Source organism: Eupeodes corollae, chromosome 3 (genome assembly GCF_945859685.1).
Source record: "Eupeodes corollae chromosome 3, idEupCoro1.1, whole genome shotgun sequence".
Lineage (NCBI taxonomy): Eukaryota > Metazoa > Arthropoda > Insecta > Diptera > Syrphidae > Eupeodes > Eupeodes corollae.
The window spans coordinates 32,132,205-32,254,100 of record NC_079149.1 but is presented as its reverse complement, the minus strand read 5'-3'; the positions used below and the strand labels follow the sequence as shown (position 1 = coordinate 32,254,100).

Here is a 121,896-nt window from a genome sequence, read left to right as displayed (position 1 = left end):
CCTGATGGCTGTGTTCGTTAAGTAGTTGAGGATTTGGAATCATGCGTTTTCCATTGGGGAAAAAAATCTATCTGTTTCTGTTGATATTATTTAGTTTTTTTTTTTAGTGAAAATGGGCTTATTTTACAAGAGCAAACAATTGAAAAGATAACTAAGTTTTGCTATGCTTCCGCCAAAGGTTTATCTTAGTTTAGATTAAATCAATCCTTGTGGTATTTCCACCGCATAAGAAGATTTAAAAATGATTAAGTTTGACAACACTTTTTAAAATGCAAATGGTGTTTCGATGTTTCTTATGAAGTACAAGTGAGATAGTTTGATTTGTGTTAAACAATGTTACCTACTCCATGTGCAATTTGTTTTTTAATTTGATTAAAACAAAACTATATTTTTGTACACAAACATCCAAATAAAATGACCATAATGCATTATCTGTAAAACTAACTCCTACAATCAGGTTTTTCTTCACAAATTTTGGCTCGACTCCGACACTCGACCGGAATCGAGTCGAATCTAGCTCATTTCAACTCGATTGAGGTATATAAATAATTGAGGCGAGCTTCAAGCTTGCTTCAACACCACATGTTAAAGTAGTAGTCTACGAACAAAACCCCTCCTTGAAGCAATTGTGAAATGAACTTTTTGTTAGGAATCTCAATTTCCAGATGGTTTCTTAACATTTCTTCTTGAAAATTTTCTTTTTTATTAGTTTTAGTTAGTTTTTTTTACTAAGTTTTATTTTAACTTTTGATTTTCACAAAACTTTCTCCTGTTTGTGTGTTTTTTTATTATTATTCTAACAGATCTTCTTTCAGTTGTACCATTTTTTAAATACAAAAATCTGGCTACTGCCGATGCGTTTTCTTGGTAATTTTTTACTTTACTATTTATAGAATACCAAAAAACACGGGTATTAATGAAAAATGTAAAATTGTTTTAAACATTATTTAGGACTAATTTATTATGAAGAACCACCCTAATCTATACACAACCTGCATAACCTTGGTATGTTTAAAAAGTAGGTGATTTGACTGATATATATTTTATTTACTGAGCAATACCAACATTTCTCTTAAATTTACTTTATTATAGCCAATGTTTAACTACCTGAAGTCAGATATCAAAATACTATATCTTAATCTTAACATTTGTTATCTATTGCGAAATATTATAGATTGCGCGCTCGATATTTGTAGATGCATGGAGAAAACACACCTACCAAACGTGGGACATAATTTCCAATCCCAATTAAGATTCTATGTTTGCCCTAACTAATGTCAAGTTTAACTTAATGTAGACAAGACACTAACTTAACTTGTTCTTACGTTCAACTTAACAACTCAGTCAGTCTTTTTCCTTACCCTGTTGAAAGCACTTTATCGTTTACCTGCCGTCGTTGAACAACGTCGTCGTCGCGTCGTCGTTGTTATTTCTCGCTGCTTGATTGATATTGATACATATGATCGCCCGTCGCCGCCGCCACTGATCCAATCGGAACTACCTAAATACAAATTGATTGATCAAATCGAATTATTCGCTTCATAAAATAAAAAGCGAACATAAAAAAGTACTTTTCCCTAAAAGCTAAAAGCTATACCTGCCTTAGCTAGGTTTTAATTTGTTTGTGAAGCTATCGCGGTTTTTTGTGACGGACAGGCCAAACGCGACCGGTTGTTGTCAAAATAACAATTCTGACTGCGTATCTCGCTCTTTCTCTATTTTTGTTTTAAGATTATTTTTGGTGAATTTAATTCTCTCCGGACTGAAACTGAGGGAATTTTTATGGATAAAGTATTGTTTTTTAATTTTATTTCGGACCACAGTCAGTAAAGTGCGTGGAAAGCTGTGATTTTGTTCCAATTTTGTGAAACAATTGAGATTTGAGAAACGCAAATAGATTAACTTTTTTAATTTGTTGTTTTTTTTTCGAAATTCAAATATCATAAAGCTTGAATATAGAACGATTATTCTTGGTGGAAGTTCTTTTTCCGGCAAAGAACCTTGAGTAAAATTTTCGAACTCAGTTCATTTCGGTTGAGTTTTGTGATCCGTATTGTGTAGTTGTGTTTTTATAGACGATCTAAAATCATCAACAGGTGAGCTTAGGCGAATTTCTTAGTGATTTATTTTTGTCCTCAACTGTAATAAGTTTGATAATTTTATTAGATTTTGTGTACCTAATAAACCTGTGGTTTTAATCAATTAGTTGTTTCGTTATTGTTGGTGACCGACTTCAGATTGAAAGCAACTTCAATAAACATTAAGTGATATTACATTTCAATGTAAACATTCATTAACTGGAATATGAATTGGGGTGTTCTTTGTTTTCAAATGTTATCAGTTGGAAATTCTTCTACTAAGCTATGTGTAAGATTATAGAAAATAGTGAAAGTTTACTGGTGATTTAGTTTCACAACATCAATTCAAAAATGTAATCTGTTTCTTGTTTTGGCCGACCGACGCGACGTCTTACATGCAGAAAGTTTATTTCCTTAATGACAGAAATTATCATTTAACAGAAATAAAGTTCAAATGTTCAAGCAGTAAAATTGATAAGCTCAGTGAATTCTGATCTTGACAGTATCTTAACATGAATGATATTTTTTAGAGGAATAAAATTAAAAAGTTGTTTTGTACTTTGTGGGATGATTATTATCTCTCACATCACTAACCGCCTTATTTTGGAATTATAATAATATTATTTTGGAAAAACAATAATAATCAAGATATATTGTTATATGTAAGGGCAACAAAATGTTTATTAATTCTGATTTAACAAGATCAGTGGATATACGGGCTTTAAAAGAAGATCTTTCGAGAAGACAAAAGTGTTTTCTTAAAATTTATTTAAATGCTGATATGGCTTTGACCGGTTATATATTTTTTAAAGTGGGTGATGTAAAATTCATACATAAGAATGCATTATTCATTTCTGAAGCAAATTAGTGTTGTTTTATTTTAATATGAGCTATAAAGAAGATGGAAGTTTTAACGGCTTACGAAATGGGTTCTTAAATTGGAATAAAATAAATATTTAATGAATGCACCAGAAATAAAAACCTTTTAATATAGAATATGCAACCAGTTTAAAAATGTCATAAAATTTCAAACGATTTGGAGTAGTTCTTGCTCTAATAAGAGGCTTCATTTTGAATTAAAAGAACGAGTATGTTTTAAGAGAAATAAATGGATGTTTAATTCGTTGCAATGGTATAACATTAATAACGGAAAACAAGACCAACTATAAATGGCCACCATATCCTTTTGACGAAATTTGAAAATACCAATTTGCACATGTGCTCGATAACTTCAAGAATTCTATGTTAAGGATCTGAAATTGATAGGACTTATCCTTCACCTGACCCAAAAGAAAAAAGCATAAAGCTTTTAAATCACGAGATCAATGAGTAACAAAATTAACCTTAGGAAACTTTTATAACTATCATTGGTCTTCATTATTGAAACCAACCATTGGACTTTTTTGACAGGTTGGTTATAGTTCTTATTGAAAATATCTGACATGATGATGGAATAAATCATTTGAGGCTCTTAACTTACGTTGATCATTGAAAGTTAAGCTGATAGATGCATTTTGCAAATAAAATGGAACGCTTTTAATGGAATAATTATATTCCTAAATGTGAAATCAACAATCAGCTGTTAATTGAAAACGATTTCAATGTTGAAGAATTAAAAATAAGCTAATAGAAAAGGTCGGGTTTTTAAAAATCTATTCTTTTAGTAAACAAATTCTACAGCTCATCAGCTTCAAATCGACTTCAAACATAACAAATTCGACTCTTTTATTCGTTTTAAAATCTCAAAACAAAATGTTCAATGATGAAAACCAATTAAATCTATATGACAGCCCCTTAAAGTACAAAAATTATGGGTTCTGCATAGAAGTTGTAAAAAGAATACAAATTAATACTTTACTATTGTTGTACAAATCAAATTTGATATTCTTCAACTAATTCTATGAAATGCTTTTGTTATTGTCAATTACCAACATTGTTGACCTATTGTGAATATTTTATATATACAGTATACAGTTTAATATCTCAGGTCTTCCATACAAAATTTTAGAACTTCAAAACTTAGGTCTTCGAGAACAAATTCCTCAGGTAGCTTCATTACTTCAAAGAGTTTACTAATCCAGACATTTCCACAAAAACAGGATTATTTTTATTTTTATTCCCATGTTCTTCAAAAAGGTGATCTGTTGATTTTTTTTAAGTTTTTGTAGATTTTCTAAATAGTTTTAATAAAAGGAACGACCCTCTCCTAGTCAAGGAAAGTAAAACAAACATCTACTAGACTTTCAATCACACCATGAAAATTTAAATTATTCCAAATATTAGTTGGAGCAACAATCCATTGCGAGCTAAGACCTAGTGACTTACAATTTTCAACTCTTCCTGTGAGCAAGTAATGTTGTCAGGAATGGAGGGGACCCACAGTTTTAAGCTGAATCCAAACGGATAATTAAAGAAAGCACTTTTCATGACAAGAATTATTCTTGGAGAATTTGTCAATTCCTCGCAAGAGGCAGTACTTATGAAAAAACTTTTAGATGGCACCGGCAGGAAGACCTCTGTCATAGTAGTCCTAAGCCCTAATCATTGCGCCACGATTACTAATTATTTACAATGGCATACAATTTTATCGATTAACTTTCAAAACACCGAATTTTTATTCAATTGATAAATTCTAATAATTATTTGAAAGTTAATCTTTGAAATTAGGGCAAGGTTAAAGCTTCTGCAAGAAAGGGTTGTATTTTTAATTTAAGCCATTATAAGTAGAAAATTGAAGAAGTTGCTCTTACGTTACGTAAGTTAGTTCTTAAATGACTTCAGAAAAGAATAATTGTCATCTGGAAAAAATGGCACCCTGTTTATGTCTTCTAGATTTATCAATTTTTCAAATGCTCATTTTCCATGACAAAAGGTACTTTTAATCAAATGCTACAATTAACTTATAAAGTTCCTAATAATTTTGGTATTAGGAGATTACAAACTTGTCATTTTATATAAGTTATTATTAAAGTTTATCGACATTAATAATATATTCGTGCATAAAGGCATATCACACGATTTTAAAAAATAAAAACACCTGTTTTCGACGCCACAAAAACCGACTGACGACAGCAGAAGGCTCGGCTGTATAAACAGTACTTACTTTTTAAAATAAATATATATTAAAGTTTATTTTTGAGTTGCTTAATACTATTAAATTTAATAAATACAGAAGATAAGATATCAGTATGTCATGTCAGTCAAAATTTGTTCTTCTTTAAATTTTGTAGTACATAAATTAAAAGATGAACAGAGAACAGAAAAATAAATAAAATGTGTTTGTTGATGAAATTATTTGCAAAAGCAAATTTTGATTAAAACGTAGGTGTATCGCTACAATTTTGAGTGACGAGCAAAAGCAATAAATTTAATACATATGTAAGATTAAAAATTAAGTTATTCTTTTTTTTATTAAAATTAAATAAATACAAAATATATACATGAAAGCTTTAAATACACAAACCTACATACATTAAGTATTTACCTAATTTTTTTTGGAGAATTTCTTAACTAAGTTAACAGCGAAATAACTGCAAATAATACTACAATGTCCTTAAGGTAACAAAAGTGTCTAGTCATTTGTGAAAAATGTGTGTAACACTTCGTCAGTTCCTACGTTTGTTTTCAATGATACTCCTTTTATAAGCTCGATTGATAAAGTCAATTTGCTTGCAGTAATAGTTTGATGTATATTTGATCCTGGCAATAAGTGACACGATTCCTCCTGCAGCCGAAAGTGGGATGCATCTTCCTTCGCACTCGTTCAGCTGATAGAGTAATTAAAAATCTTGATATTTACAAATTCGATGGCCTGTATATTATTCGCGTTCATTTTCTGAAGATTTGTTCTTCAACGCTTTCCTGTTCTACAGCCTGTCCCTAAATGCTCCTTCTCCTCTTACTATCGTCCAATTGCACTTACGTCCCTTCTTTCCAAGGTCATGAAAACGCTGATTAATTTTAACTTAAGAAATATCTTAAACAATGAAATCTTCTTATTGAACGGCTTTCGTAGCAATAGATCTGGTGATCTCATGGTTTATCTCACCGAAGAGTGGAACAAATCTTTTTACATCGTTTTGAAGAGAGTAAGATTATTGCACTTAATATTTCAAAGACATTTGATAGAGTTTGGCATCAAGCTCTCTTATCGAAAATGCGTGCTTTTGGTATTGATGAAGCTCTTCTTTTTTTGGGCTAGAAATTATCTTTTGGACCATTTAATTCAAGAAGTATTGTACAGTTTCAAATGTGATATCCAAAAAACAAACGCTGGTGTGTCCCAGGGCTCCGTTTTGTCTCCGACTCTCTTTCTTATTTTTATAAATGATCTTCTTTTCTGAAACTTTTAAATCAGAAAACTTTTTCGCTTATGGCAGTACCCTCAGCTTTTCATATTTGTTTAAAAATTCTCATCCTTCTTCTGCGGATGTGGACTGCCAAGGGCAGCATATTATAAGCTATTGTCTCAAAAGCTTAACCCTAGACCAATGCACATGGATGGTACTTGCATCGAGGAAGACTGAACAGCTTTTATTTCTAGGCATGCAAATCCGATGGAAGAAACTTTTTAACCCTTATGATCTGGCTATAATTCAAAAAGATTTGTTTCGTGCAAAACTCGAGAATTATTCTCATATTTGGGATGATGTCCTAAGAAGGTATGCTTGAGTCTTTTGGATAGAATCGAGAAAAGAGCTCTAAAAATGATAGGATATCGTTGTCTTACCAAGACATTTCCTTCTCTTCAACATCGCCGAATTTAATAGATATTACAATAGGTGTTGTACTTCCGGGCCGGAAAGTCTTCGAATCCACACCCACAGGACAGCGCAGTAAAGGAAGACCGCGGATCAGGACGCGCACACAAGTGGAAAGTGACCTCACCCACCTTGGAGCACTAAACTGGAGATATCTAGCTAGGGACCGAGCTAGATGGAGAAGTTTGTTAGGTGAGGCCCTAGTTCACATAGGACTGTAGCGCCCGCCACCTTAAGTAAGTAGGTAAGTAAGTTGTACTTTTCAATAATGGTTTGGTTCGAGCAACGCAACAAACAATCAATTTATTGCAGGAAACTTTTGGTGAGCACATTATTTCGTGTCTTGGGCCTGTGGAGTAACCTACAACAACTTGCGATTTAACACCGCTGGAATATTTTTGTGGGGTTATGTGAAGTCACTTCTCTAGTCAGTTAAATCCGCGATGATTGAGACTTTACTTACTTTCTTACTTAAGTTGGCGCTACAGTCCAGGGCGGACCTTGGCCTCAACCAACATGCGTCTGCAGCCAGCTCGGTCCCTAGCTAGCTGTCTCCAGTTTCGTTCGCCAAGTTGGTTGAGGTCTTCACCTACCTGCGTGCACCACCTGAGTCGCGGTTTTCTTCTACTGTGCCGTCCCTCGGGATTGGATTCGAAAACCTTCCGGGCTGGAGGGTTGATGCACATTAGCTCTGCATGACCCAGCCATCTAAGCCATTGGATTTGAATCAGCCTCGGTGGTCACTTTCCCGAAATCATCTTTAAAACATAATGCAAATTTTTATATGCCTAGTCATAAAATTAAATTATATGGGTTTTATTTCTTCTTGAAAACCACACGTTAAAAAAATAACACCGTTTGTTTGAGAGGTCTACGAGAAACTATGTCATTTAAAGTTTGGAAATCGATTTATATCAAACATTTTTTATTTAAAACCTCAACGTTATTTTGTTATTATTGATTATTATCCACAAAAATTAAAAAATATATAAATCCTTATTTTGAAAGCATAATTGATCATAATTTACCTATTAATAAATTAGCTATTTGGTTCTTTCAAGACAATACTCATACTTTAAAAGTTAATTAACTTTGATCTGTGCTTATAAACTGTCCTTTTTTCATTTCCCCTAATCAGAAGAAAGGACTCTTGAATTTTAATTTTATAGACTAAACAAAATGGCTATCGAACCTAGACGATTTTCCTGTGCCTTTGTTCTGGACGAATTAACTTTGTGTGTCATAGCCTATTACCAATGGATTTTTGATAACCCCAAGTTGTAAAAATAATATAAACTTTAAGATTAGAAATATATGCAAATGTAAAATAACTTTTTCTAATCACTGTTGTTTAAATAACGAAAATATTTTGTTTTTTTTTACTTACAACAGAGGGATGGTTTCCAATATGAATTTTTATTTGTATATTTAAAAAGAGTGTTTTTTGTTTAGTAGACAAATCAAAAAATGTTATCTTTAAAAGCTGCAGCCAAACAAAAAGTGGGTTACTCCAAATCAAACACTTCTTAAAGTATTAACCTAGATCATAATTAAATTGAGCTAATGGCAGTTATTTTGTTTGTTATTAATTTTAAAATAAATTCAGTTTGCTTCAAAATATTTTTTTCTTGTGGACTTAAACTCCCAAAGAATGAAAATATTATTGTTTCAGGTATTGATTCTCAAGTCTTCTGAAAAAAATTTTAAAATTAGTTTTAATTCATTCATAAATCAAATGATGTCCTTTCTGTTAGGATTTCAAAATCCTGTTTGCTTCGATAGTTTTTTCTAATATTTCTTAACTTTTTTTATTTTTCAAGAAAACCTTTCATTTATAATATTTTATTTTTGTATGCCTAAGTTACTAAAGGTACATGTTTTAATGTAAGTTTTTGAACTAATAAAAAAACTTCTTTTTGTATGCTCATTGTCCATTAATCAAAAATAACCTTTTTTAATCTGTAAAGGATTAATAAAAGTAAAAAGCATTAACCAACAAATAATAAAATTAATTGGAAAGATTCCAAAGTTAATTTTGTCGGTGCATCGTTTCCGTTTTTGTGTTTTTTCTTCCGAAAAACCAAATACAAAAATTAATATATACAAATACATTTAATATGGAAAAAATTAATGTGAATAAATTAAATGCTAAATTCATTCCAATAATTCACACACAAAAATATAAAAAAAAATTTAATTTTCGTCACGAATTTTAAAAACTTTGTCCTCCAAATCAAAGTCCATAATATTTTTACCTCGAAGTTCATTGAGCATATTATTTTTAGAAACCATTAAAAAATATGAACAAATTAATACAAAGAAAGCTTAAACAAAAATATTTGTTTTTATTGACAATGATCCATAAATGTAGTCGAATTGGTAAATTGACTTTGAACGAAATACGCCAAAAATTCAATCAATATACGAAATGAATAAGTTTTTGATTATTAATATTTCATACTTATCACGTTATCATTATGGAATGCTTCTTTTGTATTACAAAGCTATTAGCCATATGCGTATAATGTAGACGACGTTAATAAAAGCGACTATAGGTATTTATGCTTTTATGTACATAATTGTTTAAATAAAAGAAAAAACTTTGTTTCAATATTTGTTTAACATGGATCCATTGTTTGAAAATATTTATATATCTTTAGAAAATTCCTCAAAACACTTGTTTGCTTATTACTTAGAGAAGCGTTTGGGACAAACGTCAAGTGTTGCCATTGCGCTATAGTTCTAGCTTAAGGTGAAGAAGAAATCAATTTAAACAATATTCTTTTTAAAATAACAGCGAAAAAAGGAAATCGGGGCTGGTTTAAGCATTTCAAATTCTTGAGGTGCGGTTGAGAAAGAATTTGTTATACTTTACAGTGGGTCTGAAATAGATATACTAATTTTATTCTGGAAATTTGAGTATTGCGGCATTTAAATTTATTTATTTCTTCAAATGTTGACTTACCAAAATTTGTATAATTTGAAATAAGGTCTAACCTAATTGCATTTTTGGCATTTTATTGCATTTTTTAATGTATGCAAACTAATAAAATCCAAGATCTAAAATCTATAGTTGCAAAGTATTTTTAAAAGCTGGAAATACAGTTTGCAAAAGTTGGTCACCAATTTTATTATTTTTGAAACCATTAAAGGCTAACGGACCGGATAAAAAAACGCAAATTTAAATTTTAAAAAAAGAAGACCCTTGGCACTTAATTTAACTCTAATTTTAAAAACTTTTGAATCAATTACTCAGTATTGAAACTTTAAGCTAAGTTATTACAAGATATTCATTTTTTTAAAGGAAACATTAAATAAAAATTTAAATTATTTTTCGAAAATTACTTACTTAGTTACTTGCTTAAGGTGGCGCTACAGTCCTTTGTGAACTAGGGCTTCACCCAATAAACTGTTTTTTAGGACGTACGAACATACGTACACAGGCACACACAGACATCTCTCTAAAAACCTTTTATTTCGACTCTAGGGACCTTGAAACGTCAAGAAATATCAACATTTTCAATTCAACAAATCGGACCAATCAACGTTTTAGTCGAAACTTTTATAGGCCAATAAGTCTCCTGCCTAATATAGGGAAGATTTTTTTAATAGTTATTTGTAAGTCCATCCAGTTCGTGTGCCAAGAAAAGGAGTTAATAAAACTGGAATTTCAACGTAAAGATCAATGTACAGATTCTTGCTTAGTAGTTATCGAAAAAGCCTTTGACCTGGTTTGGATCAACTGGCTTTTATTTAAACTCATAAGGTACGAATTTCCAGCCGTATTTCTTCTATGGTGAAACATAAAAACTTGGTGCGTCCGATAGACAAAACACTAAAACTATTAATATCGCCAAAGGTTTGACACAGAGCACTGTTTCGGCACCTCACCTGTTTAGTTTATATTTGTTACTGACGGATTGAGGGACATCGATGACTCGATAGGGTTTGCAGACGATACCACTTTGTGTGCAAGTAGATCAAGAATTGCGTATATGAATGAACTGCGAAGAAAATTTCATAAGATGCAATCTTTCTGCTCACTGTGAAAGATTAAAATAAACAAAACTAAGAGTAAAATCATACTGTTCCGCAGCCCAATAAGTCGCGCAAATTCAGATTTAAGACGAAATTGGAAAAACCTAAATATAATAAACTCGTAGGGTCTCCTCATCGAATCAAAGACTGTTGGATAAACCTGGTGTTCATTTGGACGTATGTTTCTAATATCATGATCACATAAACGTTCAATTACAAAAGGCATGAGTAGCATTTACATTATGTCGCTTAAACGGCATTTCTTCTCCAGCTATCTGATCTTAGATCCAATGTTAAGATTATTTGCTATCAAGCATGTATACGTCAAATTCTGACTTACCCTAGTAGAGGAATATTAATCCGCCATATATAGAAAAGCTTCGCATGTTTCAGCGAAAAAGTACACATGACTCCGACTCAATGAACCTACTTATAATATACCATATGGCAAGAAGAGCTACAGATAAAAGAATGCTACATGATCCTTGTGAATTAGTAAATGGAAATATGGTCTTAAGATACTGCGTAAGCATACCTCAAAAAGATGAACAAAACTTCGATCGTTAAAGTCGCGAAAGATATTGGTGGCTTGACTGGGTCGTTGCAGACACGTAGTAATTTTTATCATAACTTTCTGATATATGATTTCTGATTCGGCCAGAAAAGAAGTTATATATTTGGAGACAATTCTCAATAATACTTATATCTCAAAAGGTTGGGGATCATATACCAGGACAACCCCAGGTTCAGTATAGTTTAGTTTAAAAAAGTAATAAAAATAAACAATAAAAAAAAATTTCATAATTTTATAAATTTCTAATTCCTTTCTTTAATATTCAGTAGAAATATTTACATAAAATTCATCATGCAATTTATTGTTAAGAGATATTTTGAGCTTTGATTTAGCCTAGTTGTTTGAAGCATTTTTTTAAGGCAAGAATCTAATGTACAATGTGAGACCGAAAAAAAACATATTTTTGTCGACCAGTGAAAGTATATCTTTTAGTTTTATGTTCTTAAAAAAAACTATCCGTTGAATTTAAGTCTCTTTAGTAGTTTTTTCTTGAGAATTATATTTGTTTAAAGTAAAACCCTTTTTTGAGTAACAATATTTAAGACAAACTAAAGTAAAAAAAAAACAACCACTAAAATGTTTTTAAAGCTCTTTTGTGCTCATATTGATGGGATGCTCGGTAAAACAAACCTATTTGGACTTGATATCTCCCTAACGCACTAACGGGCATCTCTTTTAATTACTTGCTTAATTTGGCGCTACAGTGCGGGCTGACATGGGCCTCAACCTACGTCTCCAGTCAGCTCGGTCCATAGCTAGTTGTCTCCAGTTTCGCACGCCAAGTTGTTTGAGGTCTTCACCCACCTGCGTGCGCCACCTGAGTCGCGCTCTTCCTCTACTGCGCCCAACATCTCTCTAGGCCGTTGAAAAAGAAAGGACTGTAGAAACCTAAAAAAGACAACATTTCTAATTCGATACAAATCGATCGAAATACAATAGTTTAAATTAAAGTCATGACTTACTTTCACAATGTTAAGATAGACAGAAATTTTTAATGTTATGCTAAGATTATATATTTTATGATGTTAAAACTTTGAACCACAAACTTATTTTTACAACTTGTTTAATGGCTGAATAAGTCTTTGATTTTGTTATCACTTATCGCAACAGATTTTGATTCTAAAAATAGAACACGAGATTTCGTTTAAAACTTTTATATTAAGTGATTTATAAATGTGAAATAAATAAGAAATTGAACATTGATATTAAATAATTGAATTGAAGCAAAGTTTTCTAAGTCAATTCCTTACATTTATTTCTTAAAAACTGGAACTGATATCCTTAGTCCAATAAAAAACAAATATAAATAAAACCCGTGTAAAAATCCAGCAACAAAAAGATTTTTTATACTTATTATATTTGAAGCTTGAAAGAGTGACAAATCTTTAGTTGAACTTATCTCCGGAAACTTTTGCCTGAATACTTTTAGTCGTGTAAAATAATCAAGTTTTCTTAAACATTATTTATTTTTTGTTCGCCCTTAAGTTATGAACTTTTCTTATATTAAATTGATAGCCTTGGTGTCACTTGATGGTTGTCCATAATGAGTTTTTCAAAATTTAATTATGAACACAATCTTTTGAAAGTGAAGTATTTTTTAATTCTTCCAAACAAGGTAGAGTTATTTTTTGTAGTTTAAAATTATGTGCGTTATTTAATCTGATTATCAGATTTTTGTGAAACTTTGATAATTTTTAATTTTATTTAAAGATTAAAACAGGATTAAAGTTTTTACTATTTGACGTAATATTAAAGAGTTATAACGAGCAATGTTGAAATACTCGTATATGGAAATTTGAGTTGTAGGTGTTGTGGAAAAATACACATGCAATCCCCATTAAATACAATTCACGTTAAAATAGATAATGAAATGTTCAAACTTAATGCCGGATGAAAACTAATTGAAATTCTAACCCAATCCACATTATACACGGCCTCGGTGTTGTAAGTGCATAATTACATTACATCGCTTTGTTGTATCATAACCATAAGTAATGTGAACGTGAATTAAGCTCGTTCGAACTTTCAAAGAATCCCCACATGTTGTGAGGAAGTGACAAATTACTGAAGACTTCCTCTTGTCATTCTCTATATTCTTTCCGCTTAACAGCATGAGCATTGTGATGCATGGAAATAATTCAAACTGTGAAACTCAAGCACTAGATTACTCAAACAGCTTTTTTGTCAAGGAAATTTTATTACTTTATATCCTTCCATTAGTAAATAAGAACCTTAAGACCATAAATTGCATAACTTAATACTTTAAGGGCTTTACTTTAAACAATTTTATATAACTTATTCTACGTATGTCAAAATGCGGTTTTATGTATCATATCTAGTTTAATTCAGTTGTCAATACGAAGTTCATGACTCAATTTAGAAATCAGTTAATTTATTAAAATTGATTCCTTCCTAACTGAAAACAATAAAATTAAAGTCAATAAACTGTCATAAAACTTTCCATAGCATCAAATTATCAAATAACACAGAAATTCCGCCTTTATTAAAAGTCTACTTACCTTCTAGAAATTTCATTTCATTCATCATTAAAATACAACTTGTACTGTGACAAGCCTGCTTGCCAAAATATTGACTCTGATTGAATTGTTCTATTAACAAAAACAAAATAAAAAGAATTTAATTTAATTATTCGTCATAAAACAAAAAAAAGAATAACCAAACATAACGCCATAAGTGGATGACTAACAAATTGTTGTTGTATAGATTTTTTTTGTTACTGTTTCTTATATAATAAAAATGTGGTTAACAAAGTTAAACGATCTGAAATCCATTAGATACTTTGTTTACAATGTACTCGTAATATTTTGACAAACAATAAATTAAATCGGAAATGTTTTGTGTTTGTCTATCATCATTCTGACGAAGGTCGAAGCATTGGTTTTGATTTTAATACAATAAAAGAGTTTATTCTTATGTACCTTTTAAGTTATGTCTATCTAAATAAGTTAAAGGGTGATATGGGAGTATATTTTTCTGATAAAACTTTGCTCATTTACCATACGAAATTATGATAAGCTAATTTATTTTTTCGTCTGTCAAATTTGTACTCGTTAAAGTTTATACCTTTATAACATTTTTTACTCGGACTTAAAAGTTGGAATTTTATTCATTTATTTATATTTTACAAATTTTTAAGTCAAAATTAGTTGAAAATAAAAAAAATAAAGTTCTAAATTGTTTTAAAACTAATTAGTTACCTAATTTAAGAAATACATTTTAAAGTATTGAAAAATTAAACGTTACTGGCTCAACTTGCCCCATACTCCCCTTTATAATGGAATGCTATTATTCCAAGTTATTCAAAAAAATACTTAAAATTTTTTTTGAAAACAGGCGTCTAGCAATTATTTTAATCTAAACAAGGTCTAGATGAGATTACCATCTAATAGTAGTTTTCTTCGTGGGTGTAGTTGCGAATCCGTTCACTGTTAGACAAGTTTTGTGGATTTAAAAGGGAAATAAAGATATTTTTATTTTTTAAGTAAAAACATAAAAAAAGAGGCTAGGCCTTCAAATTTTTGAAATAGTATTTTGCAGTAAAGAAATAACGATAAGTTTTCATTAAAAACTTTCAAATTTATACATTCAATAATTTCGCGGAAACGAAATGTTGGCTTGGTTAAAATATTACTTCTTGTACAAAAAGCTGTCAATTGCTTTATTTTAAAAATGTAAGCAAATCTTAACATCAATATTTTGTATGTTAAGGTTCTTATTTTATGTCAAAAAAATTGTTGTCAATTAGAGCTTTGCAAAAATATTCTGACTGAAGAGATTATACACTTATTAAAAACACAAACTCTTGATAAAAGCCAAAAAAAAGAAGCTGAGATACCAATTTTAATGGCATTTCTTAAATTTTTACAAATTGAATGAATGAAAATAATTTGAGAGATATCAAGAATCGAAAAAAAAATGTTTACCAAATTTGCGTACTTTTTGTGTAGATTTTTTTTGGACTTAAAAAAAAGTTTGGATACAATATTTTAAATTTTAAAAAGCTATTTGAGACGAAAGTAAATTTTTACCAAGTTTTAATATTGCTTTTTTGTTAGGTTTTTATTTTTTGTAAAAAAACTGTCAATTCGATTTTTCACAAATTGTTTTCGAATGTTGAAAACAATATTTCTTATAAGATAAAATTAGTTTGAAGCCATAATCTCAAGTTTTTGAAAAGATATTTGAGTCGAAATTCAATGTATAAAAACTTTTAGTAATGCTTTTTTAGATTTCTATTTTTTATAAAAATAACTATTAATTTGATTTTTCTCAAAATTCTACTAGTTGTTAAAAACGTTATTTGTCGTTGCACAAAATTGTCTTGGAGATACAATTTTCGTAAAATTTTCGAGATGACAAATTTTTTTTCAGTTTTTTATTTAAAAAAAAACCAAACCGTTAATTGGATTTTTTTTCACAAAATATACTTTTTTGGTATTACGTTACGATATATTATATAAAATTTATTTCAAGTCTCTAGCGTTTTTGGTTCGTCAGATATTTAGGGTTCACTAAAATGTTCACCTTTTTTTGAAACAGCTATGGTAAAAAAACCGCCCACGCAATTTTCTTGAGAGCCGTTTATGCATCTTTCTGAACTTTTATCTGTATAACAAAATTTATTTGGAGTCAATATCTCTTCTGGTTCTTGAGCTATGGATGACGAAAAACGCAGCGAACGTACGGACGTACGAACGTGCATACATACGCACGCACAGACATCTTTTATTTTTACTCTAAGGACCTTGAAACGTCGAGAAATGTCAAAATTTTCAATTTGTCAAATCGGACCCGTTACAATAACTTCTAATTTGAAGTTAATAAAAGTTTGACTGTTAATAGAATTTTTACGTTTGCTCGAGTCTGAAACACACATTTTGGTACAATTGATAAATTTTGTGTATTTCGAAGGCATTTTCTTAGAGTATGATAGAAACTAACTCAAATTCTTATTAACGAACTTACACAAAACATAAACACGGCAGAATTTAAAAACGCTGTCGACAGCGTTTTCATGAAAAAGTAGTAGTATTTTCACTAAACACTTTTCACTTCGCAACTTTGCACTTATACTTTGCAAATTACGTTTCACCGAACTCAAATTTGTAAAGTGCAGTCGTTTTTAATAAAGTGAAAAGTTTTGTTATTTTTCAAAGTATTTGTTTTACCAAACAATATACTTTGCAAATTGTATTAAGAATTTGGACAGCTTTTCAGTAATATGCAAAGATAGTATTTCATTTGCAAATAAGAGTTTGTTTTGAAAAGTTGTCGAAAACTAAACGAATTTTGTTAACTGCTTTGAGGAATGAGTAAGTGATAATAGTTAACAAAACAATGGACATATATAAAATATATTTTTTAATTTTAATAAATTTACTAATTAACATCGATTTTGAATTTTTTGGCTAACACGTTGAATGGTTTCGATTTCGAAAATGTCAGATTTGGTAGAGATTTTTGAATAAATCGACATCGTATCCTTCAATAGAATTTGACAGTTTATGATAAAAATAAAATAATTTTATTTTAAAAAGATGTTGTACAATGGTTTATACAAAAAAAATCGTTTAGAAAAATATTTTGAAAATGAAGAACTTAATAATAGTGACCAAAGAATAGTGAAACTAAGAGTCAACTTAGATATCGGAATTGATTTTTCGACAGAAAAGTGTTTTTAAATTAACAAAAAGTATCGAATTTTTGTTGTCTACAGTTTTATATAAAGTGAAATTTAATAGCCTTTTGTGTTTACTTTGGGTTCCCCAGAATAAGGAAAGCAACTTTGAGTTGGCAGAGAAGTTCATCGACTGTCGAATATAATCATTTATGAATTTCTTTCTATTTGCTGGTTACAAAATTGTTCAGACATAGCTTCGAAATTTGTTTCTCAAGAAGGATTTTCTCGTGCAGTTGGATGTGATGATGGTACCATGATAGATGTTAGCTCACCAATTTTTTTCAATGCACATTTCATCTTAATATACACAATCTAAGATTTATTTTGAGACTTCTTTAAATACGAATTAATTGCTAAGTTTTGTTTTTTAAAAATAAGTCTAAAAATTGAAATGTAAAAAGTCTTTTTAATTTGGAAATTTTGATAATCACTTTGCTCTAAATTTCACTAAACTTTTTGTAATTTTGTACCAAATTATTATGACAAATGTTCAATGTATAATCTTTCAAATATAAAAACTACTGTGAATTTCAATTTAAAAAAAAAAAAACGTAGATTGATTTGTATTGATAGTACTTTTTGCAGATCTTGATGTTATTATTTGCAAAGCAAACTTTATTTGAAGCCGATGTTCATGCTGAGATATTGAAAATGAACAAAGTACGTATCGTGAAGTTGAAAACACTTAATGGCAGATTTCTATGTCTCTAAGATTCTTGCAACCTCATACTGTTCATACTATTTTACTTAACTCTAATCCTTTCTGTTTAAATCCATTACTGTATTCATTTCCTAAACTGAATGTTTTCTTTCCACTTTTTATAAAACAAAATATTAGAAACGATTATACTTCAGGTATTAAACACTTTAACTTGTTATAAAATTAACACGTTATTGACACATCTTAAGTAACAATCAAAAATCAATTAATAAATACAATTACTATTTTGTATAGTTCCAAAACAAAAATTAATTCTATCATCAAGCAACAACAAAACTATTAATTGCATGTGTTTATAAATAAAATTAGTAAATAATAGTCTTTAGTTGTCGACAACTCTTTATTTAAAATAACTGCTAAGTGCTTTGATAGTAATGAGCACTGAAGTAATTTTATGACAAATTAAACAGGTCAATGAGATGTAACTATGAAATTTGTATAGGGGTCTAGGTTAGGTTAGGGGCCTTGGTCTTAATACTTTTTTCAGGAAGTATACATCTTTCAACAAAAAAAGTTTACCCGTATACAAAATAATTGTCTTGCTCTAATTTCGTAAAAACATATAAGACTATCTGTCGTTAGGGCGAAAAAAAAAAAAACAGAAAACTAGGAAATGTGCAAGTTGTTTACGGAAAATTTTGAATACATATTTCGTTTTCTATCGGAAATAAAAAACTTTATGAAAGCATTATCTGGGAGTTATCAATTCAAGCTCATGAAAACAGCCCGCAAATGTAAGCTACTCCGAAAATCCTACTGAAAATCATAATATGTGCGCTACTTTTGTTTTATTCTTAAAAACAGAACAAAAATTATAAAAATGTTAGAAATTCTTCGTTGCATTTTTTGAATGATTTCAATTTTTAAATACCGTGTTGACCAAAACACTAGTAACTAAAACTACCTCCATCTTTATGCCATTCAAAAATTAATAACTTAAAGAAATCTTGTTAATTTTGTTCCAAAATTTATTACGTTATGTATGCACAGACTTCTAAATAGACTACTTGAACGTAAGCCCGAGAACTATTCTGAGATGAACTGTTGATGGTGGACTAACATTTTTCAAAGCTGTGAAAAAGGCTCTTATTTTCACTAAAAAACAAGCTGAAGAGATTAAAATGGCCACATGACCACGTTAACTGAACTGTTAAAAAATTGAGGAACGTACTCTTTTTGGACGAGTCTAAATTCAATTTCGTCGATCGTCGTATTCGCAGACCAGCCAAAGAGTCCCTCAATACACGTTACACCAAAGCTACTGTAAAAGTAGGTGGAGGTAATGTAATGGTGTGGGGACGTTTTTCAAGACATGGACTCGAACCGATATTATCAACAAAAAGATGGTAATATGAATAGTTGTATGTATCGCGACATTTTGCAAAAATGAGTGCTGCCACACGCTGAGGATCAGTTACCTCTGAAATGGATATTGCGGCAGGACAACGACCCAAAGCACACGTCCAAATTCAGATACGGTTAAGACATTATTTCAAAAAAACCGGATTGACTTGTTACAATGGAAATCCTATGGGAAATTGTAGATCAAGGGATTAATTGCAAAAATGAAAATTAGCTTGGGAAAGTATCCCAAACAGGAAATAACAATATAATTGACTCCACGCCTCGGAGATTTGTTGAAGTGATTAAAAACAAGGGATTTGCAACCAAATACTATCAATATTTAAAATATTTATTTGAATTTTAAAAACAAAAATGTGCAATAATTGAATCCTTAATTTGTTTTTTTATTATTTAATAATTGAGACAATTGAAGTTGCTTTTTTTGGTCCAACACTGCATATAGTAGTGGCCTAGGATTAAATACATGGTACTTGTCTTCTCACTTTGATCTTCGCCATTTTTCTATCAGCAAATTTAATAAGTTTTTCCGGAATTCTGTTTTAATCTATTGTTTTGACCTTCTTGTAGAAAGTTAGCAATTTTAATTCAATCATTATTTTGAACGCTAAAAAGAGGTATTATATACAGAATAGAAAACATTATTAAATAAACTTTTAAAGGAATACATCTATTCATAAAATGCATTTACAAATTTAAAACAAAACTATTTAAAGCAAAACTAAAAAAAAACATCCAAAGCCTCTTAATTTTTGTTGGATTCATAAAATTCATAAAATTTTTACCTACAACAAACATTAAATTAATTGATTACAAACAAAAACTGTGCGCTTATAAAAAACAAAATACAAAAATATTTATCCAATAATTGATATTGAAAGCTTTAAAGTCCCTAAAAGGGAATTTTATAATTAAATCTATAACAAAAAAAAAACAAAAAAACATCAAAACCAATTCAGATTAAAAAAAGTAAAATTCATCAAAACAATAACTTAACACAAAAAGCATGTAATGGAATTCACAAAAATTATTCTCTTTTGAAAAGAAAAGATTGTGAATGATATTAATAAAAACAAACAAAACAAAATTATCAAAAATTTTTCATTTTTTTAGCGGGCTAACATGACCAGAGATTTCACTTTCATGGAATCGCTGATTGATTCAATATAAATTGAAAACAACAATCAACACCAACCCAACCATCAATTATTTATCATTTAACAATGTTGTACCTTATAAGAGAAAACCAACGCAATGTTAACGTTGCCCCCAGAAAAGCCTTAGCCTTCTAAATATGTATAAGACTCGAATAAATTAGTATACAATAGATCCCAAGTCCAAGCTGTTTAATTTGTGCAAGTCGGGGTCTGGCCAACTTATTTGCAATTCCTATTTTCTACAAATATATTCCTAACCAAGTCAAAGCTCTGCTAATGCTAAATAAATGTTAAAAAAAGTATTTCATATTAAAAGCTATCAACGACGACAGCAGAGCTCCGAAGCGACGCAATGCTAACGACGACGACGTAGCCCACATCACCTCATAATCCACCGTTCGTCGTGCTTCGGGCAGCAATGTTTTTGCCAATTTTACGGAGTTGGTTAGTTCCGTCATCGTAGGTTGGTTCAATCAACCTTTTTGCAGTAAACCATATTTACTATAAGCCAAAATGCCTATTTATGACAGTTCAATTGAACAACGGTGCTTTTGTGTACAAATAAACCACGTCACATATTGTCAAATGTCAACATTGTCTTAAACAAGTGTTTGATCGGTCACATGACTTTGACAATAACTAATGGAAACCTAATAGGAACCCCAAAAGCCACTTGATTGAAAGGTGTTTACGTTGAGGCTTGAGGTGTTATGGTTGTTTAGTGAGATTGTGATTCCGATTGACATTGAATCACTAACGGTTTTTGATTATGCTTATGTGGGACTTGCTCGAGAAGTTTTTGACGTATTCCTGCGCTTAAGGTGTTGTTTACATCTTGTTGTTTATTAACTTTGAACAAATAGGTAATATGAAAATAATATTAAAACGTGTGCTTGAACTTGAATGGAATGCAGCGTTAAATAGAATTACAAATATAAATTATATTTCAATATTTGATAACCTTTTAGAGAAGTTGTTATAAGAAATTTGAATTGTTAATGTTTTGTTGTTGCTGTTGTTGTATCGATTACAATTTGCAGCTTTAGATAATGTGGGGGGCTTGGTTGTTTGTTTATTTAAGACAATCACCATATCCATAATAACAAAAGAGATTGTGTTGGTTGTATAATTATAAATATTTGTTATTAATAAATGCAAAGTAAATTCATTATTGGATATACTTAAGTTTGTAATCGACAAAAAAAGATATAAAAACTAAATAATACTCGAGAAAATTATAGAGTACGTTAATTTACAATATTTGAAGTGTATATACAGTAGCGGCCATATTTAAAGGGACAGGCAAAAGGTGAATACAAGACTTGACACTCTTCATTATGTTTTGCAGGCTTCATAAATCATTCAAGATATTTTGAATTCTGCAAATATCCTGGTCCTTTGAGTATTAGCCATCAGCACCATCTTCAACTTGCTTTTTTTTTTATATAATTTGCAGGCACTCAAGGGGTTATTAGTACCCTTTATATGTTTATATTTAAACACAGTGCGAGCATTAGGAAAAAAGGGAAGGATTACAAAGGAGATACCGGTGCACATTGGTCTTAAGGTTCTGAACATCAAAATGGGAGGGAAAAACAGAGTTGGCTAAAGCATTCCACATTCTCGATGTGCGATTTAATCCAACGAAGAAGAAATTCATCAATACCAAAAGCACGCATTTTCGATAAGAGAGCTTGGTGCCAAACTCTATCAAATGCTTTTGAAATATCAAGTGCAATAATCTTACTTTCTCCAAAACGATGTAAAGATTTGTTCCACTGTTCGGTGAGATGGACCATGAGATCACCAGTAGACCTATTGCTACGAAAACCATACTGTAGGTCATTAAGAAGCTTCCGTTCTTCGAGATATTTCTTGAGCTGATAATTAATCAGCGTTTCCATGACCTTGGAAAGAAGGGACGTGAGTGCTATTGGACGATAGTTAGAGGGAGAGGAGGATTCGCCTTTTTTAGGGACAGGCTGGACAAATGCTATTTTCCATCCACTCGGAGAAAGACCTGTAGAGTAGGAAAGATGGAAAAGTTTACGCAGTGGTTTTGCCAGCGATGAAGAACACCTCTTCAGAACAATTGGGGAGATACTATCCGGGCCAGCGGATTTGTGTATGTCAAGGTCTTTCAGTACTCTTGCAACTGCACGAGTGCGAAAGAAGATTCGTCCCATTGAATCATTTACGCTCTCAAGAACAGGAGGACTCATGACACTTTCCGGTAGCGTCGAATTAACAGCAAACTGTGCTGCAAGCAAATTGGCTTTATCAATCGAGCTTACATAGGGAGTGTTATTGTGGACGAGCGTTGGAACCGAGGATGACGTGGTGTTTCGTACGTTTTTTACAAATGACCAGAAATTTTTACTACCTTTGGGACATTGTAGTATTTTTTGCCTTAATTTCTGATCATGCAAAAATTTGGTTCGACGAATATGACCATTACATGTCTTTCTAGCTTGTTTGAACTTATTCCGGTTTTCCTCAGTCGGGTTGGCTTTGTAACAACGGAAACTTACATCTCTGATCCTAATAACCTCTTTACAGCTCTTTGGGTTTGATAGATTTTACCCTGTTCGGGATAAAATTTCTCATTCCACAAAGAATTAAATTTGTAACCATATCTGCGCTGGAATCCACGTCACTATCGAGGAAGCATAGTGATCAGTTAAAGTTCCTGAAGAATTCATTGAGACCGTCCCAGTTGGCTTTCTCATATTGCCAAACGGTTCTCATAGCAGTTTTTTCTTTAACTGGGTTTTTTCGACATGAGAATTTTGCAGATATGATACAATGGTCTGATGTGCCTAGAGGCGGTAATACACTAATTGTGTATTTTTTAAAGTCTTTCAACATAGAACTGGTAACGACCAACGTCAAAATGAAAACCGTTAAATCATCATACATATTAAAAGCTGTGCACCTCGACGACGTTAAAACATTGAACCAAGTATAAAAGATAGACGTATACAGTCTTGGACTATATTTTTTTGAACTAATAAAGGCAAAGAGTTGTACCATACATTATTTAGCACAACTTTAACAATCTCCGCAGAACACGCAGAAAAATGGAATAAAAATAAAAAAAGGGAAAAATACCCGATTTTGATTGATATGATTATTTATTAGTTATCCTATTATCCTGCACGTATTAGTCTTAGAGTGATGCAGAGCGTAGGCCTTAACTTTCTTTAATAAATGAGCTATGTAACACTGAAAACAAAAATCAAATCAGAACAGTAGTTCCTGAGACAAGAACGTTCAAACAAACAAACAAGCAAAGAAGCAAACTCTTAAGTATACCAAATAAGGTCTCAAGGGAGACATAATTATCTGTAGACTGTGTAAGTTCTATTTATATTGATATAAATTTATAATTTTTTGGAAAACTTACCTCTTTATTATACTAAAAATATAAAATACTGGGAAAATAAAATATCAAGGGAAATGGTTAGTGTATTTGGATGAACTTATTAAATGCTCAAACCATTTATTCCGATAAGTTAGTTTCCAGGTATTTCATGTATTTTTGGAATGAGTTTTTTCTTTCGTGATGAGTGGTCATAAGATGAGCTAGGTCAGCGTACAAAATATATAGGACATTTTTTCTCCTGGACGGCTGTGCCAATGCAGCACATCTTAAACATTCCTCAGGAAACATCATACCGATACCAAACAATGACCCAATAAAATTGTAACACTGTTAATTTATGTTCTGGAAGGCTGTGTTTCAAAATTCTGTTTGGGTTTGGTTTGATTTTTAAATGTTTCGGGAACGTGGTTTTTATAATACATATTCAGTCTTATTTAATAGAATTCTCTAAACAGATGAATAGTTATACAGTGAATAAGGATTTATGTAGGCTCTATGTAACGTTGCGAAAATTCCTATTTATAAAAAATTCTGCTATAAATTTTAGTTATACAATGCTTATATCAAAAAAAGTACCAAAATGTCTATAAAATCAGCTTGTTGTCATAACAACTAAAATATAACAAAATAATTCCAATTATTTTTATGATATTCTCTTTCGAAAATCTATATTTTTTTAAATTCTTCGTTTCTTCGGCTCACGACTCACGAGCTAAACTGGAGAGGCATTATTGTTTTTATTTTAATTTCAAAAAGAGAGGAGAGAAATCAAAATGACATTTACGAAATAATAATAACAATAATTTCCTTATGTAGGCTCTATTCAACCTCAAAACGCGTTTAGCTTATTATGGGACTATGCAACCTTGTATAAGTTTTATAAATAGCATTTTTGCGTTTAGAGGCATTATAGAGATTACATAACTTTATGTAAGCTCTATACAGCGTTTTTAAATAAGACTGATTACATACAAATTTTTGAAAAACTTCACTTAGAAAATTTGGTTGTGGTTTTTATTGCACGAGTACGCTAGTTTAAATTATTCCAGATGCATTGAAAATGTTCAAAATTAATGGTGGTTTGCTAAAAGTACGACTACCACTTTATGTAGATTTTACAGCCGAAGTCAAACATTTTTAACATGTACTGAAAGTCATTGTAATCAAGCAGATGTGTTACTTTGTTTGAATTCCTCGTTTCAACTTTCTTGAAAACTGAATTCTAATAACTTAAAAATAGTATATAATTATTTTGTATTACGGTAAAAATTGAGTTTTGAACGTTTTGAATTGATTTTGAAAAAATTGACAATTTTTTAATACAAATTCAAGTACTACTAAATCTACTACAACATTGGTGTTACGTCTTTGGTGTCATCACAGAAAACAATTTTAACATTTATTTTTCGTCTAGACGTTTTTTTTAAAATGAAAATTACAAAAAATCACATTTGCGCATTTTTTATAGGGAAGGTTTTCAGTGTGGGTTGCATTTTAAGTCTGTTTCTATTCAATTCTTTCCAAATCTATACAATTATTCCATTCAAACATCAATATTCTTAAGTCATAAACTAGATTTGTGGAAAACATTTTAATCTTTTTCTTCAACACTTTCTTCAAATTTTATCTGCTCTTTTGCTTTCTCAATATCAAATGGGATACAAATGTTTGTATTTAAAATTTGTATAGTACAAAAATTATAGTTGTAAATTTTACAGTCATGCAACAATTCCTGCCGGTTATTTGTACAAAATATGCGATTTAACCAAAAAACAAATTTGTATATATTTTCTCGCAGGAATACTAAAACTTAAAGTAGAGTGTGAATAAGCATTTTACAAAATGGATGACGATTATTCCTGCGATACTGGAAATGATTATTCCTGTAGTAACGATGATTCCAACAACTATAGCTACAATCGTGAACCAACTCCACCTCCTCCAAGAGATCCAACACCTCCTCCAAGGTATCCAACACCACCACCCCCAAGAGATCCAACACCTCCACCATCACAACCACTGAGGGATCCAACTCCTCCACCATTTAGAAATCCAACACCACCACCGCCCATTAGTTCAGATGAAAGAATAACAATTGTAGACGAAGATAAGGTAAAAGATTCCGACATTGACTATGTTGTAAGCTTGAGGAATGCTATTTTTAACGAGGATGAAAATGCGGGTCAAAATGGTGGTGAAGAAAACTTTAACAATGTCGATGATTTAGTTGAGACTTGCGAAGAAACGATATTCTGTGATGATGGATTTAACGTGGATTATGATTATGAAGATGTTGTTGTTGAAGATGGTGTCATTCAGAGTAGTTTACCATCATCGTCAAGACATCATCGTGATGTTCAAAATCGATATAATAAAAGGGCTACGAAGAAATTGGATTCTTATACAGATAGTGTTAAACCAGGTGATGAGAAAATTTTACTTTAATAATAATTTAATTTGGTTTGTTTGTTTACTTTTATCAAAATTATGCATTGGAATAAAAAATGAACTTGGTTTAAAACTATCAAGTTAAAGATTAAACCTTGGGAAAGAAAAGGTGATAGATTGAGTCGTATGGCATTTTATATATAAAAAACATTCAATATTTAGCTTTTGTAACTGACTATTTTAGAGCAATAATAATAATTATTATGTGGTTAATTGATGTGGTTAATTTGACGTTTATATGCTGTGGCAATTTTGATTTCGTGGTTGTATGTTTTTATTTTGCTTTCAGATTTAAAAATAAGTCCCAGTTTACGGGTATAAAGTTTTTAAATGAAATTGTGCATTGCTTGTTAATTTTTAAGATTTGTTTTAATTTCCACCACTTTACTATTTTTATGAGAAGGTACCAGGGCATTACCTAGAATATTTTTGCATGTAATGAGCTCTATTTCTAAATGTGAAAGTAATGAATTTTATTAAACTGCATGTAAGTTCTTTATTATGACAATATTAACTGAGATTTTAGTCAAAAATCTTACCAAGGAAATGTTTGCGTGCTTTATTAGTATTGATAAGCTAAAGATCTTCTACAAAGATATACATAACTTAGGTAAGATTAAACTAACTATAGAAACAGTCAAATATTTTTTTTAATAAGGGATTTTTCTTTGAATAGCAGTGTATTTTTGTAGCTGTCACTTTTGAAACCGTCATCTTTTAAAATTTGAAAATTAAAACTACGATGGATACATTTTTCAATAACATTTACGAACATTTATTCTTAAAATTCACTACAAAAATGTTGAGCACCCCTGAATCGTCATGAATCACGAATTAATGATATTAAGAATCCGCCAATATTCTTTATCATGCAGCAGCCCGTAGTGTTGATAAAAAATAAAGTTTTTCGATTCCTTGGCAATTTTGGAAATCAGTCATTTAACCAACGACATTAAACCGAACAGCGTAATAACTTAAGAATTAAGTCTTAAAAAGTTCATGTAAGACAACAAATATAGCCAATCATAGCGTCATATAGCGTCAAATTGTGTTAATAAGTTACGTTAGTAAGCGAAATTTTCACAATGGCTCAAGAAATTGGGTAAAAGTTATGAAAAGCCTTTACGTCCTTAAATTGTCAGTGTGGGCTTAACGATTTTCTTACAATCGGTTCGTTACCTTAAAAATATAAAATTCGTAAAGCTATTGGAACTATTACAACATCGTATCATTCTATATCGTTTTACCTTCCTCCTTACAATTAAATAAAGTTCTCCGTTCGTTCGGGAAATGTTTTTCGTCGTCCATAGCTCAAGAACCAGTAAAGATATCGACATCAAATAAATTTTGTTATCGAAAAATAATAATGCAGAAAGATGAAGATTGCTCTCAAGAAAATTTAATTGGTGTTTTTTTTACAAGAGCAATTTAAAAAATAGTGAACATTTTAGTTATCCTAAAATATATCAAGAACCAAGAACGCTAGCAATTTACATTGAATTTTTATATTATGTTTTGTAACTTGATACCAAACAAGTATTTGTTTAAAAAAAAATCCAATTAAAAGTCTTTTTATAAAAAAAAATACGGATCAAAGTAAATGTCACCTCGAATATTTTACGAACAAAAAATGGTTTCATCTTCAAAATAATCCTATGCAACGAAGAATAACGTTTCTTGGACCTGATAGAATTTTGATAAGGTAATGTTTTTTTTTTATGAAAAATAAAAACCTGAAAAAAAAACAAACATTACTAAAAGTTGGTAAAAATTGATTTTCGACTGAAATATATTTTCAAACATTTGAGAAATTGGCTTCAAATTAATTTTATTTTATAGGAAATATTTTGAGAAAAATCGAACAAAACATTACACTTGATATATCAAAACCATTTGATAGGGTTTGGCAATACAAGTAGTATTCGATAGGTTCAAATGTGAAACCCATAAAATAAATGCTGGTGTGCCCAGGGATCAATTTTATCTCCAACACTCTTTCTCGATTTTATTAATGACCTACTGTCTGAAACTTCTAATCCAATATATTGATTCGCTGACTCTAAGCTTTTCATGTTCGTTTTCAGAATCACATCCCTCTTCTGCGGATGTGGAATTGCAACGACAAAATATGATAAGCTCATTAAATTTCGAGCTAAACAGTATTGTACAATGGAGAATATAAAACCGCGTGGAATTGAATGATTCGAAAACCAAATGCTGTCTTGTATCGTTAAAGCGACATGTACCCTCCTTGCCATTGTAAATGGATGGCACTTGCATCGAGGAAACTGAACATCTCAATATTCTCGGTATGTGTATCACCAGCCACCTTTTGTGGAACGATCACATACGCGATGTCACCAAAAATGCCGCAAGATGTTTGGGTTTTCTAAGGCTATGCAAGAAGTTTTTCTCCCCCTCTGATCTAGCTGTTATCTATATACGTCCAAAACTTGAGTATAAATCCCATCTTTGGGCTGGTTCTCCTGCAACTTACTTGAGCCTCTTGGATAGTATTGAACGTAGAGCATTAATATTAATTAGTGATAACACGATCATCGGATCATTTACGTCGAACATCGTTTATATGTAACATTTTTTACGGCTATTTTAACGTTGTATGCTCTAGGGAAGTAGCTAGTTTCATTCCTTCTCTTAAAAAAGTCCAACCGTAATACTCACGCTTCTAAGAAAGTTCATCAGCATAACCTCTAGCCCAAATTCGGTCCTACTGTCGAATTCAGTGATTTGTTCTTTAACCGTACTACGAGAATGTACAATGCCTTACCACACTCTGTCTTATAAATATATAAACGTTATCCAGAATTAACGTATTTCTAAAAATTAAGGAGTTCAATTTTCGTCTTCGATTATTTTTTATTATTATATATTTTTTAAGATTAAATAAATCAAGTTTTATGCAATGATTCGTCTTATTAATAAAAATCAAAGTCAAATTCTTCAACAAAAATCTTCATTATTCCCACTTGAACTATCAAATAAGTGCATTCTGTTTTGTTTTAATTCAGCACTAAAACAGAAATAAAATATTTACTTTTTATCATTATCAAAAGTACCGCTAATTTCACTTAGATAATTATTTTTGTTTTGTTTATACATTTGATCGTATTATCTTTTGATTCTTTTTTTAGCTTTTTATGCGTTCATGTTTGAGTTAGAGAAACATTTGGTATTCATTGCTCAGTCGGTTTTTGTTATACATTTGTACATTTGACAAATAATTATTATTGTTGTAGTGAAACTTCAGTGAAAATGACTTCGACAAAGAAAAGTAAAATACCTAATTGTATGATTTTTCTATTAAATAGAATATTCTTAGTTGTGAAAATATTAAAATGATTAATAGATTAGTCTATAGTTTCCGTGTTTTAATGCAAAATGACAGTATTGTGTAATAATATGCATGTTCTCATTTGTACCCAACTAACCCTTGATTTCATTTTAATTCACTCATAACAAAAACACCTTCTTAAATGTGCATTCTTAATTTTGATTTAACTAAGGCGTTTTTATAACTTCTTTTCTGAAATGTGTTAAATTTTTAATAATTCATGTGCATTTGTGTGCTTTTTCTTCTTGTTTTATCAGAAAAATGTTTTTGTCAATGTTTCAGAACAAAAACACTCACAGATTTTAATTTAAAAAACGCGTTCAACATTGCGCATGTCAACTTTTGTACGTATTTTATTTATTTTAGGATTATAATTACAATGAGTTGTGTATTTAAAAAAAACGAAAACTATGCAGATGATTGAATTTTAGAAAAAAAAAATTAAATTAAATGAGTGGGTTGCTTTCTTTTGATTTAAAAGTTGAAGGCTGGTTTTTTACTTACTATTGATATAGTTAAGGCCACAGTAATTTGAAAAAAATCAAAAGTACTCGTAGACCTACCACAACATATTTTGAATTGAATTTCGTTTCTTTAATGAACATTTTTTAAGACCTTCAAGTTCCTACACTTCAATTTAACCATTCAAAGCATTTTTGATATTTAATACCCTTGAGGTACCAAATATAAGATTAATAAAATAAATACCTTTTTTGAAAAAAATTAAAATACGAGTAACTCAATATTTATTAAAGCGTGATATTTAGTTACAATTCGCTCTATTGACTTAAATTAAATTGTCAACAGAAGGGAATTTTGGTGGGTTTTACTGTAGGATTTTAAATTAAAGTGCACGGTTGGGTCGCAGAAAATTGCCCTTTATCCAAACACTCTGTTTACAAAAATGACTTATATTTTAACATTTTAAAATAAACAAAACAAAATAAGTTTGCCTGCAAATGCCATTTATTTAATCCAAAAAAACTTATTTTAATGAATATGTTTTTTTTCGAATATAATTTTTTTAATATAAATTTAAAAATATTTTTAGTATTTATAGCTTATTAACGTTTTATATTTGATTTTTGTAATACAATTTTGCAGAAACAAACATTTTGTATTTTTCTAAAAATCCAAAACAAAAACGTTGACATTTTTTATCATTAAATATTATCAAGGCAGTATACGAGCTTCTGCGCATAAAAATTATTGAAATCGGTTTAATAGTTCTTGAGAAAATTTAGAAACAAAATAATAGTTCTATGAGGGGTGCCCTTCTTGCCTTATTCCATTTTTTCTAAAGTTTTTTAAAGCCAATTACCAACAGTTGGTCTTATTACACACAAGGGAGAATAAAGCCAAATAACTCACATCGCCGTAGTAATGAATTGGTCTCACTTTGTCAAAGTGCAATACACCCAACTGCTCAAAATTGGCTTGATTTCACTTTATTAAATAGCAACAAGACCAATTTTAAAAAGTTTATCTTATTTTACATATCCCTTCACGGCACCGGAATGGTGGTACCGTTTTTGATATCTGCTACAATTTTGAGTACAGTCTTAGTACCGGGGTTTTTACAGCCTAAAAAACGCTTTAACAGTGATAGTTAGTAAGTTAGCCAAATATTTAACATATTGCCTTAAAACCTATTTCATATTATACAAATAATTATTTTTAATAGCTATCAAAATTTAAAAAAAAATCCAACTATTAATTTTTTTATAAGAAATAAGAATCTTCCAAAAAACACGCAAACATTTTTGTTTGATTCGAATATTTCAAATTATATTTTTTTTACGAAACTTGAAACCCAACAAAATCAAAAAAAAATTATAGCCAATGGTTTTGACTCAATTGTCTCGAGAAATAATAAAGATATTGACTTTAAACACTTTTATTCCCATTTTTGGGTCCTGAGATTCAGTAGATATCAATGTGAACCAATTTTTTTCAAAACGGCTATGGTAAAAACTTAGCATTGTTGTTTTGTAAAGTCTTTCAAGTACATCTTGATGTGAGTGTAAAATAAAATTAATTTTGTTTATAAATACCTATTTTTTTACTACAATATCGAACTTATTTTACTTAAATTTTTCATCTTTTACATTGAATAAGTTATTAACACTCCCTATCCTTATTTATATACAAAATACAATCATATTCTATTTAATTTTATATGTTAACATTTTGAATATTCAAAAAAACGATATCAATCTGTCGTCAATTAACTTTAAATTTAATTTTTTTAATCAATATTGACGTTCAATTACTTAAATAAAATGCATAGTAGTAGCATCTATTAATTCAATGGAAGTTTTTTTTCTTTTTTTTAATTAAATGTATTTTTTTTTTAATACTTTTAATAGTAGCTATAATTATTGTTTATTTATTATTAATTTAAGTTATTCAATGAATGCTTCAATTAAAAATGTAAATTTTTCATGCTGCACGATTCAATGTTTAAGTCAATAAATATCATTAAATATTCATATTTTTTTTATAGAAGTTTTTTTTTTAATTACCTTTTACAATTTAATTACTATATTAATTATTTAAAAATTACTCAAAATTGTACAACTTTCATTATTTCCGATTTAATTATTTAAAAAAAAATATAAACAGAGTTGCAGTTTCGATGCAAACTTAGAATTTATGTTAATGATATTCTTTAAAGTAATCTATGTTGTCAAGAAGTGGTAATACAAATATTTTCTTTGGGTTTTGTTGTTTTCTGGGATATCATTATAATCATAGACTGCCGCTATTCATATCTAAAATCGTCTGATAAGTTTTTTCGTTAAAAGCGGCAACTATAGATTCTATGGTAAAATGACTGATAAACAAATAAAATTGTTGTTTATTAAATTGGTTAAAGATGATAAATTTATGAGGAAACTCATGTGCTAATAGAAGGAAACATAATTTAGTTTTTCTTCCACAGGCAATATGGAAAAGAAGAAAGTATAAAGATTAGAAAAAGAAGTCAATTGACATTGACCTATTGCCTCGGAAATTGAAATATTTTGTTTTCAATTTAAGGCTTGGGAAACATTTTTTTTAATAATCTCAACAAATTACGATTTTGATAAAAAATAAAATGCACAACTGGATCGCACAAACTTGCTCATGTATCGGTTTAAAAATAGAACCTTTAATTTTAAATTTAAAAATATAGCTGCAAAGTAAGTTTGTATTTACAAATTTAAATTCCATTTGATTTCTCAAAAAAACCTTTTTTTTTTAAATCGTCAGAGCATTTTTTCAAGATACCGAATTTTGAAAAAAAAATCTATTGGGTAACTACACTTTAGGGAAAATTTCATACAAATGTATCGGTTTATTCATTAATATTCGAATTTTCGATTTCGATTAAGAAATATGTATAGGGACTACTGGAATTTTTAGTCTTAAATTTAAAGCCAATGGAAGAGTTTGAGCTGACGTGACGAAGACAGACAGGCGGATGAATTCGGGGGACCAACTGTTTTCGATTTTTAAACCATCATAATGTCGTGTTTGATTAAAATCTCGTGCTATAAACTTGACATATATTAGTTTTTATATGAACCAAGTCAAAATACATATGTATATAGATAAATGTATTACATTTTTGTATTCAGACTTTATTTAGCATTTTTTGCCCTTGACTACTACTAAAATAGAAACAATATTAAATTTGTCCAGCCTATACCCAAAAAAAGCGAATTCTGCTTCCCACGAATTATCAACCGATCACATTTAAATCCTTTCTCCAGGAAGACAATTCAAATAAAGAAATATTGGATGGATGAAGTCTAAGAAACACAAAATAAATCCTGCTGTGCCTCAAGGCGCTGTTATGGCTCCAACACTCTTTCTCATATGTATTATTATCTTTAAGACATATATACGTCCAAGGCTTTTGCTTTTGCTGCTGCAACTCACTTAAGACTCTTGGACAATATTAAACGTAGAGCATTCACAATTAAATTTATCGTCGATTGAATATCGTCGTACAGTTTCTTGTCTTACCCTTCTATAACTTTATTTTAACTGATTATATTCTAGTGAAATTTCCAGTTGCATTCCTCCCCTCAAGCAATTCAACTGTAATATTCGGTGCTCGAGAAATGCTCTCGAAATACTCTTGAATCCAACTTTGGGCATACTGTCAAATATAGAGATTCGTTCGCTAGCCGTACTACAGGAATGCGGAATGCTTTCCACACTCTTTTTTCACAAGTTATTTCAATATACACCGTCTTTTCGTTCCTTTTCTTCCGTAATAACAAAACTTACAATAGTTTTTAAAAAAAGAATCCATTGATAACCTGCAAAGCTTGAACCTTTTAGACGAAATCGCATTTAAGAAACTAGAAAAAGTATACAAACAATACAATGATTGATAAATTTTTTGTTTTGGAAAAACCCATTAAAATTACGCCAGAACTAAAAATTCAAAAATTATTTTGAAGGATTGAGGATAAATTTGAAGGAACCATAAAAACGACAGAATTCATTTTTAAATCAATTAGTAGAAAAACAATTTTTATCAACTAATTGGGTATATTGTATTAAGTGTTATTTTTATCAATTGCCTTATTTAAGAAAATATTATCAGATGATGTCAGAATCGGAATTTTTCCAATTTTAATATAAGATAATTTTTTGTCAATTATTATAGATGTTAAACAAAATATATTTTAAGTCGATATCTTGACTGCTCCTACATATATGGAGGACGAACTAAAGGCATTCCAAAAGAAAAAGAAATTGAATAAATTTCAATTTGATAAATCAGACCGTTTGCATTATTAATTTCAAATGCGATCTTAAATGTTTTTTGATTTTCGAAAATTAGTTTCAAAATTCAATAAATTTCATAAGATAAATGTTTTTCGATAATTAAGAGTAAAATATGAAAATTTGGATTAAAAGTTAAAATTTAAATAAATATAAGATTTCCGATTTGAATTTTTCACAAGCAAGAAATATAAAATCAATACTTAACAACACTTCATTGAAATAAACAATTAACCTTAATGAAGGTTTCAGGAATTTTGTGCAAAAAAATATTGGCACCTAGCCTTATATTCTCTACAAAAGCGCCAACTCATTTATTGAAATAAGTATTTAGTGAACAGTTTCTGAACTTTTTCAAGCTGGTCAAATAAATCGTCATATTCAAGAATCGATGTAACAAGATATTAATTTATATAATGATATAAGAACGTTTGGGTCTCTAAAATCTCTAGAATTTCGCTCTATGGAGCTTTTTTCCCAATTAGCTTTAGGGATCCAGTAATACAAGTGGAATATAAAAAAAGGGTAGGGACAAGTATTGCATCTAAAATGCAAATCCTTGAGAGCAAATAGATTTCCTTGAGAAAAAGATCATGTTTGACCATTGACATAACATCAAAAGTGTAAACTATTGAGGTCAAATTGAACTTTCGAAAAATCTTCTAAACTTTTTACTTTTATAAACAATTTGAGATTATTGCATACATCAGAAAATCGCAGTAATTAATCATTGAAAGGATATCATTAGTAAAAATATTGAAAAGTAGTGGACCAGATGGCTTCCTTGGGGAACACCTGACGTGCATGGCCTTAGATCATATGTTATTTATCTAAACTTGCTGAGTTTTACCAGTGAGTAATGAAAATAACCGACGAAAAATTTCTATTTCAAGCTTTTTATTAGGGTTAGGAGGTTCACTGAATCAAATGCCTTACTAAAATCCGTATAAGCGTCACCGAATTGAAATCTTTCTTCCATGGTATTAGTGACGTATTATGTAAAATAAGTTTAATTTGCCACTGAAGACCTACCAGTGACAAAGGCATGCTGTTCTGCAGCAAAATGTTCATACGTAAGAAAGTCAAATTTCTTTTTAACTAAGCTTTCAATAACTTAGGAATTGTTTAATTATACATTTATAATTAACATATTTATTTTTACCAACCAACTTATGAAAGGCAACAAGGTACGAAATTATCCACTCATTTAAGAAGTTACCCTCCAAAAAAAAAGACTCATTGAAGATAGTGAGTAACGCACAATAAAGCGAATTACAACAGTTTTTAGAATTAAGGCGGTAATACCATCTGGACCGGAATTAGCATTTGACTTTAGTGAGTTATTCGTTATTTCTTCACTACTTAATTGGATTGAACTATGATCAATCTTATTTACTAAGCTATCCAATGAACTACTGTTAAATTGAAAGGATAGTAGACTGATGGATGGAAAAAGTCAGCTAACAATTCGATTGTGGCATTTATGTCCGAGAACTCGATCCTTCTAAATAAAAGAAAATTAGGGGCTTCAACAGGCTTTCTTTTCAAACTAATAAATGACAAAATCGATTTTAAATTGGTTTGTATATTCTTCTCGATATTTTAGATTTAAGCCCTGTTTAGAAATTTACTGAGAATAACAATAACCTTACGAAGTTTACTAAAATTTAAATTTGATTTTTTGATTTCTTGGATCTATTTTAGGCATTTTTGAAAACGTCCTTTATTATAAGAATTTGTCATGTCTCATTTCAAATCTCTTTTTTTTTAAAGTTATACCAATTAAAATATATAAAATATTTCCAACTTTCTAACACTGTTCAATAAGTCAATGTTTTGCATGAAAAAGTTTCTCATTTCAAGCCACTTCAACCTTCAGAGTAAATATTTGGTGAGTACTTGACCCATTTGTAAATTGTATCTTGTTCCTCTTCTGATTTTTGCTATGCTTATAGAAAGTTTCGAGTTTCAACCCACTTAAAATGATAAAGGTCCACAAATCATTTGAAAAGTATTTAGCCCAACCTAGTTAGTAAGAAATCCACATGGACATAATAGGCCCTTTTTAAGTCCTGGTTCATAAACACACATTATGAGTAAGAGCCTCCGTATACCATCTTTCGTATGTCCACATGTACGATACGTACATTTCAATTAATGTTCCAAATTCTGGGCCAATCAAAGTACTAGCATGTCGTAAGTTATAAAAGTCAATTCGTGTGCCCCAGTTGTAGTAGTTATGCATTTCACTTTGGGGACACTCAAAACCATTCCAACCGGAACTGGCATTTATAACTATACGAATTTGTGTTTGTGCCCATCCTTGCGAATCTGGAACGAAATGGTCATTGGTCAATATTCTACTTCCTCTTCCGCTTCTGGATGCTTCCTAAATTGTTCATTCTGCTTCTTTATTAGTTTGTTCATCTAAATAAAACAAGTTCATAAAACTAAACGAAAGTAAGAAACAATGTCAATTTAAGTACCCACCATTATGATGCATACTTCTCTCGTTCAATGTTCGAGTTCATAAAAATAAACTATATTATACCAAAAATATTGGATAATTCACTAAATAAAAATAAAAACGATGTTTTCTTCAAATTTGTCGTTGACTTCGAAATTGGTGTTGTTTTAATGCAGTATTACGTTTTTAATAGCATCATCAAAAATTTTGTTAGGCAGGCATATAAATAAAAATGTTTTCTTTGTTCTTTGTAAGAGTACCTAAATACAATACAAGGACACTTTCGAAAACAGGGCGCTTCCATTCCCATTTCCATTATTATAGTTTGAATGCGAGTGTTTTGTGTTTTCTGTCATTAATGTTTTTATCATCATCAAAAACGAGGATCAAGGGATGGATAACTTCTTTGGCTAATCAAACAATACTGGTTGCGTATTTCGTTCAAATGCTAACAACGTATAGATATTTATGCGAAAACTGTGACAAGGATCTACGAAGGATACGCACTGAAATTATTTCTCAAGGGATAAACCATTTTGAATGCGAATTTTTTGTTGATTCTATAGAATTGAGTTCTTCTTTTTCTTACCCATCAAGTTCAATGGAATACAAGTTATTTGTTTGATAAAACAAAAATTTTCAAGGGTGGGTTTTTTTGCACGCGTAACGAGGCTGGGCGATTCAAAGGTGCACCGAATATCCACAGTCTGAATTTGTGTCCAGTTCCGATGACACATTGTAGTTGAACAAATGTTAAGTGAAATCTATGTGGAAAATTTCGTTGATTAGAAGTTAGAATTGTTTCTCGGAAAATTGTTTTAATTGTTTTCTTAAGGATAAAGCAAATTAAAAGGGTAAGATTTTAAGAATAAGATGTTCAAAAATATTAAAATCAAATAAGAGAATAATTTCATAATCTTTACACGTGTTATCCGACGAGACGAGTTTTTTTTTTTCAAACAATATTTTCATCATCCCTTAAAAAATTGAATGTAACAGTCAAACCCGAAAAGACTCAAACAACTTGTTTTCGATTAAAAATATATTTTGTTTTGTTGTTAAGTTAATTAATGTTTTCTGTTCATTGAAAAAAAATCTTAAAAACTTTTTTTTTAAATTGAAATTGTAATAACATTAAGAATTTATGAAATGCAAGAAAGGAATAGTTAACGGTAAAAATTAAAAAATTAGGTAACTGTGCTATGTATTAATTTCGTTTCCTAGTTGAAATTGACAGTTAAAAGCAAAAGACTACCTCCATCTTTATGCCATTTAAGAACCAAAAAGTTTGTGGATTTTCTTATTGGGTTAAAAAAGTTCTTAGTTGAATTATTCTTAAAAATTTTATATTTGGTGAAAATTTGTTTTCGACTAAAAATTTATTTAACAAAATTAGATTTTCAAACTCAACTGTTTCTTGATATAAAAATATTGTTGGCAATTTTAAAAATTTTAAGAATAATTCAACTGACAACTTTTTTAACCCAACACGAAAACCTACAAAGCTATCAGTGTGGGTCGCATTCCACCTTCTTTTTTGAAAAAAATATTTGAGTCGAAAATTGCTTAGGTTTTTATTTTTTATACAAAAAATGTCAATTTATTATTTTTTTCAAAATTGTACATGACCTCAAATTTTTAAAAAATATTTAATTAGAAAATAAATTTTTTGCTCGAAAAATATTTGAGGTGACCAAAATTTTGTTTCAGTTTTGTGATTTATAAAAACAAAGTTAATTGAATTTTTTTTTCCAAAATGTACTTCTTTGGTGTCACATTACAATATGCAAAATATCTGCTTTACCAAAATTATTTGAGAAAATCGTTTGTGTAAAGCCTACTTTTCAATTAAAAGATTTTATATTAGATTTTCAAAAGACTATATTTCTAGAGAATACAAATCCACTAAACTTTCATTAATGACAAATTATATAATACTTATAATTTTAACAGATTTTACCAAAGCATTTGGCAGTATTGACTATCATAATATTTTACACAAAAAATTGCAACTGTGGTTTGGTTCTAAGTTCATTGATTGGTTTAATGCTTATCTAATATCAAGAGTTCAAGTTGTTACGTTCGACTATTATCTAGACAAATACTAGTATTCCATCCGGTGTCCCTCAGGGCAGTCATTAAGGGTCTTTACTATTTTTTTGTTTTTTTACTAACAATATTCCTAAAATCTTTCTAAAGTCTCAAAGTATATGTTATCATTGATACAAAACTTTTCTTTTTTCCTTATATCGGCTTTCCATTTATCAAATGGAAAATATTTTTAAAAACAAAACAAAAATATCTTCAGAGTAATTTATATAAAACTGCCCTTAGCTTCACTCAATATTGTATCTTTAAGTTTTCAGGACGTTTCAATTAAGCTCTCCTCAAAAGTTTGACTTTGTTGGAATTATTTTGAACTGAGTTTATTTTAAATTTAAGTTTTTTGAAGGCTATTGAGGAATTTTTTTTTAAACTTGAACGATGATAACATCGATCGTACCCTGGTGATTTTTGATTAGATAACCTATATTGGCACATGCTTTTTACTTCTTTGAGCATGATACAAAAACTGCACATTTTTTGTTCCTACCAACAATCTGGAAAGGAATCTTGTTCAGCAAAAAGGTCCGATTTTTATTTCGGGCCTCTGATCCTTTTGCTCTGCTGCTGTCCATAAGCAATATCTGTGTTCAGAAATCTTCTGAGTGAATCATTTTGTACCTCATTAATTATAGTTTTTTTAAATTAGTTTTTCAAAACGGTTAAAGACTGTCGCATCATCAGGAAATCTCGTATCTATCCACTTCTTTCAAGGTCTTCTTTTTTTCCAAAATCAATTCACTTAAATCGACAGTTATTGCAGAAATTCGTACAGCTAAATCTCAAATTTTCTCTAAGCATTTAAATGTTTCACTGAATGGGGACAACTATGGAGAAACTTGCGAAACGTTGGCATTGGAAAGTTGAGAAATGCGACTGCTGTAGGTCTTGATGTAAACACACTTAACGAAGCATTTGCCTCACGACCGTCACTTTCGCCTTTGCCAATCACTTCTGGGGGTGTCTCGTTTGCGGAAGACTCAGATCATCCTGGTTTCGGTTTTCGAGCAGTAGATTCTACTGATGTTGTAGAAAGCTTACTCTCAATCAAGTCTAATGCTATTGGTCTGGACGGAATTGATCCAAAATTTATAAAAATGATTCTGCCATTTTTGCTGCCCTACATCACGTTTACATTTAACTCCATTTTAATGTCTGGAGTTTATCCTGACATTTGGAAGGTGGCAAAAATCTTACCACTTCCTAAAAATGCTAAAGGAACCGAATTCAGACCTATTTCAATTCTTTCTTATTTATCTAAAGTTTTTGAGAAAATTTTGCAGAAACAAATCAACGCTTTTCTTACGACTAACTCCATGCTTACCCCTCAACAATCTGGTTTCCGCAAAAAGCACAGTTGTATAACTGCGCTTTTGAACGTAACTGAAGACATAAGGCAATTGTTGGATAAGGATGATGTAACTTTTTTGGTTTTACTTGATTTCTCCAAGGCATTGACACAGTTAATCATGTCATACTTTGTAACAAGCTTATGCAGCAGTTTAATTTTTCAACAGGCGCCACAAAGCTCATATATTCATATTTAAACAATAGAAAGCAAGCAGTCCAAGCTGGTGACAGTTTGTCCAATTTTCTACCAACGTTATCTGGCGTTCCTCAAGGATCGATACTGGGTCCTTTACTATTCTCAATGTATGTAAATGAACTACCATCTTTGATCGATAATAGTTCCTGCCACTTGTATGCCGATGACGTCCAACTATATCTAAGCTGCCCTCTCGGACTTATTGACAATGGAGTCTCCAATGTCAATGAGGACCTTGAGAAAATTTTAAATTGGTCCCATTTAAATGGTCTTTTTTTGAATCCGAAGAAATCTAAATGCTTAGTTATCTCAAGAAAGAACTTAGATCTTGTTTACTTTCCTCAAATTATGTTAAGTAATGGTCCAATCGAATACGTACAGACTGCAAAGAACCTTGGCGTTACATTTAATCGATATTTGACTTGGGACGATCACATAAACGGACTTGTCGGCAAAATGTATGGTACTCTACGTACACTTTGGGTAACCCAGTATTTTACGCCAGTAAAAATACGAATACTGCTAGCAAAGACCTTGCTTATACCTATTTTGATTTATGGATGTGAGTTATATTGCAACTGTAGATATGATAGTAAACGCAAACTTAATACTGCTTTTAATAATATCGTTCGCTATGCTTTTGGTTTACGTAGGTATGACAGAATATCTAATTATTCTTCCCTGATATTAAATATGCCCTTGGAAAATTATGTAAAACTTCGTTGTTTAATCCTCCTCTCCGATATATTGCACACACAACAACCACAATATTGTTTTGACAGAATATGTTTCCCCACCTCTAACAGGACTCGTCAACTAGTTCACCCTCGCTATACATGCTTAACTTCTAAGCGTCAATTTTTTGTAAATTCAGTTCGCCTCTGGAACTCCCTTCCACGCTTTATTAAAGAAAATCAAAACACAACAAGACTTAAAAAGGACTTAATAAATTACTTTTCAATTTAAAATTATATTACATACTTACATAAACCGTATAGAAAGTTATTAAACTTTTCATATTATAATAATAATCATAATATAAATAATTGAAATGTCATTTAATTATAATAATTACATTGTCATTCTCATTTATAAGCTTGTTACTACCTTATAAGATACTAGCGGCCCGTCCCGGCTTCGCACGGGTAGACATAAATAAGTACAGATATTTAAGTTATACTTATAAGCATGCTAATTAAAACGACAATGAAAAAAATTGTATGCTTATCTTAAAGCCTCCCTGTACACTACGTTGGCTGTAGTATTTGTAGGTGGCAACAAAACGTATTGATTTTCAGGAGATCCTACTCGAGAAAGCGCCACATACAATTGCCCGTGGGAAAAGCACTCTTTCCTTAAGTCTATACCAACTATGGAAAAAGTTTGTCCCTGGGATTTGTTTATTGTAAGGGCAAAGGATATTTTTAAAGGGAACTGTAACCGTTTAAAAGATATGGGCAAATCAGTTGGTATCATCGGGATCCGTGGAACATGTGCGAGCTGACCGGCCGCGGGACCCGTTATGATTGTTGCTACAATTACATTATCTCTTAATTCTTTGATCAAAAGTCTTGTACCATTACACATATTGGGAGGGCTTAAATTTCTTAAAAGCATAACAGGCGTACCTATTTTTAATTTTAGTTCATGGGGTGGCAAGCCAGCAGGATTGAGGGAATTTAAAAATTCCTGTGGGTAGTGCACTGTATCTTCGATGTTGCACACGGTGTCAACAGATTTGTAACATTTAAAATCACCTGGTACTTTTTCAATAATAATTTTGTTTATCTCATTTACTGAGTCGTTTCTGGGTGACAATATCGCTCTCGAACAGAGCCAATGGAAATTTCTTACTGTAAGATTGTTGATGTCGGGATAGATTTTGTGTATAAGAATTTCTAGACTGTGAACAGTTTGGGCCAATCCAATATCCAAAAGTACTTGGGAGCTGTTTGCAATTGGAGTAGTAAATTTTCCGTCTCCTAATTTAAGTATATTTTCTGAGAAATTACCACCGCGGTTATTGCATAAATGTGCTCTCATATTCGTGCGCAAATTGAGAGTTTTAATTGATAGCCACAAAGGTGATGATTTAAGGCACGCTTTAATAACGTCGGCACGTGTACCTTTTGTTACAACTGGTAGAGTTTGGCGAAAGTCTCCAGCGAAAACAAAAGTTACGCCACCCATCATATTGCATGAGTTTCTTATATCTTTTAATGTGCGGTCCACTGCTTCTACATGAGCTCTATGGCTCATGGTGCACTCATCCCAAATAATCAGCGACGTGTCCTGTAAGAGCTTTCCCAGTGGACCATTCTTACGGATTGAACATACAGACTGTTGATCTAAAGAAACAGTCAACGGTAATTTAAACGTAGAGTGAGCCGTTTTCCCATCATATAATAGGGTTGCAGCAATTCCTGACGATGCCACAGCCAGTGCTTTTCTTCCGGATAATCGTACTTTTGACAATACTAAATTGGCAAGAAAGGTTTTACCCGTGCCACCGGGCGCGTCCAAAAAAAAAAGTTGACCACTGTTATTTTCCACACTTTCAATTATAGCATCGTACGCTATATTTTGATCTGCCACTAACTTGGGTACATTTGAATTGACAAATTCTGACAACTCGTTAACATCATATATACGGCACGGTATGGCATCAACTACATTTTGTGAGCGATTCGGAGAAGGTAATCCAAAGTCTCTTAAACTTTTGTCATTTAATTCTAAAAGTTTGTTTTCGATTTGTATCAAACCTTTGTTATATACATCATAATCGGAACCTTGTTCTTGGGCTATATGTCTGATGTCTTCACACAAATCATCTTTAAACGTGCCCCATAATTTGAGAGGTTCCGAGGGAAAACAAAATAATAATATTACCACAAACAACTCTCTCAGCCTTAACGGACATTGAGAAATCGAAGCTTCTCTCAAAGTAGTTTCCCATTGGTTATCATCTTCTAGCAAACCCCTTTCTCGGCAAGCGGCTTGGTAAGTTTCTTTAAGAACTCCGTCAACGGTTTTTAAATCTTGGAACGATGTTGGGCCACGTACATGATGAAGCAGTATCCTGAGATAAAAACACTCTGACTGGGAAGGATGAACGCTGTATACTCTTCCCAGTGCCGCATCTTTTTTTATACCGGGATGTCCAACTACTTCTTGGCCACGTTTCCTTCTAGAAAATTTATTGTTAGCCCATGTATAATAATGAGGAACTTCGTGATAGAGTAGTGTTTTAGCAAAACCATCACTGTGGCATAGGTCAAAAAACGCCGTAAGTGTCGTTTTTGGTGGATTTTGCGCTATATTTTGCATATTTTCCGCTGAGAAGTACACTCGTTGTCCATTCTCTAGGTGTACTGCTAGGTGTACTACGGTAGGGTGTCTGTCATGTATAGGAAACTCTAATATCCTCCACACTGCTTCAGATGTACTTATGTACCGGCCGTTCAAATAATTTTCAACTTCATCGTGAGCATTTCTGACACTGAAAGTTGCTTGATCCGATCCTTTGTTAATGTATTTACATATGTATTTTATGGCTTGTACGGAATGACAATATTCAACATTAATATGAGCATTAAAAGATCGACATAGTATTGGGGAATATGGAACGATCCATCTGTTGTCTATATTAACCGTACGCCCTCGGACATTCAATGCAGCAATCTGCCCTCCGTTGTCGATATCGCGTCGTCGATAAACGGGATACCCATCCTCACCGGTCTGGGTTTCAGTCACGAAACGTCGTGGATATTTTTTTGTACATATCCCATTTTTCATGCACGGAGAAGTCAAATTTTCTTGTCCACATGGTCCATGTACCATATTCTTTGTGACTATCTCAAATAATACTGGGTCTTCGTCTTTATTAGGTAGTTCGGCAACTATTATTTTATCAATTTCATCGGGTTGTACTTTTGAGTTCAACCAAAGCAACATATGACAATGCGGCAATCCTCTTTTTTGCCACTCAACAGTAAGCATATAACATTTAACCGGCCCAAAAATCGCGTCTTTTGTTAATATTTTTATCATTTTCTTCATTTTTAAGTGAAACACTCGAGCTATGATGTCATGCCGGTCGAAAGACCGTTGACCGGGAAAAAGTTCCTGTTTTATTTCTTGCCAATCTGGATTACAGGTGAAAGTTATGAAAAGATCTGGCCTTCCATAATTGCGCACGTATGTCATTGCATCTTGTGTCTTTTCGTGGAGATACCTTGGAGACCCAGTAAATGATGACGGCAAGATGACATGCTGTCCGATATTAGCTGCAATTACCCTTGCGTCTTGGTTTAAAGCATCCCTTAAATGAATATAGTCATCCGCTCTAAGCTTTTGTTGGTTTCGGTAAACAAAATTTAACCTTTCGGAAATCATCTTCGCCATCATATCCACACAATATTGATTAAACAAATCTTTGTAATAATGGAGTGCATTAAAACAGTTGGCCCTAATCATTAAACGGTATGCATAATATTGCATACATGACACAGTCTTATTTCTTGAGGAATTCTGCTGAGGAATAGTTAAATAATATCCATCGTCTCCTGATGCAAACATCAACGGATATTGTAGCGGATCATATGCTCGATGTAATTCCGACACTCGTTTTAGTTGTCCGTCTCTACCGTGCAGTACTATATCCCTGGGTCCTTTGTCTTCATCGACCAAGAGAACGGCCACTTCATTTATTGAAGGGGCGTTATATCTTCCTCTGTGTTCTGTATGGGGTGTGCGATCAGAGTAAATGATCAATTTCAAACTGTCGGGGGTATTGAGTTCAATACTATGTTTAAAACTTCGTATGTAAACATTGTGGCTATTCAACATGGTCTGCAATTCGTTTATCAAATTTAGTTTTAGCATGGGAGCCGTGTTTGATCGCAATGATAGTTGATCAGCATCGGAAATAAAATATATCTGCAAAAATTGGGGAATTTGTCCTGATGGCGGTAAAAGGCTACCTATGAGATGATAAACTTGTCCTTCCACCTTAAAGGTAGGCATAAAATGACCCTCCTTAATTTCTTTTGCCCCAAAGGAAGTCATTTGAAAAAGGCTATTGTATCTACGTACGTTATTCAAAAAATGCGCGGATAGTATATGATTATTTGTCAAAAGACTTTTAATTGGTTCTGGTGGCTCATCAATGTTAGGGAGAACAACCTTTCCAGATGCACAGCACATACCTTTCGCTTCCTCAGCCCATTTTTTAGCGAAACATATCGGACACATCTTATTCATTGCTCCGATTTGGATGCTGTTTTGATGAGCATATTCAATTTGAGGATCGTAACTAAATGCCGACCTATTACTATGCGCTAAAATTCTATTGCGCGTCCTAGCTCTTAACGACCGTTGTCTATCTCGCTGTGTCAAAAGCCGCTGCGAGCGTTCAGTGCTAGATTCCCGTGCACGCGTTCGCGAGTTCCTAGCTCTATTTTCTTCAAGTCGCTGAGAGCGCTCAGCACTTGACTGTCGTTCGTATCTTGCATTTTGTTCTGCAAGACGAATTGAACGTTCGACGCTTAATTCTCTGGCTCGCGATTGGGAAGCGTACACTCTCATAATTTCCAGACGATCTGCATTTTCAGAAGAAGACTCTCCAATACGACGAACTTTTACTAATCTCGCTTGGGAACTATTCTTAGATAGCTGCGACCTTCTTCTTCTAGGCATATTGCTATGAAGGATATTTATTTTAAATAATAATAACAAAGAAATTACTCAAGTTCAAAGAGATATTTCTGAAAAGAACTTTGAGAAATATGAAAAAGTGTGATAAATACTAAAATTAAGTAGCTCTGAAAAGAACTTTTGAAGTGAAGCATACAAATGTGTTTAAAAAACTCTAAATCTTCAATGTCGCTTGCGTCCACTGCGTAAGGAGCCGACAGCGCAAATGAGAGTATATTTAATAATGAGCAGAGACACTCTCCACGTTTTCCTTCTGAGTTCATGTTTTAAATTACCCCTATGTCACACAAACACGAGAAATAGATGGTAGTAAGAATAGTTACAGTGTAAAAGAGAAGGAAGAAAAAGAGTTACAATTCCTATTCCAGCCCTAATTGCATTTTAGTGTTACCAGCTGTTTTAAATACGTACGCAAGAAGTAAAAAGTACTGTTTCTTATACTACGCTAAACATAACTTTTTTATGTTTTTAGAAGAACAAAATAAAGATGAAGTTGCAATTTTCATATTTCAAAACAATACATTTATTTAAAAAATACATAAGAGGTATTTTAATTTATAAAATAAAAAAATGACACAAAAAATAAAAGAAGAGCAGAGGCTGGTCACATTCAATCAATGAAGAGCACGGAAAAAACCATACACACACATGCGATCACATTGGATCGCCTTTAAAAATCCATTATGAAAAAAGACCTCATTTATGTATCATACTATCGAAGGTGTATGTGCTGGTGTTGGGAAAACCGATTGTGTATCTTTCTAACATTAGCTATGTCAGGTAAGGATTAAAATGGATATATTTGACCTGTTTTCACTTATAATAACTTTTTGTTTTGTTCTATTGTTCATAGCGTATGCGATGAAAGACATTTTATGGCTAATTTTTTTACACCTTCGGTTGGTTTTTATAGGAATTTGTAAAGATTTCTATAGTAATCTAGTACTAAATATAGCCTATGTTACTCAGTGATAATGTAGCTTTCTAATGAAAAAAGAATTATTAAAATCGGTCCAGTACTTTTTGAGTTTATTCGTAACATACAAAATACAAATCTTTCCTCTTTATAATATTAGTAGATTGTATCTTACAGTTACTAAGCGTTCAAAATAAAATAAATAAATAAATAAATAAATTTAATTTTTGTTCCTCTCAATTTCGAAAAAGTTGGAGTACTTGCAGCCGCAGCCTGTTGCACATCAGCAAATAAATTCTTAAATCCTTAAATTTCTTCAATTGTTTCCATGAGAGTTCTAAAGTTCTTAACACTTTTAAGTTTGCCTTGTAGTCACGAGCTTATGTCTAGTTATTTCTTTTATTACTGCTTTCATAAAGAAAGAAACCTTAAATAATGAGTATTAAAGTGAAGTTGTCAGGTTAGCACTTTAGCAGACCAACAATAGACATGATATGATATGGATGACTTTTTAATTAATCTTAGTGGCTAAAAAGTCTTCCTTGAGATTTTACTAGCCTGTGAACTTAGTTTAAAGAAACTCTTCAACACAATGGTTCGTCATTTGGTAATTATACCAGGCGGAAATTTCTCGTTTTAAATAACATGGACGTATAAACGGATGTAATTTTCTTATAAATATTAATTAAATTTTCAAATCGGCGAACAAAAATCAAAGCTTCCAGTATTTTTTGATTCTTCTATTTTTAATTAAAAACTGTATATTGGTATTGTTAACTTTAACCTAATCAAGTTGTCTGGTGATAGTTGATAGATCATTAGCAATGATAAAAAGAAGATATCTAATATTAATGTATTGCATATGTATATAGTGTAATTATGTAGGTACGTGATTAAAATTTTAATTTAATATTCTTATCGAACTAATGACTTACTGCTCATCAACTTCATGTTAAGTTTAATTATCAATGTCACTCATTATCAAAATTTAATATAATATTTTACTTGAATGATACATCATTAAATGTCACAAGGTGTTGAATAATGTTTCTGGATACCAGTTTATTACAAAATCACATTACAACCATTGGGAATGTGCCTTTGATGAATTTTTAAGGAATAGTTGAAAACAAAGTGTAATTTTAATTAAAGAAACAATGAAGAATTATAATCTTTTGGTTCAAAATCATTATATTACATTATCGAATAATTTAATGATTTTAGAACATTTTAATCATTTTTAATAAGTTTTAAAAATAAAAATACCAGTGATATCATATCTTTTTTTAGTACAAAATGAAATCAATCAAATGTTCTTTAAAATTATCAAATTCAGACATATATAGAATGGCGTTCTCTAAGATAATAATAAAGGCTTTAATTTGTCTGACTGATATTTTTTGTACATATAAATCTTGTGGTTTTTCAACAATAAATTATTCTATTGATCAACAAAACGTATAAGATTCCACTTATTTTTGATTAGATACAAGACAATTATCAATTTTAAGATAATATAGAATTTCAATTGAGTGCTCATATCAATAGCAAAGTTAAGGTCACTCACTGATAACAACAAATAAAAAAGAATATTTCAATTCAAATTTTAAGTAGATTTATAGCTATTGCGATAAAATTTGTATCTAATTTCTTATCGATAAATTCAAAGTTTAAAGTACTGTAGTGGATTTTGTCGCAAGAGAAATAATAAAAAAAAATCCCACTTTGTCGGAATTTGTTGATAATGACTTTGGAAGTTATGTCAAAACAAAGCCCTTCCAATTACGGCACCAAATCAAGTGATTGTAAAATAACAATAAAATAATATATGGATTGATTTTATGCAATGGTGGTATTAAACATTTAAAAGGTGTTGAAAGTTGAGTGGTGAAACCATAATAGAAGCAGTATATACAATATTTTAGGCTTAGACGAAATCAATGCATAATTGTATATATTTCGACTTTTATTAATAGCAAAATATATTATATTGTATTAATTCTTTTTTAATTCTTTAGAAAGGTTTTAAATAATAAGTTGTTTAAATATTTGGTTTCTTTTAATTTGTTTGACTTCAATGAAATACATTTTACCATTTTCGAGATCCAGCAGAGCTATCAACTTCACATAAATCTTTTGGCATTCTTTTTAAAACTATTTTAAATAACTTAAAATTCAATTAACCTACAAATAATTTTAATAATAATTCTTAAAAATTAAGAACCTACAAAGCACGTTTGGTACTAAGAATTGAAACACATTATTAGATGTTCTAATATATATCCTATTTTCAGAGAATAAATTTATAGTAAAAGCCACCTTCCCAAAGCTTTGGAAAGATTTATTTATTTTTCCTGATCATAAAGATAGAACAAACAAATGATGTTATAAACTTCATGCCCATAGCCAAGCTTTTCGAAAGCATTGTCTATGACTCTCTGTTTTCTCAATTTATATCTATTTTTTATTCACAACAACATGACTTCTTAAAAATTATCACCTCTTTTAAAATAATCAAATCATTTATCTTAGGCTTTAAACCCTCCGCAAAACCCGGGACGTGATCGTTTTGGCCTAGGGCTGTCATGCAGATCCTGGATTCAAGCTCTGCCTGTGCCACTTCAAAGTCACTAAGTACTGCCTCTTGCGAGAAAATGAAAAATCTTCCAAGAGTAATTCTTATCATAAAAAGTGCCTTCTTAAACTGGTGGTCCCTCCATCCCTGACATGATGCGCACACACAAATGGTTGAGAATTTTAAGTCACTAGGCCATGGTACTCTTTAGACTGTTGCGCTACCTAATTTATTTATTTTTAAACTTAAAGCCCTTGATTTTCTACCCTTTTTATTTCCTGGTTCAGATCATACCTACAGAGCCACCAATATAGAGTTGTTTTCAGATTCTCAAACCTTGATTCCATTTATACATACTCAAAAATTCGTCAAGTGATTTACTTTGACATCCTTTGATATTTATCTTAACTACGACGTTATTACCGTCTCAAAATAAGCTACAACATAAAAATAATGAAGGTCTTTTTACTCCAAAATGACTCTTGAATCATTTTGAACTTATTTCAGCCTTGGACAATTGGATTGGAGACAACAATGTCTTAGAAATCATTGTTTTTAAATGAAAATTCATAACACTTACACGTAAGCGATACAAGCTTCCCAGCTGCATTAACAGTATGCAAGATGTTACCATCAATTCTGTCTCTTCAATTCATGACCTAGGAGTTATTTTCGACACTCAGTTAAGTTTCCAAGCCCATTTTTATCAAATCATTAACAAGGCCAGCTTATTACTTGATTTCATCAAACGTTGGTTTTCAAAATGTTCGCACTTTAGACCTTTTCTTGAATATGCTAGTCAAGTCTGAATCAATCAATAGAAGGCAACTTTCTAAAATTTCTACTTCACCTTCTTCTTTGATTGATAATCTATTGTAACCACATTATGAAAATCGTTTAAAAATTATTAATCTACAAACCTTCAAGAAATGGCGCAAAGTCACTGATATTTTCTTTCGGACCACAGACTGCCCTTCTTGAAAATATTCCCGTTTATACTATTACACTTAACGTCTGACATGTTCCTCTCTTGCACCATCTTCATTACCATGCAAATCACGGCCTTTTTGAACATATACCACCTTTCGCTTCTGTATCAGTCCTTTTTTGCAGACAACAATCTCTGCAACTCACTTTAAGTTTTTTGTTTAAAATGTCTAAAAGTCTAAAATAATCAGATTTTATGTTGATGTAAAAATTTGTTTAAACTATGGACTCTTGTATCCAGATTTCTATATTTCCCAGATCTTTCTGGGAGGATAGGACATTTCTGGAAAATGGGTCAATCCATTTTTCTACAGATGGTGCAGAAACAAGAGAAGAGGTTGGTGGAGGTGTGTACTCTGAACGACTGAAATTAAGTCTCTCATTCTTCACCCAATCATTGTAGCGTGTTCCAGGCGGAACTTTTGGCGATAAAAGAAGTCTTGTAATGGCTTAAAGAAAACGTGATATTAACATCTGGTATCCGTATTTTCTTAGATAGTCAGACTACTTTCAAATCACTGGACTCTGTCTCTACAAACTCTATAACAGTCCATAACTGTCAATCATATCTAATGGAGATGGCACAACAGTTTAATATTAACCTTTGCTTGGTGCCGGGCCATAAGGCAGATGAACTCGCCAGAAATGGTACAGTGCAGCCCATCCTACCACGTTTGGCACACACTGGCATATCAATCGCTACTTGTTAACTGTTGCTAATGCAAGACGCTGTGAGGAGGGCAGGCATCAGGTGGAACAACATCACCACGTGTCAAGCCACAAAAAACATCTGCCCAACACTGGATATAAAACGTTCAAGGTGTTTGCTATCTCTAAGCAGATCGCATATAAGCTCGATAATATGTTTTATAACCGGACACTGTCTAACAGGAAAGCACTCCACGAGACTAGGCGTATTCTCAAATGACTTTTGCAGAAGCTGCATGGACGAGGAAGAGGAAGAAACGGTTGCTCTGGATCGAAAACTAAAAAATTATCTTCGTTAACGATCTAAATCATATCGTTATAATCAGCCTCTCATGTTTCGTAAGGGACTCAAGCTGGTTCCATTCTCTTCTCTGCATGAACTCCTATAGGCCAATGTCCGGTACAAACCGCAACAATCCTGGCTTTGTCTTGCCTTGGCCTGCATAGAAGATTGTTTGTACGCGTTTTGTTATAGGTGGGCCATATCTTCCTAGATATAATGCACTTGGGAAAATTGCTCCACCCTCAAATTGATTCAGTTTAGTAGATAGAAAATATTTTACCCTTCATAGCACCAAGAGGAATTTTAACCATTTCCGCAAGTGAGCTATGAAGGGCCGATCCTTGCCTGGCTAGCTCGTCAGCCCGTTCATTTCCCACGATACCACTATGGCCCGGAAGCCCGATCAGGGTGACACCGAGGTTAATATTCAGGTTCGCAAGCTCATCGCGACATTGTTGGAATAATTTAGATGAGAATATGGCCGAGTTAATGGCTTTGACAGCTGCCTGACTGTCTGTAAAGATAGCCACATTTTGGTTTTGGTTTGGGTTTTGTTTAAGTATCTTACATGCCTCCCTTATTGCCAGCAGTTTAGCCTGAAAAACGATAGCAAAGTCAGGAAGCCTAAAGGACTTGGCTACATTTAGGGACTCAAAAAAGATCCCAGAACCAACTCCGCACTCCATCTTTGAGCCGTCAGTAAAGATGGTTGTGTCGAAACCTATCGACACGAAGTCATCCTTCCAATCTTCTCTCGATGGGAAAATAACCTTAAAACCCTTAGTAAGGTTCAAAGTAGGAGTGCACTAGTCAGAATCTACCGACATAATATCTGAGGGAATTAATTTCGTAGTGTTGCTGTGACCATAAGGTTTTGACAACCAGCTATTTGATTCCTTCAGCCTAATAGCGCTGCAGGAAATTATGTATTTAATGAAAAGGTCGATTGGTAGAAGATCCAAAATAACGTTTAAGGCGTGCGTTGTTCAAGTACGCATGGTCCCTGTGGTGCCCACACAAGCTGTTCTCTGAACCTTTTTTAGTTTATTAATATTAAAGACTTTGCTAAGTGCAGGCCACCACACAATCGAACCATATGTTAAGATTGGGCGTACTACGGCTGTGTACGTCCATAAAATCATCTTCGTCTGAAGTCCCCACTTTTTGCCGAAAGTTTTGCTGCAGGCGTAGAAGGAAATACAGGCCTTCTTAACCCGTACTTCAATATGTAGGCCTTCTTAACCCGTACTTCAATATTTAGTTTCCAGTTTAGTTTAGGGTCGAGTATAACTCCCAAATATTTTGCACTGGAAGACAATGATAGGATTTGACCGTTGAGTCGAGGTAGCGTGAAGGACGGTACTTTAGTTTTGCTGGTAAAGAGCAACAGTTCAGTTTTACTTTGGTAAACTCCTAGTCCAAAGCTCGTGGCCCAATTGCTAACTTTCTTCAAAGCTGACTCCGTGATTTCACTAATCACAGAGGTGTACTTTCCTGACACCAATAGCACCAAATCATCCGCGTATGCTACCGCCTTCACTCCAAATCTCTCTAATTTAACGAGAATTGTATCCATGACCAGAAGCCATAGAAGAGGTGAAAGGACACCACCCTGGGGTGTTCCCCTACTCACGTGTATTGTTGCGATTGTATTGCCTAGAGTGGCTCGAATCTTCCTACCACTGAGCATGGAAATAATCCATTCTCAAATGAAGTCTTCTACACCGAACTTAACGAGCGATTCTTCTATGGATTCTGTAAGGACTTTGTTAAAAGCACCTTCCGTGTCTAGGAAGGTGGCAAGAGTAAATTCTTTATTGTTTGTTCTACAGTACACACTACCTCATGGAGGGAAGTCTCCGTAGATTTCCCCTTAAGATAAGCATGTTGAGAGCTTTCGAGAGGTCGTCCAACTAGGAAATCCTGCGCGGATTCGTGACCTCGCCTACCCACTTTCGGGATAAAAACTACTTTGACCTGTCTCCACAACATGGGCACATGTTTGAGAAGGAGACATCCTTTGAAAATTTGTTCCAGCCATGGAGCTGCCACATCATGCAACTTTTAAAGCATAACTGGCAGTATGCCATCCATGCCTGGGGATTTATATGGAGTGCTGGCCCACAAAATATTTTCTCTGGTTATAACGAAATTGACTTGCTCCACATTAGCTACGTTTAGGTCTGTGGTTTCAAGCGATTCGGGTTTTCAATCTCGCCACCCGAAAAGTGCGTCTTCATCAGTAGCTCAAGAGATTCGGCTGGAGAGGCTGTCCAGGTTCCATCAGGCTTTTTTAGAAAGGAAGGATTACAATGTTCCTTCGATAAAACTTTGCTGAGCCTTGCGGAGTCCTTTATGTCTTTGATTGATTGACAGTATTTTTTCCAGCCTTGGCTTCCCAATATTAACTTATGGTTGCGAAGTTTTTAGCAACTGTGATGCCAACAGTAGAAGGAAATTGAATGTCGCTTTTAATAACATAGCTCGCTACATTTTTGGTCTACGTCGTTTTGATCGTATTTCGGAATTTTCACGCCAAATTTACAACTTTTCCTTTGATCATCTCATGCGGTACAGGACTCTACTCCTACTCTGTAACATAATAAACACGCAACAACCTTCTAGTTTATATAATAGGATTCAATTCAGTTCCTCAAGCAGATCCTTAATGCTTATGCACCCTCATTATTCCTGTCGTACCTCTGAACAACAATTTTTTGTTTACGCTATTCGTCTGTGGAATCTTCTGCCTAGAAACTTGAAAACTTTAAATGGAGAAACTAGGTTTCGTTTAGAACTCCGAAGTCATTTTCAAAGTGCCTAATTTTCAAAGAACCTCGCATAAAGTTGAGAGTTGAGATTAATATGTACGAATTTTATATTACATGATTTTAAATAACGAACTGAACTACAAAAATTTGTATAAATATACATATGTACATAAATATTATATACTATTTGTAATTTTAACTGAATAAATCAATTTGAATTTAAGGAATGAGATTATTAATCATTAATTAAATTAAATTAAATTTTATTTAAACTCAAAAATTTTATATAAATTCATCTTTGAAGTAGCCTGTTAACTATTTTATGTTTTGTATTTTAGCATATCACTAATATTATAAGATGTACGTCTTACTGTGTATGCATTCAATGAATAAGTCTAAATCTAAATATGCTGGCTTTTAGCTGATGACAGGGCTTGCTTGTAAATTTTAAGAGAGTCTTTTTACGGTTGGTAAAACTTATGTTTGCGGCAGATATTGAAAATTGTCCTCGTCATATTCCTAAGACTGGACAGTTAAACCAAGAGGGAAGGGTTTTACGGGTATATTTAACTGGGCAAGAGACTCTAAAAGCTTTACTTATAGAAGTTTCAAAGGTTTTCACTTTTGATTCAAGGTCTCATATCGATTCAGTGAGATTTGGTAAGTTGCTTAGTTTGAAATTCGCAATTTGACTGAATTTCTTCCAGTCAGTTCTTTTGGGATTTCTGTAAGGCGGAGGGTTTTCGACTCGAAATTAATTTGAAAAAGAATCAATTTGTGATCCAAAAACGAATTTAAAGAGGAAACTCTCCAATTCTCCACTAATAAATTACGGTTGTTTACTAAAATAACATCAAGCACATCCTCCCATCCATCATAATTTTCCGAGCTCGGAAAGACGAAAGTGGGAGTATTGCCTCTGTTACAAAAGGTCATATTTTTTTCAATAATAAAATCAAAAAGTGACTTACCTCGTTCATTAATCACAGAACTTCCCCAAAGGGTATGCTGAGCATTTGCGTCGCCTCCGATCAGAAGGTTTGTCTTTTTGATGTTAGCTTCGGTTATGATTTTGCACACCTCCTCCGGACTCCAAACAATTAACTATTTGTGGTTTGAAATTAAAAAATATTGGACTCAACATTTATGGTTTCTTATTTGTGATTCTTGAAATAATTCCGTTCCAAGTTTGATTATTGGTAGCGCCCTAAAAAAATAAGATTTTTAAATGTTTAACCTTTTGACAATGATTATGGCAAGTGCAGCAAATTTTTGATTTTAGAAAATGTTCTTTTTAAGAAATTATCTTAAACTCTGTTTTCCAAAATTTAATAGATATTGATTTCAAGTCAATCTTTGCGTTCAACTTCCATACTATATGCGTACTATAAAGTTAAAAATTCATTCTTAAGACGTTCTTCGCAATTGTAAAATGCCTTACCACTTAAAAAATTGCTCATGAATTCTTGGAAAAAGTGTGAAAAATACATAACCGACGAAGTCCCAAAATACATCTCTTGTTATAATTTTCCCTTTAAGAGAGGAAAAATCAAATAAAAACAGATAAGAAAAACATAAGCTATGCACATTATGCAAATCTTTAAAGATACAAAAATAATATAAAGCAACATTTTAAGTGGAGCCTAAAACGTTTACCAACCATAAGACCCTCAGCGCCACAACCATTTTTCATTGAATGTTTTTTATTTAAAACCCTGCTATTCATCAAGTAGTTTATTATTTCCCTCAAGTGGCTACAACCGGTTACTATTTCCGATATTTTCCCCCTGAGAGGTTGTGTACATTGCATAGAAAAAAAAATATTTCAAAAAATAAAAAACGAATTGTAAATCGATCCGATCTCTGAAGAAACACAAGGAAAATTTATTGGCGTATCTATTTTTCTTTTTCAGGCGAATTATGAGTGTAATCGTGATACTCAATTATGCCCTGATAAACGTTTTTTCTTTTTGTATTTATGTACCTATGGATAAATTTATTCCATACTTTATAAAGTACATAATTTACAATGGACATACCGACTTAAAAGCTTGTTGGAAGTATGCAAAAAAAACTGCCTGTTTTTCTATAAATATTGACAAAAGAATGTCAATGGCGCGGAATATTCTTTGGGAATTATAATTATTATGAGTCAAGGTACATAATCTGAATAAAAGTGGAACGAGAACTCATTGACAGCATTTTATGGCATTTAACAAATTGATGTATGCAATTATTACTTCTATGTGTATGCAAATATTGTCCCTAATGTCCGCTCATCAATAATACAAACATACACACATAAATTTGACTTTAAAATGTATATAGAAACATTATCAATCCATGGAACATATTTAAGGATTTATTCAAGTGAATTTATTAAGGGAGGTCGCCCAGGCGTATACGTACTTTTTTTTCTTTTAAATTGAAATATATTATGGTGGATGGTTTTAGCAAGCGAGGATTAATGTGACTTGGAAGATTGATTAATAATAGAATCAAATTGAGTTATTTTGTCAAAAAAGGACTTGATTCGTTCGATAAATCTATCTATTCATTACTTTTATGGGTGTTTTTCAATAGAACCGTAGGATAACACTATAAATGCGTGTAGATTTACCTATTTTCACATTGAATTGAAAAAAGAAACAAATTTAATGCCATAATAAAATGAAAAATTTTGGTAGTCCAGTTGATGCTCACACTTTAAATTAAATTCTTATCACATTTTCTTGGTTGTACGTTTGTGCGATTGTAGGTAAGACTTTTACAATTCGCCTTTTTATCCTTAGGAGGTATTTTCAACATAAAAGGCCATCTGCAGGATGAGGCATTAGAAGTGGGTGCGTGTGCGTTTTATAGAATGTTGAAAAATATCTCTAAACCAAGAATTTTATTTTGTTCGTGTTTTCTTTTTTGGTTTTTTCTTTATTTTATTTTGGTAGTAGGTTGTCATTTTTTAACCCTGAAGTTTAACTCCTTAGGCTGTGGATTGTACAAAATTAAAAAGAAAATAATGTAGATGATTCTTTTTTTTTATTTGTATGTATCTGCGCTGTCTCTTCACATAAACAATACACAAAAAAATTCAATTAGCTTTAATTTTGTGTTTAAATTTGTTTGAAGTGAAAAAAGTAAAAAAAAGTTAATTATAAACGTTTTTGGAAATGGTAAGATCTTTTGATCAAAATTAAGAGAAAATATCTTCATTAAACTTTGACATTTAAAAAGTTAAAAGAAAAAAAAAAGTATTTTTTAATTGAATTTCTTAATTGTTCTATTTTGTTTCCTTGTTTTATGTATTTTCAATGGAATAGCAGTTAGAGTTTAGGAACTTTCGAAAGGATATAAATTCGTTATTTATATTTGATTTAGTAATTAATTTCAATTTGACAACTGAATGAAAATTTAATGATGGTTGGTTGGCTAGATTGTTTGTGGTTAAACGTATTTTATTTTGTGAAGCATTTAATATACAACCAATTAAAGAGATTTTTCCTAAGCGAGGGTTTTCTAATAAAAGGTTTTATTTTAAATACTCCACTGTTTGACCATCTGAAATTCTTAAAGCTTTTATATACCAGTTGAGGAGATCATACTGCTTTATTACAAAAATAAAACGCTTCGTTATTGTATTGAATATGTTAAAATTTACTACAAAATAGTGAACGTTTTTCAAGCGAGTCTTCAAGACTACATGTACATAGATTTTTTCGATAGAAAATTGGAAAATACATTTTGATTGTAAGGACAAATTAGGAATGTATAGAAAATAAAATATACAAATATTGTTCCTGCAGCAAGTATCATCGTCAGTAATGACTAATGAGTGTCATTTTTACTTCAGAGACCATTCAAAAGCGGAAATCACGCATTTCTAAGCTCCCAAGATAAAAGAACTATTGTTAAAGAGTCTCTTAATCTTCAAAATATCACTGTTTGGTGCGGTGCATGGGCTGGTGGAAAGATTTGACTTTATAAATAAGATTTGATACATTCTTTATAAATTGTTCATAATTTCAACAAATTTGATATAACTTAAAACAGATAAATATTATTTTAAAATAAGTGACAATTTAATAATATGATTTGAGTAAATCGATACATACTTTTTGAAATGATTTGAAATACAAAATATTTATTAATCAATTTTACAATTATTTTAAATATAAATTTCAATAACAATTGACCATCCGAAATTTCCATTAGGGATTTCATAGAGTTGAATTGGGAGAAGAAAACTCAGTTTTGTTAGATCTCTTGAAGTAATGGACACGGTGCAAAAAAGTGGGTTCTGGTTCTCCACTGTTGCATAGTCTACACATTTGTGAGAGATCAGTTTGATGCCGTCCAAAGTTAAGATTCAGGCTTTCGACTCGGGCTCTAAATATGTTACTATGTTACTAACTTCAGAAGAAAATTCGTTGCTTAAATTCATAATTTGCATGCGATGTTATTTAGTGGTTGAGGTTTCTGTACACATTTTTTGATACTGTTATTGAGGCTCTTGATAGATGTTTACTTAGAATATTTTCATTTTCAATATTGGTGATAACATTATTGAACATAATGTGCTATTTATTAAAATTGGACTCTATAAACGATAGATTACTGCCATTCGAAGAAACTAGCTGGTTCCATTTCTTAAACTCGAAGGTATTAGTTTGCATAAGCCTTTCTATTAAGGATTTGTGAAGGCTTCAGTTATCTCTCCTCATAACTTTGAATATGCAGTTTGAATTGGTTTTAAGATTTTTAATGTAAAAAAGTGTTAGAATGGTAACCTAAACAAGTGTTTGAAAGGCTTTGAACTCTAAATAGTTGTTAACAACCTTACGTCACAACTCCTTACAGCTATTGACATTCGTTGCATTTTTCTTTCACGTATTTCGAAACATTTAGGTTGTAAAACAGCAAAACATCAAGATATTTGAAATAATGTACCACCTTGATAGACGCGTTGTTTAGGGTACAGTTTTCGTATGGGAGCCTTATTTTCTGACACTGTTCAAATACCATTATTTTTGTCTTGTTAGTATTAAGGATTTACAAAAGATGTTAAGTTTGTTGTATGAGCGAAACTTTGATTTGTATTCCTGCAAAAAGTATTTCTCCCGAAAGTATATCAAACACAGGGCCGGATTTAGAGGTCCAGAGGTCTCGAGGCAATAAAGGAGCCGAGGCCAAAATTATTTTCAAAATAAAGCAAACCATTTTTTTCTTTAGTATTGAACAAACACATATAAATATAAACTGAAAAAAGAATTATCTGAAATTAAACTTAAGGGTTAACGAACGGAAGCTTTCGAGCTTTTTTTGCCGATGATTTCTTTGAAATCTAATTGTTGGAGTAAATCGCTTTTAATGCTCAGGAGAGAAAGTTTCGATAGACGGTTTTTTCCCATCGTGGTTCGAAGCCTATTTGTTATAATTTTCATTTTTGAAAACGAGCGCTCTGCAGTGCAATTTGTTATCCTAAAAACTAAATACATTCTCAATGCAATTTCGAGTTCGCTCTGAAATTTTGATTTTCGAGAATTTGATAGTAAAATAGTTCCGGCGATTGATGTCATCATAGTCCTTTTCCTTTTTGTATGAGTCAATTAAAGACACAAATTGAATCAACTCATTACCAAACCTAGGCTCTATCCGAATACACCTTAACAAATGCCTCTGCTGCAGCGTGCAAATTTTCAGCATCTATCTTCTCGATGTGATTCATTAATACAAATCGCTGACGTACAGCTTCAAAGGCATGCAAACTTTCAGTAAGAGAAACGGATCATCACTGGAATGAAAGCGGATACTTTGTATTTTCTCGTAATTGAGCGGATTCAACCTCACATTTCTCGTTCTAGTGCGGATGCGTAATAGTACATATTCATCAGTATAGGATATTTTTTGGCTGCTTCCTCCTATTTATCAAAATCATATCGTTTGGATTCCACGAATGATTTCAATGATTCTAGTGCACGCATTTTCGATTCAGGAATCATTTTCGGGTCTTGCAACATCTTGTTTGTAGCGTTGAATCCCTCCAAGATATTGTGCCAAAATTTTGCAAACAATTTTGAGACCACTCATTTTCTGTAAAAGGTGTGTTGTACCATTCCTCACGATGTCTTTTTGCTCTTTATTGGAGGATATGCTGGTTAGACTTGTTCGATCTCCGAATAGCCGTTGACTAAGGCTTTCGTAGCTTCAGTTTAACAAGACCAACGAGTGTCGCTGAGCTTTTTCAAGACTAAAAACTGTCCGTTTTTCTTCTTCGAAAATTTTTCAATCAGAATTAGGTGCCGCTCTGTACTGGCTGTGAAAAACGTGTACAAATTCTGCACAAAATCAAAGAATTGAAAAGCCGATGGACAAGAATTAGCAGCTGCCTTTCCCATTAAATTCAGAGAATGACCACAACAAGGTACGGACGCCGATATATGATTTTTCCAAAATAAGAGTTTGCATTTTCCACTCATGTTTGCAGCATTATCATATGGTTTGATGGTCACCTAAAAATTTGAGCAGAGTGTTTGCTGAGCAGAGAGTTTGCTGTAATCAGTATGACCGCAGTGTGATAAAAAGGTGAGAAGCCTTTCTTTTGGCGTCGATCCTTCCATATATCGAACAACTATAGTTAGTTGAATGATGTGAGCTTCGTCGGGAGTAGAGTCCACTGATACGGAACAATATTTCGATTTCTTAATTCTGGATACAATTTCAGTTAGTACCTTATCACCCATAGAACCGATCAGTTCTCCAATACTCTATTTGTTGAGCCTCTTGTATCGCTAGCTCTTGATCGGTACGTCCTGTAACACTCCACTCAGACATTAAGCGATGAATTGAAGTGCATTGGAAGTGCTTCTTACTAGGGCCATTTGAGATTTTGATATTTCACTGATTGTCTGATTGCCTGATTGAAGTGAACAAATATAGATTTAAGATTAATATAATTAAATAATCATGTACGTACAAAGTACTGTAGGCTGTAGGTAAAACGTGAAAGAGTCCTCCCCTTAATCCGGTCATGACCACACACGTCATCAATAAACAAGGCGAATAACATCGGACTTAATATACACCCTTGGGGAATGCCTATTGTGGTTTCAAACCCTTCAGAAAATTTTACACCGTCCCAAACAAATTTCTAACGATGATAATTTGTACATCAAGGCATTTCTTTTAACTTTTTCAAAAGCTGCTTTGAAATCCACCAAAAAAGCATTAATGCAATATCTTTATTCTTTTTGATTGATTTCCTTTCAAAACTTTTCAGAGCGAATAAATGCTCTTGCACTGAGAATCTCCATCGAAATCCTGCTTGCTGAGTTGGTTGTTGTTTTCGATCCATTCTTTTAAACTTCTGTAAAGAATTGAAGTTAGAAACTTTCTTAGCTAAATCAGAATCAAGATTCGTTTATTTGTCACTGGCTATTTTGAATGTTCTTTTTTAATGATTGGGAATATAACCAATTTGTTGAAATTATTTCAAAGATGATGATTCGCCAGAAGATGATTTTATAACGGTTCCGTGTAGAATCCAATCAGATTGCTATCTCTGATTTGACTTTGTGGATGGTGCAATTCTTGTGGTAATTGTGTTCATGATTTATGGTCTGTTTAATCGTTGTTGGAAGAGATTGATGTTGGTTCATATTAAAATAACATTCATTGATTTCTCTTCAAAAAAAATGTTTTTAAAAATGTCAAAATACAAAATTTACTGTTACAATATAAATAAAATATTTAGCAGGCTAAAAAACCTTTTTGTCTTCTTTTTTTTAAATACTGTGCGAAATTATTTTGCCACTTTCGTCGTTTGTTAGGAAATTTGAATATTGATGTTTCTGCAAAAGTATTTGCATTTCATAATCACTATAACAACATTAATCCGATAATTACGAAAATGGCATTATTTGTAGATATTACATAATATCAAAGATAAAGATATCCTGGGCAAAGTTACCGGATAAAGTGGCACTTGAAAAAGTTTCACACATTGACGACACCACAAGAATTATTGCATAGTCTGTTTAAGTGGCAGGGAAGTGATAAAGTGTGTATCAAACTTATTTCAAGTAAGTCTACACTATCAAATTCAACTTGAAGCATAACCATGTTAGGCATTTAATCGCCACTTAATCGAGTGTGATACATGAAAATCGATTAAATTTACAAGAGTATGTAAAATTTCCTTAAATTAGCAAAAGGGGTCATTAAAATTAAATTTCAAAATACAGCTTTTTAACAGATTGATGTTATGCAGGAAGAATTTTTATTTATTGATGATTATTTTGTTAAACAATCACGACAGTTTATAATCAATCGTTTAATTATTATTGACTTTACAAAGAAAAAATAATAATTCCTATTGTCATCGTTGCGCCGTGTGCCCTCCTGCCCCCAGTCACCATCTCGTCACCATCGTTGTCTCCCTCAGTTTGTATTTTGATATCGCCTGATAGAGATAATAATGTTTAACAAATATTTCAGATTAAGAAAATAAAAATGTGATTTTATTTCGAAAACGTTTATTCACACAGCACACACATAAAATCTTATATTAAATTATAATCTGAAATTAGTTGCTTTTTATATTTCACGGATCGTATACCTACCGTGGCGGATGAGCTTGGTTCTTACCTTAGGACCGTCTTGAAATTTAAAAAAAAAAAAACTATATTTTTCGGATAAGATTCATTTCGTAAAAAATTAAAAATCTCAAGCTTCACACGAGTCGGAAAGGTAGTTTATTTATACATATAAGTTAAATACGAAGTGATAAAACTGTGATTGATTTAAAGAAGCTATAGTTTATGGTTTTATTTTATTGTATAAAGTTTTATTATTATGATAAGAAAATCACAATAAAAATTTTGTGCGAAAGTGAAGTTTAGTTATAAATTTTTATGATTTTCTATTTAAATATTTTGTGATGGGCGCCTCCTGTTTGCAGAGACAATAATTATGTTGATTTTTTGATACAGTGGCACATAATAAAAATTTTATTTGTTTGGTTTTATAAAAATTTATTGCTTAATCACTCATATTTGTATCTATTTAGATTAACACACAAAAAAATGTGATCTCGTGTGTTTAATTAAATGAGTTTGTAAATTTTTTTAAAATAGGACGTGGTATCTCTGGTTTGTTTTTGTAGGTAAATAAATATATAAATTAATATATGGTGTTATAAAAATGCAATAACTTCTCGTTCCACAGTGAGTGATTTTGATTAACTACTACATTTTTTTAATTGTTTGAAGAACATTCAGGGCCGTGTGTTGAAATTTTACTTTTCAATATTTTTTATGGTCAAAAGCTATGATTTAGTTGTGAGTTTGCTTTTAGGTTAAGGATGGATCAAGGTCAAGACACATGCATAAATATATGTAGGTACGCGTGATAAGCTGAGGTCCTTGAAAAGTTAAAAATTGAATGCTCCAAAATCAAATGAAGCGTAGGTTTTCCTATGTCAATCTTTTTTGACAAACTTAATTTTTCTTAAGAAGTATTTTTTGATAAATTTTATTCTTTTAAAAAAGTACTTTTTCTTTCTTTTTTCAAAAAAGATAAAAACAAAGAAAATGATTTCATGCTTAATTAAATAATAAAATTAAACAAAACAAAACCGACCTCAGAAAATCACTCATATAAAAATAATTCGTTTTTCGTGACCTTTTTAAATTAAAAAAATAAAAATATTGACTTGTAAGCGATGGTCCTTTCATCAAATTAAAGAAAAAAAGAAATGTCTTAAAAACAATACCCAAAAGCCTACTTAGGATGCGGTGCGGTGGCGAGTCAACATTTTATTACTCAAATAATGATACTATTAGTCATAAAATTTAATAAATAAATTTAATAGCATAACAGAGCTCGTGGGGAATCATAGCATCACAAATAGATATTAACTAATTACTCAATTAGATTCTTTAATGAATATTCTTAACGAAAAAGGCATTTTCTCACATAATTTGCTTTGTTTTCGATTCAACAAGCAAGGATCAAAATATAAGACTAATATTAATAATAATTTTGATTTAATTTCAAAAATCTGAAATGAGAAATTAAGGACCAGGGAATAATTTTCTAATATGTTTGGCTGATCAAAGATACTCGTGATAGTCATAATTATATTAATAAAATGTTAAAGGAAAACTTAATCAGTGGAATTAATGCAGAAAACATTCTCTGCAATTTTAAAATTCATGAAAAATATAAATGTTGGTAAAACAAAAATACCTTCTGTCATTATGTGTAATGATTTCATTTTCCTACTAAAAATAATTATTATGTATACTCAGGCGTATGCGTGATATTTTTCAGTATGAAATTTGTAAACTTCTTGTTCTAATTTCGTTAAATTTTCGTTAACTTTTTTCTGATTTCGATTAGCAATTAATTATTATTAATTAAAATTAATCCTTTTTAAATTGTGTTACTAAAATAAGAATAAAAGGATTACTTAGGTTAAGTTTAATTTTAATTAAAGCATTTTTGTTTATCATTTTGTTTTAATAATCAAAATAAGGACTTTAACTTTAGGAATCATTTCTTTTTCTTAACATTTCTAATTTAATTTAAGTCGAATTTATGATAAATTCTAACTTGAACTGTATAAGAATAAAGAAAGGTACAATAACCTATGTATATGAATTTATGTTCAAATTTCTTTGTGCAAACTTACTACAAGCATATAATTTAATCTTTGCTCTATTAGACATTAGCTCAAATAACATTTTTGGCGAATAAGAGACGTCTATGTAAAATAAAGTCACCTACTATTTTCTACTTTTTAAATTAATTATATGATGATTTGTGTGATTTTTGACTGTGGTAGATTTGTTGGTGACATATAAAAGCAATACATGAACGCATGAAAGAAAATGTGAGATAATTTAAGTTAAAATTGGCCTAAAACTGTAGGTAAGTTATATTTTAAATTTCGTTTGATTGTGCCTAAGAAAACGAAACCTACGACCGAATTCGTCTTATTTTGTTTTTTTTTTTCAATTTATGCAGCAGAACCGTGTACCTCTTTAACACACTTAAATGCAAGTTTGAGGTTTAATTGTATGCTTTAAATCATTTTCGAATACAACTTTTTGATAATTTAAGATTCTTATTAGATTGAAAACTTTCAATTTCAAAGTTATCGTTGGCAATGATACTCCAATTTTTGGCTCTATAGAAAGAGCTAACTTTTTTGAAAGGTAGTTCGCCACCAATTCAAAGCTGCCAGAGAGTGTTATGGCTTTGCTGAAGCGTAAATGATTGTATGGGATCAGTCTTGCAGTAGCCAGAATCCCATTTTTCAATAGGTGTTTTTTAACGTTAGCAAAACTGCTGCGTTAGCTTTTTCATTTATCGACTGATCACACTCAGATCTCTTCTTCCAAGGTCACGGAAACGCTAGCTCTGATTTATCATCACCTTGATAAATATGTTGTAGATAGAAAGCTTCTTAATGACCGATATTACGACTTTCGTAGCAATAGGTCAACCGGTGATCCAATGGTTTATCTTACCAAACAATGGAACACATTCTATTATAGTTTTGGAGAAAGTAAGATTATTGCGCTTGATATTACAAAAAGTTTTTCATAGAGTTTGGCATCAGGCTCTTTTATCGCAAATGCATTCCTTAGTTTTTAATTAATCTCTATTTTATTGGATTAGAAATAGCTTTTTGGAACAACCCAAACCATTAGATGGCCTAATTCTGAGAAACACAAAATAAATTCTGGTGTGCCACAGGGATCTGTTCTGTTTCTAATACTCTTTCTCCCTTTTATTTACTATCTCCTGTCTGAAATTTCTAATTCACTTGCATGCTTCGCTATCAAAAATATATTCAGCATTTCATATTAATTTTTAGATATACAACCCTGCTCTTTAAATGTGGATCATCAACGTATGATAAGCTTATGAAATTATAACCTAGAAAACATTGTTAATTGGTCAATCAAAAATCGTCTAAATACATCTAACGTTTTTTTTCAACTAGTGCTTATTTCGTGAATGGTAACACTTATATCTCATGTCTAGTTTGACAGATAATTAGTTTTTCCTTCCACTTAATTTGGGGGCACAGAAAAACCAAAGCCGATACACCCAAAACTATTCACTGTTTGGTGCGAATTTTAGTTCAAAGGCATAATTGGGCCATTTTTCTCCAAAATGAGAAAGGAGTGGCCTTTACAGTTAATGGCGATCGTTAATGAGCAATTTTGATTGAATTTTTGTTCACAAAACTTGAAGAGGAAGATATTGGAAACATTTGGTTTCACCAAGACGGCGCGGCCGGCGTTACGTCCAACCGACGCTACACTCGATGTTTTGTGCCCTGTTTAAAAAAAAAAAGAAGTTATTTGGTGGACCTTTTATAACATAATCAACCACCTTTTCCATTATTCATAAGTGGCACTTGAAGGAGACTGAAAACCTTGAAATTCATTTTATATACACCAGTAAAAATTTCTTGTGGAACGATCACATAAGTGATGTCTCCTAAACTGCTGCAAAATGTTTGGGTTTCCTAAAAAGCAGAGCAAGAAATGTCTTTTTCTATCTGATCTAGTTATTATCTATAACGCTTTTATGCGTTCCAAACTTGAGTATAATTCTTACTTACATAAGTCTCTTGGACAGTATTGAACGTAGAGTATTCAAATTAATTGATGATGATATCATTGTTGAATTATCAAAGTGGCTTGAAAACCATTTTAAAGTCTCTTGTCTTAACCCTTTTTTTAAGTTTTTGTAACTGATTATCTGATGATTACTACCCGTGGCATGATGGTTAGTGCGTTGGACTGTCATGCAAGAGGTCTAGGGTTCAATCCCTGTGCCACCTTAATTAAAAAAAAAATAATTTTCGCGGGTACTGCCTCTTGCGAGGAATTGACAAATCCTTCAAGAGTAATTCTTGTCATGAAAAAGTGCTTTCTCAAACTAGCCGTTCGGATTCGGCTTTAAATTGTAGGTCCCTTCCATTCCTGACAACACTACTTGCACACACTAGGCCCTGGTTCACAACGAACTGATGCGCCACCCCATTCCATTCGATCTGATGATTACTATACTCCAGAGAAATAGCAAAATAATCCAACCGTAATACTCGCACCTCCAGAAATGCTCAGTGAATAACCTCGAATCTAACTTCGGTTAAACTAGCAAGTACAAAGATTCGTTCTTTAGCCGTACAATGTGAATGTGGAATTCCCAGTCACTGCAATGTTCAAGAATTGAAAAGTAGAATTCCCTGTCATTGCAATGTTCAAGAATTCAAAAATGTACACCGACAGTTCCTTTTCAACCCCTACCTCGTTTTCCAATGCCTTTTTGCAAAAGGGGCACTAATCGAAAGTGTGTCTTTTTTTGTTTTCGAAATATTTTCTAAAAGCTTTTTTAAATGAGTGAAAAAATATTTGAAAAACTTGCATTAAATTAATAAATTTTTTGGAGCCAAACACTTTTAGACTTAAAATGTTGAACACATTTATATTTAAATTTAGAATAAATGTGCAAAACTATAACATTATTTATTTTTTGAATACTCAATATAACTGAAACCTTTCACTATAAATATTTTAATTAAATCATATTTTTAAAGAACAAAGAAAACATGAACTGATTCTTAAGATATTGATTGGGATCCATTGATTGCAGTCATTATCATTCCATTCAATAAATGTCACCAAAGGAAAACCACAACCACCCTGTGATCAAGTTATTTCATATTCTAATAACAATAAAAATAATTCAAATCATGCAATTTAAAACATTGTTAACATTAATTTGTATTCAGTTATTTACACATATAATTATTAATCTTTAGATCACTTTGCATTAGAAAATGTTTTGAATATAAACTAAATATTTAATGCAGTTTAAAAATCTCAAAGATAATCTCTTGCGCAATAAATTATTATTTATTGCTTATAAATAAACAGTTTCAAAACATGTCAATTCCTAATTCGATTGATTCGTGATTAAACTTACTTAATTACAGTTTGATCTCAAAGCACGATGATTTTGTCATATTAAATCGATACAAAAACTTTACTATTTACATATAGTTCTCTTATCATTATCATTTTTGTGTTTGAATTCAATGGCATACAATTCAAATTAAAAAACAACACATCAAAAATAAAATACATATATCAATGAAATTATTTATTGATGTTTTGTTTGGTTCTTATGTCAATTGTGTTTTTCTTAAATATATTTGCAAATGAACTTGAACTTGAAAATAAAATGCAAACAAATTATAATATTGCTTAAATTTGAGCTCTATTGAATTGAAATATGATAATGTAGTACGCAAATATTGTAGGTTATTCTTCACTTATAGCATTTATAAAAAGAACTAACTGATGATGTTGAATTTAATACATATTTTTGAAAAGGTAGGTGTAAAGTTAACAAATTTTGAGACTAAATTTAAGAATAAAAGTCACACCTTGATATTTATTTTTACTATTTCCATTCAAATTAAATAATGTGCTATCTAATTAAAGATTGATAAGTACCAATAAATATCATTTATTTGCTTATTTATTTAGTTAAATTTTGTATGTTCAATTTGTCGATAATATAGTGTTTTCCAATAAGGGGTTTCATTTTCAATAACCCGCTATTAAGACAGTTGTGACCTTTGAAGATGTCATTTTAAGACATTTGACAAAAAAAAGAACGTATTTTTTTTAAATTTGATGGGACAAACTTTAAAACTCGTTCAACTTATAAAAATGTACCCCAAAAATTGTGAACAAATAATGTATATCTATTTCTGTAAAGTTAACAAATTTTCTCTAAATTTTAGAATAAAATTCACACCTTAATGTTAATGTTTTCTATTTTAATTGGAAGGGAATTATGTGCTAACAACTCATAGAATAATTAATAGCAAAAAATATAATTTATTTGGTTATTTCTTCCGATTACTTTCATATTTTCAATTTCTCAAACAGAAAAAGAGTTGGTAATACAGAGATTTCCAATAAGAGGTTTCATTTTGGATAGCTCGCTATTTGGGCATTTGTAACTTTTGAAGATATTGTATTTAGAAAATTTGACAACTAAGTATCAAAATATCTAAAAACTAAACAATGAAAGTTTCAAAAGCACATTGAGAGAGAAAAATTTACTCTAAAAATGGTGAACAATTTGCAGTTGCATTTCCCAAAATAAAAGCACTTTTAGGTCGTAATGAAGCACCTTATCAGCTGGCAATAGTGAAACTTTTATTAAAATTGGAACTGTAAGGACAAGTCAGTAATATGAAGCATTGCAACTGTTTCTGTCTGTAGTCCGTACATATATTGTGTTGATAATAACACTAAGACTAGGTTAAAGGATTCCAAAAGTTAACTCAAGCCAATCGATTACATTTAACTATTCAGATTTTCATCTAAAAATTATCCTAGTGAAAGGGATTCTGTTTAACCCTCAAGGATATAAGAAGACATATGAGAAATATCAAGAACTATTGTTAAAAAGTGGTTAAGCAATAAGAGAATCAAGGCCTAGTGTCTTACAACTCTCAACCCGAACGGTTTACTTGAGGAAGAACTATAGATAAAGAATTTTTTTTAATTCCTCGCTAGAGGCAGAACCCTTGCAAAAACTTAGTAGGCACAGACAGGGATTAAACTTAAGATTTCTGGCATGACAATCTTTCGCAGTTATACTATCACGCCATGAGTCGATTATCACCAAAGCCGTGTGTTTGCTGATTGGTTCCTTAAAATTATATTAAATCATCTGAATTTGAATAAAAAAATCATCATCAGTGATGATGTCCTTTTTTATCTGGGAGGCTAAAAAAAAAATTTCATATTTGGGGCTCGGAAAATTCAAGAATTATTGCCAACAAATTTTACTAGGACCTTATTGATGATCTTTTAGGATCGAAAGAGGAAGATATCGATGTAGACTTTATAGACCCTGTGAATAAAACTTTTTCAGATGAATTTAGACTGAACTTCCTACATAAAGTTTTTCGTCTCTCCGTAAATATACATCCTCATTTCTGTCCTGATGAAACAATTACTAATAAATTTGTGTAGCTTTTGTTTGACAACTGAGTTTTACATCATTATAGAGAAAATGAACATATTCTTTACTCGTATATACCATATTCAATTACTTATACCTCCTCTATTCTTTCCAGAATATAGTTCACACGAAAATAAAAATCGATTCTATCTCAATCAAAACCTCATCAACAATCCTTTTGCTCTTGCATTTACTCCAATGTTCATTCAGTATATAATATCGAATCGTGAAATGTAGTTTCCTAGAAAATCAGAAAAGCCCTTTGGGTTATTTGATGTATGATAGCTCAGCTCTTGTATATGTATGTACCCTTATAACATTGATCCTGTTACACTAATTAAACTGAATATCTGATTCTTTCTATTTTAACACAAGAATATTGTAACATCTATAAGTTAAAATAAAAAAACTATCTCTCAGGTTGCAATATGTAGCTCGCAGCATGTCATCTCGTCACGTTACGTTGTTGGCTAGATTTCGGTACAGTGAAACTTTAAAGCCTTAAGTTTATCGATTTGATTTTGTTCCTCAACTAAAGTTTTGTGAATGGATTATTCTTTCTAGCTTACATATAAAAATCCCATTTTTACCACGACAATCAATTATGTGACATCAAAAAGAGAAGACATCACTTAGAGCTGTTTAAGCTTTAACTGGGTGTAAAGAGGCACATTATGGGAAGTGAACACAAAAACTAACCGACACGACAACAATTTGTCAAACAGTCATCGCACAAAGTATGGTATCTTAGGCAAGCCATATAATTCAAGGCATGGTTTTCTTTTTCTTTCTTTCGATTTTATTTTTTTTAGTTGGTTTTGAATTTAAGATGAAGATTGTCTTCAACTGGAAAAAAAAGTTCCAAAGTTTTCTCTATGAAACTTTTTCAAATCACATTTTGTGGTAAAGTTTTTCTTATTTTTTCTTAACACAAAATGTTTTTGTTTGTTGTATAAAATGAGATTTTCGAGTGATATGGAACTTTTGTGTCCATTTATAAACTTTAAAATGGATTGCTTGCATATAAATGTAATGTATGTCGTTTATATCTCAAGCATACGACATGCACCATTTAACCTTGTTTTATTTTCATTCAAAAGAATGAATATCAAACATTTAAGTACTGCAGTGTTTTCTTTAAAATTCATAGAAACTACATTTTCATCGAAATGTTTCAATAAATATTCGGTTAGAGTTTATAAATTTTGAAACTAATGCCACTCCAAAGGGAATTTTTCTCAATGTTCTTTTGTTCATCTTCATACCATCATGTATCTATGTATCTATGGAAAGGTATTACACATGTTAAACAAAACAGTATTGTAAACAATATTTGCAGAAGGTTAAATCAGAAGAAGTTTATTACATTTGCTCTGAAGTGGCCCCTAAAGTCTTTCTAGATGACCAGACGACCAAATATAGAGCTTTACTTATATGCATGCAACATATGCCTGATGGTATCCAGGAGCAGCAACAGAAGACAGTGGATAGAAATAAAAGTCATAAAACTAAAGTTCAAAGCCGCAAAACCAATTTATATCTTTTATTTTCATCCTTGTGCATTCTTATTACAGCTACAAGTTCTCATAGATATGAATCTATTCTTTCCCTTCAGGAACCCTTGAAACAAAAATGTATATATAAAACGAAAAATATTAAGTACTGTATAGTCATGGCTACAAAACCAAGATGCATCGTTTTTATATTCAAACACACAAATTGGTTATGGGTTAGGTTATTAGGAATAGGATAAGGGCCTATAATGTCTAACCTAGAGTTGGCCAATTTAGAAAATTTGTGTGGTAAACCTACTCGTACCTATACTTTGTGCCTTCTCATGTGGGCAAATAATTTCATTAAATCGTTATTTGCTTGGATTTATCTCTATACACCGAGATACATTTGTATCTAGAGAACAGCACTACACCGCACCATAGCGATTTGAAACGATTTGAAGTGCTTCATCACTTTTAATTGTCAGCAATAACTTTGTGTGAGTCGCAAAGACTGATGGCCTTAGCCACAAATAAGCTTTATTTTTTTCGTATCCTTGCTTTGCTGCTATGCAATAACTCGTTTTCCAATAGGGTAAGTTAAGTTAGGTCATTGGATTTTGGAACCTAAAATGACAATATTCTTGTAAAGGGTTTGAAATTCACAATTTCTTGACCTAGTTGTGAGCGCACAAACGTTCATAGAATAATTCAATAAATTTGTTTGACAGGACAGATTTAATAAACGACAGCTAATGTGACAGATCTTAATTTAACAAGATGGCCGCAATGAACAGGCAAACTTTATGAAACTTTTTAGATGTCTTAAGATCTCTCTATGTATTTTGCTTAACGAATTTTTAAACTACAAAATGAACTTAACTTATCAAAAGTTCTCGGAAATCATCAAGATGGCCGCAATGAACTGTCAAAGAACTCTTTAGATGTCTTTTAATAACTAAATTTCTATTACCTAAATGCTAAACTTCAAAAGGGAGAATACTGTTGAAAAATTATTTTCCTCCTTTTTTCAATGATCAATAATTTCTCAGGAAATTGAAAATGATAATAAATCACTAACTAAAATTTGTGTTCAAAAGTTTTTTGATGTCTTTCCTCTTATGTTATTAATTATTGCATGGAATATTCTCCCTTTTTTTTGGGTGGGTAGGAACATATTTTTGTTTGTCTGATTTCCTCTAATCCTATTCTCAAAAGTTAGGAGCATAACCAAAAACTTTAGGGATGTTTTATCACAAATCAAACTAATATAATAATTGAATAAGGGTGAGGAAGAACAAAAAAAGTCTGAAAAGTTTTGTGTAAAGGTGATGTTTATCACAAACAGACCATGTACATATCTATTAAGGTTTACGTTCAGAACTCAGTTACACACCTTAAGGTGCCGAAAAAAAAACAAATAGAAGCTATAGAAAGGTTAATAATATATGATGAAAGTCAATGTTGAAAAAATATATTTGTTTGATAAACTGGTCTTTATTCTGTGTTCTTCAATGTTCTACAACCAAAACTCTTCTGACACATTTCTTGACTTATTTTTTTACAACACAAAATTTCATAAATATTTTACAGATTTAAGGTAATTTTGAGTAACAGAATTTTTGAGACCAAACCAAATACAAGTCTTCGAACAAGATATTTCATTTTAATTTTCAAATACTTATTAAAAGAAATGATGGCATTTTCGATGAAGTAAGGTCCAATCAAAAACCGCACCAAATGTTGAGAATGGAGAGGTTCTTCAAAAATCATTATCTGATATTTTTAGTCCCAAATACCACAATTACTTTTAGATTGTGTGAAAATCCTAATAATTGTCATCCATTTCAATTACCGAATCAGTCAAAATACGACTTTTCTTGAGTTCTTGTGAAAATGTGTTTAAAGATATTAAGGTGCCAGGGTCTTTGTGTAATTTTGTTGTATCATTAATAAAATGTCTATTTCCCAACATCTATGAGGAATTTACATACCTGGAATTTCACCAATATATACTGTTGTCAATTGTTCTTGAGACTATTTTTAATTCCTTCCATTACCAACTTGTTCCTACAGGTCAATTTCTATTATCTTAAAAAAAAAAGCTCAAAAATGGAAGTGAATTTATATTCAATGCTTCAATGAAGCATGTATCATTCTATTTTTATTAATGGCCTTCTCAAATACCAAAAGGTGACAGCTTCAAAAGCAGCAGATTTATGCTTATATTATAAAACTGAAGATTTTGCTTGCTTGTTTGTTTGTTTGGAATGTTGTCAGTTGTTCTTGAGCCTCGTTTTTTTCCACTACAAACTTGTTCCTACAGCTCAATTTCAATTGTGTGTGATTTCAAAATGTTCACCAATTTTAAATGGATTTCTAATCTAATACTTCGATGAAACATTCTATTTTTAATAATGTCGATCTCAAATGTCAAAAGTCACAGTTTCAAAGGCAACAGTTGACCAAATCTATGCTATTATAAAGCTGAAGATTTTGTTTGCTTGTTTGTTTGTTTGTTTGTTCGTTTGAAGCCACTAATCCCAGAGACTTTTGGTCCGATTTGAAAAATTCTTTAAAACTTATTAAAAAAGGATAAACAACATCACTAACACCATGACGAGCGGGGTTCCAATAAAGAATAGTCGAAAATAGGGGATTTTTTACGTTTTGAGAGTTTGTTTTGCGAACGAAATTGTTAAGGTTTTGCTTAAATATTGTTTGACAAAATTGTTCGTCTTTAATAGTTCTAAGAAAAAGTCCTGGATAGCATATGACCATCTTTTAAAGTTGGCTCACTACAAAATTTATAATGTGAAAACCAAATTTGTTCTAAAATACAACATGCGAGTAACACCAAGGGGTGCAGTAAATGTAACTTCCCATTAAACTCCAATCTTGACGTATATATAATTTGTAATCAGCAGTCCTCCTATCATTTCTATGGTTGCAGAATGATTCCGAAATCATAAAATGTTTGAGATTACGTTCTTCGAACAAATTCTGTTTCTGAGCAACTTATCACAAGATAAAACATTTATTTAACAATACCCCAATAATGTAATAAAATTATACTTAATATAGGGTATTCCTATTCTCCCCATAACACATCTCATAGTTTTCCCATTTAGTTTCTTTCGGTGTTCTTTATCAGTGAGGCATAGGAAAAATCGATAACCTCGCACAGAGTCAGGAAATATGTATTCATGAGTTCAAGCGGGAGATAAATGTAAATAAAATAACTCGAAACCACACAACACAGTCCACAGAAATTATTTTGTTATTATTATTATTAATGGAATTAATAAAATTTGTAATAAATTAGTCCAAGAAGTAAACACTATAACACAACTTAACTTTTGTCTTTATTTCAGATTTATTCTGCCCCAATATGAAAATCTCAATGGTCGATAAAATAACCGTCTTCCTGGCCGAATTAATTTCGACAGGTCTACTTATTTTCCTCGGATGTATGGGCTGTGTTAAGAGTGATATCTTCCCGAACAATCACCTTCAGACGACTTTGAACTTTGGTCTGGTGATTATGATTTTGATTCAATGTTTCGGATGTGTTTCTGGAGCTCACATGAATCCAGCTGTTACATTGGCAGCGGTTATTTATAAATTGATTACCCCAATGGTTGGAGTTATTTATGTTGTTGGACAGTTTTTGGGTGCATTTATTGGATACGGTTTGTTGAAGGCTTTAGTTCCTGCAAACACAGTTAAGATCGCTGGTGCCGAACATGGATTGTGTGTTACTACACCAACTTCGGAAATTTCTACTCTTCAAGGACTTGGAATCGAATTTGTCCTGACAACGGTGTTGATCTTTCTCTGCTGTGGTGTGTGGGATCCAAGGAATGCTAAGCATCATGACTCAGTTGCAATTAAATTCGGTTTAGCTGTTGCTTCATTGGCCTGCACAGGAGTAAGTTACTTTAAATCTTCATTCTTCTAATGAGACTAGATATTAATTTTTTCATCTATTTAGGGACCCTTCACCGGAGCAAGTATGAATCCAGCAAGATCATTTGCACCAGCCTTGTGGAATGCTGATTTCACAGATCATTGGATTTACTGGGTCGGACCAATGGCAGCAGCACTTGTCGCTTCGATTGCATACAAAGCTGTTTTCAGGAGGGAAGAACCCCTAGAAAAGGATTCAAAATTACGTGCAATGGAAGAATTGCCATTGCGTTAAACTCAATACGTCAATAATGTTAATAAAATAATAAACTTTAAAATAAGTATGTAATTTAGCCGTTGTAGATAATTGAGATTTTTATTGTTAATTTTTTTTGTTTTCTGTTTTTAATTCAAAAAAGGACTTGCCAGAATGCATTTAATAATAAATTAATGCATTAATGTCATTTCAAGAAATACATAAATTGTGGAAACATTTACTTTGTAAACAGAATTATAATTTTAAAAAAAACACGTTCCTTAAAGTGATTTTATCAAAATAAACAAAACAAAAATTAAATTAAATCAAACAAAACAAAACAAATAAAAGAAAAGGAATAAATACAAAATTTTGTTTATAAATTTTATTTTATTCTTTTTGTCTCAAGTTAAATAAATGTGTAAATGTAATAAAATTAATTTCTTTTTTTAAATTTGAAGTTTTCTTTACAAACAAAAAAGTTGATTGACAAAAAAAACAATAATTAAAAAAAAAACTTATACAAAATATAGGGACTAAAAGGTTATTAAGAGTTGAAGTTCACCACTATTTTATTCGAACTTGGCACAATTTCATACTAAGCTTAGCTTTTACGTTGTAAAATATTCAGAAATGTTTTTACTAAGCTCTTTTAACGAATACAACACGGATTGTAGGATATTAGACATCGTAGTTGTTTAAAGCTACAAGCTCCCGTACAACCCTTCTTAACTGACGTGAACTCTATAACATATTTTAACTAAGACGAATTATAGTTAAACAAGCCTAATTTTGACAGGATATACAATGAAACAGATTACATAACAAAAGCAAACATACATTAACATAACTCAAATGAAACATATTTGTTTGTTAAGAAAAAAGATACATGCGCAGAAATAGTAGGCCTATCATAAGGTATTGTATTGTGATTTTTCAACTCTGATTGTGACTTCACAAAAAAGTTGTATTTCATTTAAAAAGATCTAAAAACAATAGTGTCGTCAAATTCAAAAGTATTCGAAACAAAAATTACATATTTTTGTCATTTTCATTATTCATGTTTGCTTTAAAAAATAAAAAATAAACTAGGTGGAGCAACAGTCCGTAGAGAACCATGGCCTAGTGACTTACAACTCTCAACCATTCCTGTGTGCGAGTAATTGTAGGGATGCAGTTAAGAAATTTATATTAACCTGTTTAGCAAAAAGGTTAGCAAAAATTACTAAAGGTGTGACGTAAGATTTAATTTGATTAAAAACTATTTTTAAAAGAGACTCACTTTTTCCAACATACAATTTTAAAAGTACGTGGGACTTGAAATATTGTGTGATATCTTACATTAAAAATGAGTTTTGGAAAGAAGCAGCTATCTTTTGGCATTTGACAATTTAAAACTATTCCATTACTAAAAAGAGGCTGCGATGTGACCCACACTGATGAATTTTCATTTGTACTCGTCTGTAGATATTTGTAAAAGTATAGAGTTTTTAAATTGGAGGGGGTAGATTTTGGCTTCCCGTGGAGGCCATTTTGTTTTGGTGACAGCTGTAAAATCTTTTGTTTATTATTCCGTACGTTCAAGGAACGTAAGATTGGCCATTGAACCCTAGGCAATCTATTCCTCGCCGTGCATAAGAACTCGGACTTTAACTTAGAGAATATTGCATCGGAACTTGGGCCTAAACCCGTTCAAGATCCTACTGAACCAGGAGCTGAAAGTTCATGACCATACATAACGTCGTTTTTTCGCTGACTGAGCTTCGAATAGTTTGGAAGAGGATCCCCATTTTAACCGAAAAATCATCTTTAGTGACGAGGCGCATTTTTGGATGAATGGCTGTGTGAACAAGCAAAATTACCGTATATATGACGACACCAACCCACACGAGGTTAAACAGGTGATAATGCATATCCTCAAAAAGTTACCGTTTGGCGTGGATTTTGGGCCGGTGGTGGCGTAATGGTCCGTAGTTTTTTGAAAACGACGTTAGTGAGGCGGTCACTGTCAACAGCGAGCGCTACATATTAATTATAACTAATTTCTTATGGCCCAAATTGAACCATATGGACCTTGACGACAAGTAGTAGAACAAATTTGTCTTCAGTTACGAAGCACATTTCTCACTCGGTGGGTATGTTAATAAACAAAGTTGCAGTGCATGGGGTTTTGACAAGCCTTTAGTTATTAAATATAGGGCATTAAATCCACATAAAGTCACTGTTTTGGGCATTCTTTGGTCCGAAGGTGGGATTGGACCTTACTTCTTTTAAAACTAAGATGGAACGACTCTCACCGTCAATTTCGGAGCGTTATCATACCCTATTTTTGAAGAATATGCGGGTTCAACAAGACGGTGCCACATGCCACACGACTGGAGCGAATATTGTTTTATTGCAAGGGGCATTTCGTTCTGATCGTGAAAAATAACATTCTTAAAGAAAATAATTTTGTATTGAAAACAAAAGGTACTGATTTCTGTGTCCTCCTTCCAATGAGTATATGGATTAACGAATTAAAACAATAGTAGTTAGTTTTTTTATTATTTCTTACAATATTTAAAACTTGTATTTACATGTTACAAACAAAAAGCTGAAATAGAAGTGACGTAAAAGTGAATTGAAAGGGACTAACTTTTAAAAAAATTATTTATTTTCCTAAAACAGGGATTAGAAGAATGAATTGGTTGATATTGCCTTTGAATTTATTTTTCTTATCTGTATTTATTTTGAAATGAGCTTTGAAAAAGGTTTTTCAATAAGAATTTTGATTGTGGATTTTGGGCAAACTATCACTTTTGAAGCAGCTATATTATAGCAGCTGTCAAGTTAAAACTACGCCATTACTAAATATAGACTGTTATGCGACTAACAATCCAAATATTTAACAAAACATTATTAAAAACATTTTGTGTAGAATACAAAACTTTAATTTCAAACAAACATGAAAATATTATATTTGTATTTAATAAGTAAGAGATGAAAATTCTCAAATTGATGAAATAAAGTAAAGTAAAACTAAAACTTTAATTTCTATATATTTCTTTGTTCTTATAAAATGTATGTCCAAAACGAGTTTCTATGATTTTTAGTCGATTTTTTAAAGTTTCGTATTTTGTAAAAATTTACTGAAAGTTGAAAACATTATTTTCCAAAGGATAAAATCAGATTTATTAAAATATTTTTTTGTTCCCGAAATATTTTGGTCGAAACACAATTTTTGTGAAAGTTTTTATTTCTTATTTATTATCTTCAAAAGAATATTTTGAATACAATTTAATAGTTTTGAATTATCTTATTAAGACAAGTTTTGGTGAAGGACGATGTGACTAAGACTAATTTGATTTTTCTAAGACTTTTGACATTGTCAACCATTTCATTCTGTGTAAAAAACTTATGCTGAAGTTTAATTGTTTTGCAAGTTCCGCTAAGCTTATATATTCTTATAAACTTGCCATAGGAAGTTATTGTAATGGGTCCGATTTGTCAAATTGAAAATTTTGACATTTCTCGACGTTTCAATGTCCCTAGAGTCAAAATAAAAGATTTTTAGAAAGATGTTTGTGCGTGCGTGTGTACGTACGTTCGTACGTCCGTACGTCCGTACGTTCGCTACGTTTTGTTCGTCTTCCATAGCCCAAGAACCAGAAGAGATATCGATTTCAAATAAATTTTGTTATACAAATAATAAGGCAGAAAGATGCAGAAAGGGCTCTCAGAAAAATTGCGTGGGTGGATTTTTTACCATAGCAGTTTGAAAAAAAGGTGAATATTTTGGTTATCCCTAAATATCTTAGGAACCAAAAACTCTAGAGACTTGAATTAAATTTTATATAATATATTGTAACGTGATATCAAGAATTATATTTTTTGAAAAAAAAAATCCATTCAACGGTTTTTTTATAAATAAAAAAAACTGACAAAAAAAATTTGTCACCTCCAAAATTGTTTGGCTAAAATATGATTTCATCTCCAAAATAATTTTGTGCAACGAAGATAATGTTTTTGACATCTGATAAAATTTTGAGAAAAATCGAATTGATAGTTCTTTTATAAAAAATAAAAACCTATACAAATTAATAAAAGTTGGTAAAAATTGATTTTCGACTCAAATATCTTTTAAAAACTTTGAGATAAAAGCTTCTAACTAATTTTTTCTTATAAGAAATATTGTTTTCAACATTAGGACACATTTTGAGAAAATTTGAATTGACAGTTTTTTTTTACAAAAGATAAAACTCTAAAAAAAAAAAACAATACTAAAACTTGGTAAACATCTACTTTCGAATCAAATAGCTTTGCAAAAATTAAAAATATTGCAGAAGATGAAATGTTAACAGTCGAACTGTTTGTTCCGAACACCAATTATTTTAATAAATATGATTTAAAATCATGAAAATAATATTTTTATTTTTAAAATCATTAAATGAAAATAAAAATAAAAATGAACCAGCATAGTGTTCAAATATGCGTTTCGCCCCGGTGCAATGGTTGGGCTCATCAGAAGATGACCATTGCACTTTGTCTTGACGCATATTTTCTCGAATAAATCGAGATTCCATATAATATGAGCTACATAGAGCTACTGCGAACAAACAGTTCGACTGTTAACATTTCATCTTCTTAAATCCCTTAGCAAGGAAATAAAAACAGCTACAATTTATCTTCTATGAAGACTTGTAGCAACCATATAATTCGCAGTAGCTCTATGTAGCTCATATTATATGGAATCTCGATTTATTCGAGAAAATATGCGTCAAGACAAAGTGCAATGGTCATCTTCTGATGAGCCCAACCATTGCACCGGGGCGAAACGCATATTTGAACACTATGCTGGTTCATTTTTATTTTTATTTTCATTTAATGATTTTAAAAATAAAAATATCATTTTCATGATTTTAAATCATTTTTATTAAAAATATTGCCTTCAAACTTATTTTATGTCGCAGAAAATATCAGTTTTTTTCATAAAAAATAAAATCTACAAAAAATAGTACTCATGTATGGTAAAAATTGATACGAGTACATATAGACAAACTTTTAAGCCAGACAAATCGACAGACGGGATGGGAAGTTATCAGTGTGGGTCGCATCCCAGCCTCTTTTTTAATTACATATGTTTTTGTTCCCGAAATATTTTGGTCAAAATACAATTTTTAGTAGCATTTTGGGAAACTTTTCATTTATTATGAAAAAATGCTGATTGGACTTTTTGAATACAATGAAATAATTTTGAATTTACTTATTAAGTCTTACTTGGTTTTTCTAAGTCTTTTGACACTGTCAACCTTGTCACTCTGTGTAAAAAACGAATGCTGTATTATAATTGTTCTGCAAATTCCACTAAGCTTGTATATTCTTATTTAACTTACAAAAAACAAGCAGTTCAAATTGGCGACTGTTTGTCCACTTTTTTACGTACTTCGTTTGGTGTTCCTCAAGGGTCGATATTAAGTCCTCTTCTATTATGTATCTATCTATGTCAATGAGCTTCCTAGTTTCAATAAAAATTGTTTCTGTCATCTCTAAGCCGACGACTTTCAACTTAACTTTAGTTGTGTTCTTGGACTCATTGAGCCTGGTGAGTCTGATATCAACATAGACCTTCAAAATGGAGCTATTAAGGATATCCAGGACTTTCTGGATTTAACTTGGTCGTTTTCTGAGATATGGCCAACAAAAAAAGGCGTGTTGATCCAACACCACACAAAAGTGTTCGTCAGTGGTTAGGTGGTCTTAAAGCACCTACTTGGCCTGCAATAGTAAAACTTACAAAAGTAGAATTTAGGACAAGTTAAGTAAGTTTAGAATTGAAATCGTGCACGGCGCTCGAGGTTGACAGAAATATTGCTGCTGTAGCCAGTAGCCTTCAAAACAAATTAGTTCTGTCGATTCTTTTTCGATCTTTGGAATAAGTCATTTCATAAGATTTTTAGATTCGGTGGATCGGAAATCAAAGAATGATCATTAAAAAATCTTCCATCCTTAACGTTTCATTGTTTTTTTAGTTTTTAAGCTGCTGTTTTGATTGTTCCTTACTTATTCGTAACGTTTCAAAAAAGCAGAAAAACCAACTCAATTTTGGAAGACAAATTTCTTGGCCGTGTTATTTTTTAGCTCATTTTAATTTACCGCCGATAGATATGGACAAACTTTCAAAAACATAATGAAATCCCATGAAAAACATAAATAACACAATTAGAGACAAGCTTTACAATTCTATTAAATATTGATATGCAATAAATAAAATATCGACTCATCAAAAATCTGTGACATTTGTGGAAAATGAGTAAATATCTGTAAACCAACGACCGTGAACACGTTCTCTCCTCACCCATTTTATCAATTTCAAAGTTAAACTTCCATCAAAAATTAAATATTATAAAAATTTTAAACTGCAACGAAGGCAGCAAAAAGGAATTTATTAATATTTTTAATTAAAATTCGAGTTGGCGGTGACCGCAACTTAAAGAGCAACTTTTCATCCCTTAGCAATTTTCAGTGGTTATAGCACATTTTTTAAGGGTAAATTGTTTCGTCAATAAACTGGATATACGTAATTGGAGAAGTAGTGAAAGTTCTGATGAATTTTAAGGAACACTTACTTCTACAAATGAGTGTATAGCGTGATTTTGATGGTTGTAGTGTCATTACCATCACTTAAAAGTCTTTTGAAAAGGAGGTGCCTGCAAAAGCAATATTATATCTTCGAGATATGGTTGTGTCTATTATCTGCCCAGATTTCTTAACTTTTTTATGGATCTAAATTTAATCATTGGTCTCTGCTAAGAACACGTACTGCCATACATAAATTTCTATTTTTAAATAAAATTTTGAATGTGATTGGAAAAAATTATCATTATTATTCTCCTAAAAGTATACTGCATAATTTAATTTTATTGGCTTCGCAGAAAGAAAAGAAATCTAAATCCATATAATCGAGTAAAGTCTAAGGAGTAATAAATTTAACGGTTGTTTGGTACTTTTACTTCTTTTATGTAACGGAAAGTATTTTGAATCCATAAAACAAAAATACAAAGGTTTTATAGATTCAAAATAATTTCTTTTATTTATTATTCTATGAAACTCTTGTTAACGAGGCTAAAAATTTGTCAAGGAATTGAAATATGAAAACTTTTTATGTTTATAAATTTAGTCACGAACATTTTTTTATTAAGGTTATTTTTTGGTTATATACTCACCGCTACAGATTCGTATTTGTTTAAATTCTTAGGGCTTTCCAATAAGGGGTTTTATAGTAATATTTAATAAAACAAATATTCTTAAGAGGTATTAATTAATATTTCTTACGTTTTAAAGAGGAAACTACACAACCAACAATGGAAAACGATATCCGCCAAATGGCTATCATGGCTATACAATTCCAGCACCATATGATCTTCATGAATAAGTCCCTGATGACTTCTTTTTTTAAGATTTTGTCTTTATTTTGTAGCATGGGCATAGACCTAGAAAAAAGCCTGAAGGTGTTAAGTCACAAGTCACGGTTGTCTATATTATGATAACTACTTTGAGAAACCTTCCGGGTGCAAACGTGCACTCTAACCTATTGCTTGTTTTGACAAAGTTCAAAACCCGAGTGTCCAGAGAATGCCAGAGGCTACAATGAGTAATGGAAAAGGAACCTCTTAGCCTTACTACAAGCGGCGACAACCCAGTGAAGCTAGTATCTTGAAAGAATCTGTGGTAATGGAGGAGTCGTCAAATGGTCAAATGCACATGCTGCAACAAAAACAAGAGCTTTTAGAAATGAGCACCTTAAATAAAGAAGTAAGGAACCATTCGTGGAAGGAAAAAAAGCATCCTCAGTTTCTTACCTCAGTTATCTGGACCGAAAGTAACACAAGCCACGCCTCCGTTTCTACATAACTGCTAACCAAACCAATGGCATCTGGTTATAGAATCGTTATGGAATCTCTACTTAACAAGGTATTGTAGACGAGTTCAAGCATAAACTCCAGCATGGGAATTCTGGGGAGGACAAAGCAAAGAAGAGTGATACCAGTCAATAAAGACCCAGTCTCTAGCCACGTTAAGAATGTCATCCGCAAGATTAAGAACAACAAATGAGCCGGCTCGAATGGCCTACTTGCTAAACGGCTAAAAGGAGGTGTCGGTGCCCATTGGTTTTGAATTACTGAACAATGCATAGATTGACAAAGACAGAACGTGGTAAGGCATTCCACATTCGCGTAGTACGGCTAAAGAACGAATCTCTGTACTTGGCCGTATGACCGAAGTTGGGCTCGAGGGTATACTGATGAGTATTCCTAGCAGTTCGAGTATTACGGTTTAACTGTTTACGGGGTGGAATGCAAATGGCTATTTTTCTAGAGCATAAACTGTTTAAATAACGTTAAGAAAGGGTGAGACATCGTAACGACGAAGTTTAAGGTACTTAAAGGAACAAACGATGATGTTATCACCAATCTGTTTAAATGCACTTCCTTGAATACTGTCCAAGAAGCTTAAGTAGTGCCCGTTCCACAAGAGGAGCTTAGTGACACCCGTACTGATAATATCAATATGTCCAGCCCATTGCCTTAGAGTACTATCGTCAGCAAGACAATGTATTGTATACATAGGAGATCATTAACAAAAAAATAGAAAGAGTGTTGGAGATAGAACAGAGCCCTGGGGTACCATCCAGGGTCAGCGGATTTATGTGTATTGAGATTACTTAGGACTCTTGCCACAGTACGAGTGTGGTAAAAGATTGAACCCCTAGAATCATTTACGCGCTCGAGTACAGGTGGAGTCATAGCACTCATTGCCAGCGTTGAATTGGTGCAGACCTTCCTGGCTTGTTTAAACTTTTTCGGCTTAACACAATAGTGTTGGCTTTATAGCACTGAATTTTACTTCTTTGGCCCTAATAACATCTTTAAGGGTCCCATTAAACCATGCGACCTGAAGCTTTAATCCTGTTCGAGATAAAAGTTTTTATCAGCGCTGGCGTCAATGTCACTATCGACGAAGCATAGTGACACGTCAAAGATCCTAACCGTCCTAGTTAGCTTTCTCTTATTGCCAAACGGGTCTCCTAGAAGCTCTTTTTTTAACTCAAGAGTTTTTACAAGAAGAGTTTGCAGATTTAAAACAATGTTCAGATGTACATAGAGGAGATAGAACACTAATAGTGTACTTATCAGGGTCAGAGGTAAGAAATAAGAAACAAGTCAAGAGTGTTTTCTGCTCGACCTTCCACGTCCCATATTCGAGTGGGTTCGTTGACCAGCTGACTTAGGTTGTTTAACTCAGCGAAGATTTCAGCACACACTTCTTTGGGGTATTGTCTGGTCCGAATTTTGAAGCCATGAAAAATTGTGTACATTGTGTACAATCACCCGTAACAACAAACAAGCAGAATTTACGAGAAGTTGATACTCTGCCTAAATTAGGTCTCGCTAAAGGAGGCAAGAGTGAATGCTTTGCTTATTTAAGGAAAATTGAAACCACATATAATTAAAAAAGGAACTGGTTGAAAGACCATATTGTGGTATGAGCTGATAAGCAACATTATTCCTCATGTATTCGAGGCAATTGTGGCTATACCCATGATTAAGAAATTCAGCAGGATCGAAATCCTCACCTACTTGTAGAACATTCAAAAGACGGTTTCAAAAAAATCCTTTTTTTACAAACATTTATGTTTCTGATGTGTTAAGAGAGCTTTAAAGTCCTATGTACTATACCTACCTAAATCATAAACTGTTAGGAACCATTCTCTTGAATATTTCTATTAAATTTTGAATCGTTTCAAAGTAATTTTAATGCTATATGTATATGTAATTGTGTTTTTATTAAACCCAAATCAAAAGTCCAATTCAAATGTAGGTTATATTTTATTACAAAAGCAATAATTCCTTCCATCTTCAATTCTAAACCACTTATGTACAAAATGAGCATAGGCAAAAGTCCTTGAACCTAAATCTACTCAAATATTTTGTATGTTTTTTTTATATATATTAACGATTCTTTGTACAATAACACACAAATTTAAATTTTTAATTCAATTTGTTTACAAGTATATATTTAATTTTTTTAGGACTCCATCTTTTTTTTTGTATTCCATTTGAACAAAGGACATTTTCTGTGTGAATTTAAAGGAATTTTTTTGTGTTCTCGTTTTTTTAAATGAAAAAATTTAAATCTGTACATATATTGTACATTGTAAAGTATACACGGTACAGTTGTTGTCCATGACAATGAATTCTTTTTGATAGAAATATGTAAATATTTTTCCAACATAAAACAGGACAACAACAAAAAAAAATAAACGTGGCTTCTTTTGCATCAAAGAAATTGTTCATAATAACTGTGTCCTTTTTACTTTTTCTTTTTATTTATTTTTAAATTAACAACCCACATTCTTTGCCTGAAGGAGAAAAAAAAAGTCATAATTTCTGAATATTTACCACAGCTAATATACCACAATTTATAAGGCACAGTCCGAGTCACATAACTAGTTCTATGTTCCAAACACCAAACAAAAAATAATAGATACTCGTAAATAAGATTTGTATTGCTCGTTTTGAATTTTTTACATTGATTTTGTTCAACAATGATACAATTTTATATTCATTCAACAGACCTGTTCCAAGAAACTGTTTCTTCTGATGTTTTCAAGAATTGGACATTTACCCATAAAGTGAAATAGATCATCTCTCACTTGTGGATTACATAAGGAGTATAATATTAGTAAATCGTCTCTATGTGGAGTTAAGTTAACAGGTACGAGTTCACCACGCAGCCTTACCATCTTCGTAAAGAGTTCTTTGCCTCCAAATCGTGATTTAGCTTACTATAAATTGCTCTATGAAAAGACTCGCTTCGTTGAGGAATTTTTCCGTAACAATCATCCACTTTTGCAATAAGATGGTACAGTACTCTTTCCAGTGATTGAAATCAAATTCATCTATGTTAAGGTCCATCTTACACTCCCCAGCAAGTTGTATTCATTTTGTAAACTATCCTGAACCATCTCGAAATGTTTAAAGTTCCACTATGTTTGGTTGTCTGTAATTATCCATATTCATGATTTTGAGCACTTAATCAATCTGCAATCATAGTGTTTGTATAAAGAGTGGCTGCAACCTCGTTTCCAACATAACTAAATAGTTCAGTGTATTTGGTGGCAATCGGAACTCGGAAGACTCTTTTAACATAGCAGCGTTACAAGTTTTCCACATCTTTACATTGCTTCGCTCCCCATACTTTAGCTGTACAGAGCAAGATTGATTTTGCTGTTACCTTAAAGAAACAGTTGCTGCTTGTAATAGACACTTTTGTTTGAGAAACACCTACTCCAAAATGGCGGCTTTTACACTTGTAAGATTTTTCCCCAGATGCGTTTTCATCATATTTAAATTTTTTGTCAAGTTCACTCCAAGGTATTTGACTGTCTCTCTATTCTCGGTCAGCTTGTAGTTTTTCATTTCATTTTCCATTAAGGCAGTTTCTACCTTTTCGGTTCTTGAAAATCATGATCTTGCACTTTTCCATTTTTAGGTACTAGTAATATTTCATATTTTACAGTACTCAAATTTCTAGCTAATGATTAAGCTGTAGTGATAATGGAGATGACGAGAGAACCACAATATAATCCGCGAACGACAGGGCTTTAATGAAGTCTCCAGCGTGTTTGATACTAGTAGGTAAAAAACACTACGTTTCCGATAAAAAGACCGAATAGGCTTGGGCTCATCGTACAACTTTTTCTGACGCCTGATTCCATTTTGAACCAATCCTACCTTTCTGTACCATTCCATCTATATATAGGCATTACAGGACTCTTCCAAACTTTAACGACATTCCCATACCAAAAACCTTATAGAAAATAACTTCCCTATTAACAGTATCAAAGGCAGACTTAAAATCTACGAAAAGCACATTATAACATTTTCCTTCTTCTCATAAACTAATCCGCAATCCTTTTTAGAACAAGTATATGATCGATGGTTGAGTAACTGGATCTTAAGACTGCTTGATATTCTTTCAACTGATAATTTTTATCAGTCCATTTTTTGAGCCGTGTTTGCAGAATAGCTGTAAATATTTTATAACACGAATTAAGAAACTGTATTCCTCTATAGTTCGATATCACAGACCAGCTTCCTTATTTTGTGGATCGGAAAAATGAGATTCACTTGGTTACGTAAGGTTAAAGCCTCTGTCCAAGATGGAAACGGACACACTTAGGCCAGTTTAATGGCCCATTGTGAAACCACAGAAATTTTGAAGCTTTCTCCTAAGATCAATGAAACCAGTTTGAGTCCCTTACGAAACGTGAGAGGCTGATTATGCTGATATGATTTAGATCGATTAGATCGTTAAAGAAGAATTCTCCTAGGTAATTTTTAGGTTTTTGAGCTAGAGCAGGGCATGTACAGAGAAGGTGAAGAATTGTTTCCTCCTCTTTCTCGCAAAAGGCGAATATTAAACAGCTGTGCGATTTCCATAAGAGATGATCGACAGTTATGGATTGTTATAATAGAGTTTGTAGAGACAGAGTCCAGAGATTTTATAGCGGCCTGACTACCAGAGAAAATACGGATATCAAATGTTGATATCACGTTTTCTTTAAGCCAGAACAAGACTTCTTTTGTTGCCAATAGTTCCACCTGGAAAACGCTACAATGATTTTGAAGGTCAAATTTTGAACCCAATTCCAAAAGTCCTTCGAGTTAGATAACCGTTTAGCTTCTGTCTCAAAATATTTTTTTTGGCTCTAACCATTCAAATGATAATTTTCTGGCTTTTTTACACTCTAGATCAAACCAAGACGCTATAAAGCTGTTTTGTGTTTTCCTGATGTTGCACGACGTTCTGAAATATGATTATTTTATAATCTCTCCAAAATGACTCAGGTTAAATTGCTGATAACATGCAAGGGAATTCTGGTATTGAAGTATATTCTTTTAGTTCCACTAAAATTTTGGTAGGAGTGTCAGGGTTTGATTCCTCAGTCGCCATCGAAAGTCCACAATTTACGACTAATAAAAAGTGTACATTTTCAACTTTGAACTCCAATACTTGGTCGTTTCAATTACAACTAATAAGGCCGTAATTTATTATGGAACTGCCCTGATTGCCGGCAAAGGTAAATTCACCTTCTTTATCCTCCATCCAATAATTTTGATCCCTTAGTGTTGCAGACTGTATCTTTGGACGGTCACTCGATACCTCTAATTATGTTTAATTTCCAGCTTCAAAAAGGAATATGTTGCGCCAAAGTGAAGGATTTTACCGACAAAATGAGAATTGTAAGTGTTTTGATTTTAAGTCAAGAAAAAGGAGGCTGGGATGAGACCCACACTGATAACTTCATATCCTGTTTGGCGATTTGTCTTGCTTACAATATTTTTGTATATAAAGGAATAGTTTAGTACGCAATCTAGTTTTTTTAAATAGATTTTTAATCGAAAACAAATGTTTACCAATTTTAGTAACATTTTTTTAAATTTTTATAAATTGGATTAATACAATTATTTTGAGAGATAGAACCGAACATCAATTTTTACCAAACTTGCGAATTATTTTTTGTAGATTTTATTTCTTTATGAAAAAACGGACTGTTGGATTATAAAAAAAAAACTACTGAATGTCAAAAACAATATTTTGTGTGATATAAATGAGTATACATATCGCGGACGTTCAAACGCACGTACACACGCACACATAGACATCTCTCAACAAATCTTTTATTTAGACTCTAGGGACCTTGAAACGTCTAAAAATGTAAAAATTTTCAATTTGACAAATCACACCCATTACAAAAACTTCTTATAGGAAGTTAAAAATTATGAACTTTTCAAGAGCCTTTTTTGTAAAAAAAAACTATGAACTTTTCAAGATGCTTTTTTTGTCGTAAAAATAGATTTTCCAATCAAATAATTTCATCCAAGTCTTATTCGACCTCAATCCATAGATTCAGAGAGTTTTAGCAACTACAAGTCTGGCCTTGAAATGCCCCTTAGAAAATAGTAAGTTTTCTTCCTTTATACTTCTTTCTGATTTGAACATACATCTTATCAATGTAAAAACTATTTTTCCTACATAGTATACATAATACGAATATAGGATATCATTTTCTTAGAAAATTTCATTAACTAGGATTTCAGTAAAAATAAAAAGAAAAACAATACCAACTAAAGGTCAATATAATAATTTTGAAAGAAAAATTCTAATTAATATTTTCTCAATGTTCAAATAGATTATTACAAGGGTCATTTCAAAAAGTCTATACCATACAACACCATACCATACCCTTGATCATCTTGTACAAGACATTCAAGTTTGTATTTTGGATTAGACATAACCTCTAAGCTCGATTGCTCGAAGCTAATTTGTTTTACCCAAGAGTGAATGCTGGCTTTTTGAAAAGACATCAATGGATGTTCATTTTTATACGTACATACTTGTAAGTCCTTAAAGATGGACCTTTCCAGATAATTATAACAAAATTCTATTCCCATAATATGGTTCCAACCAAGCAAACGTCTATATGTAAGGATGTTTTGTATATGTACAAAACCGATGTAGATGAGTAACTGAGGGTATATAAACCTAACCTAACTTAACCTACATATACATAAACTACGCATCCTTAAGATCTCGGTAAGTAAATGTTTATCTTGAGTATACATATAAAGCCTGTCGTCTGCATCAAGGAAAATTAATCAAGTACTGGCCCTAGCTCTCGTCCTGGTACTGGCTTTGGTCTTTTTCAAAAGAGAAATTTTCTTCCGAATTCAAAAAGGAAAAACTTTGGTCCGGCCGGCACGGGAAGGCACGGCACGGGCAGTGATATAAACATAAAATAAAGCAAAAATTGTGTTCTTTTATTTTCCTTATAATTCAGAGAAGATAGTATCCTTGAAGTCTTTTTTGTTGAGATGAAGTGAGAGTTAATGAAAATTGTTGTTTCATGAAGGAAACACTTCTAAAATAATGGCAAAAGCAAGTTATAAAATATAGTTGTTATTATTTAGTAGTGTGAAAAAGATGAACTTCCAAGAAAGAGGAACATACCAAACAAAAATGAAAACTGTCAATTTCGTCCTTCAATAATTTCACCCTTTAATAAAAAACCATCCACCCCCGTTGAACTTTCTCAGGAATAAAGGTTATTTATTTTCATGGAACTCTTCAAAGTTAATAATAAAATGTACAAGAGTCTTAATTAGTTAAAGGAAATATTATTCTTTGAAGTAAGACCAATTAGATTCTTGATTTATTGTGATGGTTCCAGGATTTGGATTTGATACAGAAAAACAGAATAAATGAATGAACACGAAAAAAATAGCTTTCAACAAAGCTTTTTTGCTGAAATAAAATTTAATAAATTCTTGAATGCTACTTAATTTTAATAACTTTTACTTTGCTTGTGTGTGCGTGATAGAGTTAATAAATCAAAAGGAAGTGGGTATAAGTTGCAAACGAAAAAATAACAGAATAAAATAAATTAAATGTTCTATGACCATGCTATATCAACTCACACGAAGGGTTTTTAAGTGTGGTCAAGTAATTTAAAAAAAGCTGATGTTAAAGATAATAGATTTAAAAAAATGGTGGTGGAAAAGTAATAACAGTCAAGGAATAAAATTACAGTAGCTGCTATGCATATTATTAAAGAATGAAATGAACATGAAGTTTCTAATGCTTTCCTGTTGTAGTTTATTAAAATTTATTTGTTTGTTAGTTAATTGGAGGCTAATTAATTTGACACGTATTTTTATTATTTTTCTTCAATTTTTTGAAATATTTAAGTTGATAGGTTTTTGATTTGCTTCTTATGCACATAGATTTTTAACAACTTAATGTGTTAAAGCAAGAAACTATATAAAACTTATGCATTTAAGTTTAATTGAATAAACAAAATTGCATATACGCGTTGGTGACCATTTTTTGCCATAAATTTATCATGACTACCGCAATTCAGTTTCAAGTAGTTTTTTCCGAGTTTCAAGTGTTCTTGAATTTCGAATAAAGATTTAATTTCTTCAAAAGAAAAAAAAAATACACCACGAATTCGTCCGTTGTGGTTAACACACGTAAAATCTCGTGGACCATACTAATGAGTAGGAAAAGGCATGGTCTACTAAATCGACTCTGTCGGAAAAATCGGTCTCCGTTAAGGGAAAAAGCTAAGTGACTGTACGGATTTTAAGCGAACGAAGAAAACCGTCGTGTGTGAAAAGAGCATCAAGTTTAAAATTTAACAGAAATGTATTTCATCATTTCAGGCACGATGATGTTGAAGTTTAACGATGCAATATTTTTGATTTCAATTTTTACAATTTAATATGAGGTTTTATTAACTTCCCATAGGAAGTTATTGTAATGGGTCCGATTTGTCAAATTGAAAATTTTGACATTTCTCGACGTTTCAAGGTCCCTAGAGTCGAAATAAAAGATTTTTAGAAAGATGTCTGTGCGTGCGTGTGTACGTACGTTTGTATGTCCGTACGTTCGCGACGTTTTTTTCGTCGTCCATAGCTCAAGAACCAGAAGAGATATCAACTTCAAATAAATTTTGTTATACAGATAATAAGGCAGAAAGATGCAGAAAGGGCTCTCAAGAAAATTGCGTGGGTGGTTTTTTCACTATAGCAGGTTGAAAAAAAAGTGAAAATTTTGGTTAACCCTAAATATCTTACGAACCAAAAACGCTAGAGACTTGAATTAAATTTTATAAAATAAATTGTAACGTGATACCAAAGAAATATATTTTTTGAAAAAAATCAATATAACTGTTTTTTTTATAAATCAATAAAACTGAAAAAAAAATTTGTCGCCTCCAAAATTTTACGACTGAAATATGATTTTATCTCTAAAACAATTTTGTGCAACGAAGAATAATGTTTTTGACATCTGATAAAATTTTGAGAAAAATCTAATTGACAGTTTTTTATAAAAAATAAAAATCTAAAAAAAAAACATTACTCAAAGTTCGTAAAAATTGAATATCGATTCAAATATCTTTTCACAAACTTGAAATTAAGGCTTCAATTTTATTTTATCTTATAAGAAATATTGTTTTCAACATTCTGAAAAATTTTGAGAAAAATCGAATTGACAGTTTTTTTTACAAAAAATAAAAACCTAAAAAAAAAATTTTTAAAAGTTGGTAAAAATTGATTTTCGACTCAAATATCTTTTTAAAACTTTGAGATATTGGATTTTATTTACTTTTATCTTTCAAAAAATCTTGTTGTCAACATTCAGTTAAAGTTTGAAAAAAATCGAAGTGACAGTTTTTTTACATAAAATAAAAACCTAAAAAAAAATTTATAAAAGTTGGTAAAAATTGATTTTCGACTCAAATATCTTTTCAAAACTTTGAGATATTGGCTTTTATTTACTTTTATCTTTTAAAAAATCTTGTTGTCAACATTCAGTTAAAGTTTGAAAAAAATCGAATTGACAGTTTTTTTACAAAAAATAAAACCCTAAAAAAAATTATAAAAGTTGGTAAAAATTGATTTTCGACTCAAATATCTTTTCAAAACTTTGAGATATTGGCTTTAATTATCTTTTATCTTTCAAAAAATCTTGTTGTCAACATACAATTAAAGTTTGAAAAAAATCGAATTGATAGTTTTTTTACAAAAAATAAAAACCTAAAAAAAATAATTTATAAAAGTTGGTAAAAATTGATTTTCGACTCAAATATCTCTTTAAAAATTTTAAGTATTGGCTTTAAAGTAATTTTATCTCATAAGAAATATTGTTGGTAAAATTTTTAAAAAATCGAATTGACAGTTTTTTGTTTACAAAAAATAAAACTCTAAAATAAAAACAATACTAAAACTTGGTAAAAATTTACTTTCGGCTCAAATAGCTTTTCAAAACTTAAAAATATTGGCTTGAAACTTATTTTATTTCACAAAAAATATTGTTTTCGATATTCAGTATTTTTAATATAAAAATCCAACAGTCCGTTTTTTCATATAAAAAATAAAATCTACAAAAAGAGTACGCAAATTTGGTAAAAATTGATACGAGTACATAAAGACAAACTTTTAAGCAAGACAAATCGACAGACGGGATGGGAAGTTATCAGTGTGGGTCGCATCCCAGCCTCTTTTTTCGAATAAAACTTGGGTAGCTTTCACTTGTGAAACTATTAACCTCTGGTATTTAAAAAACGGAACTGAAAATGGTGAAATTTACAAACAAAAATTTAAAATTTTTAACGATCATAGTTCACATAGTTGTGGTTTGTGTTTGAGATATTTATATGGATAATTCGGAGTCTGAAAAGTGAAACAGGTCGTCAGATTTGAGCTGACAGACAACTAAAAGTACTGCTAAAGTAGCATGTAGTATTACCAAAAACCAAGTCTTCTTGGTTACTTGTCGATATTTTATAAAAAGGTTTTGAATAGATACTTAGATCTTAAGGCTTTTCTTACTTACAGGTGGTGCTACAGTCCTGTGTGAACTAGCATCTCAGCCAACAAACTTCTCCGTCTATCTCGGTCCCCAGCTAGGTATCGCGAGTTGCGCACTCCAGTTGGGTGATGTCACTTTCCACTTGGGCGCGCCACCTGATCCGCAGTCTTTCTCTACTGTCCGCTGGGGTTCGGAGCACCAATTTCCATTCGCTCTACTTGACCCAGCCATCTAAGTACTTGGACTTTTATCCTTCTGGCTAAGTATATCATGTACATTTACACTGTACAGAACGTAGAGCTCCTCGTTCCATCTTCTCTTCCACTGATATTCTACGCATACGGGATAGTAGATCAGCGAAGAACATTTATCTCGAAACGACTCAAGGTACTTTTATCCGCTTTTGTCATGGTCCATGCTCCTGCACCGTATAGAAGGACCGGGATGATGAGGGTATTATATAGCGACACTTTGGTCCCTCGAGGGAGGACTTTACCGCTCAATTGCTTCTTAGCCCAAAGAAACAGCGGTTAGCAAGAGTTATTCTGCGTTTGATCTTAGCGCTGGTGTTGTTTTCTGGGTTTACAGCGGAGCCTAGGTAGACGAAGCCCTTGACTACCTCAAAGTTAAGTCTGTCGATGGTGATGTTTTGACCAAGACGTGGGTATTGCATTTCCCTTCTGGACGACAGCATGTACTTTGTTTTGCCCTCATTAAATATCAAGCCCATTTTTGCCACCTATGCCTAAATACTCACAAAACCCCATTGACATCACGTGAAGTTCTTCGGATTATATCAATTTCATCAGCATATACTGGTAATTGAGCAGATTTTTGAAAGATAGTGCCTCTAGTGTTGACGTGTGAGCTCTATACCATTCTTTCAAGGACGATGTTAAAGGACTCGCATGATAGCAACGCATCACCTTGTCTAAAGCCGTTTTTTGGCATCAAAAGGTTCTGTTGAGTTGTTTACAACCTTTGTAGAGCAAAGCGAATCCTCCATGGTCATCCCGCACAAACGGACAGATTTATTTTATACAGCTCGTATCTGAAGATGCTGTCATATGCGGCCTTGAAATCGATGAAAGGATTGTGGGAACGATTTGATGTTCTTGAGTTTTTTCCAATATTTAAGGTCTGACTCTTTTCTACCGTTATTTTAAAGGCTTATGCTCTAGTGAAATAGCCAGGTACATTCCTCCCTAAAACAGTTCAACCGTAATATTTGCGCTTCTGAGAATGCTCATCAGTATACCCTCGAGCCCAACTTCGGCCGTACTGTCAAATACAGAGGTTCGTTCTTTAGACGGTGCACTTTCGAGAATCTCATTTTTTCATAATCACGACACATTATTAAAAAAAAAAGAGGATGGGATGCCACCCACACTGATAACTTTCTATTCCGTCTGTCGATTTGTCTTGCTTAAAAGTTTGTAGGTTTTCTATGTTGGGTAACAAAGGTTTTGTAGGTTTTTTATGTTGGGTAACAAAAGTTGTTAGTTAAATAATTCTTAAAAATTTAAAAATTACCAACAATATTTTTCATACAAAGAAATAGTTTAGTTTGAAAATCTAGTTTTGTTAAAAAGATTCTTAGTCGAAAACAAATTTGTAAAAACTTTATTAGCACTTCTTAAATTTTTACAAATTGGATGAATGAAATTAATTTTACAGATATCAAGAACCAAATTTGCGTACTTTTTTTTGTACATTTTATTTTTTTATGAAAAACGGACTGTTGGATTTTTATAAAAACTACTGCAAATCGAAAAAAAAATATTTTCAGTGAAATAAATAAGTTTAAAGCCAATATTTTTAATTTTTTAGAAACTATTTGAGTAAAAAGTAAATTTTTAGGTTTTTATTTTTTGTAAAAAAACGCCAAATTCGATTTTTCTCAAAATTTTACTGAATGTTGAAAACAATATTTTTTTAAAACATAAAAGTAGTTTGAAGAAAATATCTCAAAGTTTTGAAAAGAAAGAGTTTAAAAAACAGTATTTCCTATACGATAAAATAAGTTTGAAGCCAAGATCTCAAGATTTTGAAAAGATATTTGAGTCGAAATTTAATTTTTTTCAACTTTATGTAATGTTTTTGTAGGTTTTTATTTTTTTTATAAAAAAAACTGTCTATTTGGTTTTTCTCAACATTTTACCAGATGTTTCAAACGTTATTTTTCGTTGCACAAAATTGTTTTGGAGATAAATCATTTTGTATTCATAATTTTTTTAATACTCATATTTATAATAAATTTAATTCAAGTCGCTAGCGCCATTGGTTCGTGAGATATTTAGGGTTAACCAGAATGTTCACCTTTTTTCAGCCCTTTCCGCATCTCTCTGCATTATAATCTGTTTAACAAAATTTATTTGAAGTCGACATCTCTTCTGGCTCTTAAGCTATGGACGACGAAAAACGTTGCGAACGTACGAACGTACGTACACACGCACGCACAGACATCTTTCTACAAATCATTTTTTTCGACTTTAGACAATTCGACAAATCGGACCCTTTACAATAAATTTAATGGAAAGTTAATAAAATGTAATTGAAGTCGCTAGCGTTATTGGTTCGTAAGATATTTAGGATCAAACTAAATGTCCACCTTCTCAATTTTGTTTAGAGTACTTTCTGCATCTTTCTGTGTTATTATCTGTATAACAAAATTTATTTGAAGTCGGTATCTTTACTGGTTCTTGAGATATGCATTACGAAAAAAGTTTCTCGATCGCACGAACGTATGTACACACGCACATACAAATATCTCCCTAAGAAAATTTGATTAGATTCTAAGGGACCTTGAACCGTTGAAAAAATATCGAAATTTTCAATTAGACAAATCAGACCTATTACAACAACTCCCAATGGTAAGTGACATCGAGTCAAATTTTCAAAACAAAAATCATTTGATAATTTTGTTAAAAAAATAAACAACTCCACAAAATCTACTCAAATTTTACCGAAGCTTACAATACTGAAGTTTCAGCCCTCTAGGTGGTCTAGATCACGAGATATTCAAATTCAAAGTTTGCCGAGCTTATTTAGTCTATGACGTGTATATACCTAAATACGGGCACTTGAAGTATGAAAATCGATTTAAGTTCATAACTTTGTGCAAAATTGCTCGGATACAAAAATAGTTACATAAATGGAAAAAAGAAGGCCCAGAGACACCAATTCTTAAATTTTAGGCCTCTTTATTTCCATAAAATATAAAATACGTTTTTTACTTTTGGATTGAACAGTTTTCGAAGTTCTTTACATGACAATTTATGTCACACCTTTTAAAATGTTCCTTCACAAAAGGTACCAAACTCAAATTTGTACATAATTTTGGAACACCCTTTATGGATATTATTGTCAAAGGTATTCTTAAATGGTTTGTTTGTATAATGTGTTTCACAAGAATTTTCGTGCAGCTTAAATATAGTTTATGGCAAAATGCAGCATTTCATGTACTCACCTTTCATAATTTAAACAACATTTATCCTCAAAGCATTTGTTGTTGACTTAATGACAGAATTTCGTGTTGAATATGTTCTCTGCCACTTTGATTACATACTAACGAAACTACAAATGCATTTTTATTCCATAAAAATCAATATTGCATGTTAAACATAGGCTGGTGAACTCAACTACATTCATAAACATGAACAACTTAAAAAAAAAAAACAACCCACAGATACAAAACAATGTAACATTTAAAAATAAAAGAAATAAAAATCAGTTAAAATTAATAAATTCAACATCCTTAAAATCCTTGTTTCACATCATGTTGTCATCATTAATGAAATTAAATTTAAACACTGATCTCATTATTCCTCCCAACTCATTATTTCAAGCTCACCTTTGCTCAGTTTTTGTTTTAATTTGTCATTATGTACTTTAACCTGAGCTTTTTTGAAGTGAATATAATTTAATTAAAATCTTCCACCATCTAAAAATTAATTTTAATAGTCAATGTGTTTCTCCCGTTCCTCTTATGGACGGCTCCTGCGTATGTATGTCTATGTTTTTCTGTCTCTATTTAAAATTTAATTATTAATCAATAAACAATGGTTCATTGGACAATGAGTTTGAGCAAATTGGATTTTACCCAATAAACAATATAAAATATAGTACACAAATGATTGGGGAAGCTATTGGAATTGTATGTAGGCTGGATGTACTCGTTTAGGCTGGAGCGATAAATTTGTAATTTTCATGTTTAACACATCCTTTTGAACCCTCATTACAACACGTGTCTTGTTCATTCTACATATATAATAGATACTCTTTGGTGGGAACGTAATAAGGAGGAGTACAAAACACTTCTGATAGAGGATAATAGTTGGAAAACCTGGCTGAAACAGCGCTTTTCTGCTGGTGTCATCCTGATGGTTTTGCTTTGAATATTGAAAACAAAAAAATACGTAAACTAAAGCTTAACACCTATCTGTATACCTTTGAATGCGGAAATGAGAGTCATTTTAAGGTTAACGATAATGGAAAACAGTGGGACAAAATATTTGAAAAGATGATTTAATATTAACACATATAGTTTTACTTTGTATCCTTAATTTTTAATAAAACACTGTGGAGTAAAGGAAAAGGGGAATTAGGGTAAATATTGAAAAGTTGATACCGAAATTCGAAGGTTGGCAAGAAATTAACGCAGGTTTTATATTTAAAACCATTTATTTGGTAAATTGTTGGTATTTTTAGGATAGCTACTTAACAGCTGCAATTTGTAAATAAATAAAAGTAAAGTATTACACAAGAGTAATTTAAAGGTTTCCCAATAAGGAGTTTCATTTTGAATATGCAGGTATTTGAGCAGGTGAGACTTCTTATGTGGTTTTCGTATGACATTTGTTATGTTGTCTTCCTCGGTTCCTACGCTCGTTGTGAATGACACTCCATTTGTTAGCTCTTTAGAGAAAGCAAATCTCTTTGCTAGGCAGTTCGCCGCCAATTCAACTCTGCCAGTGAGTGTTATGACTCCGCCTGTACTTTAGCGAGGTAGTGATTCTATGGGGCAAATCTTTTTTCGCACTCGTACTGTAGCGAGAGTCCTAAAAGATCTTAACATACATAAATCTGCTGGTCCGGATGGTATCCCTTCTATTGTTCTGAAGAAGTGTTCTTCATCGCTGGCAAAACCACTGCGTAATCTTTTTCATCTGTCCTACTCCTAAGGTCTCGTTCCGAGCGGATGGAAAACCGCATTTATCCAGCCTATTCCCAAAAAAGCGAATCTTTCTCACCGTCTAATTATCGACCGATTGCACTTACGTCCCTTCTTTCCAAGGTCATGGAAACGCTGATTAATTATCAGCTCAAGAAATATCTTGAAGAACGGAAGCTTCTTAATGACCGACAGTATGGCTTTCGTAGCAATAGGTCCACTGGTGACCTCATAATTCATCTCACCGAACAGTGGAACAAATCTTTACATAGTTTTGGAGAAAGTAAGATTATTGCACTAGATATTTCAAAATCATTTGATAGGGTTTGGCATCAGGCTCTCTTATCGAAAATGCGTGCTTTCGGTTTGCATGAATCCCTCCTTCATTGGATTAGTAACCTTTCGAATCGTTCAATACAAGTTGTATTGGATGGATTCAAGTCTGAAAACCACAAAATAAATGCTGGTGTGCCCAAGGGCTCTGTTCTATCTCCAACACTCTTTCTCATTTTTATTAATGATCTCCTGTCTGCAACATCTAATCCAATACATTGTTTCGCTGACGATAGTACTCTTAGCTTTTCATATTCGTTTTCAGATTCACACCCCTCTTCGTCGGATGTGGAACTGCAACGACAAAATATGATAAGCTCATTAAATTCCGACCTAAACGGCATTGTACAATGGGGAAAAAGAAACCGCGTGGAATTTAATGCTGTCTTGTCCGCAAGATGTTTGGGTTTTCTAAGGCGATGCAAGAAGTTTTTCTCCCCCTCTGATCTGGCTGTTATTTACAAGACTTATATACGTCCAAAGCTTGAGTATAACTTTCATATCTGGGCTGGTGCTCCTGCAACTTACTTAATCTTCTTGGATAGTATTGAACGTAGAGCATTTAGATTGATTGGTGATATTACCATCATAAGATCATTTACGTCACTTGAACATCGTCGAAATGTTTCTTGTCTCACCCTATTTTACCGTTATTTTAATGGTTTATGCTCTAGAGAAATAGCTAGCTGCAATCCTCCCCTTAAACAGTACAACCGTAATACTCGCGCTTCTAGGAATGCTCATCAATATACCCTCGAGCCCATCTTCGGTCGTACTGTCAAGTACAGAGATTCGTTCTTTAGCCGTACTATGCGAATGTGGAATGCCTTGCCACACTCTGTCTTTCCCAGCTATTTCAATATTCAGGAATTCAAAACCAATGTGCACCGACATCTCCTTTCAACCCCTCTCTCCCTTTCCTAGAGCTCACACTGTGTCTACATAATAAGGGTAATATATCCCCTTGAGTGTGCGCTTATTATAAAAAAAAATGTTGAATATGCATCATTATTAAAAATAGAACGCTTCAATAATGCATTGAAATCTTAACTTAACCGATTTGATAAAGAACTTAACAAAATTTACAACAGCTCAAAATTATAAACAGCCAAGAAAAAAAGTTATAAATTGCTCAATATTTTTTGGAAAGCGGAAAACGACGAAGCGAAAGAGAACTATCTATAAGACTATTTGCAAAAGGAGTAAGTCCACATACAACAATCAGCTTGACTTCAAAATAAGCAGGTTAAAATACAGTAAAGAATAGTGGAAGTTGGCAAAGGAAATACGTTACAAAGTTAATCAAATTTTCCCCGAAATTTCCGCTCCTGAGTTTAGAACATAATTATAGTTCACTTCTTAACCAAATCAGATTTTCTATGTACCTAACTTAATTCAGGATCGGGATATGGATATGGCTATAACTGTAGATGAAATTATAAGTATTCTAAAAATAAGCTAAACTAAACCAGACAGCACAAGACAAGGATTACTTCTTAGAGCAACTGGCAGCAGGATTTAATAGGATGTTGAACGACTGCAAAGTAGCAGAAGCCTCCGTGAAAACAATTATTTTTTCCATATTTAAAAAAGTGGATACAAATCAGTCGAGTAATTACAGGGAAATCTCCTTTATGAATTGGTGGCCAAGATTACGATGGGAATTCTCAACAAGAGGCTCTACTCATGGGTGGAGGAAAATGATATACCAACAGATTTTCAGGAGGCTTTAGGAAAAAATATTCGAGGGTGGATAACATTTTTAATCTGGCATCAATCGTTCATCTGAAGTTGGCACAAAAAAAGAAGGTGTATGCATATTTTGTAGATCTGAAAGCTGCGTTTTATAATATCTTTAGAAAATTGCTTATCTACAAACTACACACAATAGGAGTTTCGACAAAATTTGTAAACTTTATATAAGCCAAATACTCCAACACACAATCAGCTGTTTGGACGGCAGAAGAGCTGTCCGAATATTTGGAGGCACTTTTTTGAGTCAAAGAGTAATTCTTGTCATGAAAAAGTGTTTTCTCAAATTAGCCGTTCGGATTCGGCTTAAAATTGTAGGTCCCTTCCATTCCTGACAACAGTACTAGCACACAAGAATGGTTGAGAGTTGTAAGTCACACAATTTTTTTTGGAGTCAAACAGGGATGCTTGCTATCACCATTGCTTTTCGCACTGTATATAAACGATTTGCATGAATCTTTAGGAGGAGGACTCTTTATTCACTTGTTCAACATAAGGTTGCTGCTTTATGCAAACGATATGGTTAGGTTATACTGGTGGATGATGTCACGGTCTTGCCACAGATAATAATGCAACTGGGATGTTACTACATTAAATAAAGCCTAGAAGTAAATCTATCTAAATCCGTAATAATGGTGTTCAGAAATGCTGGAGTATTATCTAGTCAAGAAAAATGTCCAATTTTCTTGACTACTTTCAATGGAGAAAGAATACGAATCGTCTCCAACTATATTTACTTAGGAGTTTTACTTCCACTAAAGATGTCGTTTTCAAAGCACGTAGAAAAGAGAAACACTGCAGCCTAAAACGCCATAAACTCGACGTGGCAATGTTTTCTAGCAAAAAGAAATATCAAATTAAAAACAAAATGAAAAAAATACTTTTGAGCGAAAAAATAATCTATGTAAAGGAATTGAACAATTATGGATATTGCTGTGGACTGCGTTGGGATCAGAGATCTATTTTTCAAATTGATTGGATCCAAAAAGACAATGATCTATTGCTGCTGTTGAAATCAGAGGACCAATAAGAAAACCTACGTAGGGCATCTGAGAGCAGTACGCTCATCTACAAACATCTGTATCATTTAAGAGGACAGATTTACATTACGAGTAAAGATGGTTTCGAACTCAACAAAATCATCTGGTTTTTAAGTCAAGATGTGATTTAATCAAGCTTTATAGAAACGGATTTGGCCAGAACGAATCATCATTATTTACTGTGTGCACCTTAAGGGTGCTGGAAAACATCCAGCACTTCTTGGGCAGATGTCCGGGTTTAAAGGAATTTAGGGTAGCCTTCCTTGGCAAAGTTTGGTTAACAGAAGCGGACGTAATTCTGGTGCTCAATGGAGAACAGCACTAGTTTTGAAGGACTTGCGAATTTTATCACTGTAGCCTTACCATACCGAAATGAACCAGTAAAAAATGTCTTAAAATTATCAACAAATTTTGATTTGAAACTAATAATTGTAATAATATGTACGTAAATTCAACTACCCGACAGACGACGCTTGTCAATTTGGTAAGTTTTGTATTTTTAACTTAAAAAAAAACTTAAAATCTTATTTTTAAATGTTAACTTTCTTGTAGATATTAAATTGGAAATAAAAAACATTTTACTACTTTTACTACGACTACTTATGCATTCAAATTGTTAACATTCAATACAAAACTGGTAAAAATGTTGCACCGTTAAACACTTTTTTGGCAGATAATAACGAAAATACTGACAAATTTGAGATTTGTTGACCAACTAAGATATATGCTACTGTAGCACGTAGTACTCACGACAACAAAGTTTTGTGAATTCCTCATTGATCTTTGAAATAAGGCCTTTCACGAAGGACATCACACCATATTTTACAAAAACACTAGGGTCGTAAGACTTTTAAGGTTCAGTCAACACAAAAACTCTTATCTTTTTTGATTGGATCCTAGAAATGCATCGGGATCTTCATTAAAAATTATCTAAAGCCCAATTGTATCTAGGAGTAATAAGCATTATAGTCCTATTCGTATCTGGAAAAATGTAAGGATATTTGTTGGAGAACCTCAAGCAACCAAACAATCGCAATGTTGCAATAAAATTTGTCTAACTCTGTTATCTATTTCTCCAAAAGAAGACATAGTGATCTTTTGGTTTAACACTTTTAGACTTTTTTGTGGATGCACGTGAATGAAAAGGATAATGTTAATGCTGCAATATCAATTCCAGATCTTAAATGTGAATATAATTCTTACATACATCCAAGTTATCGAAGAAAGAGCCGCAAATGTGGTCACAAAATATAAAAAAAAAAAGCAGCCATTTTTCTTATATTTTTGTTTAATCTTGTTCTTTAAAATTAAATAACTATCAATCGTTTTTTTCTGTAAAGAAATGTATTCTCAATATCAAAATAAAAAGCCCATATTTGAAAACACAATTGTGTCGACAAATGTCGGTCCAAATTTTACTGTTTGGTCTAGTCTTATATTTACGTATTTAAGCTTATATCGTCCCGTGTCCCAAATTCTTTTATACAAAACTAAGATATTCTACAATTGGCAGTTGCCATTACATTTACACCTTATAGAATTTCAACCAAGTAGACAGTTGGTACTGTGCTCATAATTCAATATTACAAAGCTGAAGTGTTTGTTTGATTGTTTGTTTGTTTGTTTGTTTGCTTGTTTGTTTGTTTGAACACAGTAATCTAAGGAATTACTGGTCCGATTTTTAAAATCAGTGTTAGGTAGCCCATTTATTTAGGAAAGCTGTAGGCTGTATAACATCTCGCTAAGACTTATAAGATTAAGGTACCAATAAAGTATGTTTCAAAATCGAGGATTATTTCCCATTTTGAGAGCCTTTACTATGAGCAATGTGGAAACGGTTGTATTTTTGCTAAAAATAATTAATGACAAAATTGTTCAACTTTAATAGTTCAAAAAACAAAGTGATTGAAAACATATGTCCATGTTTTGAACTTTGCCCTTTCTTATGCTAATCAAATTTGTCCAAAAAATATCTTATATACATCCACTTTATTACATAAAAGAAACAATCCGTTTTTGAAATTGGTTTCAAATTCATTCCTATTATCCTCTCTAACTTGTCCTACTATTAAACAAGCAATAATGTTTTGAAACAGCCGCATTTAATAATAAAATTTGTTCGAAACACATTTGAGTGTGTGGTGACAGGACATAAATTGCAATTTTGCCAAAATGCACATTCAATAAACTATCTATAAACTCTAGGTGTGTAGGTCTGTATTCTTTTATGTTTCGTAAAACTTTATCTAAAATGTATCTGACATAGCTGCTGCTCTAAATGATTCCCATTTTCTCTTAGCTATTAAATCCTCATTTTCATCTAAATTCAGTTTCAGTCCTGTGCCCAAAGCCCAGCGCATTGTTTCCCATATCAGCTACGAATTCAACCTTCTAGATGTGTGTGGGCCATTTAGCTAACAATATAATAAAGTTCTATGAACATACTGACAAGACATATATGCACATATAAGGGTAGGTATACTTATATATAGCATAGGTACTGCATTCTTAACCTATAAGCAAACCACACATAGGTAGGAAGGTAGGTATAAAACAAAACAGACATCAGACAAAATGAGTAAAACAAAAAACAGACAGAAATAAGAGTAATCCTTCAGCATATGCGTTGCATTGTTTCATCAATCAACATTCTCTATGAATCTCCTGGTGATGATACACCCTCCGCTTCGCTTTGTCATCACACAAACCCTACACTCGTATTCCACAAAATAGTGCGGTAACTCGAATGATGTGCACATACATTTAAGCTGTACATCACTTCTCAGAAATCCGATTCCTCCCTTTTCTGACAGAGCTGTATCCAAAGGAGGTTTCTTCCTCGACCAAGAATGTACCACATACTTTGGGTTATATTGTAGAAATAGTGACAACTTTCGGAAACATTTTTTACTATCTCGAGAAATCTTTATGGTTGGAAATATGAATACTTGCTTCAAAAATTGAATTAAGAAAATCCTAATTTTTCCATCAGGAAATAAGAAGGTTTGAATTGTTTCTAAGTTTCAAGTTTGTGACCTTGATGATCACATCTAAACTTGTATTACATTCTAGAGCAATTCAAAGAAACATATAGTCAGTGAATATGACTCAGCCTTTTGCAAGAATCTTTAAAGACAAAAAAGACAGACCCATCACTTTAAAAAGAGATAAGCATCGTCTAACCCAGTGCCAGCGGCTACTTTGGCAACATTTAATAATACAATAAATTGCTCTGTTAATTGAAATTGCTTAGTTCATGGAAATACATTCACAATGGCTATTATTGCTCTCCATATAAAATTAAGTGTCCACATTAAAGCGACCAAGACAATTAAGACATAAGGAGATTTGTATATCATTTAAATATTGATTATTTACTTAATCAATAAAGTGTTTTAAATAGGGACGGGTTGATTTTAATTAGGCGTTAAGGACAAATCATCATGTCAAGTTACAGCATCGAGCAATACGGGCAAATGATAAAACTTCACAATCAAAGTAGATGTTCTCTATCCATTTTATGGAGTTCATAGTAGTTCTTCAAGTCGACTATTCAAAGTTTGATTGCTATTGGCAACGTCGAATGTTCTCTAATTGGATTTTGGAGCAGTTTGGAAGTTGATCTCAATTTTGCCAAAGCGGTCAAATTCAGCCTAAATTATGCGCGAAAGACATTTCAAAAAATGTCTGTACTCGAAATGTCGCTATACACAATGACCACTTTCTAAAAGGTATTGTGTCGAAGAAAATGTATGGTTTAAGCATAACGAATTAAAATTTTACTACTTTATGTTTATTATTTGGTTGGTGGTTCTCAAGTGAATAGTCCATAAAAATTATTAAAAAATTGTTTTGTAGTTTTGACAGTAACAAAGAAAAACGCAATTTTTAAATTGGATTCTTATCATTTTTTAAAAATTACAAAAGGCAAAACTTAAACTAATAAAATAAGTGGTTCCCATTTAAAAGCAAACACTTTTTTAAATTTCCATAGGAAGTTATTGTAATGGGTTTGATTTGTCGAATTGAAAATTTTGACCTTTCTCGACGTTTCAAGATCAATTGAGTCGAAATAAAAACAAAAAAGAGGCTGGGATGCGACCCACACTGATAACTTCCCATCCCGTCTGTCGATTTGTCTTGCTTAAAAGTTTGTCTTTATGTACTCGTATCAATTTTTACCAAATTTGCGTACTCTTTTTGTAGATTTTATTTTTTATATGAAAAAACGGACTGTTGGATTTTTATATTAAAAATACTGAATATCGAAAACAATATTTTTTGTGAAATAAAATAAGTTTCAAGCCAATATTTTTAAGTTTTGAAAAGCTATTTGAGCCGAAAGTAAATTTTTACCAAGTTTTAGTATTGTTTTTATTTTAGAGTTTTATTTTTTGTAAACAAAAAACTGTCAATTCGATTTTTTAAAAATTTTACCAACAATATTTCTTATGAGATAAAATTACTTTAAAGCCAATACTTAAAATTTTTAAAGAGATATTTGAGTCGAAAATCAATTTTTACCAACTTTTATAAATTATTTTTTTTAGGTTTTTATTTTTTGTAAAAAAACTATCAATTCGATTTTTTTCAAACTTTAATTGTATGTTGACAACAAGATTTTTTGAAAGATAAAAGATAATTAAAGCCAATATCTCAAAGTTTTGAAAAGATATTTGAGTCGAAAATCAATTTTTACCAACTTTTATAATTTTTTTTAGGGTTTTATTTTTTGTAAAAAAACTGTCAATTCGATTTTTTTCAAACTTTAACTGAATGTTGACAACAAGATTTTTTAAAAGATAAAAGTAAATAAAAGCCAATATCTCAAAGTTTTTAAAGATATTTGAGTCGAAAATCAATTTTTACCAACTTTTATAAATTTTTTTTTAGGTTTTTATTTTATGTAAAAAAACTGTCAATTCGATTTTTTTCAAACTTTAACTGAATATTGACAACAAGATTTTTTGAAACATAAAAGTAAATAAAAGCCAATATCTCAAAGTTTTGAAAAGATATTTGAGTCGAAAATCAATTTTACAAACTTTTATACATTTTTTGTTTAGGTTTTTATTTTTTGTAAAAAAAACTGTAAATTCGATTTTTTTTCAAACTTTAATTGTATGTTGACAACAAAATTTTTTGAAGATAAAAGTAAATTAAAGCCAATATCTCAAAGTTTTGAAAAGATATTCGAGTCGAAAATCAATTTTTACCAACTTTTATAATTTTTTTTTTAAGTTTTTATTTTTTGTAAAAAAAACTGTCAATTCGATTTTTCTCAAAATTTTTCAGAATGTTGAAAACAATATTTCTTATAAGATAAAATAAAATTGAAGCCTTAATTTCAAGTTTTTGAAAAGATATTTGAATCGATATTCAATTTTTACGAACTTTGAGTAATGTTTTTTTTTAGATTTTTATTTTTTATAAAAAAACTGTCAATTCGATTTTTCTCAAAATTTTATCAGATGTCAAAAACATTAGTCTTCGTTGCACAAAATTGTTTTAGGGATAAAATCATATTTCAGTCGTAAAATTTTGGAGACGACAAATTTTTTTTTTCAGTTTTATTGATTAAAAAAAAAAAACCGTTATATTGATTTTTTTCAAAAAATATACCTGTTTGGTATCACGTTACAATCTATTATACAAAATTTAATTCAAGTCTCTAGCGTTTTTGGTTCGTAAGATATTTAGGGTTAACCAACATTTTCACCATTTTTTCAAATTGCTATAGTAAAAAAACCACCCACGCAATTTTCTTGAGAGCCCTTTCTGCATCTTTCTGCCTTATTATCTGTATAACAAAATTTATTTGGAGTCGATATCTCTTCTGGTTCTTGAGCTATGGACAACGAAAAAAACGTCGCGAACGTACGGACGTACGGACGTACAAACGTACGTACACACGCACGCACAGACATCTTTCTAAAAATCTTTTATTTCGACTCTAGGGACCTTGAAACGTCGAGAAATGTCAAAATTTTCAATTTGACAAATCGGACCCATTACAATAACTTCCTATGGGTTAAAAATAAAAACTTAAAAGAAAATTCAACAAAAATTGGTAGAAATTGATTTTCGACACAAATATCTTTTCAAAAATTTGAGATTAAAGCTTCCAACCAGTTTTCACTTATAAGAAATATTGTTGTACTCAAATTTGGTAAAATTAGATGTTCAGTTCTTGATATTTCTCAAATTAATTTCTCAAATTAATTTCATTTAGTTTTCGACTAAAAATCTATTTAACAAAACTAGATTTTCGAACTAAACTTTTTCGTTATATGAAAAATATTGTTGGTAATTTTAAAATTTGTAAGAATAATTCAACTGACAACTTCTTTAACTAAACACGAAAACCTACAAAGGGAGGTTATCAGTGTGGGTCGCATCCAGCCTCTGTTTTTAATTAATGTTCCTACACTTTTTGTCTCTGTGCTATAAAATATGTGTACATTCGTTGTTTGACTAAAAAGTATACAAATATTTATTATATAATGGTGCATATAATTATTAAAATATTATTTGTAAATATAATATTTATAACATCAATTTTTTGGTAGCAAATATTGGAACAAGTTGAAAAAAGCTCTAAATTTCCAAATTTTTTTAGATCTGTTTTCTGTAGTTAAGGATTATTGGTCTGCGTTAGTTAAGGATTATGGTTCCTGGAAATTACTAAATAATTAAAATGGAGCATAACCTTAAACAATTACAGAAATGTCAAAAAAGAACAACAAGAATAGATTAAAAAAAAGTAGGTAAAACATTTAAAATTTCGAGTATTTGTGAAAGAAAAACAACAGTAAACTTTTATTTTTGGGACAAATAATTACATAAGTAGATACGAACAAACATTTTTACAAGAAGAATGTGATGCAAACCTATATTTTTAAAAGTTGGTAATCTAAAATTATTCACTAAGGTTTTAATTTTTGATTAACAATAATTTGCACAGAAATTTAGAGACACAGAATTTCTTTTATTTCTTTTCAATTCTGTATTATTTGCAAACAAAATTCTTGGACTTTTTAATAATTAAATTAAAAAAGAATTTAAAAAAAAAAAATAGTGACGAAATTTCTGGTAGCCATAGATAAAAAGTGTATTTATTTCTTTTCTACTACAATTTATAACGAATTTCATTTTTGTTTAGAATCTGTAAATGATAATATAAAATGTAAACAATTTAAACTTATGTTTTTCAACAATATTGTATAATAAATATAAATTATGATATTAGATATTATTAGATTATAAGAATTTTTTTAAATATTGTTAACGTTAGATTTTAACGAATTAAATAAATAAACGTAAACGTATACTACGTCTTCAGGAAAGTGAGCATTTTGTTGGTCTATAATATTGGTGGGAGAAGAATATTCGCCTTTTTTGGGATTGGCTGAACAAATGCAGTTTTCCAACTACTCGGACCGAGCCCAGAATAATAGGATAGATGGAAAAGCTGACGCAGTGGTTTTGATAGTGTGGAAAAACTCCTCTTCAAAATAATAGCGGGGATACCATCTGAGCCAGCGGATTTATGAATGTTGATTTCCTTAAGAGCTCTCGCCACAGTTTGAGTATTGAAAAAGATTGGTCCCATAGAATGACACTATCTGGTAAGGTGGAATTTTCGTCAAACTGCCTTGCAAATATGTTGGCATTATCAAGAGAGCTTACTAAAGGAGTGTCATTGACAACAACGTAGCAACCATTTAAAAGGAAGAATTCCTCATGTATTTTACGAATGATCAAAAATTCTTACTATTCTTACTGCCTTTGGGACATTGCAGTATTTTTCGCAGTAATTTTTGGTCATCTAAAAATTTGGTCCTTCGAATATTGACGTTGCAGGCCGTCCTGGCTTGCTTAAACCTTTTCTGGTTTTCCTCAGTTGGGTTATCTTTAAAACACCGCAATCTCACCTCTTTCTCCTTGATAAGCATAGCGACCAGTTAAAGATCCTGAAGAAATTATTAAGACCGTCCCAGTTAGATTTCTCGTACTGCCAACGGTTGTTGGAGTTTTTTTTAACTGGATTTGTTTGATACGAGAAATTAGCAGATATGTGGTCCGATGTGCCTTGAGGGGTCCATACACTGATTATGTATTTAACAGGATTAGAAGTGAGAAACAAGTCAAGTGTATTTTCTACTTGGACGTTAACGTCTGATATACGAGTAGGCTCATCGACTAGCTGAGTAAGATGGTTAAACTCAGCAAAAATCTCGGCACACATTCCATCGGTGTTGTCTAGCCCGAATGGCGAAGCCACGAAGAATTGTGAACATTGAAATCGCCCGTAATAACGACTTCAGTGTGAGGATACAGGGAGACAATTCTTTGTTTGGAGTCAGACAGAGCATCAAATATCAGAAAAGTGGGAATTCTGTCTAGGTTTGGGCTCCAATAAAGAAATCAATAGTGAATGATGTCTTTATTCACGTGAAGTTTTAACCACATGCAATTAAAAAGAGTGTTGGTACAATGACCGTATTGTGGTAAAAGTTGATATACAGCATCATTCCTAATATATATATATATATGGCGAGACCATGGTGTGAGAATAATGGCACCAAGCAATACCATGAATAAAAAACTCAGCAGGATCGGAATCTTCACCTACTTGGGTTTCACTCAATGCCAAACAGCTGGTCTGTTAGAAATACAGTGTGGATGTATTCAGACAGAAAATTAGATCTCAGCCCACGAACATTACTACAATCTACTCTAATACTACCAATCATTGCAATATAAAACAAATCCTGAATATCTTTAGATATTCGAGTCAAAATTCAGTTTTTATCAAGTTTGAGTAGTGTTTTTTGTAGGTTTTATTTTGGACTAGCAAGGCGTCCCGGATTCGTACGGGTAGACATAAATAGGTATACTGTATCTGTATACAGATATTTAAGTTATAAGCTACTCTTCGCAGCGTATGCGGTGAAAGACATTTTATGGCAAATTTTTTACACCTTCGGTTGGTTTTAATAGGAATTTATAAAGATTTCTATAGTTATCTAGTACTATATATAGCCTATGTTACTAAGTGATAATGTAGCTTTTTATTGAAAAAAGAATTATTAAAATCGGTCTTGTACTTTTTGACTTTTTTCGTTACATACAAAAATACAAATGTGTAGATAAGAAAACTATCCTTGGATTTTTCTAAAACTGTAACCAAATCTAAAATACTATTGCATAAAATTTCCAACAACCTATTGTTAAGAAATATATAGAAAGAAAAAAGGAATAAATATAAGGAATAATTGTACAGATGTCAAATGAACTAAGCTAATTGCAAACATTTAAATTAACCATTCCACGATTTTAATTTTAGCAAATTGTTAAGAGGGTTAGTGCGTTGGATTGTCATTATAGAGGTATAGGGTTCGATCACTGTCTGTGGCATCGGGGTACTGCCTCTTGCAAAAAATTGACAAAAATCCTCCAAGAGTAATTCTTGTTATGAAAAGTTCTTTCACAAATTAACCGTTCGGATTAAGCTTAAAACTTTAGGTTCCCTCCATCCCTGAAAACAATACTCGCACATAGGAATAGTTGAGAGTTGTTAGCTACTAGCCCCTTCTAAATTGATTTTAATTTTAAACTGTTAAGAAATAGTATATAAGATGTCAAAATAGTTTATAATTAGATTAATCATTTTAAAGCTTAGTAACTTGCTAAATATGACTTTAACAATTTATTCAATAGTTTAAAATCTTGTAACAATTTCTTTCACTGTTGCCAATTTATTCAAATCAACTTTTAGTAGTATTTTTTTAAAGTTTTTATTTTTTTCTAAGAAGACTGTCGATTTGATTTTTCTAAACATTTTAACAAACGTCAAAAATGTTGTTTTTTGACGTTAACAATGTTTCTTTTTTGGATCTCTTTTTTTTCTCAAAATATTTTAGGTTACAAATATTAACAAATATTTTTTGAATGTATAAAATACAGTTTAGTTTAGCTTTTCTTTTTTTTTAATAGCTATAGTTGAAAAACCATGCACTCAATTTATTTAAAAGTCCTTTCTTCTTCTTTTGAAATAATTGTTTGTAAATCAAAATTAATTTGAAAAAAATATCTTTAAAGCTTTTTGAGAAATGACCGACAAGAAAATGTACTATGAAAAAGTTAGTAAAAATTACTTTGAATGTGTTTTCCAAATATTTTTTGGAGAAAAGCTAAATTGACCTCATAACTTCCCATTTTGTGTTTGTCACTTACTTTTATAAGTTATTAATTGCGTTTGAAGTATTTTTGTATAAAACTTAATAAAGACGAAGTCAATATTTTCAAGAACTTGTAATCATGAAACTAATTTAAAAGAAGAATTTTGTGTTTTTTTTTGTAATTTTTATTTAAAAAAAACTCTATTTTTGATTGTTTTCAAAAACTTTTTCAGTCATTTTTAGCAGTATACTTTTATATTGGTTAATAATATCCTGTTTTAAAATTGTCTTTCAATTTTCAGCACGTATTGATTTAAAGAAAAATAATTTTCAAATCAATATTAGTTCTTCGCCAAAAAGCTAAAAACTAAGCTAGATAAGCAACTTAAATCGAATCTAAGCACCATTAAAATCACACCCTTTTTGCACCAAAAATTATTATCCCCTTTAAAATATTTTTTTATTGGTTACGGCCTTATTTAGACACTATATTATAATTTATAACACATCAACACTACAACAACTACAACATACGAGTACAGCTTAACTATAATACTCATACCGATATTTTATGTTAGTATAGAAGTGGAGGAGAAATAATCTGTGGACACAGCCGCGTATCGTATACGGTACGGGTATCCAAATGCATTATTCATGACGTGAAGCACCTGAGCCACTAACGCAGGTAATCGTGCTGATTGTTCGTTTTGTTCAAAGGTACAGGTAAACGAGTAGATAAAAAGTTTTGGACATAAAATTAAGCCACATAATTTACAAAAATATCAATGGAAGAATATTAAGATAAAATTTAATTTAAAGTTTTTGTTTTAATTTATCTATTTCTATATTTTAAGTATATTTTAACTGAAAAAACTCGATGTCACAGAAAAATTATCTGGTAATGATGTTTTAAACTCCAAAATTTGGTAAGGTACACCAAATATTATATTTTTCAAATCATTTTCGACAAAACGAGGATAAACTGAGGATACAAAAATCGAATGGTTGAATTGTAAACATCGTAAAAACGAAGATTATTCCGATAAGAGTCCGAAGAGGGACCTTTTTTCTGTCAATAACTCACAATGTTTAGAATAACGAAAAGAAGATATAAACAAATTTTGTCAACTTATTTTATAAGACTATTAAAATAGTAATATTCCAATCAATTCGTTTTAAGTTTCACCTAATAAAGATTACTTAAATCTCAAGAGGTTTAATACTATGACTACCACTGTAGGTACTCGACTCTTCCACATCCCTGTACATACATACACATGACTATAATATGAAGACAAGCCGATGAGTTTTGGACGGTATATCTACCTATGCGTGTTGTTGTTGCTGTTTTTGAAAACAAACAACAACAATAATAATAAACGAAAGAAAACAACCTCTTCTCCGGATTGGGATTGGGATATAATATTTTGATGGGTTTCGGATTTGGATTTGGTTGTTGTTGATGTTGATGGTATTGGTATTGGTATTGTCATAGTGGACATTTCACTGAGCCAGCATTGGTATTTTAATTTCCCTTTTTATACGTTGATTGAATATGAATATCGAAAATTAATTTTATAAAATTTTAATTTAACAAAAAAATACACAACAAAATCAAAAAACGAATCCATCGAGCGACGCACAGTGGGTACCCTTCATACTAAGCAGTGCTCAAAAATCAGTATCTTATTTTAAAACTTCACTACTGTTAAATATTGATACTCACTGCTATAGCTATTAAATTTAGTAAATAATATGTTAAAATAAAAAAGTATTCACAACAATTTCTAAAGTTTTTGAGTATTTTACCTTTAAGAAATGAATGGTTTTTCAATTAACATTTCAATGAATTTTCCGGTAGATCACTGGCATTGCACGTGTATAAGTTTTTAGGGGATTAGAAGAGATAAGCAATCTATTAAAAACATCCATCATAATATCCTTGATGACGTGATGTTTTCCTGCTTAATTGTTCCCGATATACTTTGAAATCTTTGTTCCTAGCCTCATAAGCTTCTTTACTTAACTGTCCGTTTGGAAGTAGAGCATGGGTTATTATTTCACTTCCATGGGTAACGATTTTATGAACACTTGTGTTCATGTAATACTAGGGAGGGATATAGTTACGGTGACCATCCCTTAATTGGTATAATGAACAGTTCATTTTTTGAAGAAAATGTTCATTATGAATTATTGTGTCTCGGAAAACATAAAAATGTTCATTATTTTAGAAATTGCTCATAATTTGTTCATTGTTTTATGACTTTTTTCTTTAAGGAAAGCCTAACCATGAAAACCATTAAATGTTTGATAAAAATGTACCCTTATTTATCCTAAGTAACAAAAGCTTAACTTTGACCATCTGATTAATAGAACTGAAAAAATATGATTTTTAACCGAACCTCTTCGTTCGAAGATTTTTTGTTTGATTTTTCGCCGATGGGGTTCGCTTAGTAAGCTTTTATTTTGAGTTGTAATAATTGGATCATTGAGATTAAGGTATTGGAACTTTGGAAAAATTACGGAGCACCATTTTTCTTATTAAATATCTACATCATTTCAACCGGTTACACACCTGAGAAAAAAAATCAGAAAAATCGCTAATTTTAAACAAAACCTACCCCTCCCCCACCTTAGGCTATACAAAAAGTACGAAACCTTTGTATTCGATACCACGGCACAATAACCTTTAAGCCCACGTACAAACCTTTTTGGCTATACCTTTATTACCCACAATTTATGTCGATGCTTTTACTATAAGTTTACTGAGTCTCTAACTCAAACCACTTTACTTTCAATACGCGCACCATGCTCTAACTTCTCTCTTCGTATTTATAATAAAGAGAGTTTGGTCTTTCAGTCTGTATCATTAGATTTAAAAGTTCTCTGCGCAAGTTAAAAAAAAAAACCGTTTTAAAAATTGTATTGTTTCCGAGTAAAAGCCTTTTTCGTTGATGTACTTTATATACATAAAAACACTTTTAATAATAAAAAAATATAATTTGGAATCTACATACCTTCATCAACAATCGACATATATTTAATTTTTTTTTAAACTTAACAATTTAACTTTTAAAAATAAAAACTTCAACCACTAGATCAAGACGCTGCATATGTGAATCAAAAACAATTAAAAAGTGTCGACTTTGAAGTACCGTAACTTGGCCGCCAGACCAAGAGAGAAGGTGATTCTTACGTATGACGTGTGTTACACCGTTAATATTGATCTGGAACTTTTATTTTATTTTTATCCAAAAAAATTAAAAACTGTATTTTGAGCACTGTTTTATATGGAGAGGACCCACTGTGCGACGTTCGCGTCGTTGTACACACAAATATTTTATTTTATTTTTAAACCCCTTCTCTTTTATATTTTTTTAATTTTGTTTTGCCAAATTTATTGTCATATTGCAGTTAAGTTTATTTATTACATTTATTTAATAGGTTGATAGGTAATATAAATTTCAATTGATATTTGCATCAAAAAATGACGCAAAGTATCATTTAATATTAATTTGGAGGTAAAATAAAATATTTCGAAAGCATATTATTCTCGATTGTAACAGTAATCAAATAATGTAATTGTAAATTGATTTCGCAACTCAAAAATTTAAATTTTATGGATTTACATACAAAATTTGGTTTGAATTTATGCATTTTTTAGCATTAATAAATATAACCATGTTCCATTCCTAACCAAAACTAATAACCTTTAAAATGTCGATAGAAAGGTCATTATTTCCGTGGTTAATAATTAAATATTAAATTTGTTAAAAAAAAAAAATCAAATGGGGTGGCGCAACAGTCCCTTGTGAACCAGGGCCTAGTGACTTATAACTCTCAACCATTCCTGTGTGCGAGTACTGTTGTCAGGAATGGAAAGGACCTACAATTTTAGGCCGAATCCGAACGGCTAGTTTGAGAAAGCACTTTTTCATGACAAGAATTACTCTTGAAGAGGATTTGTCAATTCCTCGCAAGAAGCAGTACCCGCGAAAATTATTTTTTTTAATTAAGGTGGCACAGGCAGTAATTGATCCCAAGACCCCTTGCATGACAGTCCAACGCACTAACCATCATGCCACGGGTACTACATTAAATTTGTTAAAAGTTAGTTTTTAATTTTAGAGCGCCTAACCATAAAATTTGTCATACTAACAATATAAAAGCAACAAATAAGAGGCTTCATTTTAAAAAAGATGTGACTTTTGAAGCAATAATTGAAAATTACGCCATTGCTAAAAATACCCGCTTCACATTCGCATTGAAATTGTTTTTAATCCTTAATTAAAAAGGGAGAACATTTTGCATTTAGAATTCACAATACCAAAACACTTTTGTGTCGTTTTAAACAAATTTAAACAATCAAAACCAGTCATTCAAGAAAATTTGAGAATTTTACAACTCTAGGTATTAGTGTTATTAAAATTATTCAATTCACAAAAGACGTAACACCAGAATTTTCATGAAAACTAAAATCTTAAGGCTATAAAGTATTGTCACAATTAAGTAAATAGAAAAATGATTGTTAAAAACTCCTCAAAGTGTCACTGTTTGACGCGAATTTTTTTGGGGCTAGCTGAATGGCGGTGTAATTCAACTTTACTTATTGGAAAATCAAGCTAGGGCAGCTATTACGGCGAATGGATTGCGTTACTAAGACATTATTAATAACTGTTATATCCGGACGATTCCAGAGACACTACAATCAAGAAATTTATGAAATATACGTCGAAGCTCATATTGTTACAAAAATTAAGCTCGTTAGACTCCGGTTGGCTGGACACCTAGCACGTATGAATGCTCTGAAAGTCTTTTGTAGAACATTTAATGGTAAGCGACAGAGTAGCAGAACATGCTTACGCTGGAGATATAGCGTAGACCAGACGTCTAAGACCTTGTGGTGCCCAACTGGATTGCTACGGCTCGAGATCGGGATAAACGGAGAGATTTGTTGTATGAGCCCAGGCAGAATCCAAGTTGTCAAGCTGATAATGATGATGATGGATAGCTTTGGAAGACATTGATTTCTGCGACGCACGTTAAATATCGGAATTTTGAAAAAAAAATTTCTGACAGTTGTATTTCATGATCACAATTTGAAGGAGGATCTTGAGATTTGACATCTACACTAAACCATAGGTTCAAAAGCTTAAAGATGCAATTTGTTATGTAAGACATTTTTCATAGAAAGTCTCATGAGAAATATATGGTAGACTTAGCGGTTTTTAAAATGTACTTACTCCTGAAAATCAAATAAGCATTCATTGACTCCTTGGCTTAAAATCCTTTAAAGTTTGTTGATAGGAACCATGAAAGTGAAATTCTTTTTGTCACACTCAAAGACGTGAGAATCATGTTTCCACCTAAGTTATTGGGGTGCGATCCTTTCATGGTTTAGGTTTTAAAAAAATTTCCCTCAATAGCCTTCAAACAACGAGTGAATCAAACTAAGCTTATACCACATCATTTGAAAACTACAGAAGTCATAAAAATATAGAAAATAAAGAAGTTATTGTTATACCGACACAAACCACCGACAGAAGTAACATCTTACAGACCAATATCACTTATACATATCATTTCATTTCATCATAGACGAAAGATATCTAACTTCGATCTATCAGTTAAGATTCAGAAATTAAAATTCCAAGTACATCGAACTACGGATTTGGTGGAAAAGACATTTGAAGATGTTGCTTAAGCGTTTGCCAAGGTTTCAGACATGGGACCTGAGTATAAACTGAGTAGAGACGTTACTACGCAGTACTACGAAATACTGAAATCGTATGTTACGAACCGACTCTTTAGAATACGATACAACCAAAGTTGCTCCGAACTAAAAAAAATTGAAGCCGGTGTACCGCAAGGGAGTGTCCTAGGACCAACCTTTTATCGATACGACCAAAGCTGCTCGGAACTAAAAAAAATTGAAGCAACCGCAAGGGAGTTTAATAGGACCAACCTTTTATCATAGCCTATAAGCAATGCAGAAGTACCTTCATTCAATACCGACAATTAACTTGAAATTACTTTATATTAAAAAGAAAAAGGAGAGCTAAGCTTGAAGTGCAGAAGAATGTGCTGGTTAATAGGAAAAACTCTCACCTATCAAACATTTTATATAGGCAAGTACTAAAACCCGTTTAGATATATGACATCTAACTAAGGGGCTGTGCAAACTGAAATAGTTTCAGAAGTGGATCACACAATCAGCGACCGCAAAGTCCAACCACCAGCTCCGACCGTTTTAAAAGAATAAAAAGGAACAAGCGTCACGAACTGATGGTCTAAAAGCTATGAGAAAGTACTACAACTACAAATTTCACCTTAGGTGAATTATACATTAAAAATAGGCTGATATCGAGAACTGAACATCAATTTTTACCAAATTTGTGTAACTTTTTTCAAAATTTTACTGAATGTGTGATTTTTTTTCAAAATCTTACTTAATGTCAACAACAATTTTTTTATAAGATGAAAGTTGGAAACCATAATTTCAGAGTATTAAAAAGATATTTGAGCCGATATTCAATTTTTACCAACTTTTATTAATTTTTTTGTTTAGTTTTTCATTTTTTGGTAAAAAAAACTGTCAATTCTATTTTTTTTTTTAATTTTACTGAACATCGACAAAAATGTTTTTTGTATAAGATGAAATAAGTTGGAAGCCATAATCTGAGAGTGTTAAAAAGATATTTCAGTCCAAAACCAATTTTTACCAACTTTGAGTAATTTTTTCTTAGGTTTTTATTTCTAATAAAAAAACTGTCAATTCGATTTTTCTTAAAATTTTACCTGATGTTAAAACGTTTTTTTTCATTGCACAAAATTGTTTTGAAGATAAAATCATTTTTTATTCGTTAAATTCGTGAACATTTTTTTTCAGTTTTTTTTTCCGATTTATAAAAAACACCGTTTATTGGATTTTTTCCAAAAATATAAATGTTTGGTATCTCGTTACAATATATTACACAACATTTAATTCAAGTCCGTAGTGTTTTTGGTTCGTGAAATATTTAGGGTTGACCAACATTTTTTAAACTGCTATGACAAAAAAAAACACTGAGGCAATTTTCTTGAGAGCCCTTTGTTCATCTTTCTGCCTTATTATCTGCATAACAACATTTATTTGAAGTCGATATCTCTTCTGGTTCTTGAGCTATGGATGACGAAAAAACGTCGCGAACATACGGACGTACGTACACACGCACAGACATCTTTTTAACAATCTATAAGTTGGACTGTAGGGACCATGAAACGTTGAGAAATGTCATAATTTTCAATTTGACAAATCGGACCCATAACAATAACTTTCTATGGGAAGTTAATAAAGACAAATTATCTGTCGATCTTTTATAGATTGGTCCTGATTATTCGGCGGTTTAGGTGCGGTAAGAGTCCCACGCAACTCAATACCGATTGTTATAGAGTGTCTTTTGATGAAACGAACAAAACTCTTTTTTAAACATATCATTTTTAATACAAAAATTAAACTGCTTATTGAAAAACCCTGTTATTACTTTCTGATACATTTCTTAGAAAATTCAAAATACGATGGCCCAATGGAAAGTTAGCAGTGAAGGCTGCTCCAAGCCTCTTTTTGTATGTTATTAAATAAAATCAGCCCGGAAAATACCAGTTCATTAGTGTGGGGGCTTCAAAGCGCGTGTATATGTAGATGAGGATGAGCGCGAAATGGTTTTGATTTCCCAAAAAAATTTCGCGGAAGCAATTTCCGGTAGCCCTATTTCAACACATCTAAAACACACTTCGTTCAACTCCTATAAATAAAATTATGATGTAACAAATTAACTTCAATTCCGTCAGTAATAAATATTATGACGTAATCGTTCCCATAGGGCTTATTTTAGTCTCGTTTCTGGTACCTACCTAAAGCTATGCAATGACGATGTGAATAATTAGCTTTTGCAATGTTAAGTTAGTAGCATAGATTCATATCCTTTATACCTAATAGCTATATATTTAGGTCTTGGGTACAATTCGATCGGGCTCCCTGGATGCGATGTTCCTATACCTACTCCGTCATACTATTATCATCCCCCTCTTAATTCTGAAAAACAATTAATCTCTTCTATAAATGAGTTAATTACACACTTCCCATTTTGCCTGAAAACCTTTATGTATACCTATACCTATGTCTGCGAACCTAAGTACATAGCTCGTACCTTTAAATTTCCTTTTCATGAACCTAGAAGCAGCGAGCGTCTTCCGTTTTGCCTCGTTATAAGCTCTGCAGCAATTTAGACGTTTTAGTGACATTAATCATTTAAACATCGTAATCGTCATCATCATGTGCTTGATATACATACGTTCATACATACTTTTCTAAGCCATTCTGTAAATATCCTTGAAACTTCCGTTTATAACGTTTTGAGTTTAATTATGTTCATTTTCATGTTCATGAAACTACGGCCGGCGTTGGTGTGGCAGCGGCTATACGACAGCATTTACAGTCATGTTTTGTGGGCAATTATTACAGAAAAGACACAATTAACGACGATGTCGACGAACGAACGAAAGACGAACGCCGTTCAACGTTATTTAAGGACATCTAAATAGTTTGGATTAATTTCAGAAATTACTTTAATTTATTAAACTATTAGCGTGATTGGTCACCAATTCAAAGCACCTTACCGTTGAAACCTTCCAAATATATGTATGTATCGATGTAATGTAGTGAAAGGACATAGCGCAATTTAAAATCTACTTACACATTTATAGCTGATGCTCTCTCAAGCGCCTTTTGTTGGCAGATTTCCAACGTAACCTAGGTACATATACCTATATGTGTATTATGTATATAGTTGTAAAGAAG

At 31.6% G+C, this 121,896-nt stretch overlaps 1 protein-coding gene across 3 annotated transcripts; it reads left to right on the top strand.

Annotated features, from left to right (window-relative positions):
- Positions 1-1,401: 1,401 nt before the first annotated feature.
- Positions 1,402-76,609, top strand: LOC129949258 (aquaporin AQPAn.G-like). Of its 3 annotated transcripts, XM_056060596.1 has the most exons (4): positions 1,402-2,096; positions 25,575-26,198; positions 75,365-75,921; positions 75,985-76,609. In XM_056060596.1, the coding sequence occupies exons 2-4, from the start codon at positions 25,619-25,621 to the stop codon at positions 76,192-76,194; spliced, it is 1,347 nt and encodes a 448-aa protein (XP_055916571.1). In that variant the 5' UTR covers positions 1,402-2,096; positions 25,575-25,618; the 3' UTR covers positions 76,195-76,609. The 3 variants fall into 3 exon arrangements, with proteins under 3 accessions (XP_055916571.1, XP_055916573.1, XP_055916572.1); XM_056060598.1 differs by lacking the exon at positions 25,575-26,198 and having other exon boundaries at positions 1,404-2,096; XM_056060597.1 differs by lacking the exons at positions 1,402-2,096; positions 25,575-26,198 and adding an exon at positions 63,007-63,174.
- Positions 76,610-121,896: the final 45,287 nt, after the last annotated feature.

Bases quoted from the DNA above. Each gene is read 5' to 3' on its own strand.
- LOC129949258 (XM_056060596.1), top strand. From the start codon at position 25,619: ATGGATGACGATTATTCCTGCGATACTGGAAATGATTATTCCTGTAGT. The intron at 26,199-75,364 runs GTGATGAGAAAA...TCTTTATTTCAG, and splicing joins TACAGATAGTGTTAAACCAG to ATTTATTCTGCCCCAATATG. The intron at 75,922-75,984 runs GTAAGTTACTTT...TCATCTATTTAG, and splicing joins CTTCATTGGCCTGCACAGGA to GGACCCTTCACCGGAGCAAG.